This window comes from Myotis daubentonii, chromosome 4 (genome assembly GCF_963259705.1).
Source record: "Myotis daubentonii chromosome 4, mMyoDau2.1, whole genome shotgun sequence".
In the NCBI taxonomy this organism is placed as follows: domain Eukaryota; kingdom Metazoa; phylum Chordata; class Mammalia; order Chiroptera; family Vespertilionidae; genus Myotis; species Myotis daubentonii.
In genome coordinates this window covers 7,095,604-7,239,782 of record NC_081843.1, presented here as the reverse complement: position 1 = coordinate 7,239,782, position 144,179 = coordinate 7,095,604, and the positions used below count along the sequence as shown (strand labels likewise).

Here is a 144,179-nt window from a genome sequence, read left to right as displayed (position 1 = left end):
CCTGATAGGGGGGAGCTCCCCAACCCCCCCCCATGGGCCCTGCTCTGTGTGTGATGGGGTAGAGCCATAACCTCCCCATCAGCCCTGCCCTGAGTGTGAGAGTGGCGGTGCCCCAACCCCCTGATGGGCCCTGCTCTGTGTGTGACGGGGGCAGTGCCCCAACCCCCTGATTGGCCCTGCTCTGTGTGTGACAGGGGGTGGCGCCGCAACCTCCCCATCGACCCTGCCTTGAGTGTGACTGAGGGTGGCATCACAACCTCCCAATCTGCCCTGCTCTGTGCATGATGGGGCGGCGCCAACTCCCCAGTCGGCCCTGCTCTGAGCCCGACCAGGGGCTGCACCTAGGGATTGGGCCTGCCCTCTGCCACCCAGGAGCAGGCCTAAGCCAGCAGGTTGTTATCTCCCAAGGGGTCCCAGACTGCGAGAGGGCACAGGCCAGGCTGAGGGACCCCCCCCCCCCCACCCGAGTGCACAAATTTTTGTGCACCGGGCCTCTAGTTAAGTATAATGTTAAATGTTGGTGGAGTTTTGTAGATGCCATTTTTCAGGTTGAAAAACTTTCCTTTTATTTCTAGTTGGCTGAGTTTATTATTTTAATCGTATAGGGGTGTTGGATTTTATGAAACGTCTTTTCTGCATATATTGAGATGATCATGTAGTTTTGTTCTTTATTATAATGTAATATAGTGTATTACATTAATCAACTTTTTTTGTATGTTCAACCAACCTTGCATTTCTAGGATAAATCTCTCTTGGCCATGGTGTATAATCTTTTTTATATACTGCTAGGATTGGTTTCTTAGGGACTTTTGAGTCTATATTCGTGAGAGATATTTGTCTGTAGTTTTTTTTCTTGTGGTGTCTGTCTGATTTTGGTGCCAGCGAATGCGTAACTCACAGAATGAATTAGAGAGAGTTCCCTTACATTTTTCTGTGAAGAGTTTGTGAAGGATTATTGTCTTTATTCAGTAAGTCCAGCATCTGGGCTTGTTCAGGGCCACTTTCTTTTTTTTTTTTTTTTAATATATTTCTTTATTGATTTCAGAGAGGAAGGGAGAAGGAGAGAGAGACAGAAACACCAATGATGAGAGAGAATCACCGATCGGCTGCCTCCTGCACACCCCCCACTGGGGATCGAGCCCGCAACCCAGGCATGTGCCCTTGGCCGGAATCAAACCTGGGACCCATCGGTCCGCAGGCTGACACTCTATCCACTGAGCCAAGCTGGCCAGGGCAAGGGCCACTTTCTATGGACTACTTTTCTTTCTGTATATCAGCGGTTCTCAACCTGTGGGTCGCGACCCCTTTGGGGGTCGAACAACCCTTTCACAGGGGTCCCATAAGACCATACGAAAACACATATAAAATTACATATTGTTTTTGTGATTAATCACTATGCTTTAATTATGTTCAATTTGTAACAATGAAAATACATCCTGCATATCAGATATTTACATTACGATTCGTAACAGTAGCAAAATTACAGTTATGAAGTAGCAACGAAAATAATTTTATGGTTGGGGGTCACCACAACATGAGGAACTGTACTAAAGGGTTGTGGCATTAGGAAGGTTGAGAACCACTGCTGTATATAGATCATACTTTCTTATTTTTTTGCATGACTCATAATGTTTTGTTAAAAGTGGACATTTAACGTAACATCAGTGGCAACCCTAGAAATCTGATTGTTCCTCATTCCTGAGTTGATTGTTTTAGTAATTTTTTGTTGTTGCTACTGTTTATTTGTTTATAGACTTTCTTTTTTTTTTTTTTTTTTAATATACTTAATTGATTTTTTACAGAAAGGAAGGGAGTGGGATAGAGAGTTAGAAACATCGATGAGAGAGAAACATCGATCAGCTGCCTCCTGCGCACTCCCCACTGGGGATGTGCCCGCAACCAAGGTACATGCCCTTGACCGGAATTGAACCTGGGACCTTTCAGTCCGCAAGCCAAACCGGTTACGGCTGTTTATAGACTTTCTTGAATGAATCCTATAAAGTCTGTATTCTTTGTCATGTGTCCACTTAGTGGTCAGTTAATAACTAGGCAGAGATTTTCTTACATGTTTAAAACAAATAGTTTTCCCAGCCTTTGCCAGAAAGCTTTGTATGGATGTCAGGGTATGCTTTCAACACTCAACCTGGATATTTGTCCTAGTTTTCACTTTCTGTTTATGCAGAGCCTCAAGCTGAGCCAGAGGTGAGAGCTGAGGACCTTTTCAGGTCTTTCCTAAGCACGTGCACAGCCCTGGATATCACGTGGCTTCTATATTCCCAGGACTATGTCAGAGCTTCTCAAAATGCTCTAGGGACATCTCATTCTCCAGCTTTTCCTTTAAGTGCCTTGATTAGTCCATCGTGGGCCCCAACAGTTGTTGCTGCCTCAGACAGCTGTAATGTTAAACAATTGGCACTGATTGCTTTTGACAAATGTCTCTGGGGAAAAGGCTGCTCTCGCAAGTGGAGTCTCCCAGGGAACTTCAGGAAGAGGAAAATAGCGACAATTCTATGAGGAATGGGTTTTAAAGAGCTCCAATCCTATTCTGCTAGAGGCCCAGACACCTATTATCTCTCTGCATCTTAAACTCTGCATTTTTTTTTAACTTACTGCAAATGGGGGAAATTCTCCCTCTTCTTAGTTCAAAAATTTGACCCTTATTTTAGGATCCCAAGTAAAAGTATTATTCCTGATCACCTTCCCTGGGCCTACTAAGTAGAGGCTTGTCTATATATGTGATGTGTATGGGTGATGTGTTTGTGTGTTGCACGCGTGTTTGGCAATGTCCTTAGATCTACTTGAAAATAACATACCGGCCCAATCTCCTTAAGGCTTTAGTCCCTCTCATTTCTCATCATATACGCCTCGGGGGAGGTTCCGCAGCCCCCAGCTCAGGCATTGAGTGTGTGACCCAGGCTTGAGCCAGTCAGCACATCAAACCACCCTGGCCACAGTCACTGGCAGCGGATGGGCATGAGCCATAATCAGAAATGAGATATTTCCCAGGGACACTTCCATGGAAGCAGATGCTCTCCCCATGCTGGGCTGGAACTTAGGGGGATGAAAGGTCTGGAGCAGCATCCACCAGCTTGTTGACATGAAGTCGAGGCTGTTTGGGAATAGCACCCATCCAGAGGAGAGATGATAGATAGATAGATAGATAGATAGATAGATAGATAGATAGATAGAAAGAAATATAAAGAATAAATGGAGGGGGAGAGAATAAGTAGAGGGAGACCAGGCCCTAATAATATCACTTGAGCCCCTGTACTCAGCCATAACTGAAACCCTAGATTTTTTTCCTTAGGTGAGCTATAAATTCTTTTTTGATTAAACAAATTTGGGTTGGAACTAGTTTATACTGTAACTTCCACACAATGTGCAATTACAGAGTCCTGAACAAGCAAAGCTAGACAGAACAGCAGCACTTGAAAATTCTTTGAGAAGCGACTGTAATTGAACCAAAGATCACTCACAGGCCACCACATCATGTCCCCTCCGGCGAGGAAGTAGCCTTTCACGGTGTCTCTTTTGGTCTTCACTGTGGACTAAAACAAAGAAGGCGGGTGAGGGAAAAGAGGAACACACAGAGGCATCCCTAGGCTGCGGACGATAAAGTGAGAGTCCACTGGGCCAGATTTAAACACCAAATAGATTTTGTTTGGCCCGTGGTTATAAAGTAGATTTTAATTTGAATACTTTTAGAGGAGACACACTCTTTAGGTCAACACAGCCCCTACGAGTCCCTGCTTCACACATTGATAATAACCTACTTGACCCCTAGGCCTTTGAGTTTTACACTCATGGCTTATCTATAATAGCTCCTAATGTGTATCATTTATTCTGTGTTAGCACTTGTACAGTGTCTGACACTAGGCTAAGCATTTCAAAGCATTATCTCATTTTATTCTTATTAACTCCCAGGAGGTTGGGAGTTGGTAAGGAATGGAGGCTCAGAATTAAAGCCACTTATCTAGTGACATTTCTAGATAGCAGAAGGGACAGGAATTCAAGCCTAGCTCAGCTTGGTTTTGGAGCCCATGTTTTTAGCTGGCCCACAAAACCATCTTTAGAAGTAAGCTCCCTGGCATTGAAGGCATTTTAATACAGACATTTTGACCACTAAGTAGTTTGTGTGATATTGAATAAGTTGTTCAACTTCTCTGAGCTTCTGGGTGTGAATGTTGGTGAGAGGATTCTTACTGGATGGAAGATGGCATGATATGGTATCTTTTCATCCCTGCAAATAATATTCCTATAGAAAACAGACTCTACAGAATGATGTCAGCATCATGGCAAAGTGGGACCACCCCTTTGTGTCTATAATTAGCTGGACATCTGTAATTCAACAAAGGTTCCTCTGCTCAGCACACTAGCATGCGTGAGAGCGCCACACGTGGTGCACCTGAAGGAGGGTGTGTTGGAATGCGTAGGGAGGCAGGATGGGGAGGAGGACAGGGATGGTGCTGCTAATGCAGTTCCCCTGCTGCTGCAGCTGAGCCCACAGCCCCAGCTGATGAGGGGGAGAAGTCAGGGTGCAGCCCCACACCAGAGCCTGGGGGAGGGTAAGGAGGGCAGAAGCAGTGTCAGCACCTGAAAATCTGGCTCCCTCCCATGACTGTGGTGGAGCTGACACATCTATGGCTCTTGGTTCAGCTCAGTGGTGCCGACTGTCATAGGGAGCCATGTGACAGCACAGTGGGCTCATGGACCTGGCTCTCCCCAACCGGCCACACCCCCCAGCATGGTGGTGGTGCCCTGAGACCCAGGTGACCTGGACATAGCAGCGGTACCCCCATCCTGCTCACCCAGGCAGTGACTCTCATGACCACAGTGCCACCCCTCCATCAGGACCCAAGAGGCACAAGAAACACAGGTAAGAAAGATTTTCTGCTGGAAAACAAAAGAAAGGCCTCTAATTATCAACCTACTGAATTGTTAAAAATCAAAATGGTACCTAAATAGAAAAAGTGTTCACTATTTCAAATGTGCCACAAGCAGCATGAACAACCACGGAAACATAGTACCACAGAAATAAATGACAATCGCCCACAAACCAAAGTCATGGGAAGTTAGGATCTAAATGATAGAGAATTCGATATAGTCATGAAAAAAAGTCAACAAGATACTAAGACACTCAGAAAGGCAGCTCAGTGAGCTCAGGGATAAAGTTAAAAAATAGAAGAGTACTTTACTAAAGAGATTGAAAGTATTAAAAAGAACCAAACAGAGAACCTAAGATGGCAGTGGAGTAGGTGGAAGCTACACTCACCTCCTCCCAACACTGAGCTGGGATTACAACTAAATTACAGAAAAGTCTGAAGACTAGCTGAAGAGGAGTTTTATAACCAAGGATTTACAGAAAAAGCCACATCACCAGGGGTCGGAAGGGCAGAGACAAGAAAAGGGCTGGCCCCACAAACGGAGATGGTGGCTGAGGTTCGAAACTGCAGGGGGTTCTCCTTGAGCAAAGAGCCAGGAAGAGGCGCCCACAGAACATCTGGCTGTGAAAAGCCTCAGGGCTTCTGTCTGTCAGGGGGGGACGAGAGTCCACTGGAGACAGAAGCGCCCTCTTAAAGGGCCAGTGCACAAAATGCCATCTGCAGTCACTCACCCTGGGCTCCAGCAAAGGGAGAACAGGATGGACTAGAGCCATGGTCGGCAAACTGCGACTCACGAGCCACATGCGGCTCTTTGGCCCCTTGAGTGTGGCTCTTCCACAAAATGCCACGTGTGGGTGCGCAGTACAGTGCGATTGAAACTTCGTGGCCCATGCGCAGAAGTCGGTATTTTGTGGAAGAGCCACACTCAAGGGGCTAAAGAGCCGCATGTGGCTTGCAAGCCGCGGTTTGCCGACCACTGGACTAGAGTCACATGAGGAGAGTCTGGGGTTTGTGGCTCTGGGAGAGAGCTGAAGGGCCAGCCGGCAGAATCCCTGTGCCGAGTCCCTCTCCCATGCTGCAGAACACCGCCTTTCCTGGGTGGAGCATTCCTTCCCAAAGGACATCAGCCCGGGGGAGTGCACAAGCCCACCCTCTAGGCTCCCTGTCCTGCTCCCTGTGGAGCTGGGCCCTGCTGAGGGAGGAGTCAGCTGCTTTGGCCAGAACGTAGAGGTCTGGGCGGACTTAGCAGGTGTCAGTGACCACGCTGTGTGGCTTTGAGGTGGATCCCACACCCCCTCAACTTCCCCAAAAGCCTGACCAGCACTTGCCCCATCCTCCCAACTCCCAGCAGCCCCACCTTACTGGGCTCGGTCTCCTCCCAGCAGAATCTGTGGCAGACTGAGAGAAATTTTTTTTAAAAAATATATATTTTATTGATTTTTTACAGAGAGGAAGGGAGAGGGATAGAGAGCTAGAAACATCGATGAGAGAGAAACATCAATCAGCTGCCTCCTGCACATCTCCCACTGGGGATGTGCCCACAACCCAGGCACATGCCCCTGACCAGAATCGAACCTGGGACCCCTCAGTCCGCAGGCCAACGCTCTATCCACCGAGCCAAACCTGTTTCGGCGTGAGAGAAATATTGATGTGAGAGAAACACATCGATTGGTTGCCTCCTGCACAGGCCCTGAGCAGGGCCCGGACCGGGAGGAGCCTGCAATCACGGTACATGCCCTTGACCGGAATCGAACCCGGGACCCTTCGGTCCACAGGCCAAGGCTCTATCCACTGAGCCAAACCATCTAGGGCTGCCTCCTATTTTTAAAGGAGGAAAATGTACACAATATTTTCTTGGATTTTGCATAAAGGAACTATGAGAGAATACACTAATTTACCACAGAATTAATGACAGTGGCTACCTGTGGAGGGAAGTGAGTCATGGACTTTGCACTGTATCTCATTTTAAAGTTGTTTTTATTTTTGAATCATGTGACTAAAGAAAACCTTCCTTTAAAAAAAGAGCACGGGCTTCAAAGTGCAGGAGATACGGATTTTAACCCCTGCTCTCCTAACTTCCCCACAGAATGAGAAAGTGAAATTCTCTGAGCCTCAGTTTTTGTATCTATGAGATGGGCATGGTGATAGCCTCTTCTTCATAAGGACCCGTGCATGTTACATGAGATTACGTAAGCGAAAGTGCCTAACTCGGCACCTGACCCGGGGCCAACGGTCGGTGCATTTTTTAAAATTTAAAGTTTTGAATTTAGTTTCTTCCCCTCTGCCGCCCCCTGGCCTGGCTTACCCACAGTCCCACGGCCAGGACGAAGAGGAAGTACAGGGCCAGCACCGCGATGTCACCTGCCTCCAGGCTCCTCTGGGGAAAGGCCTCCAGGGGGTCCGGCTGTGTGGGCCTCGGGCTGCCATGGCCGCTCTCCATGGTACTGAACACACTTTGCATCCTGTGGAGGTCACATGCGCGTCAGATGCAGAGCCCAGCACCACTCTCCCCCGCTCACTGCCTGCCTGGGACAGCCAAGCAAGGCGACACCCTCTCACTGCCTGTCTGGGACAGCCAATAGGCCCAATAGGCGACGCATGGAGGGATGAGTGTGGAGACAAAGCTGAGGGTCGATTCATCCATCCAGCACCCATTCACTCAGCAAATGTTTACAGGGAAGTTTTATCAAATCCATAGTTAATTCTTACCAATTCAGCCACTCACTCCGCAGAATATAAAGAAGGATAAACAATTTAAATAGTACAGATGGTGTCATCACTTCTGCCACTTAACAAACACAACAGGAATGACAGAGAAAGATGCCTGAGCCAGTTTCTGATTCCCAAGTACCTGAAAGCCGGGCCAAGGCCTAGCCAATAATTTTGTCGGAGGCTTGGCCAGACACTACAAACTTGTTCCAATAAAATTGTATATATTTAACAAGTGCCTATATAACACCTACTGCATGCCAGGCCTTATTCTAAGTATTTACAAATCTGCAAAGTGGGCACTGTTCTACCGTTTTCCAGATGGCAAAATTGAGGCACAGAGAAGTTAGGTTGTTGGGGTCCAGCCCCAGCAGGTCCAGGGGTTCCCAAAGGTGTGGATGGAGTCGGTGAAGAAGGAATGACATGGAGGCAGCATTCAGATGATCAGCATAGCCAGGTTCTCTCTTTATTCTCCTGTTACATCTGTATTTATACCATTTGATCCTATAAGCATGCCTCTATAGTCACATCATGGTATGTTTTGGGTCCTCCCTTAACCTCCTACAGTTCCTTGTTTCATGTTCATAGTTTCTTATCTGACCTTTACCAAAAATCCTGTCTCTATCTAGTTCTGTTGATTTTAATCTTGTCTAGGTTAATCTCTGTGTTCCATTATAAGGGCTATTCCAAGGTCACTATTCTACTGCTCTACTGATAAGCTACAAGGAAGTGACTGAAGGAGATTATCCTACCCAGTAAAGGTTATGTCCTCCCAGCCCCGCTGCTTGCCTTCCCTGGGACTGCCCTGTGTCGGTGGGTCTCCAGGGGTATAGGCTGTGGTGCTTTCCCTGGTGGGCAGACCCCTGGGGATGTGGGCCCAACAAGTCCCAAATTTATTGCCAACAGTCTTAGTCCAAGTTCTTCATAAGTAGTACATGGTATTTCTGTAACACTAGGGGGTTTTACTGATTCATTCCCTTCCTTAGTCCCATTAATTCCTAACTCCAGGGAAATATCCCCACCTGGGGAAACAACCTTTCTCAGGGAGGTGGCCCTGGTTAGAACACATAGCGCTAAGAAGGGGAGCAAACATATTAAGAACAGTATGCCATATACGCCAGGTCTCTTGAAACATATGCTGTGCAGATGTTTCTTCCCTGCAGTGACTGTGTCAAGCAACAAGGATGGACCGGCTTCTGGCATTAGATAACTTGCCCAAGGTAATAGAGCTCAGTGGTAGAGCTGGGAGTTGCTCCAGAATCTGTTTTGAATCACTGTTCTAAGCCATTTCGAAGTGCACTGCACTTTCATGGGTGACTTAAGGCATCTCTGTGGTAGGCAGAATTATGTCTCCTCAAAGGTCTTTATATCCCAATCCCCAGAACCTGTGAATATGTTCAGGTACATGGCAAAGGCCCTAGCCAGTTTTTCTCAGTGGTTAGAGCACCAGCCTGAGGACTCAAGGGTCTCAGGTTCAATTCCGGTCAAGGACACGTACCTCGGTGGCAGGCTCGATCCCTGGGCCCTGGGCTGGGCTTGTGCAGGAGGCAACCAATCACTGTGTCTCTCTCACATCAATGTTTCTCTTTCTATGTCCCTCCCCTCCCTTCCACTCTCTCTAAAAAATCAATAGGAAAAATATCCTCTGGAGAAGATTAACAAAAAAAAGTCACATGAGAAAGGACGATGAAGTTTGCAGATGGAATTAAGGTTGCTAACCAGTGCTCCTTCTAATAGGAAGCATGTCCTAAAGCTCTGAGAGGGAGTGTGCAACCCCCGGGTCCGTCCACGTGGGGGAGGAAGTCAGAGAGGACAGTGAGGAGGATTTGGCCCAGTGCTGCTGGCTTTAAAGGTGGAAGAATAGAGCCGGAAGCCATGGACAGCAGGTGGCTGCTAGATGGTGAGAAAGCAAATTAATGGAGTCGCCCCTAGAACACACAGGAGTCTGGCCTGCTGTTGCCTTGACTTTTAGCCCTTTAAGACCTATTGGAAACGTATGACTTTCAGAACTATAAGGTAATAAACTGGTGCTGTTTTTATTTCTTTAAAAATAATTTATTCATTTCTGATCATAGGTACAGGGAGGGTGAGAGGGTGATGCCCGTGACCCGAGGCGGTCGGACGCAGCGGGCCCACCCTGCCCCCAGCGTTGGCTCCTTCCTCCCGACGGCACAGTCCAGCACCTGAGCATGCGGGAAGTTTAAACTTGAGATTTCCAGCTTACTTGTAAATACTGAAACTGAACCAGCTGTTCCAATGGCTGATTTCCCAACACTCTCGTGAATGAGTAGGTCACAGGCAAATGATGACTGCCTAGCTCTCGGAGCCGGTTCAACTCTTTAAAAGGCCTTTCTTCAGCCAGTGACTAAGGCGTCCTCTGTGTTCCCCGCCTTCAAAGTCCACATGCCTGTGGCGCCAGATGGTAGTTCCTGGGGGTCCCCACTTCCTAGGGCGATGGGGAAAGGCAGGCGGGCATCCCCACTTCCTAGGGCAATGGGGGAAGGCAGGTGGGCATCCCCACTTCCTAGGGCGATGGGGGAAGGCAGGCGGGCATCCCCACTTCCTAGGGCGATGGGGGAAGGCAGGTGGGCATCCCCACTTCCTAGGGCGATGGGGGAAGGCAGGTGGGCAGCCCCACTTCCTAGGCGATGGGGGAAGGCAGGCCGGGCGAGCATGAGGAATGAACAGTCAGTTTGACTGGGCTCAGACCAGGAGTCCAGGAGTTCTGAGGGCCTGAGCGTACCTGCTGGTTTTCTTTTGCGCGTGGTGTTCGCCCATGTCAGTGGCCTTGTGAGCTCTTCTTCCTCCCAGTGAGGGTCTTGGCCTTCTTCCCCCGGGGCAGCTGTGATGCCTGGCATTCCAGAGCCTCATGAGCCCGACACCCTGGGTAGACAGACCTGTGCAGGCACCAGGCGCACGACCTTGGGGAGGCAGGGACCACATCGGATTTCTCTTGTCCGGGTGCGGGTCCCACTGATGCCTGGAGGCGGTCCTGGGCGGCGTGACCGCTTGGTCCTGTGGGGCACATGCCTCCTCCCGTCGGGCCGGAAGCGATGGGGCTGAGGGAAGGGCTGGTGTTCATCTGCTTGTGGAGGAAGGCCAGGCACCTCAACTTGTTCCTGTAGAAATTGCCAGAAGTGTAGATGACTTCACAGACCACGACCACCACCTTCCAGTCCAGTACACCTGGTAGCCGTGGCCCGGGAGATGGGAGCACACGGACCTGCCCCTCCGGCATCGCAGGCAGCTGCCCGAGAGAAAGCTCTGCTGTTGGAAGCCGGAACTAATAACACCCTCAAGGGTGATTTTCACTACAAGCCACTGGCACTGACTTCCTCCTGGTGAAGATGTGATTCAGCTCAGCGTGTGAGCCTCCAGCGGCCCAGGCATGGAAAGGCTGTCCCTGCCTCCAGGAGGTGCAGCCCCACAGTGGGAACTGCTCACAGGGAACACCACACAGGGCCACGCCCGGTGCAGCGAGCACAGAGGCCCACGTGTGGAAGCGTCCCGCCTGGAGCGGCGTAGCCGGCTCCATCCCTGACCCTCCTGATAAGGCGCACACATCCCACAGTTTCTCCAACACTGAGCCTTCTCCTCTGCAGAGCGTGGCAATGAGCGTGGCCACTTCAGGTGCTGTGAGCTGTGAAGTGCGAGCACTGCGCTTGCACAGCTGAGCTCAGTACCTTGTGGCGCTGCTACTATTCTCTATACCAGCGGTTCTCAGCCTGGGCTGCACATTAGAATCACGGGGAAGCTTTTTAAAATCCTGATTTCTGGACCTCATCCTCCGGAAATTCTGTTTCTTTGTTACTAATGTTGTGGCCCCACCCCATAACAAAGAAACACAATTTCCGAAGGATGAGGCCCAGAAACCAGGATTTTAAAAAGATTCCCAGATCTTTGAAAAGATTCTAATGTGCAGTCAAAGCTGAGAACCACTGCTCTAGAAGGTGGAGGAAGGCAAGGACACCTACTTTTCCACGGAGGAACCCAGATGCAGCACCTGACCTGGGTTTTGATGAATGAGTAGGTGGTCCTGTGTGGATGGGGCGGAGGGGCGAGGGGGGCGTTCTGGGGAGCTTTCGGGGCTGAGACCACAGCACCTGCAGACAGGGAGGTGTGATGAGCAGGACCCGTTTACAGAACCACCAGACTCTTGCCTGAGTATTAAGATGGGAGGGGAGGGGGCAGTGAGGCTGGTCAGACATGAAGGCGATCGCACAGCCCTTTGGTGTCATTTACGGATAATATAAATCAGTGGTCTCATCCTTTCATACCCGTTTTTATAACAAGTATTTCGTATTAGCCCCTAAAAAGGGCTCTGAGAGCCACAAGATTAAGGTTAAGGGTTCGGACCTACAGGACTGTCCCCACCCCCCTGCACGTCCAGGTCGTCACCTGTGCTTCCGACTGACTGGCTGCAGGTCGGAGGTTCCAGGACACGCACTCTCCTTGGGTTCAAATAACCCAGTTTGAAAATGCAGGCTCTGAAGTCAGACAGGTCCAGATCTGAGGCTGAGCTCTGCGAGCCTCCTCCCAGCATCTAACCCACCGAGGCCACAGCCTCTAACCCAGGAGGGGTCAGAGGACTCAGAGACACTTGTCTGAGAAATCAAAGGTCAGCGTTTATGAGAGAATCATGCTGCTTCAACCGGAAACTGCTCTGCCGCGCCCGGAAGACGCAAAGGGCGGGCAGATGCTTTCGACTGCGCGAAAGGGGCTCTGAAGAGAAACAGGGGACGCAGAAGCCATTGTATTCCAGAAGCACAGAATAAGGGCGAGTCTACAGACACGACTTGAGGCTTGTGCGCACCAGATGTTACATTTGTAGAAGTGCTTTGCGATTTTAAACGTTATGGGGAAGTCCAAGCAGGTGCCACGAACACCGTGCTCCTAACGTGAGGCAGAGCCCTGTGAAAACTATCTGAGACAGCGTGGGAAATAACAGCGGGGACATTCCTACATCAAAAGTACCCCAACAGGCCCTGACCGGTTTGGCTCAGTGGATAGAGCGTCGGCCTGCGGACTGAGGGGTCCCAGGTTCGATTCCGGTCAAGGGCATGTACCTTGGTTGCGGGCATATACCTTGGTTGCGGGCATATCCCCAGTAGGGGGTGTGCAGGAGGCAGCTGAATTGATGTTTCTCTCTCATCGATGTTTCTAACTCTCTATCCCTCTCCCTTCCTCTCTGTAAAAAATCAATAAAATATATTTTTTAAAAAAGTACCCCAATATATTGTGCTGTGTCAACTGGGCGTAGGTCCTAAGCATGTTTCGCCCCCCCCCACCCCCCACACACACACGTCTGGTGGGACGTCAGAAAGGCCACCTGGGGCAGCTGTGCATTTCGGGGTGGCTACCGTCTCTGGCCTCCGGGCACTAGATGCCAGTAGTGTCCCAAATCATGTGACAACCAAAAGCTGTCCCGTAAATTCTCAAAACACCTCCGCGGGGGGAGCAGCCCTGGGCCCCCTGCACAGCTGCTCTGAGCCAGGGGCGGCCATCGAGGGACTGTGGACCAGCACGTGGCGTGGCCAGGGGGGAGGCCTGACTAGAAGCAAGCAGTGGGCAGGCAGGGCGTTGGTCACTGGGTGCCTCATGACAGGGAACGTGAGGGGAGAACGGGGAGCAGTTTCCTGCTTCTGATCAGAAGGCGAACAGAGCGCCGGCTGCGGTGCAGGACTGTCCTGTCCTTGTCGCTGCAGGGCTTCACCTCTATTGCCCGTGGGACCGGGTGGCTCTGTTCCGGGGCTGGCACTGCAGGATGCGCGCAGCAGCCCTGGCCTCTACCCACCGAGGCCACAGCACTGACAGCCCCGGGTGCCCCCTGGAGACCCAGCGCGAGACCCGGAGGCCTGCACACGGCGGGGTTCACTTAGAGAAGCCGCCTGGGGAGGGGAGGGGCTCAGCGATCTGTTAGTTCCCGCCCACCCCAAGGGGAGCTTTGAACTCTCGCTGAGGCTGGGAGGAGGCTCACAGAGCTCAGCCTCAGTCCGGATCTGTCTGACTTCAGAGCCTGCATTTTCAAACTGTCAACCTGCTGCTCCCAACGATGAGAACTGAGAACAAGGGGCTTAGGAAGCAGCTTAATTGGGGGCTGAGATAGATTGTTCTAGAAGCCAGCAGGTCTAAATGGGAGGGAGGGTGAGGAGGAGCAGCACTCCGGGTCCCCCGCCCCTCCCCCAGCCCCTCTGGAAGGCCTCTGCCTGCCAGGCACCGGGAGGGGTGGGGCAGATAAACAAGTTACTCATTGCTGGTGCCGCCCCAGGCTCTTCCTGAGTCCCAGGAGGTGGGGCCTGCCGGGGCCAGGAGGGGCCGGCTGCATCCTCACCTGGGGATAGGAGCACAGACAGAGAAACCAGAGCCCAGGTGCTGCTGTCCGGCCACAAGCTCCCAGGCAGAGCTTGCAAGGTGCCCGCTCTCCAGCAAGCCCATGGCACTGCCATCGAACGCCAGGCACGCAGCCCGCCAGGCACACGTGTGCTCTTATCTCCTCCTCGCCAGCACATGACACGCCCACCCTGCAGGTGGGAAACAGGCACCAAGAGGTGCCAGTGAGCTGGGCTCTGGGCCTGCGGTGCCACTTGCTTCTAGGCCACAGTAATGACAGGTGTGGGTCTCCAGCGGAAGCTCGTTGCATCATCCAACGCTGGTGGGTCTGTCTCGTTTGTCCCTCTCGGCCCTTCTCTCCTTCCCTCCTCTCCTTCTGTCCTTGGCTCCCTTTCCCTGTGTCTCTTCCATAAGCACTCATTAGGCACCAGCTGTGTGCCAGGCCACATGCTAAGCCCTGGGGACTCAGTGACAAACACTCATTAGGCACCAGCTGTGTGCCAGGCTCCATGCTAAGGCCTGGGGACTCAGTGACAAACACTCATTAGGCACCAGCTGTGTGCCAGGCTCCATGCTAAGCCCTGGGGACTCAGTGACAACACTCATTAGGCACCAGCTGTGTGCCAGGCTCCATGCTAAGCCCTGGGGACTCAGTGACAACACTCATTAGGCACCAGCTGTGTGCCAGGCCACATGCTAAGCCCTGGGGACTCAGTGACAAACACTCATTAGGCACCAGCTGTGTGCCAGGCCACATGCTAAGCCCTGGGGACTCAGTGACAAACACTCATTAGGCACCAGCTGTGTGCCAGGCCACATGCTAAGCCCTGGGGACTCAGTGACAAACACTCATTAGGCACCAGCTGTGTGCCAGGCCACATGCTAAGCCCTGGGGACTCAGTGACAAACACTCATTAGGCACCAGCTGTGTGCCAGGCCACATGCTAAGCCCTGGGGACTCAGTGACAAACACTCATTAGGCACCAGCTGTGTGCCAGGCGCTGTGCTGGGCATGGAGGACAACGCGGTGAGCAAGGCGGACCTGGCCCGTGCAGCACGTGTGCCCAGGCCACTGGATGAAATGACACCAGGGCCTGCTGCCCCTCGCCCCGCCCAGGCGGGCACACTGGGGTGGGCTCCTGCTTCACCTTTTGCGAGGGCGCTCCCTGGATGGGAGGGCAGAGGCGTGCAAAGCAGGCTCCATAACGAAGGCTTTGTTTGCAAGAACACCCTCCCTTGTGGCCCCCGATGGGCCAAAGAACAAAAGGGAACCGGCCAGCCGCTCACCCTCTGCTCTGGGCGGGTTACATCACCCACATGGCAGATGTGGGAATTTTCCACAGCCGGCTGCGTGGGCAGGGGGCGGGGCCTGGACCGCGTTCTCTCCTGTGTGGCGTCCGCTGGTGGGGTTATTATCCTTTATAACTTGTGCCTCTGAAACATTTCATAGCGAAAGTAAAAGAAACGAACAAGATTTGCAGCATAAAACCGCCCGTGTACTCAGTACATTCAGAGACACAGCCGTGCGCAGTGTTTGGCTCGGACGTGGCACAGCGGCCAAGGATCACAGACTCAGGCAGGGACGGGAGCTGGGACAGAGAGACGGGAGCCCAGGACGGCTCTCGAGCGGGGACAGTGGCCCTCCAACCACGAAGCCCAACTTCAGGCCGGCACTCTCCCGGAACGGCGGCCGTGGCCGCGTGACGAGGCGCGAGGGGCACTGCCTCTTCTCAGCTCCGAGAGAGATCACGGGCCAACAACCTTCCTGTGAATGGGCTAGTAATCCGACGCGTGTCACCGTGTCACAGGTTTGTCGAAAGCTCCTTATACAACATGACTAGGTCCAGAGGACTGGGCCTCTCCCTGCCCTTCTTATAAAACCGTTGAGGAAAAGAGCATGGGCTCTGGTCAGGAAGACCCTGGCCCCAGCTGTGAAGCACACAGCAGCCCTGAGGGTCAGGTCAGAGGCCCCCAGGGAACAGACACAGGAAACGCAGCCGGTCCTGGGCCAGGGCCACCCCACTAAAGCACCGATGCGGGCTCCTCCCCGGCCTCCCCGAGCTGCTAGCCCGGCCTGCTGTGGGCCCTGGCGGAACTCCAGCCGCAGCCACTCCCCTCCAGCATCCCCTGTGGTGCCCAGTGGGGTGGCTGCCTCTCCACAGCCCGGCTGGTGACCGGCTCGGGACTGGGATGCCCAGCAAGGCTGTGGTGGAGGCAGCCCAGCCGGGCGGGTCCACTGTGGGAGGTGGAGTGGACACTGGGCCTGGACCTGCAGAGGGAGGAGCTGAAGGACCACTCTGCCAGCCTGAGCAGCGGGTGCTCTGGGCTCATCGGCGACTGGTCCTTAGACAAAGGCCGGGAGGACGATCCCGGGGACTTTGGTTGGAGCAGAGGCCACACCGTCCCCGGCCCGTTGGGAAGGGCCACATGCTGGCATTTAGGGAAGATACCGCGGGCAGGGCAGGGTGTGGCAGCTGTCCCCAGCCAGCTAACAGGAGGTCACCCCATGTGAGCGCCCCTGCCATTCTGTGTGACCTTGGGCCAGCTTCCCGCTCCACCTCCTTGGCCCTCCAGAGATGATCTCGTCTCACGGTTCCCGGGGAGACCCACCGTCACAAGAGCACCTTGTGAGTCCCCACCTGTCCATCCAAAGGCCAGCGCGGCATCTAAGTGGGGTCCAGCCGGCACTGCAGACGGAACTGTCCAAGCTGGAGACCATGCCTGTCTCCCCGAACGGCCACTTCCCCCACCCGCTTCCTAGACCAGAATCCACTGACTCTTAATCCCTTCCTATTCCACTTCCAAAGTCCAGCCTGCGTCCACCCACTGCCCTCACCTTGGCTTCTCTCACTGTCATCCAAGCCGCTCGAGCAGGAACCTCCCGTCTTGCCTCCTGGTACCACACCTGCTCCGAGTCCACCCTCACACAGAACCTCCATCAGGTAGATCAGATCACTTTCCTGCTCGAAGCACCTCTGTGCCTGCTCTGCTGTGGCCCTGTCCATCTCACACCGGCCTTCTTTTCATTCCTTGAGCAGCATTTCATACCTCAGGGCCTTTGCTATTCTGTTCCCTCTGCCTGACATGCTGTTCCCTACACTCTTGGCTTGATGAACTCCTACTCACCCTTCAGATGTCACCCCAAACAGCCTTCTCTGGACCTCAACCTAAATTTGGCCCTTACGTTATTTGTCCTGATAGCGGGCATGACTCCTCATCACCGTTGAGTCAAGCATGGCATTTGACCTGCATGACTCTCATTACTGCCTGTCCCCACTGCACTGTGCCCCCAAAGCAGTGTTAGAAAGAGAAACAGGCCCCAATGGAGTCCCTGTTGCTCAGCCCCGGCTCCAAAGCCAAGCCACGCCGCCTGCCTGCCGGCCCAGCCTCTCCCGGGAGTGGAACTTAAACCCGCCGCCTGGAACTCCCTGGTCAGCACTAGTGGGGTCATTCGCCTTCCCCGACGGGACGCTGTCCAGGCCTGAAATAATCCACTTGTTAACTTCTTAGTCCCACCCTCTTTCCGCCTAAATAAACCTCCCCCTTTGGACAACCCCTCGAAGCGCCCTTCTAGTTGCCGGAGGGGCTGCTGCCCCATTCACGAACCCCTGGATGAAGCTGATTAGACCTGCAGGAGGACGCAGTTGAATTTGAACTTTGCTCGGTAATTGCAATGCTCAGTAAATGGTTGTGAGACGGCAGCGTGGTGTTTTCCGTGCCACATGCCCTGGTGCATCGGGAACCTCCCCACCCCCCTCCACGGGACACATCCCCAGGACCCCTTTGCGGGCCACCTCTCCCAGCCGCTGCCCCGAACCATCCAGCAGAAAGCCACTGGAAATCTGGTGTCGCGGTAGCTCACAGTCCCGGGGGGTGAGTCCCAGCGCTGCCACTGAGAGGCCCGGGCCAGTTTCTAAAAGGCTCTCAGCTCCCTCTGTGATTTGTGACTGTGCCCGTTAGACCAGGCCAGGACCCGCCACCCGTGCCCAGCAGGCGCCGGTGGAAACTCCTTTTGCTCAGTCACCAGCAGCTGCACTGCAGGAACCACGGGGCTTACTGTTACGCAGATCGTCCCCTGCCCCTTCCCTGGGTCCTCAGACCTGAGGCTCAGCGGTTGGCCAGTGACTCGGCCAGTGGGAAAGGGGACCCACACCTGGTGCCACTGGCTGTGCCCACCCTCCAGACACCCATCTGCCTGCTGCCGAGGAACGCGGGCCCTGCCGCTCTGGGTCCCGTCCCCAGGCTGCTCCCAGTTCGCAAAATGATCATTGGAGGGGTCTTACCTTCCTCTGGGTGCGGGCCCCCTGCTCTGGGGTCTGGCGGCGGTTTCGGAGGCAGGAGAAGGCAGGGCGCGGTGAAGAGGGGACCGGCTTCTCCCTGCAGCCAGAGCTGGGAGGGCAGTGGCGGCCTCCCTCCTGCCAGTGAGAATCTTCTTGCAGGTCAAACTCCAAATTCCAGTGCAGCTGAGATTAGGAAAAGTGAGAATGGTCTTTCCAGGGACAGGGAGAGCTGGGCCTGTTGTAATGTACCCCGCGAATCACTCAAGGACGCCTCAAGAAGTCGAGTTAAGGAGCCACATTCATTTCAAAGCTGGGACTACGAGGGGGCAATTTGCTCTCCAAATCTCGTTGTGCCCCCCGTGGCTGAAACACCAGATTTATATAGGCAAATATCACACAGGTATTGATTACATCTCGAGGTTTGGAATGAGGAACCTGGTTTGCAAAAAGCAGTTTGTTACAGAAGCTTAGATTGAGCTGATTAGTTATCTACAAAGATTAATTATTGTTTTGGGTCTTGGGACCACTGAGTCAACGGAAACACATTATCTGGAGCCACTGGGGCAATTTGGAGTAATTGTGCTGTCCTGGCCTCCAGGTGCAGAGGAATGTGTTTTATAAAACCAGTGTGACCGCCAAAACCAGTTTGGCTCAGTGGATAGAGCGTCGGCCTGCGGACTGAAGGGTCCCAGGTTCGATTCCGGTCAAGGGCATGTGCCTGGGTTGCGGGCACATCCCCAGTAGGAGATGTGCAGGAGGCAGCTGATCGATGCTTCTCTCTCATCGATGTTTCTGACTCTCTATCTCTCTCCCTTCCTCTCTGTAAAAAATCAATAAAATATAAAAAAACAAACAAAAACCCAAAACCAGTGTGACTACTATCAATGGGGTATTCAAATTACAATCAATGGGGTATTAAATCGAATGGGATGATTTATATAGTTCAGAAAATCAAAATAACTTTTCTATTATTTTAGGAAGCAAATACTGACAGAAGCCAAGCCAGCAGGGTTAAAATATTAAACATTCACCCAACCATGGCTGCTACCATGCTTCAGGCCCAGCCCAGCCCTGACCTGGAGCTGAGACCAGCCCCTGTGGGAAGGTGGCGGCCCGAGCCCTGCCCTCAGCCTCCTGGGTCCACATTGGAAGGGCGCTCCTGGGTCTGGTCAGGGAATTGAATGGATGCCCCTCCCCTGGGAACTGCCCTGTAGGCCACTCTCAACCCTCATTCCCTTTCCTTTCGACCACATCCCACTTGCCAGGACCACAATTGTCTCTGCCCTCTGGACCTTCCCAGGATCCAGACCCGCCCAGAGAGTCCCCCCACCTGGAAAAGCCCACCTAGAGTCCTTTACAGCCTCTGGCCCCCATCCCTGGGGGCTGGCGCCATTTGGGGCTCAGCCCACCTGTCTCCAGGTGCCCTAGTAAATTTATAATTCTTACCACTTTTGTCCTGGTGCGTTCCTCCTCAGCGACCCTAACAGGCACCACCCAGCTCCACTCACCCCTCTCCCACGGGCCCGCCTCCATTCTGGGGACAGGCGGGCTTGGGACAGCTGGGGGGGGGCGGGGGCGGGGACAGATGCTGGCGGGGGAGGCAGGGGACAGAGGAACGTCCCAGGAGAGCAGTCAGTGCCGCCCGGGGCCTCTGCGGCCGGGACAGTGACCGTCTTTGTTCAGCCCCGTCCTGTGCTCTCCAGACCGAGGCGGTGCAAAGACGGGCGTCTGGAGTCGGAGCAGCTGTCAGGAGTGGCCAGGCCACGGCCGGGGTCTGTGTGGCCCACGACACCAGGACAGGCAGGGACAGAGGAAGGATTTTGCGGAGCACTCAGGGCATTCAAGACTGAAAAATAGCCCTTGTAAAACACGAGACTTTCAACAGGCTCTGATCTCCCACTGTGGTAGGATAATCTGAAGATGTGGCCACTGCAGGCCCCCGTGGCACAGGCAGCCACGCCGGAGCAGTCATGGCCACAGCCCCGAGCCTGGGCCTGGGCCTGGGCTGCAGCCCGGGCAGAGGAGCTCAGGAGGCTGGTGGCACACACACGCGCAGGTTCTGTCCAGTGCTCACCCACCTTTGCAGTCACCCTCGTAGACAGACCCTGTCATTATCTCCAGTTCACTGATGAGAAAACTCGCCCACAGGCTGCAAGCCAGTAAGCAGCAGAGCCAGGATTTGAACCCAGAGATGTGTCCACCAGACGAGGGCGGCTGGTTGCACAAAGACCCGGCAATTAAAAAGACACCAGATGAGTGGGGGCCTGCAGGGGAGTGGCCTGCCCGGGTAGGGGAGGGAGAATGGGTCGCACAGATGGACAGAAGCGGGACAGACAGACAGCCTGACACTGCGATCTGCCTCCAGAGGCACAATCCCAGGAAGGCCGAAGGGTGCGTCAGCAGCCTGGCTCTGGTCCTGAGTCCTTGGGGCCTTAGGGGCGATGAACGTGTCCCAGGGCCCTGCTGCCCACACGGGAGGCCAGCAGGTGAGTGAGGCAGGCAGCGGGGCTGTGGCCGACTGGGGAGCACGTGTCCCGGCTGAAGGGGACAGCCATTACTCAGCTCCAAATGGGGGAGCACAGGGCCAACAGGGCCAGCGACTGTGATTGTTCTAGAAAAATGGAAAGGCCAGCAATCTGTGGAACGTCTCATGATTAATAACCTGTGAGGACCGGATACGGCCACTGGCACTGGCCGGTGACCTCCGCCGGCTTCTTGATCGCCGGGCCCTGGTCCCCTCTTGGTGCTGTAAATAGGAGAAAACGATGGGGACTTTTTGGAAGTTTCTCATAAAGTTAACACATCCCTAGCCGGTGGCCCAGCAGTCCCACTCTCAGGTGTTTCTCAAGAGAAATTGAAACGGAATTTTTGGACTGGAACCCGGACTCTTTGTCCGTGGGAATGGAAGAATGAATCCACGGACAGAAGGTGGTCTAGCAAAGGCGGAGATTTACTGAAGAACAAGGACAGGCTCCCACGTGAGGAGAGGGAACGAGTCCCACAGAACGGACGCCCAGGTGGGGAGGGGGACAGGGTCCCCCTGAGTTCCTTCTCCCCAGGGCTTATAAGGGCTGCGGATCCTGGTGCCTTGATGTCCCCTCTGATTGGTCACTATCCGTAGTCTGGTTACTATAGTAACCCCTGAGCGCAAACGTCCCAGGTGAGGTCCTGCCCGCCCTCCTTCCTCATTGTTCTTTTCTTTCTGGCTTTCTTCCTTGTTCTTTATTTTGTAAATATAGACCTTGTGGGCTACTCCCAGCTCCCCGTCCTATGTAAATCCGACCGTTGCTGCTCCCTGCACCTGGCTTCCTCGTGTTGTGAAGTTGTGCCTCCTCCGTGGACCCCATTCCAAACTTCCCCTACGCCTGCCTACGCCCCTAAAGTGCCTGCTTCAGAAGGAAGCGTGTTCCCTCCCGAAGGCGGTGCCAGGTGCCCGGCGGCTTTCTCTCCCCGCCCCCACCCGCGCAGGGCCCGCCGCTCGGCCTGGCGATTACCAGGGTTTTAAGGGAAACTTACGGACACTCGCACAGGCTGCCCCCGCCGCCTCGCTGGGGCCCAACGGCTCCGTGGGGGCAGGCGGAGGTCCTGGGGCGCTGGCTGGTCCCAGGCTCGGGAAGACTCGGGAGTGCCCGGCACGGGGCACAGGAGAGCCGCTGCTTTAGGGGGGGGGGCCCGGGTGAGGCCGAGGCTATGGGGGCCCCCCGCGGACCCGGCTGGTGCCTGCAGAGCCGACCACGTGGTTCCGGGTGCAGTCCCGCCTCCAGCGACCGGAGGGGAAGGGGCTGGAGGCTGAATCCGTTGCCCAGGGCCAGTGACCAGCGAAGCCCCCGAAAACCCAAGAACGACGGCTTCCGAGGGCGTGCGGAGGGTGGACACGAGGGGACGGGGACCCCCGGAGGCATGAGCCGGCCCTCCCCCCGCCCGCGCGTCCCTCCACGGGCGCCGAGTCACCCCCTTTCCCGATGAGCGGGGTCCCCGGGCCGGGAGCCGCGGTGCGCTCCGGCGGATTGGGAAGCGCTGCCCGCCCCCTGCAGGCGGGGCCGGTGGTGGCAGCGCCGGCTGAGGCTTTCCCCGGGCGGCGGGCCGCTGTGACGGTCACGGTGAGGCCTGGGCAGCTGCCCCTGGGCACCGGCCCCGCAGCGCCCACCTCGCAGGGACGCGGGGCCCGGGAGCCCGCGGGACGCCCCTGCCTGCGCGGCCTCGAGCGGGTCCCGCCGCCACGGCGCCTGCTGCGCGTCCGGCCGCCGCGGGGCTGCAGGCTCGTTCTCGGCTGCTCGAGGCTTCGGCGGGAAAACTGCGCTCCGCCGCCGCCTTTTCGCATTTGTTTGTTTCCGGCTCCCAGAGCAGCGGCGCTCACACACCGGACGGCCCCTCAGGCGGAGGGGGTTCAGGCAGAGGGGGGACCGAGGACCTGTCCTCACGCTGCCTATCCGCTCTCAGCCGTGGATCCCCCTCCCAGCTGTGGATCCCCCTCCCAGCTGTGGATCCCCCTCCCAGCTGTGGATCCCCCCTCCCAGCTGTGGATCCCCCTCCCAGCTGTGGGTCCCCCTCCCAGCTGTGGGTCCCCCTCCCAGCTGTGGATCCCCCCTCCCAGCTGTGGATCCCCCTCCCAGCTGTGGGTCCCCCTCCCAGCTGTGGGTCCCCCTCCCAGCTGTGGATCCCCCTCCCAGCTGTGGGTCCCCCTCCCAGCTGCGGGTTCCCCTCCCAGCTGCGGATCCCCATCCCAGCTGCGGATCCCCATCCCAGCTGTGGATCCCCCTCCCAGCTGTGGATCCCCCCTCCCAGCTGTGGATCCCCCTCCCAGCTGTGGGTCCCCCTCCCAGCTGCGGGTTCCCCTCCCAGCTGCGGATCCCCATCCCAGCTGCGGATCCCCATCCCAGCTGCGGATCCCCCTCCCAGCTGTGGATCCCCCTCCCAGCTGTGGGTCCCCCTCCCAGCTGTGGATCCCCCTCCCAGCTGTGGATCCCTCTCCCAGCTGCGGATCCCCATCCCAGCTGCGGATCCCCCTCCCAGCTGTGGATCCCCCCTCCCAGCTGCGGATCCCCCTCCCAGCTGTGGATCCCCCCTCCCAGCTGTGGGTCCCCCTCCCAGCTGTGGGTGCCCGTGCATGAATCCAGATGTTCTCATCTGAAAGAGGGGACGTGGGGACATGGTGCCGAGCTGTTTCATCAGGGAGACCCAGTGAGACATCATTCTTCCTAATCCTGAGGTGTTATTTTTATCATTTCTTTCTTTCATGAATGTCCAGTCAGATTTCCAGAGGCTGCGTGGCACGGAAGGGCCAGAGCTGAGGCAGAAGCTGAGAGCCGGACACCGAAGAGGTTTGCAAATACACAAGAGATGTCACTCTTCTCACTAAATCTTTTAGGCAAATAGGTTGTTTTCATAAAAACGTTTATTTAACTGCAGTGGGTTCTTTTAAAAGGAAGGAATATCATGGTTAGCTGTTTCTTCACTTCAGTGTCATGTGGTAAAGGCCTGTAGCGGAGACTTCCGTGGCCGGAGACCACGCAGCTGCTCGGGGACAGGCCCGGGTAGCAGGTGTGCGGGGCGGCCCTGGGACACCTCGGCAGTGGGTCTGCGGGAGGTGCCGACTGCCTGGTGGGCCCGGCTCAGTGCAGAGGGCTCAACCGGGAACAAGGACTCCCCGTCAACCCATCGCTACACCGGTGGGTCTCAGCCTTCCTGATGCCGCGACCCTTTCATACAGCTCCTCATGCTGTGGTGACCCCCAACCATAAAATTATTTTCGTGGCTACTTCATAACTGTAATTTTGCTACTGTTATGAATCGTAATGTAAATATCTGATATGCAGGATGTATTTTCATCATTACAGACTGAACATAATTAAAGCATAGTGATTCATCACAAAACAATATGTAATTATATATGTGTTTTCCGATGGTCTTAGGCAACCCCTGTGAAAGGGTCGTTCGACCCCCAAAGGGGTCGCGACCCACAGGTTGAGAACCGCTGCTCTAGCGGGAGCAGGTAGGGGAGCCAGCCTCAGGGCGCCACCACCAGTGCCGCCTGGGCTCAGGGAGGCCTGGACCGGCCCCAGCGCAGGGCCGGCGGCCTTCAGGGTCCAGTTCAATCCTGGCCGGACCAAGTTGGCAGCTTTGGCAAGTGACTTCACCTCCCTGTGCCTCAGTCTCCCCACCTGTCAAATAGTCAGGGCCGTAAAGATTGAATGGCAGGGTGCCCAGCGGGGGCTGTTCGGAGCCGAGGGATGTGGTCCAAGCAGCGGCTGCCTCTCCTGCATGGGGCCGGGGTGGGGGGCTGGAGGGTGGGGGGTGAGGGGTGGGGGGGCGGGGGGAGCTCCAGGCTGTGCCTCCTCCAGGCCCCACCCAAGGAGGCCCGCCCGAGTGCCAGTGCGAGGCACAGCTGCTCATTCCGTCATTGTGAGGAGCAGCTCCCCTCCCTTCGTGGCTTTCGGGCGGGTATTTCATGAGATCTGCACGAGTCAGGTTAACAGGAGAAAATAACCAATTTCCGTTACGCACACACGCATGGGGAGCCCACGTGCCCCAGAGGTTCAGCCACAGAAAGGGACCCAGGCGTGGGGAGGGGCCAGGCCCACATGTAGATTCTGTCAGAGGAAACGTGTCTCCACGGCCTTCAGCTCAGAATAGCCCACAGGCCCGGTGGCACGTGCTGGGCAGACTTGTTTCAGCCCCCGGTCCCGCCAGGAGCCGCCTGAGGGGAACCGTCTGGAAGCTGGGCTGCTGGGTTTCGAAGGTCTGGCTCGCAGCCTCTTCTGGTGCCGGCGCCAGGGACAGCCTGAGATGCTCCCGGCCTGTAGCCGAGGGTCTCCCGGGCCTCCCGCCACCTAAGAGATGCCTCACATCTGCGCTGTGCCTGTTGGGGTCCCCTCCCAGCCCCCCTCAGCGCGGCTGTGGGAGAGGGCAGTGTCCTCAGCGCTCCAGCCAAAATGGGGGGAGGGCCCGGGAACAGTGAGTTTGGAGGCTCAGCCAGAGAGTGGGGGAGACTGGGAGAATTCAGGATCCATCCAGTTTTCAGGCAGAAACAAAACTGAAAAGACAGCGAACCAGTGAACAGCCCCAGAATCCAGTGCCCGCAGAGGTATTCTACTGACATACGAATTTCCTCTGTGAAATCACCCTCATTTTATCAAAGATAGCCAAATTAAGACTAATTCATTTGCAAAATAAATCAAGTTTCAATAAGTTTGGCCTGATTATTGGTATAAGTCCAGCAAGAATAGTAATTAAAACACATAGACTCTTTTATTTTATTTTTAAAATATTTTTATTGATTTGAGAGAGGAAGGGAGAGGGATAGAAACATCAATGATGAGAGAGAATCATTGATCTGCTGCCTCCTACACTCCCGTCCCCCACCCCCCACTGGGGATTGAGCCCAAAACCCACAACTCAGGCATGTGCCCTTTCCAGGAATCGAACTGTGACCTCCTGGTTCATAGGTCGATGCTCAACCACTGAGCCACGCCAGCCGGGCAAACCAATTAATTTTAATTTACTAAATATCTCATATTTGTAACACAGATAGACACACACAGAGACACAGAGACCTTTTAGCCACGAGACAGGCACAATAATGCAACATTCACCAGCTTGTGAAAGAACCAGTTGGATCCAAGCTGAGGTTCTGGCAGATGGGACAAGTGAAAGCTATTTCTTATTAATATTTATGGAGAAGACAATCTCATGGAAGCTATGGCTAGATCTGGGACCAGGGTGCTTCTATGTCAGCTTGCACTTTTTAACCCTGCCTCCCCTCTCTGCTGTCTTAGGAACAGAGGGTGGTAAAGGCAGGCAGGCTTTGAATGGCGTCCAAATGGCCTTTGGCAGAAAAAGATGCCCTCCCCACTGGGCCATCCTGTTTTCTCTATTTCGCCCTTATGAATATTTTAAGAACAGGCCTTTCGTCCTGGTCATTTTATTCGGAAGCCCTTGCTTTCTAATTGCACTTTTAAACGATCTAATCCAGCACTTCTCAACCTGTGAGTGGTGAACAATGAAAATACATCCTGCACATCAGATATTTACATGACGATTCATAACAGTAGCAACATCACAGTTATGAAGTAGCAACGAAAATAATTTTATGGTTGGGGGTCACCACAACATGAGGAACTGTATGAAAGGGTCACGGCATTAGGAAGGTTGAGAACCACAATTATTGGCACATTCCTCACAATTGCCATGGAATCTTAGGTTGTGGTTTCCCTGAGAGCTGGCCACTATCTGGTTGGACCACAGCCGAAATGGAGTTTGTCCTGGCCGTCCGTATCTTGGAGCTTCCTACCTCACCAAGCTGTGTTCTTGGGACATAAAATGTTTACGTTGTCTTTAAGTAAGCTTTTGCCACTCTTTTTCTTTCATTTATCTTAAGTTCAGGACAATTGTATTTCGCATGACCTGGCTTTTTAATTTTTTACTAGAGGCCCAGTGCACAAATTCGTGCATGAGTAGGAGGTGGGCTGGCGGGGGGGAGGGGCCATGGGTGGTTGGCCAGCCGGCATGCCCCCCGATTGGGGTGTTGGGAGCCAATTGGGGGCAGGTGGCCGGGGATGGGGGGCAAATAGGGGCCTGGATCAGGCTGGTTGGCTGCCGGGTGCGTGTCATAGCCACCAGTTGTTCTGGTTGTTCCGCTGTTCTGGTCTCTGTGCTTTTATATATATAGATTTTTAAAAACTATCTGCAAATGTCTCTTCTCACTGGCTAGGATGTGATGGTGGGAGGGAGCTCTCTTGGCCCATGCAGATGAAAGAGACATTTCAAAGATGGAAGGAGCCTGGGACCAGCCCTGCAGCCTTACAGCGGGGGCTCGGGGATAGCCCGCAGCGGCGTCTCTGGCCAGCTGGAGAACCCCATTCTCAATAATTAGCCCACCAAGCAGCATCAGCCGACCCAGGCCCGCGAAGCCTGACTCTGCATTCTAACGAGATCCCCAGGAGGCTGATCCATGCACCCTGGAGTTTGAGAAGAACTGCTCTGACACAGTAGGGAAGGGTTTTGGTTGTTCTCAGTCTGCGATGGCAAGCAAGGTTGCAGTGACTATGGTCGATGCACTTACTCTCTGGGATAGAGCTCCGAGGTCAGATCCTGGACAGGGATTGCTGGTCCCTGGAAGAGGGACCTTTACCAAAGTTTTTTGTCACAATATTTGTATTGATTTTAGAGAGAGAGGAAGGGGAAGGGAGAGAGTAAAGCATCGATCAGTTGCCTCCTGCACACTCCCACCTGGGATCGAGCCCCCAACCCAGACATGTGCCCTGACCAGGAATCAAACTAGCAACCTTTTGGTGCACGGGACGACAGCCAGCTTGATTTGTTTGACTTGATTTGTTTGGCTATTTTCTATTTTGTTTTTTAAGATTTAATTACGACAGAACTTAGAACAGAATCAACAAGACAGAACTCATGAGACAGAATTCAGAAGACAGAACTTCAGACACAGAACTGAGAACACAGGGCTTGGAAGACAGGACCAAGAGAGACAGAGCCTAGGCACAGAACCTACACAGAACATTCTCTAGAGACAGAAGAACTTCACTGGAGAGAGCATGCCGGAGGATCCTGGACAGGGACTGGCCTCGGAGCTTTGAGGAAAAGCCTGGCAAGAGAGCATGGCAGGGGATCCTGGACTGAACCTGACTACAGAAATTGGCAAGAGAACCTGACTAGAACCTGGTGACCAAACCTGGCTGGAGAAGTCCCTGTGTCATTCCTTCTTCGCCGACTCCGTCCACGCCTTTGGGGACCCCTGGACCTGCTGGGGTTGGACCCCGGCAGTATTAGTAAGTTATATTATTATAGGCATACTATAAATTAGTTAGCATTTATACATTTTCTAGGATCTTTTATTGTTACTTATTTTTAAATGAGTGCTTCAGAATTTCAAGCTACATTCTTGCCAAAGAACTTTTGAAACAGAGTCCCTCGGGAGAACCAAGATGGCGGCATAGGTTAACGCTGGAGTTTGCTGCTTTGAACAACTACTTCAAAAGTGAAACCAAAAAACGGAAGGGACATCACCCAGAACCACAGGAACGCTGGCTGAGTGGAAGTCCTACAACTAGGAGGAAAGAGAAACGCACACGGACACTCAGAGGAGGCGCAGTGCTGAAGTCAAATTCTGAGGTGCGGAGTGCGCGGAGCGGGCTGGCGGCGGAGGGCGCGGTTGTTGTTTTCAATCGGGAGGGAGTCGCAGACTCTGAGCACCAGATCCGGGCGAGTCTTTAGGGACCCAGACTCAAACGGGAGAAGCGGGACTGTCTGGCTTCGGTCAGAGCGAGTGCAGCTTTCTCTCCGAGCTTTGCAGCGGGTGCTGGGACTCAGAGAGGCAGAGCCCCTTGGGACAGGACTGAGAGCCACCATAACTGCTCTCTCCGGCCCACCCTGTTGATCCTGTGCGACCCGCCCCGCCCAAGCCCTGCACAGAGGCATTTGCCGGATAGCCTCAGGCAAAGGCTAGATTAGCACCTCCCTAGAGGACAGAAGTTCTCTCACTGCTGACACAGCTGATTCTCATAGCCACTTGGCCTGGAGGTCAAACCCTCCCTGGAATTAGCTACAACAATCAAGATTTATCTATAAGACTGCGAACAAAGACCACTAGGGGGTGCACCAAGGAAGCATAACAAAATGCGGAGACAAAGAAACAGGACAAAATTGTCAATGGAAGAAATAGAGTTCAGAACCACACTTTTAAGGTCTCTCAAGAACTGTTTAGAAGCTGCCGATAAACTTAATGAGATCTACACGAAAACTAATAAGACCCTCGATCTTATATTGGGGAACCAACTAGAAATTAAGCACACACAGACTGAAATAACGAATATTATACAGACGCCCGACAGCAGACCAGAGGAGCGCAAGAATCAAGTCAATGATTTGAAATGCGAGGAAGCAAAAAACATCCAACCGGAAAAGCAAAATGAAAAAAGAATCCAAAAATGCGAGGATAGTGTAAGGAGCCTCTGGGACAGCTTCAAGCGCACCAACATTAGAATTATAGGGGTGCCAGAAGATGAGAGAGACCAAGATATTGAAAACCTATTTGAAGAAATAATGACAGAAAACTTCCCCCACTTGGTGAAAGAAATGGACTTACAGGTCCAAGAAGCGCGGAGAACCCCAAACAAAAGGAATCCAAAGAGGACCACACCAAGACACATCATAATTAAAATGCCAAGAGCAAAAGATAAAGAGAGAATCTTAAAAACAGCAAGAGAAAGAAACTCAGTTACCTACAAGGGAATACCCATACGACTGTCAGCTGATTTCTCAACAGAAACTTTGCAGGCCAGAAGGGAGTGGCAAGAAATATTCAAAGTGATGAATACCAAGAACCTACAACCAAGATTACTTTATCCAGCAAAGCTATCATTCAGAACGGAAGGTCAGATAAAGAGCTTCACAGATAAGGAAAAGCTAAAGGAGTTCATCACCACCAAACCAGGATTATATGAAATGCTGAAAGGTATCCTTTAAGAAGAGGAAGAGGAAGAAAAAGGTAAAGATACAAATTATGAACAACAAATATGCATCTATCAACAAGTGAATCTAAGAATCAAGTGAATAAATAATCTGATGAACAGAATGAACTGTTGATTATAATAGAATCAGGGACATAGAAAGGGAATGGACTGACTATTCTTGGGGGGGAAAGGGGTGTGGGAGATGTGGGAAGAGACTGGACAAAAATCGTGCACCTATGGATGAGGACAGTGGGTGGGGAGTGAGGGCGGAGGGTGGGGCGGGAACTGGGAGGACGGGAGTTATGGGGGGGAAAAAAAAGGAACAAATGTAATAATCTGAACAATAAAGATTTAATTAAAAACAAAACAAAAAAAAAGATTTAATTACAATGCTGTGGGAAAGCCTGCTACACTCCCTCCTAGATGACTTGATTTCTCAAAGCTTCTTCCAGAAAAAGGAAGTCACTGTGCGCCCCCTGGTGGCTGCTTTCTCCACTGACTAGCAGTGGTTCTAAAGGAATTTGCAGCCCCAAACCCATCCAGGGCTAGCTCAACGCACAGCAAATGAGGGTTCCACTCCCACCCAGAGTCTGGAGGCCACTTCCCATCACAATTGAACAGAACTGATGCAACCAAGGGCTGTTTCCAAGAATACTTTAACATTTTAGTGCAAGACTGAGCAAAGGGAGTTTTTTTGTTTGTTTGTTTTGAAAAAAGTCTATATGGAATGATTGATGCACAAAAAACCATGCATAGTAAAAACGCCGCTGGATGAGTTTTGACACGACCTCGGAAACCACTGGTGCAGGTGACACCCACCACTTCCCAAAGTTTCTGAGCTCCCCGTTCCTAGACAACCACTGGTTCCATTCATTTTCTTTCACTGCAGATTAACTCACATGTCCCAGAATCCTATATAATAAAAGGCTAATATGCAAATTGACTGAATGGCGGAACGACTGGTTGCTATGACGCACACTGACCACCAGGGGGCAGATGCTCAATGCAGGAGCTGCTCCCTGGTGTTCAGTGTGTTCCCCTAAACCATCAGTCGGACATCCCCCGAGGGCTCCCAAACTGTGGGAGGGAGCAGGCCAGGCTGAGGGACCACACCCTCCCCCCCCAGTACATGAATTTCGTGCACCGGGCCTCTAGTTTTATATAAATGGCATTATGTGATATGCACTCTTTTTAGTCTGGCTTTTTATCTTTTGCTCAGCATAATTATTTTGAGATTCATCCATACTGTTATGCTTATCAATAGCTCCATTGTATGGATATAGCACAATCTGTTTATTCATTAATCTGCTGACAGGTTGGGGTGACTGCAATAAAGTCCTTTCCCGTGAATAAATACTTAGGCGGGAAATGGCTTGTCACGTGATCGGCGCACGGTGCATAGTTAACTATTTAACTGGCTTCCGGCCTGGTGGTGCCATTTGCACTCCCGGCAGCAGGGACCAGGGCTCTGCTGGCTTGGGCTCCTGCCCTTTCTTGGGCCCCGGGTCTGAATCACAGGGGGGCTCGGACCGGGTGGCTCTCTTCGCCGGCCCTGGGGCTTTGGGTCAGCCGTGAACTTCTGACCGCCTGGTACTGATCGGATTTGTTGCTTGGCGTTGGGCACTCTGGTCCGAGCCTCCTGCTGTGGCCCCGTGACTGCCTGTGAGCGTCCCACATGGGGCCCGGCCGGTGCACATGCTCGCTGGCCGCAGTGGCCACTGGCCGCAGCGCTGCCTCTGAGGAGCGGGGGCCCCCTCTCCCCCAGCCGCCCCCCCCCCTCGCTCGGGCTGGTCTCTCATGCCTCTGTCGCGGTGATGGCCCAGTGAGGAAGCCACCCTCACTGTTCTCCCTGCGTCTCACACAACATCCAGGGGGGACGGGACCACTGCCACCGCCACTGCCACCCCCACCCCCGCGGGGAGGCAGACCGGGAAGGACCTCGGAGGGTTTGCAGACACTGACCGCAGCCCCCGGCCTCCGCGCTGCTTGGCTTTTAGAACCGTAGACGGGGATGCTGGACGCCGGGGGCGTCTCTGGCGGACAGCTGCAGGCCCTGAGGGGCTGGCGGCGGGGCGACCTGCAGGCCGAGGGCGCAGCCCGCTCTGCCGGAGGGTGTGCTCGGACCCTCGGCGTGAGGGAGGCTGTGAACGGGCCGCGGAGCTGAGGCTGCCTGTGCGCCGAGGCCGCTAGCAGCTTCCCGGCCTCCGCACGCGAGGTTCCAGGAGCAGCCCCCTTCCGCTCCTTGTCACAGCCAAGAGCAGCTCCAGGCCCGGCCCACGGTCCCCTGGGGCGGGACCAGGTGCCCTGGTGGGGAGACTATTTGGGGAGGTGGGGCTCGGCGGCAGAGGGGTGAGGAAGGGCAGCCGCCGGGTCCGCTGCGGGAAGGCCTCGGGCGGGGGCTCTAAGCTGAGCTGTAGGCATGCGGGTCACCAGGTGCTGGTGCCCGGCGGTGCCTCTGTGGTGGCAGGGGCTCGGGTGCTTCCCCGGGCCGCCAGGCGACCCTGGCGGGCGCACTGCCCCGCCTCTGCCCCCTCACTGGCTCCGGGCTTGCGGGGCAGACACCTGGGCCTGCGGTCTCCAGGCCGCGCTGCTCCTCCTCAGGGGGCACCTGGCTCCCCAGCTGCTCGGGTGGTCGTGGGGGGCAGTGGAGACAGGAGCCGAGGCCAGAGGGTGCTTCCGTGGGATGCTGAGCCGAGCCTCACAGCAGGACCCATTTCGGAGGCGACCCCCACCCCTGCATGCACCTCGAGTCTCTGGAGGAGCCATTCTAAAGTGTGGGTCCTGGCCCCAGGAGTGGGGGGACCTGACAGGCTTTTCAGTTCAAGAAGGGACACTGAGTCACAAGCAAAGACGGCTTTTCCCTGCAGCAGTCGGGTGTCTGGCACCTCCCCCTCCCCCACCGTGTCCCCTCCCCCCTGCGCTGGCACCTTCCCCTCCCCCACCGTGTCCCCTCCCCCCTGCGCTGGCACCTTCCCCTCCCCTCCCACTCTGACAGACACCTCCACCGGGAATGGAACGCATTTGGGTTCTGGTTCTGGTATATAGTTCCCTTTAGTTCATGGCAAACAGCACTGATTTTCTGTACACCCGCAACTTGGTCAATAAACTACGTTGACTTTAAAAACCATGAAATCAATGAGAAGCCAGGGGGTTCAGTGATGCTGCCACGGGGCCTGTGAGCGGCGTCAGGCCCTGGACTGTCTGGGTCCTGTCATCACCTGAAGCCGGCCCCCTCGGGGATGGACTGTGGACACAGCTGCCCAAAGCTGAGTCCTCGCTCCTGGCAGGTCAGGGGTCTCCTTACCAGCGGGCCGCCGGCCAGGACAGGGACGTGGATCCGAGCCGTGCGCGAGCAGAGGCCGCTGGAGTTCTCTGCTCCTCGGGACGTGAGCGTCCGCACAGCTGGCCCTGTGCTGCCCCCGCTTTCTGAAGAGAGTTTCACTGGCTACTTCAAACATTAGTTCTGGATGAAAACAGATGTGAGAGCAGAATGCAACAGGCTCAGCTGTAAATGCAAAGCTTGAAGTTCTGGCCCGGATCCCCCGGGAGGCTCACCCGCAGTCCGGAGCCTTGGGGGCCACACAATATGAGAAACACTGCTCTCCGGTAGTTCCCAGTCCGGCTGGCTGGGGCACCCAGTTGTGAGGCAGGAACCGTGGGCGCACCCGGTGTGTAAGCCTCGCACCGTGACTGTCCCTCCCCTCCCGCTTCCCCAGTGCCTGCTGGGAGGTCCCCGGGCCGGGGCCTGGTCTCAGGGGCTCTCAGGGCCATCGGGTTGCAGTCTGGCCCTCATCCAGCGAGCCCGCCGCTCACATCTGAAAATGAAGGCTCCACAGGGCAAGACCTAAACCTTGGCGAAGAGGGTAACAGGCACGTGCCAATGGTGGAGCATAATCCGGACCTACAGCCAGTTGCTCGATAAAACCGCAGTTTGTACTCCTGTCTGGGTCGAAATCTGTCCTGCTGTCAAGGACTTCACCTCCACCTTCCCTGGCTCACCCACATCTTTGGTCCACTAGTGTCAACAGGCAATAGTTTATTTCCTCCCCTATTAGCAGCTGCCATGCGTCTGACCAGTGACCACACATCTGAGCAGGAGCTTCCTTGTCACCTGGCACAGGACCTGGAGGTCCTGCTGGGACAGGAAGACACTTGTGGCAACGGAGCAGCAAGGGGCGGAGCACCTGGAGGGCGGGAACACAGCGGGAACGTCTGGGAGGGTGAGGCAGGGCCAGAGCCCCGCACGTGGCCCAGCACAGCAGCAGGAGCACCTCGGGCGGCGGGAGCACGGGAGCCACCTTCGGAAATGGCTGGCCGCGCTCTGGCGCAGATGTGGACGGTAGCTGGGCTCCCGCGGGCGGTCAGTGACCCGCACCAGGACCCCGGGAATGTCGGGCTCCCAGCGGGATGAAGGGGCAGGTGGGAGATGAAAGTGGGCTTGGGTGAAGCGCCATGTCTTAGGGAGCAGCGCTGTATTATTGAAGGACCAAGCAAAAAGCAACCACTAGCTAATTTTTTTAATCAAACACTTTATTTCCACATAACAAGCGCAAAAAACTCCCAAACACTTGAACAATACAATGAACGCAGTTATGAAGTCAATTATATACTACTCAAAGCCCCAAAGGTCAATTAGCATGACGTCCCAAACATTTCCAGACGTGGTTTTTCAAAGCTACCTTTGGTTTTTGGAAAAACCAGTGTGGAAGTCAATAACACATCGAATGCACGGAACACGGCTTACGCCTGGCAAGTGGCCACAGTGAAGCCTGGCGCTGCGAGCACAGGCCGCCGGAGCCCGCTGGAGCAGGAGGGGGCCAGTCCGGCGGCTCCTGCTCGGTTACAGAGGTCTGAGCTTAACACCAGACACTGCCGGGCAGGGAGCCTCTTGCTCCGCGTGTCTGCTGGGCCTGCGGTGGCACGGATGGCAGGGAGGATGAGTCGCAGGAGCGCTGAGCAGCAGGTCCCACAGGCGCGGAGGCGGGCGGGAGTCAGCCACTGCCTCCCATTGTTCTCACATTATTTCAGGGTGAGACTGTGGATAAGTTCAGGTAAAATGTTCCAATATTTGCTTCTATTTTTAATCGGTTGCTCTATGAGAGCCCTCATACATAGCAACTTGAAAACTTTCATTATAAAAAGAGCGTACAAATAAATTCACAAAAAAGAGACAATTGATGTTGAGCAGCCAAAAAGTCATGGTTTATTATATCTGAAGAAATTTCATAATTAAACACAACCAAACTGTACATTTTACAATCACATTCTATTTGTAAACAGTTAAAAGCCACTGACTTCTTTTGCATCATAGGACACAAACAGTTAGAATCAAGGCAATGAAATGATGGCAAATTCTGTGTGTTAAAATTTTTACCCTTGTTTAGTCTCTCCTTTGACTAAGCAAGCATTATAATACCATTTATGGGCAAAAAAGGGGGGAGGAGAGAAAGAAACTGTAAAAATGGTGTAACTCGTTAGTTTGCAACAACATTTAAAATTTCCTTTCTACAATGAACGACGCTGTAAGCCCAAAACCGTGCTTACAGGATGCATAGTTACTGATTTCGGCTTTAAGGTACAACATTAGACATAACACAGTCACGACAGCAGAAACAGAGCCACTTGATGGAATTACAAAAATGATTCCCTACTGATCATTAGCAAACCATCATCACACTAATAAAAAGACAGCATCTGAAGCAGAACGTCAAACTCCAGCTTGAAGCGTTTTTTTGTTTTTTCTTTTTTTTTTTGGCAGAGAAAATTCTTTAACAGAGCAATACATAGTATCAGTGCTAAAACTTGGGGGTTTCCTTTTTTCCTATAAGAAACTACAAGGTTTTGTTTTTGTTTGACTGGGGACCCGGTTTTCCTGAGAACCATGCTCTTTGATTTAGGACAGGAATAGAAAACAAGAACATGGCCAAATGCTGCTCCTTTTCCCAGAGATAGAAAGCATCTTTTAAATCCTCCTCTTTTTTTTTTTTTTTGTCTTTTAAATTTTTTTTTAATGATGGAAGAGTAAACATTTTTTTTTTCTCAAAAAACAAACAAAAAAATCTGTAAACAAGAAGGTCAACGTGAGAGCCTTCAAAAGAAAATGGAAAGCCCATTCAAAGTGCAGGGCCCCCCGGTGCAGGCGGGCTGCAAGTCACAGCTGTGGCCACAGTTTTTCAAACTGCAGAGCGAAATTCTTTAGTTTTAGAACATGAAGAAACGGGTGCAACACTTTCATTATCGTCCTAAGTCAGCATCATAACGTGATCTCCAACTCCACGACACACAGTAAGGTAGCGGACGCCAAGGCATAGTGGAGAGCGCACACCTTAAGGACATCCTTGAGTAAACATCACACGGAACAGCTGCCCCCCCATACTGCCGATCGGACGGAGAGAACATCATTCAGTGCAAAGGTAAAAGCTCATACGTTATCAGCCCAAACAATGGTTTTGGAAAAAAAAAAATAAGGGTGGGGGTGTGGGAATAGGGGGGGAAAAAAAAAGAACCCAAAGGCTAAACATGATGAATTCGCACAGGTGAGCTCACCACGCGGTCAGCACGCATGGCGCCAGTGGGAGTGTAACGAGAGACACCTTCACATTATAGTATTGGCCTGCATGATTCAAGTATTCAACTGATATGTTTCGGGGAAAACAAAGTGGAAAATGTGCAGAGAAGAGCTGTTCCCACAGGCGCCCCGGCTGCAGGCGGCGAGCTCAACTTAGTGCCCCTTTCCTTTGCATCTTGAGGTTGCGGTCACGGTCACGAGTCTACCTCTACCTGTCACATGGATTCTCCACCCCCACCGAGGTGGTCAACAGAAAGAAAAGCATTGATGGGGGATGGGCTGCTCATTCCTCGGGGGTCACTGCTGCTTGGAGGGCCCCACAGGCTTGTGGAATAGTGGGGGGTCCCCCAGAGGGAAGTGCCATGGAGGTCTCCACAGTTAGTCCCCGCCAGCCCAGCACCATTCCAGTGACTGAGATCAGTCCGGCTGGAGAACGGGTGGGAACAGTCGAGGGAGCCCAGCCGGTTCTGGCTGGACCCGAGGGACTGCCAGCCAGGGGAAGGGGTCAGAGACTGACTTTGTGCAAAGAAACGACTGATCTCCTCTTCACTGGCAAACTCAGCGAGAATAGTAGTGTTCCCCAGCACACACCTGGGGGGGAGACGGACACGTGAGGACCCAGCCACCGGAGGCTCCCAGGGATTCAAGGGGGGTGGCACCCGCGTGTCTAGGACACACCAGGCACCCAGCACACCCTCCCGCCTCCCTGCATGAGCACGTGCCTGCAAAACCATCCCACAGGGCCGCAGTGCCGGGGATGTTCTGGGGCCACCAGACCAGGTGCTGAGGGAGGTGTGCTCTCGCCCCAAGCTCTCCAGGCGGGAGGGTCCTGGGTGGTGCACAGAGCAGCCAACTTACATGTGCAGAGACTTCTGTGCCTTCACTACCTCTTCCTTCGAGCTGTAGCGGACCAAAGCGTTTCCGTGCGGGAGGTTCAGGTGGAATGTTATCAGGGGACCATGCTGCATGCACAGGGTGCGCAGAGTCGAGCCGTCGATCTAGGAGACGGTGCGGTGCGAGTGCCCGTTAGCTGCGCCGCGGCGCGAGGACACCAGGGAAGCTGTCCTGGGACGGGACTCTCGTCCTCCCTCTCACCTGAGATGTGTCACTCCTGGTGCTTCTTTCCCCGGGGACTCACTGCTGTGGGGGTACGGCGCCCCCTCCCACCTCCACTGGGCCCAGAGCCATACCTCTGTGGCCTCTGGACCCCGGGACATTTCCCAGGTCCCCAATTCCTTAGCATTGCCCTGCTGTGGCCTCCAGTCTTCTCTCCCCTGCCCTGAGGCAGGACCATCAAGGCCCTGCTCCCTGTGGGAGGAGGGGGGATCTAACATCAGCCTCCCAGGGGGGTGGCCCAGAAACTAAGAACATGGCCGCACTGAACAGGGCAGGCCCGGGCTCTCCAAGTGCACCACGCTCCTCTGCTGGCCTGGTCAACTGCCCAGCCCTCGTCCTAGCCCACGTCACTGCCCGTCTTGGGCTAAGACCAGGGAATCGGCACATTTCCCAAGGCAGAAGGGCTGCACCAGCCCGCAGCCCGCAGCCCGCAGCCCGCCTGGGACCTGAAGCCGCCTCCTCTGCCAGCCCTGCCTCCCCCTCAGGCCCGGCAGCCTCTCCTCCACATAAGAAGCCTGGAGACCTCCTCTCGCAGGCCCCCGCGCGTCCGCACACTAGTGCCCGTGCCCTTACCTGAGGTGTGAGGTTTTTTAGAACAAGCCAATTTGTTATTCTCCCTGAGCTGCTCTCACCCCAGCTGGACCCTGAAAAGGAAGAAAGAGGACAAGTCAGTTTCCTGAGACTGTGGCGGGAGCGATAACCTAGGACAAGCACATCCCAGTCCCATCACTATCTGTGGGGGTCACGGGCTCCTGGCTAGTGAGGCACAGAGAAGGCCTCCCTTTGGGATATGTTCATATGAAGCTAAATCTATCTCAAAAGACTGCCACTTGGGGAAGGCCTCTCCACTGTCCTCTGATGAACTGGCACGAGTGTCCCCCAGGGTGGAGCTCTGAGCAGACAGCCCCGTGTTTGTCGGGGTCACCACGGGAGCATGCCACCTGCTTTCTGCTCTCTCCCAGCAGCAGACCTTGAAGATGTGATCAAGTCAGCCCAGTTTACAACTGCTCCCAGGTGCCTCACAGACAGCTCGGGAGGCAGCTCCACCCACTTCTCCCTGCACATGGCTCTTGAAACCTTCTAAGTCCAATAGGGAGCCCTAGTGCGCCCCAGGTCTGAGCCTTATGCTGCTCCCTCTGCTTTGCTTGGCTTCCTGATCGCACTCATCTCCACCAAGCCTCCTTAGAGCAGGCTCTCAGGCATCCCCTCACACTACACACCAGCCGCTTACAGTAGCTGGCCCCCAGGTGGCTGTTGCCAGAAAGAAAACGTACACACAACCCCCATTACATTAATTTGCATTTAGTAGCTTAAAACAGACTCAAGTATTCTTTTCATGTAATCAAAACTTCTCCCAAAGGAAACGCTCTAAGTTTTATTTCAGCCAATCACCTGTCTAAAGATCAGAAATTATTGAGATATTACCATTTTCAGCCTGGAGATGACAAAGTTTGGTACAGGCCAGGGGCAGGGCATAATGAGGTAAGAACCAGGAGACAGCTCGGAGTTCACCCCAGGGCCATGCAGTGCTGGTCATGTGCAGGAGAGGAGAGCCCTCTGCCCTTTCCTGAGACAGTCTGCTTTATGCCTGCTGGCTCTGTCTGACTAGCAGCACCCGTTCCTCTCAAATGTCTCTGGTTAGCCCGGCTGGCATGACTCAGTGGTTGAGCACTGACCTATGAACCAGGAGGTCACAGTTCCATTCCCGGCGGGGGCACCTGCCTGGGTTGTGGGCTCCATCCCTAGTGGGAGTTGTGCAGGAGGCAGCCGATCAATGTTTCTATCCCTTTCCCTTCCCCTCTCTCTCTCTCAAAAAAAAATAAAATAAAAAAAAGATTAAAAAAACAAAAACCCTGCAATACATTTTATGAGCCCTTACATCAAGGCCAGGCTTTCCCGGCCCTACTGTGGCGGCTTCTGCTCTGTGTGCCACATGTGGTGTGCTTTGAAGGCTGGTCAGGAGTGAGAAGTTCGCACACATTTTAAGAGGAGCAAGTGAGGAACTTCTCAAAGAAAGGAGCCCCATTCCACTCACTCACCACTGTCTGCCAAGTGTTCTTAGGTGAACCGGGTGACATGGAGACCAAGAAGAGCATGCAGTAGGAGCCACACGCTGTTCTAGTTCTAGCCCCCTTGACAGAGGGCACTGCCCCCGTCACACCAGCCTGCGTGCTGGCCAGTGCTCGGCACCTCATCTTACCTGGGGTATACCTGGCGTCAGAATTTCCCCATCCTCCACCTACACGCAGAGGAGAATTATCCCACGTAGACAAGGGAGGCTTCTGACCAGTGAGCCCCGGAGGCGGGCGGGATGGAGCAGTGATGTTTTTAGGTGGCAAAGGGACCTTCCACAGCTCATGGGCCAGAGAGGTGTTTGTGACTGACCCCGGAGACCACGTCAATTTGGAATCGCTATTTCTGGCTACTCAAAGGGAACAAAAAGTGGGAGGGGGGAGATATTGCTTTTAGAAAAGATCAAATTTAAATAGTAACATCCACTCTCCCGCTGAAACCAAATCAAACAAAGTGAGACTCTATTAAAAACCCCTAAATCTAACCAAACTGCCCAAGGAAACAAGCCAAGAAAGTGCTCCTTCACCTCCAAACCCCAGACCCCACAGGCAGCCGATCAATGATTCTCTCTCATTATTGATGTTTCTATCTCTCCCTCTTCCATCCTCTCTGAAATCAATAAAAATATATGAGAGAGAGAGAGAGAGAGAGAGAGAGAGAGAGAGAGAGAGAGAGAGAGAGAGGGAAGCTAGTTTCCTGGCTGAGGCTTCACGGAAGTGGGTGTGCGGTCAACAGACAGCACTGCTCCACCAGAGTGGAGAGCTTGCAGAGAGCGTGACCTCAGCAGAGAGGGGGAGGGCCCACGCCCCGCCCCGCCCCGCCCACCTGAAGTGCTTTGTGCTGTACTGCTGAGGGGAACGTTGTAGTTGGAGGCACGAATGGATGACCAGGCACTAGTTGAAGGCAGCGTGGTGTTCAAGGATGAGGATGACCCTATGTGGGGGAAGCGCCCAGTTAGTAATTCCCAGAGTAAGCGACATGGTGCCTCAGAATAAGCAACAGCGCCTAGCACAACCGCCACTTCTCAGCCGCCTCGAGAAAGGACAGGCATGCTCAGGCTCACAGGCGCTACCCAAGGCTCCACCTTCTTTCTCGCCCTCCACACAGCATGCTGACAGCTCTCTCACTGGACAGCTTGGCCTGGTCAGGCCTTTCTCCTCCTCCACCGTGCCCCAGATTCAGTCTCTGAAACCTAGCCCATGACCATTTTCTCTAGTTTAGCTCCAGACTGACCATTATCTGATCGCTCTAACAGCTTCTGCTGGGTCTCCCACTCCAAGGCAACTGCTCACCCACCTTGAATAAAGGTTGACTCTTCCACTCAAAACTTTCAGTGGTTTCTCTTGATATCAAAACTAACTCTCCCTCCTCCCCCCGACTTTCAGAATCTCCCACAGATCAGAAGCCACCATCTCTGCGAGCACGTCTCCCATGAGCCACCAGGACACGAGGATGCCGTGTGGCTGTCCCTACTCCTTCCCCTGGGAAGGTAGTGGCTCTCCCTACTTCTGCAGAGCTGTCTGCCTAACTGTGCTGGAAGGACGACTCCTCACCACTGTGATATGGCAAGCACCTGCTCGCTGATGACACGTCTAATGTAAAATGCAGACTGGCATCTTTATTAAAAATTGTTTAAAGGGGCAGATAGCCCTGACTGGTTTGGCTCAGTGGATAGAGTGTCAGTCTGCGGACTCAAGGGTCCCGGGTTCGATTCCAGTCAAGGGCATGTATCTTGGTTGCAGGCACATCCCCAGTGGGAGGGTATGCAGGAGGCAGCTGATCGATGTTTCTCTCTCATCGATGTTTCTAACTCTCTATCTCTTGCCCTTCCTCTCTGTAAAAAATCAATAAAATATATATATATAAGAATATATATATATTAAAAAAAAAAAGGGGGCAGATGAAGGATAAATGTTACAAGAACAGAAAATACTCTCATTTCCTTCTCCTTCCTTCCGGTGCACCCACGAAATACAGTAACTATAATTACGTGTATGTAGTAGGATGATTTTATTTGATAACCCATTAAAAAGTGCATTTGGACTATAGGGATCCTTAAAATTGGTATTATTTCCACTCCTTGAGAGACAGTCAAATTGCTTTTCCAGATGACAGTCTTTAATATCCACTGTATAAATAAATAACAAAAACACACCTTTTACAAAAAACACCCATTTCTTAATAACCAGAACAGTGTAAAGGAGGCAACAGCCTGCAGCTGCTCATACAATGACTGGAAGGCGACCAGTTGTTGGTCCTGTTAACTTCACATGTGTGTTTACCGTATCAAGTGAGAATGAATCCTCCTCACTTAAAGTGCTGAGGAGTCGCCTACGGGACAAGAGACCCTTCTGCTCCCACTGCCCGGTTTCCTGGGCGTCTGGGGCTGAGATGTGCTGGTGACGTGGCTGCTGAGGCCTCACACCTACTCTGAGCCACCCTTACACCATGCTGTCCAGAAACAGAAGTGTACCCGCCTACATACCACTGTTCCTGTCCCTGAGGTGGTCAACCTCCCGCACAGTGTTAATTGAAAGATTGTTTATGACACTGCCAGGAGTGACGTAAGGGTCAGTTTCTGGGTCAATGTTTGGATAACCTTTCCATGGTTCACCAGGGCGGAATTCTGGAAATGAAAACTTTAAATTAGTTCAGGCTTAATCACCATTTTAAAATCTATTACTAAATAATGTAAAATGTTTACTCCTAAAACCTATGTAATTCGCAAGTATTTTGATTCGGTAACAAAATGAGATGAACACAGGCTGTTATTTATGAATAACTTGCAGGTTTTTACAACAGGACCCAATGCTCTGGGTTTGTATACCTCAAACAGTAACATCCTACAGTGCTCTATCACCAGGCACAAGGCCACAGCAACCGAGCAGGCGGTGCAGGCCACGGGAGCGATTCTGCCCACCCTGCGCACAGCTGCGATGCTGCCCAGGTTCCCTGGCACAGGTGAGACGGAGCATGAGTGCCAGGGGCGGACAGTCCCACGCTCACTGCTGGAGCACAGGGCACTACTGGCCACAGGGCAGACTCGATGCCCGACGTCACTGTCCCTCGGCACTCATTTGCATCCTGAGCACTCAGTCCGACAGCCAGAGCTGGGCTAAACCAGTACCCAGTCATGACGGAAGCTGCTGGCATCTTACCTGGTGGCCAGTTAACACTGCTAGAGCCATTGGGCGATTTGGCACGTGGCCAGCCATCTCCCACTGAGCCTGGAGGGCTGGCTGGCGAAGTACTGCTGTTCATGAAGTCATAAGGAACAAACGGAGACTCTTCCAGCCTGAAACCACTTGAAATAGCACCTAAAAGGAGAAATATGACCATGAGATGGGAGCAAATACATGACCAAGGTCTGTCCTGTGCTCTGCGGTGTGTGAAGATGCACGGCTGCGAGCTGACACCATCCCGGTTCATGTCATTCCAAGAAGGGCGTGAGTGACAGACCAGGGTAAGAGGACACAATTATTGCCAAGTCATGAAGACACTTGTACTGCGGCCTAAACTAAGAACAAGCACAGTGCACCCTTTGTGGGATTACTGCTGGGGGTGAATGAGAGGTACTGGGGGAAGAAAGAGCTGCAGTCAAGAACGTCCTGATATCATCAACAAATGACAAGTGCTGGAGAGGATGTGGAGAAAAAGGAACCCTCGTGCACTGCTGGTGGGAAAGCAGACTGGTGCAGCCACTGTGGAAAACTGTATGGAGTTTCTTCAACAAATTAAAAATGGAACTCCCATTTGACTCAGTTATCCTACTTCTAGGAATATACACCAAGAAACCAGAAACACCAATCAGAAAAGATATATGCACCCCTATGTTCATAGCAGCACAGTTCACCATAGCTAGGATTTGGAAACAGCCTAATGCCCATCAGCAGATGAGTGGATTACAAAACCGTGGTACATCTACACAATGGAATACTATGCTGCTGTAAAAAAGAAGGAACTCCTACCATTTGCAACAGCATGGATGGACCTGGAAAGCATTATGCTAAGTGAAATAAGCCAGTCAGAGAAAGATAAATATCACATGATCTCACTCATTTGTGGAATATAATGAACAAAAATAGAGCCAGAGTCATAGAAGCATCGAACAGACCATCCAACCTAAGAGGGAAGGCAGGGGAAGAGGGGGGAAGAGATCAACCAAAGGACTTGTATGCATGCATATAAGCATAACCCATGGACACAGACAGTAGGGGGGTGAGGGCATGTCCTGGGGGTTGGGAGCAGCTGGGGAGAGGTCAATGGGGGAAAAAGAAGACTTATGTAATACTTTAAACAATAAAGAATTTAAATAAAAAAAAAATATATTTATTTCTATCAACACCCCCTACTACCCAAAAAACCATCCTGAGTGGCAAAGAGCAGGAACCCAAGGATGTATAGGTAAGGAGACAGCGAAGATCTTTTCCACCAGGACACTTACACTTCTCCCCTAGACTCCACCCCTGGGGACTACATAGCACAGGTAAAGGTATCTGTTACCACGAGTGTGAAATCCCATCAAAGCACAGCTAACATTTAGGAATGACCCTCTGTGTTGAGATCTATCCTCCACGCCCATCCCTGAGCTCATTTTAGAATGAGTGATGCTTTACACAGTGGCAAACAGCCTTTTCTCATTAGGACAGGCCAGTTGCGGGACACAGAAAGCTGAGTGAGATGGAGTCCTTGCCCTTAATGACAGTGGATTCTCACAAAGAGGTGACCAAGTGAACAGTGATGGAAGGACAGAGCATAAGGCGAGGAAGGGCTGAGCCCTCATGCAAAAGGTTGGGGTGGGATTCTAGGTGCAGGTGCAGCCTATAAGGACCTGAGGAGAGGAACGGAGCAGTAGTCTGAGAACTGAAAGACCATTTTGTGAGCAACATGGATGATGGGGTCCTGATCTCGAAGGGAGGGGTGCTGAGCCTGCTATTCTAAACGTCTGGAATCGAAGGTGGCCCAGGCCTCACCGCTGTAGACGGCGGTCCTGGAAGGCACCAGGGGCAGCATGCTCACGCAGGACTCTGTCGGACACAGCAGGGAGGACCTCGCCTTGAAGCGTTTTAAGAGAAGTGAGACCGGGGCTATGTTTTGGGACCCCGGAAGGCAGGTGTGCTGGGAAGTGGGCTGATGTCGGAGACAGTGGAAGGGGCACTCGTCACAGGTGGACTGGATGTGGCGGTGGGAGCAAGGAAGAACTCAAGAATATCTCCCGGACCCAAACAGTGGTCGGCTGCTGAAGGAAGGGGGAATGAAGCACTTCGGAATGCTGCAACACGAGTGAGCCTGGCAAGCACTGTGCTAAGCCAAAATGCTACTCACAAAGACCAGACAGTACCTGGTACCACTCACAGCAAGTGGGCAGTAGAGACGAGTGTACGCGCACAGAAGGATGAGCTTTTGCTAATGGCTAGGAGAGATGGACAAGTGGAGGCGGAAGAGTGACACCTGAGGCTCTTCTGTGGTCAAGAAAACGTTCAGAAATGGATTGTGGTGATGCATGCAGTACTGAGAATACACTGAAAGCCACTGAATCGTACACTTTAGAAAACGTTGTAGATATGTAAATTATCTCAATGGACATGGACTACAAAGCGAACGTCTCTAAGTTTCCAGCTTCAATCACTTGATGGGAGGAGGCACAAGTTATTGCAATGGGAGGGCAAGGTGAGAAAGGAGGGCCAGGACCTGGCCCTTGTTTCTGTGGGTGGGAGGAGCTCTGGTTCATGGACTTGAGCTGCTCTCGCTGGAGCTTCTGGTGAAACACAGGTTCCCCTGGAGGCAGGTCACAGCCTCCAAATTCCTGTGCCAGTCACTGAGGGCAGCAGAGCAGGACCTCGCCAGGCCCTCATGCCACTCGCCAGGGCATGACCTGCCCCTGACCTGATGTGGTCATTCCACCAATTCTCTTCCCTTCTTTTCTGGCTTCCTCTTCTAGCTACTTCTATTTTTTTTTTTGGGGGGGGGGGGGGGAGGCGGGGGGGAGTGTTAATCCTCACTCGAGGATATTTTTTCCATTGCTTTTCAGTCAGAGTGGAAGGGAGGGAGGGGAGAGGAGGGATGGGGGGAAGAGATACATTGATTGGTCACCTCCTGCACAAGCCCCCATAGGGGTGGGGAGTGAACCCTCAACCCTTTGGTGCGTGGGCCGGCACTCTAACCACTGAACACACCGGTCAGGGCTCATGTGCCACACACACTCTTTACTGCTCTCTCTCATTCAGTTGGTGAACCTGCAGACTCTGCCCCTGATGAGTCTCTCTAAAGCCAGACCCATCGCTGTCATTTCCTGTTCAATCCTCCAGCGGGTTCTGACTTTTTCACTTGCTTACATACTCAACTGTGTATGCACATATGTACCTATACATCTCAGGAACAGTCCTGGGAAAGCAGAAGGTAGTCTATTAACTAGTGGCTAGATGAATGGATATTAAATAAGATGAAAATATTTAAAAACTGTAATTAACTGGTGAAAAGAATACTGAATCTATGTGATTTACACATAACAAAATATATAAAGAAAATGTGTCAATATATAAGAAAATGCTAGAAATCAAATTATGGTGGAAGTGTTTAATACCCTACATTACATTTAATTGTGTAAATGTTAACAAGTAGAACATTAGGACAATAAAATAAATTGCAAAAAACTAAAAGACCATCAAAAAGGAAATAATTAAAAAATGTATAATCTGATTTCTATTTTGTATAACAACATTATAAAGGTTAATTTTTGCTTTTTTTATTTCAACTAAGATTTATTAATAAAGCACTTTTAAAAACAAGGAAAGGTTCTAAGAGAATTTGGCTTTTAAAAATATGTATTTAAAATAAAGGCCTAGCCAAACCGGTTTGGCTCAGTGGATAGAGCGTCGGCCTGCGGACTGAAAGGTTCCAGGTTCGATTCCAGTCAAGGGCATGTACCTTGGTTGCGGGCACATCCCCAGTAGGAGGTGTGCAAGAGGCAGCTGGTCGATGTTTCTCTCTCATTGATGTTTCTAACTCTCTATCCCTCTCCCTTCCTCTCTGTAAAAAATCAATAAAATATATTAAAAAAATAAAATAAAATAAAATAAAATAAAATAAAATAAAGGCCTAAAAGTTAATATCCCACAGTTGTTGTTTTTTAAGGTAAGAATGTATTTTTACCATGTTTGCTGGAGTTTTGATCCAAAGATGTGTTCACAGAAATGCTGTCCACTGTAGTCCACTTCCTTAGTCTTGACTGTGGCTCTTTAATACTGTTCATATCCATATTTACATTCAAGTTTGAGTTCAAGCCTTAAAAATAACAATTAAAAAATTTATAAAATATAGCATGTTCCTCTTCGTGTACAACTTGCACTTCCTAGAAAAACTAAGTAATGTTTTCAATCTTGCCTGAATTTCTTAATAGAGATAATTCTGCAAATGTGGCACAGCCAAATAATTACAAAGGCCGGGCAGGTGGAACCGACACTTTGTCCCCGGCCAATGTCATGCAGACACAGTGTGGGGAGAAAGAGCCACAGTGAGGTGACCAGAGAGCGCAACGCAGAACTCCTACGTAGTTATTCTGATACTCAGTAATACGTTTTCAAACCATAAAACTGTTACTACTATAAAAGTGCATTATCTGTGGGAAACTATTTCTCCACATAATTTTGATTATTTTTAAACTAGAGGCCTGGTGCACAACATTCATACACTCAGGGGGAGGGGCGGTCCCTCAGCCTGGCCTGTGCCCACAGGGGATGTCCTAAGCGGCAGTCGGACATCCTTAGCTCTGGTGCGGAGGCGGGAGAGGCTCCTGCCACTGTCGCTGCGCTTGCCAGCTGTGAGCCTGGCTTCTGGCTGAGCAGTGCTCCCCTGTGGGAATGCGCTGACCACCAGGAGGCAGCTCCTGCATTGAGCGTTTGCCCCTTGGCAGTCAGTGCATGTCATAGTGACTGGTCATTCCACCCTTCAGTTGATTTGCATGTTACCCTTTTATTATATAGGATTCCTTGGCAGAATAAGAAAAAAATTTAAAGAGGCCAAATATTAAAGTTTATAAGACTATCTCTAATAAGATATCTCTCTTTAGCTACTTTCCAAGAGTACCATGCATAAAATATTATATGTGATCACTTTCAGTTGCTATCTTTTGCTTGCAAACTGAATAATTTTCAACTCGCTGACCAAAGAAGACTGTCAGGGCACATGCCCGGGTTGCAGGGTCAATCCCCGGTGTGGGGTGTGCAGGAGGGGTCAATCAGTGATTCTCATCACTGACATTTTTTTTTTTTAAAATATATTTTATTGATTTTTTCACAGAGAGGAAGGGAGAGGGACAGAGAGTCAGAAACATCGATGAGAGAGAAACATCGATCAGCTGCCTCCTGCACACTCCCCACTGGGGATATGCCCGCAACCAAGGCACATGCCCCCGACCGGAATCGAACCCGGGACCCCTGAGTCCGCAGGCCGACGCTCTATCCACTGAGCCAAACCGGTCAGGGCATCACTGACATTTTTATCTCGCTCCCTTCCTCTCTGAAATCAATAAAAATATATTTAACTATATAAAAGGCTAATATGCAAAGTGTCCCCAAGGGGGAGTTTGACCGGGAGTTGGATCGCTCATGACGTGCGTGGACCACCAGGGGGTGGCACAGAGCGAAGGCAGGCCCTGGCTGGCAGCTGGAAGGCCCCGATTGGCCCTGATCGCCGGCCAGGCCTAGGGACCCTACCTGTGCATGTATTTCGTGCACCGGGCCTCTAGAATTTAAATAAAAAAACAAACAAACAAAAGAACTGTCGTGCTCTAACAATTGCACCTCAGGGCCAGACCCACATACTCTAAGGTGCAATTTACTCCAACTCTGACAATGACATCTCAGGATTAGTCTCATGGAACAAGGATGGAAATGTCTATCTTCAGTACTGTGGTCAGAAAATGGACCCATTCCTCCAATGTTCTTAAAATGTGATCTGGGGACAGTCAACATCAGAATCCTCTGAGATACTTATTAAAAATGAAGTCAGATCTTTAACACATATCCAGCTGGTTATCCTAAAGTTTTAAAAACAAAGTTTTAAATACTTTGGTTTCATGACAGTTCACAGGATATTAGATCAGCTAGACTTAAGAACTTTAACACGAATTCTCTAATATCATATCTATTTTTGAAAAGAGAAATTATAGTTGTTATTCTCTGGACCCATCAATTAGACCCAAGTGTGGCACATTCTTTAATGGTTCAGAGAGTAAACATCTTAGGCTCTGGGGCCACAAGGTCTGTTTCTATAAGACTGTTTTTACAGCACAAAAGCTACAGAAAATATGTTAATGAAAGAACAGGGCTATGTTCCAATAAATCTTTATTTACAAAATCAGGCAGCTGGCCAAATCTGGGCAACAGGCTCCAGTTTTTCATGACTGATTTAGAGAACCATCCTGGTGTTTGCATAGGCTAAGCAGACTTTTTAATCAGGAAAAAGTATCTCTTGCTGTGAAGCCAGCCTAGACAGGAAATCCATATACAGTGGAACCTTGTTTCTGGAACTTACTTTGTTCTGGAAGGCTGTTGGAAAACCGAATTATTTTTTCCCATTAGAAATAATGTAAATTGAATTAATCCATTCCAGATCCCCAAATAAGCCCCGTTTTAACCTTTCTTATGTACTGTACATGTCTATTGTACTGTTTAATCTATAAACACTTTAAAAACAAAAAGGACATGAAACGTAAATGAATATTTAACAAAAAAATGTACAGTAAAAAAACGAACATTTAACAAAAGCAACAAAACAAAAATATTCACAGCACAATATCCTGAGCTGTTAACAGCGGTAACCTGACTCATATTCGTGCATTCTCTCCTTTGTCACCGGAGAGGTGTGTGATGGTCATACAGGCATCCGCATGAAAGGGCTGCCAGGCTGAGAAGCGAACTGCTCGAGATGGGAGATGTTTGAGAAACAAGATTCCACTGCACAGTGGCCTCCTCACTGGCCCAACGTCTATGACCAGCGTGCAACCACACGGTGCATCTCTTCCCTGTGCCGAGACCCACACCTCTCAGTGCCCGTGGCATTCTTCACTACTCCCATATACACTGTTGTTTCTGGGATCGCCTGGTCACCACGTGCAGTGGTCACTGACAAGGAAACCACAGCTGGGAATGTAGAGACAGTGAACAGTTCCCAGGACTCAAAGTGCTACTACGTAGGCCCCAGCTGAGAGCCCACGGCAATACCGGGGAGAGCCGATCCTGCGCCAGCCCAGCGAGAGCGAAGGAGCAGGCGGAGCAGGCCCCACCCTTGCCCACAGCCCAGAAGGTGCAAGGAAACAAACTATCTTCACCACAGCTGGACCAGCAGGGTGAGCAACGTTACAGGGTGAGCTGCGTTACAAGAAACCATTGTCAGGGAAGAGACATAAAAGTGAGAAAGAACAGGATGGGATCAAACAAGGGTCAAAACAGAATCGAAGGGATAAGGAGAAAAGGGACCTAAGGCAGGAGAACAGGTACAAGCCTGACATTTCCAGAGGGAGTACAAGTCTGGAGACATAGTGAGAAAGGGAAGGGAAAGCTACAGGAAATGTGACAAAGGCAACCCCCATTTCCTACAGATATCCCAGTAATCATGTATAAATATCTAGACAATAGTCAAATTTCTAGCTTCTAAAAACTACAATGCTACTGTTTCTCAGCTGTTTTGCCAAAGCAGCACTGCTCAGCATCTATCTCTCTGGCCCTTCCCACTTCCCTTCATATCCTACAATTAAATACCTGAGGGTCTTAAGAGAAATATTATCTTTATTCTAACCCATTCCAATATGAATGTAGTGTTTTTGAAACAGTGCGGTTTTCTTGAAGAGAGAGCATGAAGCATGAAGGCTACACCCACAAAAGGGAACAGCTAACGGACCAGTGTTGTCTTCAAAAGGGAACAGCCCTGCCAGGTCGGGGATTTCCACGCACCAGCTAACCGTGGCCAAGGAGAAACCCACCTATAGGGAAGTTGCTGAAAGCATTTACTGGAGATGGCCCTTTTTGCAGCTCAGGTGTAGTGTGAGGCAGGACATTTTCAAGGAAAGATTTCATGGCTGGCTGATGGAGTGACTGCTGCTGAGATGGCGGCGTCTGCTGCTTCACCAACAGGTTTGGGTCAAGTTGGCGAGACTGTTGCATCATCTGCTGCTGCACACTAAGGGGTCGACCCTTAAAACGACAAAAACAATTGGGAAAAACTGTGAAGTCTTTCCAGATACCCACATATTCCCCTTCATTTTTTCATCCACTTCCCTCTCCTCAGAAGGTGCACAGTCACCCTGTACCAGCTGGTATAACTCTGGGCAAACAGAGGACTCAGTGAACAACCGACTGCATTACGTTTTCAGGAAGGCCTTGTGAGTCTCGTTACAATGGAAGTGATGTGAGGGGCGGGTCAGCACAGCGAGGGGAAGACTCGGACCTACCTGCTGGTCTTGCTGCTGCCGGTTCCCAGAAGGCACGCTTCTCTGACTCTGCGTCCTTTGCTGCTGTGCTAAAAATCGCTGCGGGGAAGAGTGCAGACCGTCAGTGCCATACCATCACAGATCAAGCTTCAGTGACCGTGGCAGGTGGACCCGCAGAGGCACGGCTTCACCTGATCAGCGCCAACAAGTCCTGCCTAATCGAACACAATCTCTTCCTGGACTCTCGCCTCCAGCAGATCTGTTCAATCTAAACTTCTACTTCATCAGAAAAATTCTTCCTCATCACTCTACCCCCAGCGCCACCCCCGACTCAGCTGGGCTTGCTCTCATAGCATCATGCCCACTGGGCTCACCATCTCCTTGACGGACACACTGGAAGCTCCATGAGAATCATGGCTACTGGTATGCCCCCTGCACCACCTCCTGCAGTCTAGCCCACAGGGGACACACTGAATGCACACCGCAGGACAGGTCAGCACTCCACGCACCTGTAACTGGGAGATCTGAGAAAGCTGGTTGAGTTGGGAGAGCTGGTTCAGCATGGCTACCTGTTGAGGGCCAAAGAGCGGATTCAGGCCACCGTTGTTTGGTGCATACTTCAGCAATGAAACTGGAACCTGAGGGTCACAATGGTAAGTTAATAATGGGGTAAAATAATGCAAACTAGCTACAGGTACAATGTATTTTAAATTATCAACACAGCAATTAAATGTATGGACTATTGTTTTGGGGAGGATGTTATGTACCTTCTGTTTTCTCTGCGTTACTAATTTACTATTCGCATATACTTTCATGAATTAAGTAAAAGATGAGGGATGAATTTTAAATCAGTAAATGTACTTTGCTATTGTCCCCCTTCAGAAGTTTTATGAAATATAATGATAAATTTTAAATTACTTTTGACTAATTTTCTTCACCCTCCCTACATTCTTTGAATTAGCTGCATTTCAAAGTTGTCAATAAAAAGTATTATCACTGCCCAGCCAACATGGCTCTGTGGTTGAGTGTCGACCCATGAACAGGTCAAGGTTTCATTTCCAGTCAGGGCACATGCCCAGGTTGCAGCTCAATCCCCAGTGTGGGGCACGCAGGAGGCAGCTGACCGATGTTTCTCTCTCATTAATGTTTCTCTCTCAAATCAGTAAAATATACATATTTAAAAAATGTATGATGATCAACCATTCACCTAATCCTATATAATAAAGGCATAATATGCAAATCGACCGAACAGCTTAACAGCGAAACGACCATCCGGGACTACGCTATGACACCCACTGGTGCCAGGCCAGCCAAGGCAGGTGTGATGCAATTGGTTGGGGGCCGGGCCATTGCCCCATGATCGCCCAGTAGAGGGAGGCCCAGGCCACTGGTCGGCAGAGCGATCAATCGGGGGGCTCCATGACTGCCCCAAAGAGAGAGGACAGGGCTGCGGTGGGTGGGTGGGGCCCAGGCATGAGGGAAGCCCAGGTCCTGGAGGGAAGCCGGTGTCGGCAGCCGGGGGAAGGAAGGCCTACTCTTGCATGAATTTCGTGCATCGGGCCTCTAGCTCAATTATAAAATTATTCAAGGTTCTTTTCCAGTAAGTAGAAGGGAATACCATTGAAATTTATTAACCTGAGGGGAGAGTAATGGAGGAGGCACTTGAGCACGGAGATTAGGCTGAGATGAACTGAGAGGTTGTGCTGGAGGCTGCTGCAGGCCCCGGGGTTGTGCTGCTGTGTTTCCAACACCAAACATACTGGGATTGCCATTCTACAAAAACAAACAGCCAGTGCTCTTCAGGACCAACAGCTCATTACCACATCGTACTTCTGATTTAAGTACAGTAACTACACATGAGAGAGAGCTTATTGCTTCTACAAATCATCCAACAGAGACCTAATACACACATGACTTACCTGTCTAACAGAACTCAAGTTTTGCATACCCAGCCCTGCTATGGAGCCGAGGGCCTGGTTAGGCAGTGCACTGTTTGAAGGGGGGAGCTTCATGCTCTGACTGGACATAAACTGCAAGTTTTGGGATTCATCGGCTACAATGCCATCCTGATTGGACAGACAGAAAGATGCGCAACACCAGCCAAGCAAACAAGTGGAAGGGAGAAATCATTGCAGGAACAGAAGTCACATGACATTCCAGCATCAACAGGAAACAGGCAGAAAACAGAAGAGATCAGATTAGTGTTAATTCTAGAGCACATAAAAAGAACCAAACACATTTTATGGGGTTAAGAAGAAAATACAAATGCAATCCCTGTGATAAATTGAGACATAGAAAAGACAATGAACTACAAATCCAGTAAGAGGATTTGGCACTGGATCTTAACACTTTATATTACATGAAATGTTGTAAACAGTGAATGAGAAAATCATGCTATTCAGTGTCTTGGTGTATTAGCCTCAGGGGTAAAACAAGAAACAGCTCACCTTATCAAAATAAGGGCTGCGCTCCATGGAAGACTCTTTGGGCATCTGAGGCCGAGAACCAGGGCCTTTCCCGACCGTTCGATTGTAATCACCAATATTTAGGCTATGTTTATCTATCTCCATTCGTTTGTCTTGTAACATTCCTAACAAATGCAGGAAATAACATTATCCAGTAGGAAGACAATTAATCTATTTGGTTTCAGATAAATCTGCAGTGGAAAGCAAAATCCTCCCTTCCCAAACTGACCTGTCTTCTGCCTGGACACGGACGTGGGAAACAAATGCACTTGCCTTTAGTAAACCCTGTGTTCCTCACAAGCCAACAGTAAAAAACACTGTTATTTTACTGAACCAGTGACCTCGAAAGCAGAAGGCTAAGACATCTTTGGTCATCGTTAGTCTGGTTAATTTTGTAATAAACAGTTTCCAGTGACAATAAGAGAACAGTAGCATGGCACACTGCCAGGCGTCTTCTATGTGCTTTGTGCCTTCCAATCTAGTGCCCACAGCTCCTACTCACTCCTGCCAGCAGATGGGGAGGCTGGAGGCCAGACAGGTCTTGCTTTACCCATTCATTAATCTCCTCATTTTGATTTCTTTGCAACAAATAGGATCTCCTCTCATGGAAACTCCCATCCTGCAAAACCACCTTTGCTTGAAATAGCCAGCCCCCAGCTACCATCATACTTCAACAAATCTTTAAACGTGGACCCTGCTGTCTGCCTCCACGTCCTCGCCAAATGCCCACCCTGGTTTCGCCCCTCTCTCCACAGTTGGGCCCACTTCCTTTGCTTCTTCAATGCGGGGATATGCCAAGGCTGACTCAGTCAAAGCGGAGAAACTGAGTGTACTCTCTCTACAAATGCGCTTCCCTTACTGTTTTGCTGCCAAGGTGTCGACAGTCACTCCCATTCATGTGCTCCCCAAATACAAACATCCACTTTGACTTCACGCCTGCATGTAGTCCCACATCTTTAACTGCCTGCTCTTAAGCATAACCTCTCACAGGTGACACCAAGCACATTCCCCCAGACCTTCCTTCACCGGACCAGTCATACAGATTTGAAAATCCCTTTCTCCATCTCCCTGGCTCTCATTCTCCATATTTTCTGTCCTCCAATCTCACCCATCAATTTCTTTACAGCTGCTGTCCTTTGAGGCATGTTACTGCCACCACCACAAAATTTCCTACCTTCATTCCAGGCAAGTGGAAAAGAAAAGCTTTTAACAAAACAAAAATATTCCTAGAGTAGACACATTTTAGAAATGCGGTTGGTTTCCACATCATTTCCTTTGCCAGAGACACTGAAGCTCTCAGCAGAGGTGCAGGGAGACACTGTCGGAGGAAAGGCTGCTTCCTGGTCCCAGGGCTCCCCTTCCCCCGGCCCTCCGCCCCCCTTGCAGCACAGCCAGTGGGCTGGCCCGGATCTGGCTCTGGCTCTGGCCATGCCTGCTCACCACTGGCTAGCAGCACCTGCCAGCAGCCCCAAGCAGTTTTACAGCAGAGCGCCTCCAAGGAGACAATTCCTCTAGAAGGTGGGCTTCCAATAGTCCCACAGGGGCGACACCTCAGTGACTTCTCTGCCATGCACTGAGCTAAGGCCATGTCCAAGAGTCCTTTATATATAAATATATAAATAAATACATATATATTTTGATTGATTTCAGAGAGGAAGGGAGAGAGAGAGAAAAACATCAATGATGAAAGAGAATCATTGATCGGGGGCTTCCTGGATGCCCCCTACTGGGGATCGAATCTGCAACCCGGGCATGTGAGCTTGACTGAACTCAAACCTGGAACCTTTCAGTCCGCAGGCCGACACTCTATCCACCGAGCCAAACCAGCTAGGGCATGTCCAAGAGTCTTGATCCCAGCCCTGGGGTGAGGCGGGTGGGGCAGGCTATCTTAGGCCCAAGGTTAGTGATTTCTCCTTATATCTGCTCTCTATATATTCTGTAGAATACTCACATTCTTTCTCTTTACCTCTTATTGGCCAAACCACCATTATTACAATACTAATTTATATTTATATTAAACTTTCCCTGTTCAAGTTACTATGTAATTTCCCTCTCCTGCCTAGACTCAGACTTAATGCAACCACTGCTGAACTGCCCAGGCAAGAACACTGGGGATCACCTTTTACCAAACCCATACCCTCACCCTCCACAGCAAACTGGTTCAACTTTTGTTGATTCTAAATCCCACATCTCCACTGAATTAGATTTTTCACACCTACTGTCTTGGTTTGGAGCTTAGAAACTCTCCACTCTTTTTTTTTTTCCCCGATGCAAAAGCAAAGAGTCTTTATTCCAGCTAGCTCGAGCTCCCCGTCCACCACACTCACCGACACAACAGCAAGCCAAGTGGCAGAGAGAGAGAGAACTCTGTGTGGAGGAAACTCTCCACTCTTTATTGCAACAAATATCTAATGGTTTTGCTGTGTTTAGTATCTTTCTGTCTGTCCTCTGCTGCCAATGTTTTCTGGCCTAAGATATCTTCAATCTACAGCCAAGATTATTTTTCTAAAACATGAATCCAAATCATGTCATTCTCCTGCTTGAAATTTTGTAATTCCATACTTCAGACTGATGTTATCACTCCCTTAGTTTCACAGTGATTTGCACCTGAAAGGCACATCTATACACCTTGCCCGGGTGGCTCAGTTGGATGGAGCATCATCCTGTACACCAAAAAGGTTGCGTGTTTGATCCCGTTAGTGGGGTGGATACCAGAAGCAACTGATCGATGTTTCTCTCTCATAGAAATTTCTCTCTCCACCCACATATCTCTCTCTCTCTCTCTCTTTCTCTCTCTCTCTCTCTCTCTCTCATCAATGGATATATCCTCGGATGAGGATTAAAAAACATAAATTATGTACACACACAGTATACATACATATATATATATATATATATGCATATTGACTCTGCCCCCGGAGCCCAGCTTCCATTCGTGGCTGAGGCCAGTGCATTTTCAGCAGGACCATGCCATAGACATGTCTGTCCATCGGAATGAACATAAACTCAAACTCATTCCATTTCCCTCACCTCCAGGAAGGTCCATCTTATTGCTCTGCACATTTTCTTCTGGTGAGTCTCTCTGAAGTTAAGAAAAAGCAGCATGTTAGCAGACCTTAATTTATCAATGAAAATAAATAAAAAATGAAGAATTTTACTTGGCATTTCATTATTTGTGAAATTCAAGTGCATCATAAAACTTCATTTTTTCACTGCCTAATAAAAAAAGCCTTTTTAAATAAGTGACTACAGTTCATTAGCTCAAACTATAAAAATAAAGGCTCTGTGGCCAATTTTACTCTAACCTCAAGTTTATTCATGGGAACTCAAAGATAAAGAATTTGTTAAGAAAACAGAACACACTTACCGAAAAACTGATATTTGAAAACTGTTTAACAAATGGATTTATCCATGCTTCTTCTTGTTTGTTTCCACCCTTCATCATTCCCTTTGTAAAATAAAAGAGTAGAAAGATGCCATGGCCATTTCTATTTATCTGGGTATAGCGATGGATTAATAAACTAAGACAATTCTCAACTCTCATTTTTAGCCAATTTCTCCTCCAATCAACTCTGAACAGAGTTGTTAAAAATTTAAATCAACTTGTTGGATTTTCAACTTCCTTTGCTCCAGTCCTCTGGTATAGCTGTAATGTACAGAGAACTCCCTGAAGGCAAGCAGTCAGAAGGAAAAGACAGAAGCAAAGGGCCTCCATGACCCACAAAATGGGCCTCAGAATAAAAGAGAACTGCTCAGTTTCTAGTTTTCAAATAGACTGTGTTCTGAAGGGTCAATTATAGTTTGGCTTTAGAGTTCTCAGACCAAACCAAAGTGAACACAGTCATCAGGTGCTCAGGTTAGCCCAAAGAAACCAGCTTACCCCATAATCTAATTATGCTACGTGCCCTATACTTGAAAAAATACGTTTCCATATGTAAAGCATTTCAAAATTTTAATTTGTGTTGCCAAGAATACACCATCCCCAGCAGCAGTTAAACCTGGGGTTCCTCCTAGTTGGTGTTGGCTTTCGGAGGCTGGTTGGGATATGGGTCACACAGAATCTACTTTGGAAAGTGAGTTGAGAGAATGAATGGTCCATGGTTAGCAGGGTGGTAGACAGGGAGACTGGAAGCCACAGGGGCCAATGTCTCCCACTTATGTAAAGCTCACAGGACCATTCCCAGTCTGCTACCTTAATTTCCCTTCCCCAATGCTACTACCTGTTCCTTCTGACTGTGGAACAGAACACGGCTTAATTTCCCCCTAAAGGCAGGTCTCTGAAGCAAGCACCTAACCCTTTGTGAGGTTCTGAAGTGTCTTTGATTCCTTTTCCTCTTTTACTCCCACCCTAAGACTGACTGGTTGCCAAGGACTTCTGTCCTATTCCAATGTCTCTCAAATCAGTCCCTTCCACTATGTATCCATTCTTGCTTCCCAATTCAGACCCTAATGCTGGTCTTTCCTCTTCCAATTTATCTTTCATCCTATCATTGGTTAAAGTTCTTTAAAGAAATTAATTTAAAAAGTCAAACCAATGCTACCTCCTATTCAATTTCATTGACTCCATACTTATACAGACTAAAGTTCAAATTCTTGGGCATGGTACTGAAAACCCTTTACAATCTGCCCTTAGTCTAACTACATAGCCAGATCTCCTAAAAAAATCTACATTTTGCTCATGTCAAGCAACTATTTTCCTTAAAACACTCCCCCCCGCCGCCCCCGCAGGCATGTTCCAATGTCAAGCTGACACTGCTTAGAGAGCTCCTAATGACTGCATTAGACGCTGAGCTCCTTGAAGGTGCAGCTAGATTAGTATTTTGAACCCCCAGCACCAAGCACAGTACCTGGCACACAGCAGAGGCTAAATAACTGTTTGCAGTTGTTTTCTAAAAGATTTTTACTAGTAGAAACAAAGGAGAAAGAGTAAAAAGGCTACACACCCTTTCCCTTCTCCTTTTTTTGCCACTCAGACCCTGTAAGGAAAGACAAAGTCACAAAACAGCATGGTCCAGTGGGAAGAACACGGGGTTTGGAGCTGGAAGATCTAAACTTAAGTCCTTGCTCTGTCACTGATTAGCTATGCAACTTTGGGCAAGTCACCACTTTTTCTAGTCTGAAATTCATCAATATTCTATCTCAGAAGGTTAAAAGGATCAAATGATTCATGTGAAATATGGGAAAGCACTTCATAAGCTCTATGGTGAGGCAATGGGCAAATTCAGCCAAATAAAAAAGTTTTTTAATGAAAATGGCAGGTCCTAGACTTAGAATCCCAGGATTAAAAGAGAGGGACCCTGGCAGTCAGGTAGTTGTACTACAAAATACTTGACTCCTAGGGTCTCTCAAAAAGGAAGTTTCAAGCAGGGTGGGGAGGATGTATCAGAATCACCTGGGGGAGTGGGCACTTGTTTTGAAAACGGTCTCCAGGAGAATCAGACACCAGCATCCAACACCACCTCTTAAGAACCAGAGCTCTACACCTGTGCTTCTCAAGCCTGGCTCTGCAGCATAAACACTGGGAAGCTTGTCTAGGACACATAACGTGGCTCAATTTCCAAAGTACAGTAGGCCTGGGATACAGGAAACTGTACTTTTGAGAAATCCCACATGATTCTGATGTACAGCCAGGTCTGGGAATAAGATCTGCCCACATATAAAAGCAAAAGTGAGCTCGGCTCATTCCTAGGGATTTTTGTCACAGAACCTTTTGGGATGGGAAAGGGGCAAAGGTAATGAGTGGATAAGGAGGAGGAGGAGGACTCTGGGTACAGGGGAAGTCGGGACACTCCAGGTGAGGAGGTGGAATGGGAGATGAACTGGCAGTGCGATGGCAAGAGTCAACATGGAGATTTGCCCTTCTCTTCCTCCTCACCACTGCAGGCAACACCTTACGGTGAAGGGTTGTCCCAGGCAGCACTGGTAGGAGGGGAGGAGGAGAGAAATCCCAAGCTGTAGCAGTGGGGAGAAAGGAAGTTCCTGTGGTCTTATTTTCCTAGGTGGCTGCCCATACAGGACGCTATGCCTAAGTTGGGGACTGCCTGAACTATACTGATTGCCATAAATGGGCAGAACATTAACTTTCTGTGGGTAAACTACCTTTGGAATTTAAAGTTGCAAGGGCACTGCCCTTGAAATGGTTACCTTCGATGACATTTTCTTTGTATATGGTGGCCAATTTAAAGACGAGTTAAGCTCTTGAGATGAATTACTATTCCACATTCCAATCTCCACGTCCTCTTCCTCTTCCCAGCCAGTGGGGCGATTTCCAGGCAATGGCATATCATCACCACACCAGCCATCTTGCATAGATTTTGGTCCTGGTTGTGGATTTGTGATACAAAGAAAAACGTACTTTAATAAAACAACTTTTTCTGGAGGATGAGCATACAGTAAGAGGGCAGGGTGTGGGAATAAAAAAGCCCCCTTTTATTTCCCTTCCCAAATTTGCATAGCAATACTGAGTTAAAAGTTTCATTAAGCAAGAATTTATTCTTATTGAAAGTCCTAAAAAAAATTTTCCATGCTTTTACAAATCCGAGGGCTCCTCAACATGGGACCATAGCGGCATTCTTGTTTGCATGCACTTCACCTGCATGGCAACACACAGGACAAAGAAGATAGATGAAACTCAGAAGAGTTCATTTTCATATATATTTTCAGGGCGAGTGGCCAAAAATATTGCAGGTCACATGCAGAAAGCATCCTGTCTATACCCTCGGCCTTTGGAATTTCTACGGTGCGTCCTATACACAATCTATGGGACAATGACAATGCTCATCTGAATACCGGGTCCTTCCTGAAATTTGCTCATCTTCTGTACAATGTCCAGGGAATCATCTGGAACCTGTGCCAGACAGTTGGTCTATGTGTCCCTGTGACTATTATATTCCGTCTCTCATGCTGGATAGCCTGACAGCTGCTTGACTATTTCCAGATAATCTAATTTGGTAAAACATAATTTAGACTTGGTGAAGTACATGCAAATCATTAATAGTTGCAGTTCTAAGGAAACTGAGAAAAGATAGGAAAATTCAAAAAGATAAAGAGCAAACTATGTTACAAATTCAAAGAGCCAAATAGTGAGTGGCATCCAGTATGAGGATACATGGCTACCTTAACAATGACAGACATGATCCAATCAACTATATTCAATGAGATCACCACTGCTATAAAAGAGCTGCCAGGGGTTATCGGTAACTTACCAGATTTGCTTAACGCTTGTGGACCAACAGAGCTGGAGCCCCACGTGGAAGTGTTGGATGCCACAGCAATGGGTTCCCCCCAGCTGGGACCACTGTCTATGGGTTTACCCCATGCTGAAGTACCATTATCCACAGTTGTGGCTGGAGTAGAAGGCTCCCCCCAGGGCTCACCCCAGCCTTTAGAAAGTGTGGGAAAAGAAGTCATCAGCACATGGTAGGGAGGTACAGTGGAATCAGAGGCAATAAGGAATACTTAGGGAACAAAAGATGAAGAACTTTACATTTATGTATTATATAGTGATCCTGTGATGAGCAAAAAATGGCATCTATAGTATGTAAAGACAAGTCATTTCCCATCACTGTACTTTAACTGCAGTAAGTGCCCTTTGGGTATAGAGTAGATTCTTTTGAGTAACCTTATTCATGGTAAGTCATCTCCTTTAAAGAAGATAAATTTAATTCCTGAAAAGTCAAGTCTGTCTGAACTACACCTAGTGAATTAAAGCAGGTGATCATGCTGGGTGATAGTGAGTGTACAGAATGTTTACCATACATGCAACCTTTCATCATCATCATTTGGGAAAAAGGCACCCTACGTTTCTATGTGCTGGACAATGCTTCTTAAAAATTTTGAAATATTATTAAATTGTCCAAAGCAAAGAAAGGCAAAGCCATAAACATGTTTAAAAAAACAACAACAGAACAGCCTTCCCCATTGGATACCCAGCTGTTTCTTCTAAGAATTAAACTAGTTAAATTAATTCAATAAATTATATTCAGGATAAAAATTGGGCATTGAAAGGTTTGTTCATGAAAACACTCCTATTGCCACATCCAATTAATAACTAAGACAATACATTCCAATGACACCTAATGAAAATGTCACTGTCAAGATAATTTGCAGACAGAAATCAGTTCCTTATGAGGGAAAGTGGGAATATACTCGAAAGGCACTGCCAAATGTTCCAGGCACACACACTCATACACAATGCATCTAATGGACTTGGATTTCATGCCTGTTCAGATCAATCCCTGCTAAGGCCAAACGTAGTACCTAGTATTTAGAGCATGGTCATTAACACTTGCTGTATTTCTGAGGATGTTTTATTCCAATAATAGAAGAAAAAGTGCAGCTTGACTCAGAATAACTGAGATAAGTGTACAGCATCCCCACCCGACACCACCTTTCCAATTCTGCCTTCGGCAGCATTCCTAACAGAACAAAGTGTGCAGGACTCCACCCAATCTGCTGAAGGCAGAGCTGCTCCCTGATGGTGAACACCTTACCTATACTTTTCTTCCCTATAAGCTTCTGGGTTAGAGTAAAGCAGGCCTCTGTGTGCACAGCAAATACTGTCAAACACATCTTATCAAAGTAAGCTGAAACAAGGCCCACAGTCCTGTGAAGTGTTTGTAAGACCATCCGACTCCACATAGTAACAACTCACCGGAGCCGCCTGCCTCTGGGGTTGAGATGGCACTTGCAGACGGCAGCAGCTGGTGCACCTGTGCTTGCTGGTCTGAGCGGCTGCTGCCATTCGGGACATTTTTGTTCCACATGTTCACATTCTTATAGTTGTATTTGTTGGGATCTCCCCACGCTGAGGTTCCGTCATCAATGTCCATTTTGCGCCGTATGGACTCCGGGGATGGTTCCTCCCAGCCTGTGGGTTCTTCTTCTTTTGCTGGGGCTGGAATAGGTCCGCCCAGCCAGCCTGTACCAGAGGGTTTGCCTGGAGCCGGAGGGACTCCCCAAGACCCAACAATGTCTGGTTGCTTGTTCCAGTCTGGAGAGCTGACTGGCTTTGCCGAATCTCCCCAACCCAGCGACTGACTAGACTTTGGAGGATCTCCCCACCCCTGGGAAGAGTTAGATTTAGAAGATTCATCCCATCCTGATGAATTATTTGGATTTATATTATTTCCCCAAGTAAAAGAACTAGTTTTACCAAGCTCATTCCAACCAGAAACAGACCTGTCACTGTCACTACCTCCTGAGCTAGATTTCTTATTAGCCTCACCCCAATGGTTACTCCTTGATGTGTCTCCCCAGTTATCAGTGGCAGAAACAGACCACCCTTGGTTTGACTTTTGTCCATCACCCCAGCCCTGTTTGTTCTTTTGTGAATCATTCCACATGGGCTTCTCGTCTTTGCAATGCCCCCACTGATTGCTCTTGACCATTCCTGTAGCAGCAGAATCATCTTCCCACCCCCCCTGGCAGTTTGAGCCTTTGGAATCTCCCCACCTCAGAGCAGGCTTGGGATCTCCCCACCCCGATACAGATGAGGTATCATTACTGTTAGGGCTAGTCTTGTCTATACATGCCCCTGAGTTAAAAGTCTGTGTTGCAGAGCTTCCCCAAGCCTCTGTCCCATTGTCAGTTTTTCTTTCCCCTCTAGGTGATGTCTCAGTATCCCAGGCAGTATTCTGCTTAATTGGAGTCTGTCCCCAACCAGAGTTGGATAGGACACGTGGATCTAAGTCAGTTCTGTTAACAATGCTTTGGAGTAATGTGTGCTGATCAATTCTTCTTCTGTCTCTACTCTGAGTCTCCCCAGTTACTTTTTCTTCGAGGCGTCCAGTGCTCTCTGTACTACCTTCACTGTCCACTGTACCTCCTGTTTTGGCCCACATGCTGTTTTGCTCATTTGTCTGAGATGTGGCAGAACCCTGATCCTCTTCCTCAGTAGAATTCCATCCGTTTGTAAACTTCTTACCGTTGCCGTTTGCACTGTCACTGGAATGCTGATTGCCAGGCAGTTTGCTCCACTCCACGCTGGGTACATTAGTGCCAGTGTTTTGTGCAGGAGTTCCCCATCCTCTTCGACTTCCTCCCAAGTTTGCACCATTTCCACTTCCCCAGGATGCACTCTGGGAATTTGTGGCCCCAGACTCCCACAGGCCTCCTCCTTTATTTGAGCTGACTGGAAAGTTCGTGCCCACAGGCCCATTCACGCCAGGCTGCATCAGAGTTGTGTTCACAGTGTCACCGTCAGCTTGGCCGTCGGGGCTTGCACATTTGTCTCCAGAGTAGTTAGAACCATAGGCACCCCAGGTAGTACCATAAGAGCCTGCACTTTTTGACTCTCCATTGCTAAGGTGAGGAAGGGAAGTGCCATTCATAACCGATGGAACCTGTATCTGAGGATGGTTCATTGTGCTCACACGCCAGGCCCCCGAGTTACTGGGCAGCTCATTATTCTGTACTGAACCGGAGTTTGGTAAACTAGAGGTCATAAAGTTAGTAGTGTTATTTGGTCCAGTCATTTCAGTGGTGATATTCTGAGGTTGACCACTGAATGAAATCTTCTGTGTACCACTTACTTCGGATTCACAAGTTTCCTGAAGGCTTCCCCAGGTACCATGGGTAGAAGAACCACCCACTTTAGAGTTAATACTCTGATTGTTAGGCATCTGGCCTATGGTACTGCACTGAATATTGATGCCAGGACTACTACTCCCTACAGGCCCTTTTAGGGCAAGTCCGTTGTTTTCTAATACTGGCCAGGCACCATGGTTGCTAGCTGAAGTCAAAGTGCTTGGATTTACCCCTCCATTTGATGAAGAGCTTACAGTGCCCCAAGCATTCACTCTATTGTTGCTACTTTCTGACTTGCTTTCAGGAGCATCCACAGAGACCTGACATGTGCTTATTACGGCTCCATGGGAGAAGCCCCAGGGCCCAGTACTACTTCCACGACCCAAACTATTGCTGCTGCCACCGACCACAAACTTGTTTTGGGAACCAAGTCCAGTGCTGTTTCGAAGGACATCTTTCTCACCACCTGTGCTCCCTGAAGCCATGGTAGTGACGTTTCTTTCTGACTCGGTACTGGAGGCAGAGTCAGCATCCATGCATTCCGAAGCCAACTCTGGGTCACTGAGGACCAAGGGCCATGCTGCTTTCTCGGGGGAGTGGTTTACAGCAGCATCCTTAGCGTCTGTGCTGGAGTTGCTCGAAGACGACACAGGTCCCCGCTGTGAACTTTCATAATGAGATCCGGAAGCGTTGTGGTTAGTATCTAAAATAAAAGTACAAAAGTTTATGAAGTTTTTGAAAAATTGATTAGCCATGTATGTGGCTATGATACATGTATGGGGCTACTCAACATCAACAAGATATTACTATTTGGCAGTACAGCCTGAGCCGGTTTGGCTCAGAGGATAGAGTGTCGGCCTGTAGACCAAAGGATCCTGGGTTCGATTCCGATCAAGGGCACGTACCTTGGTTGTCCTCCCTGGCCTGGCTGTGTGCAGGAGGCAACCAATCGATGTGTTTCTCTCACATCAACGTTTCTCTCTCTTTCCCTCTCTCTTCCACTCTCTCTCTAAAAAAAAAAAATCAAGGGAAAAATATCCTTGGGTGAGGATTAAAAAAAAATAAGTAAATTGATTAATTTTAAAAAAGACGAACTAATTTCTTAAAAACAAAACAAAACTTGGCAGTACGGTTACAAGGGCAATGGTTACATCACATCCACCAATCAGTTCCACTCAGGCAGGGAGGTCTGCACTTTGCTCACCAATGTTGTCCTAAGAGCCTAGAGCAGTATCTGGAACATAAGAGCTACTCAATAAATATTTGCTGAATGAATTAATTCCTAACTTATCAGCAAGTAGAAGAAGTTCAAATGAGGAAGGATGAGGTGGTAGTAATGCATTAGTGTGTATGAAGCAATCCAGGCTTAGAGACCCGACATGGGAAAAGAGTCTGAGATGCAGATGGGTAAGGGCAAATGAACAGGCCAGACTTAAGGAAATGTATTAGAAATGCAGGGATGGACAAAAGTACATTTACAGTTGCAATACAAATACAATAATTAATAACTAATATAAGAATAAACTGTGTCACATATTCACAACTGTAAAACCTACTTTGGCCCACTCCTGTATATTAGGAAATCTTTCCCTAGCCTTTCTTTCTTGGAACAACTGTTTATTTATTTATTTTTTAAATATATTTTTATTGACTTCAGAGAGGAAAGGAGAGGGAGAGAGGGAATCATCGATCGGCTGCCTCGTGCACGCCCCACACTGGGGATCAAGCTCACAATCTGGGCATGTGCCCTGACCAGGAATCGAAACGAATCCTGACCTCCTGGTTCATAGGTCAATGCTCAACCACTGAGCCACGGCAGCCGGGCTGCAGTGCTTTTAACACACATGTTCAAGTCATGCCCTATATCTAATGAACCCACCACTGGGTTGTAGACCTAGAAAATAAATGTAACTCACTATTAGGATATTACTAATAGAAAAATCAGTTCCTATTAGTAACATCATTTTCTCTCAAAGCACAACTGTTAAGCAGCAAAAAGTGATGGAACGAGAGAGAGTAGCAGAAAAAAGGACTACTACAGAGACACCAAAAATGTATACATAATTCAACATAGATTTATTTTAAAGTTCTATAAGTGACTGATTTTTACTCCGTTTAAGAATCATTTTAAATATATATATATATATATATATATATATATATATATATATATATATATATAATGTAAAATATATATTTCAGAGAGGGAGATAGAAAAAAATGATGAGAGAGAATCATTAATCGGCTGCCTCCTTCATGCCCCCCCACCAGGAATCGAGCCCGCAACCCAGGCATGTGCCCTGACTGGGGATTGAACCGTGAACCAGGTTGATGCTCAACCACTGATCCACAATGGCTGGGCAAGAACCATTTTTTTAAGCTGACATCTTTCAGTACCCACAGGAAATTAAGGGTATCAAAAAGCCAGTCCGTCATACTAGATAAAAAGAAATCAGCATGCCAGCACCTGAACTACCAGCAACACTACTCAGCACTACGGCCCGTGTGCTTCATGGGCACTTTGTCACTGAGTCCTCGAAGCAACACTAGAGCACAGGGAACCGCCCCCCCTCGAAGTACCTTCTCCCCAAAGAAAATAATAATCCCACTTATTTACTCATTTTCCTCATCTCGGTAAGATTTATCCTTGATTCCTTCCTGTGCACAGCAAATTCAAACGTCACCAAGTCCCAAATTCATCCACTTTTCTCCAAATCTAAAGCAATGAAGCCACCATCATCGTCTCTTTATCGGCTATAGCAAAAGTACTTCTGTTGCCATTATTTGCTCTTTGGTTGGTGTGTGTGTGTGTGTGTGTGTGTGTGTGTGTGTGTGTGTGTGTGCGTGTATATGTGTTGCCACATCCATTCAGCAGGAATAAGAATATAAGATTGGGAATATCAGACAAAACCATCCTAGCTGAAAATAGAGGGAGGGACCTGGAATTTATCAATGAAACATCAGATGCATTCCCATAACCAGAAAAAGATGGAATATTTGTCATCAGCACCACTAAACAGCCTTGTGCTGGAAATACTAACCAATGAAATATGACCCCAAAATGAGGTAAAGATAGTAGAAAAGAAACAAAAAAGATTGACATTTTAAAAATAATAGTTTTCCATATTCCAGGAATAATCAACAAGAAAATATAATGGGAAAAAAAGAGCTTCATTGTAGCAGTCACAAAAAAAACTATAAAGCAACCTGGAATAAAGCTACAAAAACCCTTCAAGTAACATGTGATTGAATTTATTGCATGCCATATTGAAGGCAACTTGATGGGTACGGAAATTTTCTCAACAGGAACCTGTAACAATGTTTGAAGTTTAATCCAATTATAAGAAATCGCTAGTAAGAATCTGTAAATTGATTGGGAGTGATTAAAAATCCATATAAAACAAATGAGAATTTTTAAAAATCTCAAAAATAAGAGTGGCCAAGTGGGAGGGGGCAGGCGACTTGCATCCCCTGAGTTGAATAGCACTGCCCTGCCAGAGCATCTAAGCACTCCAACTGAGCAGAGAGTGACCCAGAGGCATGCCACAGGTTAGCTTCTTAAATCCGTAGGAGAAAAGGTAGGTACAATACTTAAAAAAGGTTTTTTAAAATGAGGCAATTTTCCAAATAAATCTAAGTGTTAAAAGAGGAAAACATGAAGTTTTAAAAGAGGAAAACAGCGAATGAGAACTTCTATACATAAAATCAAAGAAATTTTAAAAATGGCAGGCTTGACTACTTGCCAAAAAAGTAAAGCTTTTAAAATGTCAACATACATTAAAAGCGAAAAAAAGAAAAATAAAAGCCAGCAAAATACACATTTTGCAAACTAACTCTATCATAGACCTTGAACTGCTAGTGAAAATTTCTCTCAGAATCTGGTCCCGACTTCGTTTGGAGATGGTGGGTGGTCTAAATTCTCCTTCTGCTATGTATTCAAGTAAAATAAGGAGAGATGCCGACAGTAATTATTCAATAAAATTTCATTTTTTAACTTGGAACTTAACTTGATACTTCCAAAAACACTAAATCGAAAGACTCTCAAAATTGCATTTACCAAGGGTGAATCACAGGACCTTTTTACTTATGGAAAATGTTGCAGCTTAACTAGAAAACGCAGAGGGGTGTGTGTGTGTGTGTGTAGAGATACTAGTCTAACAAGCTGTAATAGAATAAGACTCCTCAGCAATCACAACTAAAACGTTTCCCAGTCAGACTATTTCAGAATTGGAAGACAATCTAGTTCCTTAAAGACAAGGAAGCTAAAACCCATCATTATAAATGATCTGGAGAACACATGTATAGAAACATGATTAAGTAGAAGACGACCATAAAACTCTTACAGGAAAGAGTAAGGAAGAGTAAGAAACAGTGAAAAGCAGGTGGAACAAAGGGCACAGTGGAGTTTGCTGAGTGCATGCAAAATACAAAATCTTATACATTGCACTGCTGAGGCAACTATGATTTGGATGACTGTACTTCACTGAGAAACAGCTGAAGTCCAAAATGCCAGCAGCATCCTGCTCTCGCACACAATTACCTCGATAGTGGAGCAGCGCGAGCACTACCCCTGAGAAAGAATGCAAGAGTGCACCACACAGCACCTGCCCAGGACCCCCAGCGAGCACGTGTGGGGCAGGACAAAGACTGCGGGTAAGTCAAGTGATTTATTCAGGCTGAAGTTAGAGCCAGGAAAATTCATATATTTTTCTTATTAAATTTTTAGCATATTTAGGTAAATATGTGCTTTCTGCCTTGAAGACTTTCAATCTCTCCAGAAAGGAAAGACCTTAAGAAATAAATAATACTTTAAGTTTTACAGTATTTCCAGAAAGTATGAAATGGTATCATTGGAAATACGAGAATCTTAGATGTATAATTTCGAACATCACTTACATGAGAAAGTATAAAATGTTTCAGGCATTCTAGCTTCTAGTCGAGGGTTTGGCAAACTTCTGTAAAAGTCCAATCAGTAAATATGTTAAGTTTTGCCAGCCAAGTGTTTCCTGTGGCAACTACTCGGCCAATGAATACTCTGTCACTGTAGCTTGAAAGCAGTAAGACAACAGGCAAAGAACTGGGAGTGGAGACCAACAGGCTACAGGCCAACCTCTGTTCTAGATTAAAGATAATGGTGACACCACAACTAAATGCAACATGTGGACCATGACTGGGTTCTGGTTTGAGAACTGGGGTAGGGGAAGTGGGGGAGAGCTAAAGGGCATTCTAGGGCTGGGGCTCTAGACCGGAGGGCGAGTGCCTCAGCCAGGCCAATGGTGGCAGCAGTGCAGACGAGAGAGAAAAGCTCAGAGACATTTGGAGTTAAAATCAGCAGGGCATGGTAAACCCATGACCTTAAGAAGGAAGAGGGGAGTCAAGCATGGTTTTAAGATTTCTACATGGGTGATTGGATGAATGGGGATGCAAACTTTTGAGCAATGGCATGAGGAGGAGAAACTGGCATGTGCTAAGATAATGAGTTCAGTTTTGGACAAGTTGAGCATGAGGGGCCTCAAATCAGCTGAAGACATCCAGACTGGAACACGTGAACCTAAAAATGTGAGTGATCTGAAACAAAGCTACTGGAAGGAATAAAACCTGAAAACTGGTCAATGAAAAATGAAAGGGCTGCCCTGACCGGTTTGGTTCAGTGGATAGAGCGTCGGCCTGCGGACTGAAGGGTCCCAGGTTTGGTCCTGGTCAAGGGCATGTACCTTGGTTGCCAGCACATCCCCAGTAGGGAGTGTGCAGGAGGCAGCTGATCAATGTCCCTCTCATTGATGTTTCTAACTCTCTATCCCTCTCCCTTCCTCTCTGTAAAAAAATCAATAAAATATATTCAAAAAAATGAAAGGGCTTTAAGGAGAAAGTGATCAACAATAAAACATGTAGATATCTATAAAAGTCTGTTTTTTATCACATTTAAAAGTAAAATCAAGCCTGTACTTGATATTAACAGATCAGTGAGTGACCTTGGAAAGAGCTATGCTATTAGTCAAGTGAGTAGAGTCAGATTACAAAGGACTGAAGTAAATTGTAAGTACAGGCTACTTCTTCAAGAACTCTGAGACCAAGTGGAGGAAAGAAATTCTAGAATGGTCTCAAGAGAATGGGAGTTTAAAAGGAACTTATTTTAAAGAGCGACAGAGACTTGAGTGGGTTCATAGACCAAGGGGAAGGTACAAGTTGGGCGAGAAATGGAAGTTACAGAACAGCAAGGATATGTACCACATTCACTGAAAAGACAGTGAGCCTGGCCAGTGTGCTCAATGGTTGAGTGCTGGTCTATGAACCAGGAGGTCATGGTTCGATTCGCAGACATGGCACATGCCTGGGTTGCATGCTCGATCTCCAGTAGGGCAGGAGTGTAGGAGGCAGCCAATTGATGATTTGCTCTCATCATTAATGTTTCTAACTCCCTCTCCCTTCCTCTCTCTGAAGTCAATAAAAACATAAAAAAGAAAAGACAGTGAAGAGCACAGGTGGAGGAACAATATTTTATTCTTTAGACATCACTGGAAATTTTAATGTTAACATTTTTTCATTAATATTTCCCCCAAGTCTTGGTGTTTCACCATTATAGCTCAATGTCCCTGAGCTCCTTTAAAAAAAAATTCTAAAGCAAGAAAGGGTACAAGGAGTCCTATACAAACACCTGCATGCCGCTCGCCTTAAGAAATATACTACTCGCTTTAGTATGAAACCCGTGTAACCCTTCTGATTACTAGTATATCTCCTTCCTTTCCCACTGCATAACCAAGTGTAACTTCTCAAAATGCTATTTTAATTCATCACTAAGCAATACATTGTTGTTTTGTGTTTTGTTTTTTTAAAATATATTTTATTGATTTTTCACAGAGAGGAAGGGAGAGAGACAGAGAGTCAGAAACATCGATGAGAGAGAAACATCGATCAGCTGCCTCCTGCACATCTCCTACTGGGGATGTGCCTGCAACCCAGGTACATGCCCTTGACCAGAATCGAACCCAGGACCCTTCAGTCCACAGGCCGACGCTCTATCCACTGAGCCAAACCGGTTTCGGCTGTTTTGTGTGTTTTATATTTTATATAAGTGATACCATACTGTGAACAAACAGAACGACATCCTTGGGACAACCAGTAGAAATGTGAGTGTCCCCTTTTTGCTTAAGGGTGATCATAGTACCACGGCTGTATAGGAGACTGTCCTTATTCTTAGGAAATTACCTGTGGAAGTACTTAAGATGAAGAGAAATGAATGTTTGAGCACACATGTATGTCTATATGATGGGGGGAGGGTGTGCATAGGTAAGTAGTAACAACTGATAGATTTGGGTGGATGGCATACAGAGGCTCACTGTTCTATTCGTTCAATGTCTCTGTATTTATCCTGTAAGCTCGATGATAAAATGTGGGTTGGGAACCCTTTGGCCCACAGGAACAAAGCTGCAGCCAGCCCTGTTAAGCACTGGTCCTCCACAAATTCCAGTGTCATTTGGGCAGGAGCAGGGCCTGATGCCTCATGGCTCTAAGGAATCAACTGCAAAAGGTCTCAGAGCATCAGCTGAAACCGTCACTAAGTGTTCAAGTGCAGCTTGCAGAGTTGTTTGGTTTGACTAGCACAGAGTTCTAAAAAACGTGACATGAGAATGGAAAGATATTTCAGGCAGGGTACAAAATTCAGTACATTTACCCCTGGTCCCATCACTCCCTTTCACCTTTTACATCACTTACCTGCCAGCTCGTGAAGGCATTTTAGTTTGCGACCTCTGATTTATAAAGTACCCAATCTCATATAGGCACTGTTCCCACTCCCAGACTGCACTGGATAAATGAGAACTGCATTATATGAGGAAAAGGGAGACACATCCAGCATTGCACAAACCTCTGACTACATTTCTATGTATGTAATGAATGTAGTTATTTAAATGTCAATTCTACTCCATTAACTATCTCTATTCAGGAAACAAAAAGCCAAATGTAAATACAAATAGACAAAAATGAAAACAGATTGCCCCCCACAATTCTGAACTGCATATAGTTCGCAACACAGAATGTCTGTTTCTGGGCCACTGCTTGTGCTGCGATGCTGTCCACAACACTGCTCCTCACAACCACCAGGCTAAATTAAGGGTTGGTCACTATATTGTTATATTAACCTTTCAGGAGCTGGGACACAGTTAACTGTTTAAGAAGTCTTCCCTGATTCACAGATACCCAGTGGTCTATTCTGTGGCTAAAGTTTCTACAACCATTCCTAGTAGCACCACAAAGAAATTTTAATGTACATGTGTGACATCTGCTGGTAGGTGGGAATTCACAAATGTTTACAGAGACAAAAGCACAAATCTGGTTCTCCTGCAGAATGCTTTTCCTCAACATCTGCACTCTAGTTGTTGGGACTGGCTCAGACTGCAGTCAGGCGGCTGCACCCTCACTTCCATCCACCTCCACATGAATGCCGTTCGCGCTTGTCAAGTCCTTTTGGGACAGGCGGGACACTTTTCCTTCTCAGACTCTTTAGAAGACACCTTCCTATGCCTACATCCTAGGCCTTCTTGTCATCTGAATGTACATCGGTAACGCTTTTGGATTTTTTGAACCATATCCCTTTTTGAGAAACAAGACTCTTATACTCCAGTTGTTTACATTTCAAAAACAGCTTTGTTCTTTCATTTCCCAAACTGAAAAATAATATATTCAACATATATCATTTTCTCAACTTACCACCCACTTCCCTGTTTAATTACCATACCACCATTGCTTAGCTTGCAGTAGGTACTCAAGTATTTATTGTATAATAACCTCTCTTAAGGTTTTAACTGCATTTCATATTATACTGATGACTCAATACATCTGATTCCAATCTGACTTCACAGATGAACTTGAAACCAACTTATCAATTGTTTAGCATCAGGACTGTGTCTAAAGCAGACTCTCCTTCTGAAAAGTGGAGGTCCTCTGTACAACTTTTGGGGGAGAGAATTCATCCAGTGCCAAATGTTGGGCACTAAGCTATTTGTTTTAACATGTCACTTAATTCAATCCTCAGAGCAATCTTACAGGTTGGATAGTACTGCCTACACTGACAGAGTAGGAAAGAGGCTCAAGTGAGCTGAGTGATCTAGCCAAGCTCACATGGTAATAACTGTCTGGAGGGGAGGGAGTATTAACTCAGGATGATAATTCAAGTTTTATCCTTTCCAATAACAACGTGCTGTTCTAATTACCTACGCTAGAAAAATTGCACTTTTGTCCTCTTCCTCCTTACCCATCACAGCCAGTATGTTGCCAAAGCACAGCATGGTTGTTATGAGCACAGCTTTGGAGTCAGACAGACATTGCTGAGTCCAGGCCCTGCTACTTATAATAGCTGTGAAATACCGTAATACGTAGAGCAGCTCCTGCTCCATAGACAGAGCATAGAAAGGGACAGTGACATCTGCCTGGGACAGTAGAGAGGGCTGCTCGGGTGAGACTCACATACATGGAGCATGTAGGTGGAGCTAGGATACGAAAACCAGGTCCATTTGGCTCCAGAGACTTGATTCATTGCCAGTATGCTAGTGTTGCCATGTGTGGGAACCTTGATTCTCAATTCTCTATCTGGCCTGTGATAAAAGCTTCAAAATATTTTGAAAAGGGAATGGACAAAGCAACCAACCCTCAGGACCTATCAGAACACGCCGTAACACACGGGGCTTGGAGGAAATTGTAACCACGTACTAGATGTACTTTCTGCCTCATAATCATTACTGAGCTGAGAAAAGCCACTCTGAGGCAACAAACGAATGCATGTGCTGTTTCAATATGACTCTCATGAGTGGTAGCCTTTTAATGGCACCTGGGTTACTGAGTGATCTAGGCAAGTTATTTCATGGCTTGGTGCCTCAGTTTCCTCTAATGAAAAGTGGAGAGAAGAACAGCTTACACCTTACAGGGTTGCTGAGGATTAAATGCAATAATATGTCTAACTGCTTAGAATATAACTTGAGGGGAGTGATCAATTTTAGTTATAGTCGCATGATCAATTTTAACTCTAAGCTGCTTATTAAAATAGGTAGAACCTGGAGGGAGAATGATTAAAAGGATTTTTAAAGTAGGATGGGCAGTGACCTTACAGGCAACATTTCAAGACTCCCTATTCATAACTCCCTGTACAGATCGTTATTTTGCTACCCAGATACTAATGAATACAAATACATTACCCCAAAGCCATGAATTCATAAACCTGCTACACCGCTAGTGATGACAGCTGAAGTCTCGTAAGAAGCACCTTCTCTCACCTGACTGGGTTTTGCTGCTCTGCACCTCTCCGTTATTTTGTGGCTGTTGGTTTGTTAAAGCACTGCTTTCTGACTGGCTGCTTAACACTTTAACAGCAGATCCCAGGTTTGCTGCTATGACAGGAAAATGCTGACCCCTCTTTAGAAGCTGCTTATGTTCCTGGTGGCGGAATCGTGGTGGTACTTCACGAGGATACCGAGGCAAGGCCTGTGGTGGCTGCGGCTGCTGTGGCTGTGGCTGCTGCGGCTGCTGCTGTGGCGGCTGCTGACTGTTGGCTGTGGCTCGTTTGGCATTATTATTAGTGCTGGTTGCTGTGGAAGTGCCGTTATTAGAGTTGGCAGGCTGAGGCTGGCTTACACTGGGCTTTATCTGTTCTGGCACTGATCCCGACAAAAGAAAAGGGGTGGAAAAGATTAGCCAGTAAAGTGTACCTCCATAGTTAGCCATCTAAGTAAAAAGGCACTAAGAAAAACAATCCTAAAGGAATGAAACTTTAAATGTGCGGGGACATCCTCATTCACAGGCTCCTTTTCCTGGGAGAGATCACTACCAGCAGTCATTCTGCCTTCTGCTAATTCCCTATCCAGCGAGGTCATGGAGACCACTGCCACTCCTGGGTCCATGACAGCTTGTGCTTGCGACCCCTAGTCCATCTTATTCTCTGACTGGAGAACAAGCACTGATTGTACAACTATGGAACTCACAGTAAAGTTCTGGTCACCCTAAAGGAATCCTCGATTCCCTGGTAACTGTTCTTACCCTGCTTCATGTTTAATGTATTTGGCCTCTATTTTTCATCTTTGGAAGACAACACAACACAAGAACAAGAGTAGAAAACAATCTGTCGCCCTGGCCAGTGTGTCTAAGTGGGTAGAGCATCAGCCTGATCACTGAAGGGTCGTGGGTTCAATCCCCAGTCAAGGGCATATACCTGGGTTGCAGGTTTGGTTCCCTGGCTAGGACACGTGCAGGAGGCAACCAATTGATGTGTCATTCTCACATAGATGTTCCTCTCTCCCTCCCTCCCGTCCCCTCTCTCTCTTAAATCAACGGGGAAAAATATCCTTAGGTGAGGCTTGAAAAAGGAAGGAAGGAAGGAAGGAAGGAAGGAAGGAAGGAAGGAAGGAAGGAAGGAAGGAAGGAAGGAAGGAAGGAAGGAAGGAAGGAAATAATCTGTCTGTTTCTTTACAAAAAGGCAAAGTTAATGTTTTTGTGTTAAAATGTAAAGTCTGCATCATACTGAGAACAGGAAAGTAAAGAGAAAGATAACAGGATGAAATCTATGAGACTAATCGAAATTGGAGAAATAAATCTCAGTAGTAGCCATCTGTCTACTGTATGAACAATCAGAAACTACAGACAGTGAATTTTTGAACTCCTAGAAGAGATTAAATAAGTAAACAAACGGACAGAAATGCCTTAAACCAGTAAGGTATGCCCAATCTCTAGAACTACATGGAGACAGCACGGCACAGGAACTTCTGGACGAGATGGACCAGGTTTCCGGCCCAGGCGGCCTTCCCTAAGCTCTGTGCCTTTGGGCGAGTGCAGGAAGCTAACTGAGCTCATGGCTCGGGGATAAAACTGTGCAGAGCTGTCCTTAGGTTACATACGTGGATTGTTCACAGGGCACCAAACACAAGGCTATCTATAAACAGTGGCACAATACCACCTTCAACATCTGTAGCAGCTTAATGTTTCTGTGAGATTCTGATGCATCTTTACAAATGCCACTGTCACATAAATAAAGTGAAATGTCTCCACCTGAGTTGTGAGGACACAGAAAATTGTTCAAGGGTTAAAACCTCCAGGCCTGAAATTAAAACAGCCAAGACTCACTAGCTGGGTTATACCTGTCTTTCTCCTTGTGTACACAGTACAGTCTTGTTCTAGTATCCAGCATAATGTAAACACTCAGTAAACAGAAGCTATCACTGTGGCCCAAATAAAACAAGTGTTTATTCAAATGCCAACAGTGCGTATGATGCTGTGATAAAGTGTTGGTCACCTGTGTTGTTTCCAACAGTCACCAAATTTCCACTTACACACCCTCAGTTCTACAGCCTCCTCTCATTTAACAATCTAGCCCCACTAGTGTTTCCTTTCTCTGAAAAACTGATGGATTTAGATTATATCACTAATAGTTTTATAAAAATATGTTTGTATTGATTTTTAGAGAGAGAGGAAGGGAGAGGGATAGAAAAATAGAAACATCAATGAGAGAAGAACATCACTGATCCGCTGCCTTCTGCAAGTCCCCTACCAGGGATCAAGCCCACAAGCTGGGCAGGTATCCTGACCGAGAATTAAACAGGTGATCTCTTGGTTCCTGGGTAGATGCTCAACCACTGAGCAACACTGGCTGGGCAACGCTTTTTTAAAAAATATATATTTTATTGATTTTTTACAGAGAGGAAGGGAGAGGCATAGAGAGTCAGAAACATGGATGAGAAACATCCACGAGTCGCCTCCTGCACAACCCCTACTGGGGATGTGCCCGCAACCAAGGTACATGCCCTTGACCAGAATGTAACCCGGGACCCTTCAGTTCGCAGGCCGACGCTCTATCCACTGAGCCAAACCGGTCAGGGCAACACTTTTTTTTTTTAATTCCTCATCTGAGCATATTTTTCCCACTGATTTTCAAACAGAGTGGAAGGGTGGAAGGAAGGATGTGGGGGAGAAAAGAGAGAGTGAGAAACATCAATGTGAGAGAGACACATCAACTGGTTGCCTCCCACATGTGCCCAAGTGGAGTTGGGTATCAAAACCATAAGCGAGGTACGTGTCCTTGACTGGGAATTGAACACACAACAATTTGGTCTGTGGGCTGACACTCTAACCACTGAACCAAACCAGCCAGAGCAATACTAATAATTTTTAAAAAATATATTTTATTGATTTTTTACAGAGAGGAAGGGAGTGGGATATAGGGTTAGAAACATCGATCAGCTGCCTCCTGCACACCCACCACTGGGGATGTGCCCGCAACCAAGGCACATGCCCTTGACTGGAATCGAACCTGGGACCTTTCAGTCCGCAGGCCGACGCTCTATCCACTGAGTCAAACTAATAATTTTTAACATATGATTTTCGCCTCTTATTTTAAAAATATACTTATTGACATCAGAGAGGAAGGAAGAGGGAGATAGAGATAGAAGCATCAATGATAAGAGAGAATCACTGATCAGCTGCTTCCTGCATGCCCCACACTGGGGATCAAGCCTGCAACCATGACATGTGCCCCAATAGGGAATCGAACCATGACCTCCTGGTTCATAGGTCACTGAGCCACACCAGCCAGGCTCCTTTCCATTTTTTTTTAGGCAACTGGAAAGCCTCTTATTAATAATCATTTGGGCCAAGTACATTCTGGGTCTGATTGCTTTATGTATGAAATTTTTGTCTCCCAAACAATTTAATGCTCCCAGAATGTAGCAATAATGTATATTCCTTTGTCATGAAAAATATAAGCCATTGGATATTCTAAAGTACCTCTGAAACAACAAAAAAGTATATGTATTTATAAAATTATAAGAAAAAGAAAACTTTAACTCAGCTTTTACATACTTAGTCCTGGGACTCAGAGTGGTATTTGGCACATGAATATACCTGCAAGTGGTACAGCTACCCTCTACTAAAAAACAGGCTTGCCTGCTACTTTATTAAGAGGAAATGATGGTGACAGCAATTTAATACCCAAATAAGATGATATTTGTGTGAGAGAACAATAGGGAAATGTTCTTTAATGCAGTCAAGGAATCAGAAGATAACCTACATAAAACACTGAATGGTCCACACGAAGACATGTATGAGAACCCTGACACTACCTCAAAAGTGACTGTACATGCCACCCAGCAACTCCACTCCTACGTCAAATAATTGCTGTTCTTATCAGTCAAGTGCCACAAGGATACTAAGGCTGAGATAGGTACTCAGTTCTGGGGCTAGAAATAAGTAAAAACATTAAGACAAAAAAATAATGCAGAAAAAAATAAAAACATTTAAGACAATGCAATTATTAATTACAAAATAAAACTAAATAACCTGAAGTTAAATCTTAAGCGTAAACATGAGATGTAGTAGTAAAGAGCAAAGGAGAAACTAACAGTGTATGTAGGTGGAGTGGACGGCAAAGTTGTTGGGTAATAACTATAAATAAATACTATAAAATTTATGTAAAATACTGGCTATTTTGCATGTGTAGTTAAAACTTAGGATAATTATATCAGTAAACATGCAAACCATTGGAAGAAGAAAAAAACGAAAAAAGAAAACTTGATCCATTAAACAGATACAGAAAGTGCAACAAAAAGAACTGTCCCAATATTGTCGTTAATAAATGTGCATGTGTTAAATTCACTTGTTAATTAAAGCTCTGAAATAGGAGTTAAGAAAATAAAAATCAAACTTAAGGAATATACTTTGCAAAAATTGCTCCTGAGCCCTAGCCGGTTTCACTTAGTGGACAGAGCGTCAGCCTGCGGACTGAAGGGTCCCAGGTTCGATTCAAGTCAAGGACACATGGCTGGGTTGCGGGCTTGATCCCCAGTAGGGGGTGTGCAGGAAGGCAGCCAATCAATGATTCTCTCTTATCATTGATGTTTCTATCTCTTTCTCCCTCTTCTTTCTTCTCTGAAATCAATAAAAATATGTTTTTAAAAAATTGCTCCTGAAACAAAACAATGCAGGGAAATTGGGAGTTGAGGGGTGGGGATGGGGATGTAGAAACAGATACTACCAAGAAATGCTAACAAAATTTAAAGAAAGCAGCAGTAATATCAGATTTTTTAAATTCAAGGAGAAAAGCATTATAAAGGATAAGAGATATTTTGTAGTTATTAAAGAACCAATTGAAAAGATATAAATAGCTAAGTACTTTTATATATCAAACCTTAGTCTCAAAATATATAAAACCAAATGGAGACAGAGAAAAACTGAATAAAAGCAAAACAATATACTTTGAAAACAGATAACACCTTTTTGACAAGTACCCAAGAAACAGTAATAAAAAGTACACACACTTTCTAAAGAAAACATCAACGAACTGCAAAAAGTAGAAGAAAGATATTTCTGAATTACAATGCAATCACAGTAGAAACAATAAAACTCGCAAATAAAATTGCCTTAAATAAATTTTGAGTTAAGTAATAAGTACCAAAACCGCAGGGTTATTGAGAAAATAACAGCAAAAACAACATACATAATAAATTTTAAGATATGACTAAACCAGTGCTCAAAGAAAAAATTCATAGCCTTAATTATTTTCAGCAAACAAGAATGAATATAATGCATCCAACTCAAATTAAAAGCAAATCAAAGGAAGCAGAAAGGAATTAGTAAAGATAAAAGAGAAATCGATGACTTTAAAAGTGAACCAATAAATCCAAGGCATGGTTCTATGGAAGAATAAACTAATAGTTAACCCGATTTTTAAAAATTTAAAATAGAAAGAAGGAGGAAAATGCACAGATTAATTAGCATAGGAGAAATTTATAAAATCACCAATCAGTATCAGATGGTTTCAATGATCAATATAACCATCCATTCCTTTTTCTCACTAGCATACTTTTAAGAAACAGCATAAGATGGAACATAAACATAACAGAGTTACCAATAAGTCAGACAAAACTGTAGTACTCACAAACAATGGTGGGGGGGTGGTGGGGGGGAGCGACACAGATAGAAACAGTACTTGGAATAAATAAATAAAAAAGACAATTTCAAATTTAGAGATTCTAGAAAGTACCAGTACAAGTACCTAAGAAACAGTCATAAGAAGTTCACACACATACACACACACACACACACACACACACACACACACACACACACACACCCTTTCTCTCTAAAGAAAACATCAACAAATGGCAAAAAGGAGAAGACAGATATTTCTTAATTTATTCAGTCTATGCCAATAAAACAGAAAGTACTGGTTCAAAAGACTGGCTGGATTCAAATTATGGCTCTGCAACTTACTAGCTGCATGACCATGATATGACTAAACCACTTATTTTGAGACTAAGGTTTGATATATAAAAGTACTTAGCTATTTACATGGGCAACGTACTTAAACCACTCTATCTCTGCTTCCTCATCTGTTAAAACGGGAGTATTAATACCTACAAAATGTATGGCTGTTGTGAGGCTTTAAAAAGATAATAGGTATAAACCATAATAGGTAAGAATGGTACTAGCACATGGTTAGAACTCACTAAAAGTTAGTGATTACTATTACCATCTAGGTAATAGTAATTAAGAAAAGAAGGGGGAATAAGGGTGATTCTCCCCACCCCCGGACCCCTTCCCCAGGTTGCTGGTCTGGAATCTGGGCAAACAGTGGTACCATTACCAAGATATGAAACAGAACACAAAATTTAAGTTTGGGCTCTGGCTTGTTTGGCTCAGTGGATAGAGCATCACCCTGTGGACTGGGGGTCCGAGGTTCAATTTAGGGTCAAGGGCACATGCCCGGGTTGAGGGCTCGGTTCCCGCTGGGAGACATGCAGGAGGCAGCTGGTCGGTGATTCTCTCTCATCACTGATGTTTCTATCCCTCTCTCTCCCTATCCCCTCCTCTCTGAAATCAATAATAAAAAATAAAATAAAAATTAAGTCTGGGTAGTTGTGAAAGAGAATGAGTTCAGTTTTTAAAAAAATATATTTTATTGATTTTTTACAGAGAGGAAGGGAGAGGGATAGAAAGTTAGAAACATGGATGAGAGAGAAACATCAATTCAGCTGCCTCCTGCACACTGCCTACTGGGGATGTGCCCACAACCAAGGTACATGCCCTTGACTGGAATCGAACCTGGGACCCTTCAGTCTGCAGGCCGACGCTCTATCCACTGAGCCAAACCAGCCAGGGCTGAGTTCAGTTTTTAAATGTTAAGTTTGCTGATACTGTGGGATAGCAATTCTCAAACTTTTTGGTCTCAAGAACCCTTTACACTTTTAAAAGGTATTGTGGGCGTACACCAAAGATCTTTTATGTGGGTTACATCTATAGATATTTACCCTATCAGAAATTTTAAAATATTTAATAATGCATTTAAAAACAAACCCTTTACATATTAAAATACATTTTTTAAGTAGCTATTTTCCCCAAACAAAAAGTTAGTGAGAAACTTGCACTGTTATACATTTTTTTAATACCTAGCTTAACTGAAGGCAGGTGGATTCCCACATTTCTTTCCAATTTATTGTGATATCCATATTATGTAGCCTCTAGAAAACTCTACTACATACTAGTGAGGGAATAAGAGTGGACAGAACAGTTTTCCTATTATGAAAATAATTTTGACACTGTGGATCTCATGCAAGTTTCAAGCAGCCTCTCAGAGGTCTCAGATAAACTTAGAAAACCATGCTATAGGATAACCATGTGTAGAATGCAACTGAATAGACAGTTCTAGAGTTTAGTGAAAATCTGAACTGAAAGTACGGGTTTAGGATTCGGCATACAGGTGGGAGACCTGTCACAAGCATTGTAGAATGAGAAGATATGACAAGACCTAAAGAATAGGCTTGGCCCTGGCCAGTGTGATAAGTGGTTAGAGCATTGGGCCATGCACCAAAGAGTCTTAGGTTCAATCCTCGGCTCCACATCATGCGGAGTGAAGTAAGTCAGAGAAAGACAAGTATCACATGATCTCACTCATATGTGGAATCTAATTAACAAAATAAACTGATGAACGGACTGGATCCAGAGACATGGAAGCATAGAACAGGGTGTGGAATCTTGGAGGGAAGGCGGGGGAGGGAAGGGGAGTAGGAGGTCATCAACCAAAGACCTTGTATGCATATATGCATCACCCATGGACGCAGACAGTGGGGTGGTGAAGGCCTGGGGGAGGGGGGACGGGAGAGGTGGGCTGGAAGGGGTCAAGGGGGGAAAAGAGGGGAAAAATGTCATACTTTCAACAATAAATATTTATTTTTTTAAAAAAATCTCAGATCCAGTTGGGAGTGCATTTGGGAGGCAACCAATCACTTTATCTCTCAGGTTTGCATAGCAAACAGAAGAAAAGAAGCAAAGGCAAGAATAAGTCCTAAGTGCCAGGAGGATGGGAGAGAAGTTATTTATTTCAGTAAACAGCCTCACCATCAATTGTTACTTGAGCAGGGATATCTTCCTCCAATTCTCACTATCCCACTAGATCTAGTCCGCAGATACCTCCTTGAGATAATTCAAATGCATGCTTCTGTCTCCAACAGCACTGCTGTGATTTAGGCTAGAATCAGTTTACTCTTATAAAAACCTAACTGGTCCCTCTGGATCAAGTCTTGATTACACCCTCCAACCCACCCACCCATACACACTTTTACCTCTTCCCACATCTCTCAGCCCTAAGTTTTCTATATAATTAAAGTGCTTTCAGAATTAATCTAAAGTTCTTAGAATGGCCACTTTTCCAGATTCATATCCTGCTACATCCACAAGCTACATTTCCTTCTCTTCCACACTGAACACCTGCAATTCTGTAAAAGGTATCATGCTTCTTTCATAATATCCCTTTTGCCTAAAATGCCTTGGTACCTTTCTTGCAAATCTTATTATCCTGCTTTCCTAGGAAACAACTAATCACCCCCTCGTAGATTCAGCTAATCTTAGAAGCATTTTATGACTCTGTGGCTCTCAAAATTCTTAAGTATCCCTTAAACTGCATGTGCTCCTAAGTGCTGGTTTCTTATTTCGCCTCCCCTTTATCACAGGCATTTCCAACTCCACGCACAGCAAATGCTGAAGAGCTACCGGTTGATTGAAAAAAGGTAACAACTGCCAGCATATATGAGGTGACTGAATCCAAAGAACAATACAGAACAATGTTGAGGACGAACCATTGTAGAACACCGATATTCAAGAGGTGGAAAAATTTCGAACCAGTAAATGAGAGGGAGGAAGAATGATCAGGAGCAGCAGAAAGGGTAAGGCAATGATGGTAGCTGGTTAGTGTGCTGCTGAATAACAAATCTCTGCTATAAATTAAGCCAGAGTCAGCAGAAAGTAAGTTCAGTCAACATGGTCCTTAATGTGGAGAGATATCCTATGTAACAACAAACAAATATTTTGAAGGAATTTCATTCAGCTAGTATAAAATATACAGACCCACTGAAAACTTTTATTATATTTTTTCTTGCCATATTGTGACTTAACTTGTCTTTTGCAAAATTTAAAGGAAGCAAGCAAACTTTGAATTGTCCCAGAAAAAAATTTTCTTAATTAACAATGAAAGCATTACTCATTTAAACCAGTATTTTCCTAGTGTTTCAAATCAAAGCTCCATACTTTGTGAAACAGTGAAATGAACCAATACTATTAGATTTTAATATTTGCTACATTTATGCATTTTCTGATAACATTTCTTATGTAAAAACATCCTATCATTCTGTAAATCTAAAAGTTCTAAAAAAGTTTATTAATTGAAAAAAAATACCTAGCAATTGCCTTATGTTCAAGTAAAAGATAAACTATTTACTATCCAAAGTTCTAAATATACCAGATTCTAAATTTGTAGAAGCAAATTTTATTTACTCTTATTCAATAATGAAAATTATTTTAAATTAATACTTTTCTAAGTCATTAAAGTTTTTTATGTTTTATTATTTTATTGACTATGTATCTGTATGTTTACATACTCTTTTTAAAAAATATATTTTATTGATTTTTTACAGAGAGGAAGAGAGAGGGATAGAGAGTTAGAAACATTGATCAGCTGCCTCCTGCACACTCCCCACCGGGGACGCACCCACAACCAAGGCACATGCCCCTGACCGGAATCGAACCCGGGACCCTTGAGTCCGCAGGCTGACGCTCTATCTGCTGAGCCAAACCGGTCAGGGCTTTACGTACTCTTAAGGTATGGAAATCCACATACATTATATGATCTAATTCATTGAATCAAACCTTTTTTTATTGTTTAAAGTATTACGTCTCCTTTTTCCCCAGATTAACTCCCCCCACCCCCCTGCCACTCCCACACCGGAGGGCAAGCCCTCACTGCCCCAGTGTCTGTGTCCATTGGTCATGCTAATATGCATGCATATAAGTCCTTTGGTTGACCTCTACTCCCCCCGCCGCCTTCTCCCCCCAGGTTGGACAGTCTGCTCAATGCCACCTTGTCTCTGGATCCATTTTTGTTCATCAGTTTAAGTTGATCATTATATCCTACATATGAGTGAGATCATGTGATATTTATCTTTCGCTGACTGGCTTATTTTGCTTAACATAATGCTCTCCAGTTCCATCCATGCTGTTGCAAATGGTAAGAATTCCTTCTTTTTTACAGCAGCATAGAATTCTATTGTGTAGATGTAGCACAGTTTTCTAATCCACTGATCTGCTGATGGGCACTTAGGCGGTTTCCAAACCTTAGCTATTGTAAATTAGCTGCTATGAACACAGGGGTGCATATATCCTTTCTGATTTCTTGGGCTATAGTCCTAGAAGTGGGATTACTGGGTCAAATGGGAGTTCCCTTTTTAACTTTTTGAGGAAACTCCATACTGTTCAATAATTAAAATTATTTAAAACTAATACTTTTCTAAGTCATTAAAGTTTTTAATAATGTATTTTAGTACATTTATTTTAGGAAATAGTAAATAAATGACCCTCTCTTTGGCTCTTTGTAAGTTTAATAGAAACAAGAGTTTAAATATGAACCAGCTATCAATCATCTTGGATTACTCACAAAGTCCCCAAAACATCAATCACCAGGCCTTTGTACCTCAAGCCCTTCCTTTATTCTTATCCTTCTAAAGTCTACAATTTAGCTTTGCATAATAGTTTTCATACTGGCTATATTGTAAATCTTCTGAAATTATTTGAATATATAGATTTGCATTTGAATCCTTAAAAGGGCTGAAACAGTTAAAATTTTACCAGCTAAAAGTATTATTTAATAAGCATCTGTACAATAGAATGCTTTTTAAAATTTCTTTTGGCAAATTTTATATTCACCTAGAAATTGTTTTTATCTCACTATGTATCATTACATACGAAAAACAAAACTATCAAGTTAAGCTCTTAGAAGACAAGATAATATGTACTAATTAAAACTACTCAGAAAATACTCTCACATAAGAGTAACAATGTAAGACTTGCTTAAGCAACTTTCATATTTATTAAGAAAAAATCTCCTGCCTTCTCAATCAATGAGATTAGGCATAATCTATAAGATAAAGCAAAATTTCTACACTGTCAGCAAGGAATACCTGGTTCTAAAGAACATATCTTCTCTAAGAGTTGGAGGATACTGCACAATATGGTATTTCCAAGATCTTTGGTTAAGCTGTCCATCAAATCTTATCCAAACATGAGATTCAGAAAAGTGGGATAGTGAAAAATGGATTTCTCAGATAGAGGAACATGCTTAAAAAAAAAAAAAAAGACATTTCTGAAAGTCTCTTTCATAATTTACAATTCTAGAAATTATCCCCCAAACTTGTTTCAGAACTGCTATGGGTCACTTGTTAACAAAACAGATTTTATAGCCTCACAGACTTAACAAATCAGAATCTGTTTGTTTTTTAATGCACCATGTGGTTCTTTGTCATGTCTAAGTAAATTTAGAAAACTCTTCTATAGAAGAATCATAGCATCATGTCAAGCACTTCTGACCTCCATTTGTGACTCAAAAGAAAGACCTAACAATCAACTAGAAGTTTGTAACAAGAATAAGTCCCAAACACAATAAAGTTTAAGAAGGGTCACAAAAGTTACACAATAAAGTATGTCACAAATCACTGAAGATACAAATCATTTAACAAATATAGGATGGTTAACTGATTTTTTTAAATAGAAAAAGTTCCAAATATTTCAAAATAAAGTTTAGATAAGTTGAATATATAAAAATCAAGCTTTTAGAAAACATAGGCAAAAAATTTACCGAATATGGGAAAAAAGGTAGGGTTTTGTTTGTTTTTTCAGCATAGGAGTAAAAAAGAGAAACAAGAAAAATTAAGTTTGACCAAATAAAATTATGAGTACATTTTATTTTTTCAAGAGGTATGTGTGTTTATTCCAAAGTAAAAGGCAAACTGAAAAATAAGTTAAAGGAATGCATTCTCTCCCTCCCACTGCCCACCTGTTTTCCCCAAATGAAGGAAAGGAGGGGCTATTTTGGTTAAGGCTGTTAAGCCTGACAGGGAAGCCTTCAACAGAGTCACTAGAGTTCAGGACTGGAGTTTCAGCTAAGGCTGTAACGCCTGCAGGCCATATAAAGCCCACAATATCATTTGGTCTGGCCTGCCAAGGCATTAGGGGTGAGTTAATTAAATGTTTGACCTAATATAGCAGCCTAATTTTAATGTTGATAATTTTGTCTATAGCCCACAAATGATATAAATACCCAAATGGCCTTTGGCAGAAAAAAGGTTCCCAACCCCTGCATAACTTATTAATTTTGCTTTACTTCTTCTGTACAGATATTTGCATCTTCTGTGTTTGTATTCCTTAGAGTGTCTGGTATTGGGCAAAAGACAGATATTTCTACCTGGTACCCCAACCTCAGAACAACTTTCAACATATATTATAATCCATAATGTTGAAAATATTTGCATCAAATACATCAGATGGGGTGCTAATAAGCTTCTTATACAAAGAGTTCACAAAAATTGATAACAAAAACTCTAGGCCCAAGAGGTAAATGGGTAAAAAACAAGAATGGGTAATTTAAAAAAGGGAAAAAAGTACACATAATTAAACATATAATATCCCATTTTACCAATAAACAAGTAAATATAAATGAAGGCAATAATATACCAATATTGGCCTACCAAGCACACAAGGACACTGTGTCCTGTTCTCGTGCTGCAAGACATATTGCCTGCACTGTGACAGAGACACGGCACTGTGACTCACCCATGTGAATGGGTTCTACTTTAATGAGAGGAAAAAGCAAGTCATAGTGTGGGTGAGGATGAACTTGGAAATGATGGGGGAAACTACTTATGTCGTTTTAAGGGGCTGAAAGGTTGCTAGGATACTACCGAATATAGTGGTGGAAATGAAAATGTACCAAGTGTCAGCTGATGCCAGGCAATATAACTGGTATCTCTTTACCCTCATCATGATTCTATAAACTTGAAATATTATTTCCATTTTACATATTAGGCAGCTAAGGCTCAGAAAAGACTGCCCATGATCAAACATCTAGAACTGAAATGCAACACCAAATCTGACCATCAGTCCAACGTTCCTTCTAATATAAATTAAGTTTCATCTTACTTGTAAAAGCAAAATTAAACTCTCCAAGAAGAAGGGAATGACCAAGTATTGGCAGTCACTTTGGTACAAAATCACTTTGCATCTTTAATAATATATGTATTAAATACTCAGCATCTATTACCCTCTGGGTCCTGAGATCTATGTTATATCATTTCATCCCCACAATATTAAGCTGCCTGGATTATTTCCTTTTAACAGAGTCAAACTGAGGATTAGAGGTTAAGGAACTTGCCCAAGTCATAGAAATAAGAACTACAAAGGCAATATTCAAATTCAAGTCTATCTGACTCAGAAATCTGAACTTTTACCACTATGCCGAGTTTGTGCTAAAACTCCAGGATTATCTTCAGTAGATCATTCAATGCTTTCTACTGCTGGCCAAATGTTGCCTGTAAGTACAGTAGTAGCCCCCACAGGTACATATATATATAACAAAAGCGTATTATATATATAGGGTTCAGTACTCTCCGTGGTTTCAGGCACTCACTAGGGGTCTTGATACACGTCCCTTGTGGATAAGGGGGAAATGACTGTCCTGTTTTATATGGCACATTTTTGCTAAGGATACAGCACTGAGAGCTCTCACTCAGGACGCATCCTGACGCACAGCTACTACTCTTATTAGAACCGAATGCAAGTGCAAATTATGGCACATACAGTCTTTTTTCCTAGTCTTGTGCTTTCTCTTTCCTGGTTATTACTGATACAGCTATTCTTGCTAATCCATCCGATTTGTTTTCTTTGAAACTGAAGACTTATTGTGCCAAGGTAGAATCTCAGGGCTCACGACACAATTCCAGGATGCTCCCACAGCCTCCAACTATGGGCTCATTAATACTGAATCAGGTTTTAAACAATAATTTTAAAACTGTTTCTTGTACTCTAACAGTCCCACAGATACCATTTTCTATGTGTACATTATGTGAACAAGGTCAGGAAATGCGCTCCAAGTCACAACCTATCTGTGCCTCCTATCTCCTAAAAATCTATGTAGTAAAGTAATCCTTTGTCAAGTCACCCAAGTTCCTAAAGTTCCTTATTGTAGGAGGCTTTGTGGTTAAGAAAGTAAGCCTTTGTGGATAAAGCGAAGTGGTAAGCTGAGATCCCAGGTACATATATTTACCTTTATTAAACTAAAACAAAGGTGAGAATGGAAAGGCAGTGGGGACGAGGACTTGGGTTTGTTGTTCATGTACAATAGTGCATGGAACAGGGTTGTCACACAATAAATATTTCATAAATGTTGAAGAAAACAATGGTACTTTCTGGATCCTAAGTTTGGGTAATGAATTAGTACACAATTATTTTTCATTTTTGTTTCCCAAGACCTCACAAGACTATGAAACATGGCTGGTACCGGCAGTGACAATTGGTAGGGCGCCGTCCCATGCACAGAAAAATCGCTGGTTCAATTTCCGGCCAGGACACATGCCCAGGTTTTGGCTTGATCCCCAGTAGGGTGCATGTAGGAGGCAGCCAATCAATGTTTTGCTCTGAATTGATGTTTCTCTCCCTGTTTCGGCCCCCTCCCTTCTTCTCTCTAAAAATCAATTTGAAGAAATCTTTTTTTAAAAAAAGGAAAAAGTAAAGAAGTACATTTTTTAATAATGAGGGGGGGCGGCAAATTAAACACTTTTCTTCCTGGGACTCCAACTGAATCATCTAGTAGTATGTATTCCAATAGTTATACTGCATCTTATAATTTTATCAAATTTTATCAGCAATAAACACCTAGAAAGGAACTATTGCCCAAGCCCATCAGAAGTTGCTTTCTTTTCCTTTTGACGAGTGCAGGAAACAGAGGTGCTGTGATTTTTTGTGGGGGGGGGAGGGGTCAAAAGTCTCTTTACAGTGCCAGCGGTTCTCAACCTGTGGGTCGCGACCCCTTTGGCAGTCGAACGACCCTTTCACAGGGGTCGCCTAAGACCATCCTGCATATCAGATATTTACATTATGATTCATAACAGTAGCAACATTATACAGTTATGAAGTAGCAACGAAAATAACTTTATGGTTGGGTCACAACATGAGGAGCTGTATTTAAAAGGCCAGAAGGCTGAGAAGCACTGCTTTACACCTTCCTCAGAATTGGAGCAAAGCATTTCACACTTAACTAGCAGTCAGGTGTTTTGCTCGTTTACATTTTTTACTGCACAGAGGCCTGAAGCATGGAGAAAACAGTTAGAATTAGTTTTTAGCTTGGTCCTCAAAACTCCTTTTTCATCAACACTCAAAGGTGCAAGAAACAATTTAAGAGTTTTTTCTAATGATTCCTAAAAAGCCAACCATCTCACACATGGCAAAGTTGTCAAATCCTCCCTGGTTCATGCAATTATGCTGGTGATACAATTCTTTATTTATCTCTGCTAAATCAGAAGGAAAATACTACAAAACCTAAAATCTTTCTGGAATATTTTCAAAAGATGCCTTGTTTTAGTTCACTCGTTGAAAAACACCAGAGGCCTGGTGCACAAAAATTCGTGCACTGGGGTGGGGGTGGGAGGGGAGGTCTCAGCCTGGCCTGTGCCCTCTCGCAGTCTGGGAGCCCTCGGGGGGATGTCCAACTGATGGCTTCAGCCCACGGGGAACGGGCCTAAGCTGCAGTCTGGCCTCCCGCTACGGGAGGCAACTGGTGGGTCAACTGGGGAACAGCGCCAGCTGGCAAGTGGCTAGCCCTGCCCCCTGATCATACTCTGCCGATGCCGGTCGCTCCCCTCCCCCCACCATGGCCGTCCCCTCCCTCTGCCTGCTGGCACCTTCCTTGGCTGGCCTGGTGCCACCTGATTGCTGGCCCTGCCTGCCGCCGACCAGTGGTTCTGCTGTTCGGTAAATTTGCATATTTGGCTTTTATTATAGAGGATGGGCAATGGTGTCACCTTCCTATTTTGCCTTCCATTAAACTACAGGGTTGTTTTCAAAGTAAAAGAAACAGTAAAGCCCAGTAGAGTTAGTTACTTAACTTTTCCTTGGCCTTGACTTTACCTATAAATGGTGATACTATAATTTCCAATGCACAAATCTCAGAATTCCTAGCCTGCTGCTATGGCCCCTCCCCTGGGTCCCAAATATTTCCCAAAATTCAAAAAAAGAGATGACTCCTTTATTTTTTTACTAGAGGCCTGTTGCATGAAGAGATTCGTGCAATAGGCCTTCCCTTCTCCTGGCTGCCGGCACAGGTTTTCCTCCGGCACCTGGGACCCAGGCCTTTGCTCTGGCTGGAGCCGCCTTCGGTCTTCCCTCCGCTGCTTGGAGCCTATGTGTGCAAATTAACCGCCATCTTTGTTGGTGGTTAATTTGCATATCGTGCTGATTAGCCAATGGGAGGCGTAGCAAAGGTACAGTCAATTACCATGTTTGTCTATTATTAGATAGGATTCTTATTGATTCTTATTGATTTCAGAGAGGAAGGGAGAGGAAGAGATAGAAACATCAATGATGAGAGAGAATCATTGTTTGCCTGCCTCCTGCGCGCCCCCAATGAGGATTGAGTCCACAACCTGGACATGTGCACTTGACCGGAATCAAACCCAGGACCCTTCAGTCCACAGGTCGACACTCTATCCCAGGGGTGGGCAAACTTTTTGACTCGAGGGCCACAATGGGTTCTTAAACTGGACCGGAGGGCCGGAACAAAAGCATGGATGGAGTGTTTGTGTGAACTAATATAAATTCAAAGTAAATATCATTACATAAAAGGGTACGGTCTTTTTTTTCAATAGTTTTATTCATTTCAAACGGGCCGGATCCAGCCCGTGGGCCGTAGTTTGCCCACGGCTGCTCTATCCACTGAGCCAAACCAGCTAAGGCAAAAAGGATTACTCTTAAGACATTAAGCTGTAGGACCCTGTTCCAGTACATATTCTGAATCACTGGTACCCATTTGCTTATTTTTTAATGTTTTAAAATTGATTTTAGAGAGAAGAAGGGGGTCAGGAGAGGAAGAGAGGGGAGGGTAAAGGAGGGGAGGAGAGGAGGGAAGCAAAAGAGAAACATGGATCGGTTGTCTTCCGAATGTGCCCTGACCGGGATTCAAACCCGCTACCTTTTGGTGTACAGGATGATGCTCCAACCAACCAACCAACCAACTGATCTACACCGGCCAGGGCCCATTTGTTATTAGTAATTAAATGTTTAGAATATCTTCCTTAACTAAATGGAGTATATAAAGCACAGTGAAACGCACACAGTTAAGTACACAGTTAGATGTCAGGATGTCTCCAAAATGATTTAACATGTATTTTGATCACTTCCTAGATCAACGGATTTAAGCAATAAGATTGTGTTTGATTCAAAAAAATTGTAAGGGTAGAATTGAGTAAGAACAATGGTTTCCAACTGTGGCAGGAACAAAAATGTGTTTTAAATGTTGATTCAATTTTCATAAGTTTTTAATCCAGAATGAGAACAGCAGTAATAAACTATGCTTCCCCATGTGACCACCAGAAAACAAAACAAATCTGTTTTTCCCTATTCCTGCTTCTATCCCAGGCTCCCCTCTCCTCCTTTAGGAGCTCTGAGTTCGTCAGTCTCTGAAATACAGCTTGCTTATGAAGTCACTTAAAGAAAGCACTGGAATGATAGATTCATAGATAGATAGACAAATAAACATTAGCTGTCAAAAATTATCAGTGCACTTTTTTTTTTTACATAAATCTGCATGTATGTATGTATGTTTAAAGAGAAGAAGGCAGGGCGGGAGAGAGGATCCAACCCGCAACCTGGGCATGTGCCCTGACTGGGAACGGAACCTGCCACCTTTTGGTGCCTGGGACAACGCTATAACCACTGAGCCGCACCGGCAAAGGCAGCAGTGTGTGTTCTTTTGTAAGGAATGTACAATCAGCATGCTTCCAAAATAAGAACTAAAAACCTGTTGTTGTTTTTTAAATGACCTTTATTCTTCATCAGGTTTCTAAGGACAGTCTGAATTCCCAGCCTGCTGCTGTGGTTCCTCCTCTGGGTCCCAAACATTTCCCAAAATTCAATAAAAAGGATTACTTCTTTCTTTTAATTTTTTTTTTTTAATTGATTTCAGAGAGAAAGAGAGAGGGAGAGAGAGAAACATCAATGATGAGAGAGAATCACTGACTGGCTGTCTCTTGCACGTCCCTGCTGGGGATTGATCCCGAAACCCAGGCATGTGCCCTACATGATAAAGGCCACAGGGCATGTTAAATTTATCCATCTATTCCTGTATCTCACTGTAAATTTTTCAACACTGTTGTTTCAAGGAAATAATCATAATATACCATTTTTAAAAATTGTTATTTATTGATTTGAGAGAGAGAGAGAGAGAGAGAGAGAGAGGAGGGGGAGAAACACAGATTTGTTGTTCCACTTATTTATGAATTCATTGTTTGATTCTTGTATGTGCCCTGACTGGGGATCGAACCTGGTCATGTCAGGATGATGCTCTAAAAACTGAGCTACATGGCCAGGGCCATAATAATTATATTTTTAAAATATTTCAAATAGTCAAAGATTCAACTATCCATGATCTTTACAGTTTTCTAAAGTTCAAGTCACAAGGCAAAAGTAAAACCTTCAAGAATTTCATTGCCACTCATTACACTAGTCCATGTTTTTATTAGGTGAATCATGTATCCATTGCACCAAGAAATAACCATGTAGTTATCTACACATAAAAAAGCTGGTCAAGAATTTAATTTATGAAACTTTACAAAAATCCAACTTTCATACAAGCAGCTGAACCACTGAGCGGCAGCAACATTGGTGGGTGTTACTTAACAGGAAATGGCAGCAGCCTTAGGAAGAACCAGCTCATTACCGCAGAGTCCCACAGGGGTGCTGCACTAACTAGTTATGCTCAGTTTGACTCTCAACAATCAAGAAGGCTCTAGACATGCAGACCAATAAAATTAAAATTCTGCTTCTCGGCCACATTTCAAGGACTCGATAGCCACATGTGACTAACCTTGGGCTCTATATAGACTTTCTAATACAGAAAGGCAAAAAAATGATGCTGACAGTACAAACTGCAATAAAAACTGCAATTTTGGATGGGGGAGGGGTGTCTCCTAATTTTTTAATGCTAGCAATAAAAAATTTAAAGGATAATAATACAAACACCCTGTGGAGACCAAAGGAGACTGGGAGGACATGACAACTAAATGTGTCATGTATCTTGCATTGGATCCTAGAACAGAAAGACATTAATGGAAGAAATGGTGAAACCACTGTCGGTTTCTTAGTTTTGACAAATGAACCACAGAAATGGAAGATGTCAATAATTGAAAAACTGGGTGAGGTATATATGGGAAACTCTCTGTAGTATCTTTTCAACTTTTCTGTAAATCATAAATTATCCCAAAATACAGAGTTTAGTAAACACCACCACCAACTGTGGGCCAAACCTGTCCCACAAGTTTCCAGCTGGTAATCTCTAATTCCCATGAACTCAAACCATAAGCACCACATAGGCATTACACATAGCACAAAGGTCAGCAACACACCTGCATGAATCGGAGCAGACATGACCAATTATGAAGGTAGCTGCTATCAAAGTAAGAATGAGTGAGTAAAAGAGCAGGCAAAACAACATAATGCATTCTGAAGCCTGACATTCTCAGGAGATTCAAATCTGTTCATATTTGATGTATGGATCTAAAAGGATGACTTATATTTGGAAAGGATAAAAACAATAGGTACTGAAAGGTTATGTTGGAGATACAAATATCCATGGGATATCCAGTCAAAAATCCAAGAGAGAACATAATCAAGTGCCCCAAAGTTAAGACACATCATCACGTCCTAAGAAATCAGAAAAGGAGGGACGAATGGCAGTCGGTGCGATCGACTGAAAGATAAGCTCCAAGCCGGTTAGAAAGGCTAAAAGGCATCCTTGGCTGAGAAGACTGCTCTGAAATGTGTAAGGGAGTGATGGAAACAGGTTGGTTAGACCATGGGAAGTCAGATTAAAGAGGGCCTTGAGAGCCAACCAGAGGAGTCTGGTCTTCAAGCAAAGAGCAAGGGACAACTAAAGAGTGGTGTGAGGAAGTGGAGTTTTAAGAAAATTTGCTCACATTCCTACTAAAGTAATGTGACAACCGTTCCTCCCAACATCATTCTACATCCCTGCAATGTTCTCAGACATCCAGGTTCAAAGCCATGTAGCACCTTCAATCCTTCTTCTGATCTCACCAGTTGTTGTTTATGCCTCACAGCCCCTACTGACAAAACGGCAGCTGAGATCTTTGTTACCCTTTCGATGCCTTCCCTACCCTCTCTGGTACTGCTTTTATTGGTGACACTGAACTCTACTGACAAAGAGATGTTCCTAAAGCACAGCTTATAACCAGGACCTCTAAATGCAGAAACCTTTGCTGGCTCTCCCTCCAACCAGCATAAGCACTCGTCTGCCTACCTCCAGGCCTATATTCTGCCACTTCCCAACACCTCTATAATCACTCCTTAAATATTTCCTTGTCTTGCCCACCTGCCTCCTCTGCTCCAAGTGCCTTTCTGTTTCTCAGCTCCATCTTTCAGCCAACACTCTCCACACACAATGACTGAGAGCTTTAAAGACGGAACAAAAAACACCAACCACGTCACTCCCCTTAAACTCTTCAGTAGCTCCAGCTGCCCACAAAAGTCCCATCTTGGTACACTCAGGATATGAAGCTCTCTTTTACCTGACCCCTACCTATCTCCTCAGAGAAACCCTTCCCACCTGTCCACTTATCACTGGGAATTTAATGTTCTAGAAATTCCACCACTATGCATAACATCACATTGTTGCCTATCTCTTGCCTTCACCATGCTGATCCCTCTGCCTTTTCATTCTTATTTTTTGGACTGGCTCTTTCATCTTTTAAGAGTCATAACCTCAAGGTCTTCCTCAAGGAGGCCTTCCTTAATCCACTGTGTTAAGCTAATTATTACCCCTCTAGACTCCAGGACAATTCAGACATTTTTACTTTAACCAAATCACATCATATTATACATCATGTTTGGGTATGCCCTTTTATTGCCACTTTCTCCAATAAAATATAAGCTACAACTATTTTTTGTTCACTCTTATACAATTGTACCTAATAAATGTTACCTTCACCAACACTGACCACAAATTAAAATAGGCAATACTGACTGTGTATCAACCAAATGCACATACTTTCGCTACAGCTCAGAGTAAAAATTCAGAATCTTTAGGCCTAGTAAGTTCAGCATCTGAGAGCCCTACACATTTCATTAGCAGGTAAGTCAACTCCTGGGAGGGTGAAGAATTCCTGATTTAGGATCTGAGAGGAAGTCAGTTCCTGTTACCTTACCTCCCTGAAGTCTTTTGCCTGCTATATACTGGGAGCTGTTCAACCTGGTACAAATGACCATAAGGTTAGCAATGTCCTATCTTCAGTGATAATATAGAGTGGATGTCAGGTCTGCCTACACGATGGAGTAGGACACAATGTATACAGACAACAACAAGAAATAAAGCAAGGGACGAGGTGAGTCCTAGAGGTAGCCCCAGATCAGACTTCTGATGGAAGACAGAAGGAAAGGTCCCTGTGCTCACATACTTAAACCAAGGAAGTTTGTTAGGAAGTGGTGTTCATCTTCAGAGACAGCTGTAAAATAGGTCCTGAGGCAGTTTATTCTAAAAGTGTAATATCCATCACAGTAAAGCACGAACCCCAAAGGAAAACTCCAATGTGGTGCCTCTGAAGAAGTCTGCCCCCACCCCTCTGATTCTTTCACTCGTGTCTCTCTCCCACCCTAGAGGTGAATAAAAATAAAATAAAAAAGAATAAAAATAGCTTTAAACGTACCTTTGATTTTTTGTTCAGTGGCCTAAAATAAAAACAAACAAATAAAAAACAATGTAAATATGAAACTGAAAGAAATGGACTGTTATGATAAAATGCTAATAGATTACTATTATATAAGACATATACACTTTTATAAGGAATTTGTCATTTAGGTAAAATACATTGGAAAAGATAGGCAAAGACAGCATGCTTTTCCCATATATGTGCCCGATGGTCTCTGATACAATGTTTATTAATAAAATTAAAACAAAACTGTTTCTGTAGATGCAATGCAGAGAAGACACTGTATGACAATGTACAATAAAAAATGGGACTGCATTTATCACTTAATTTTTAAATGATTTTTATATAATCATCACCTTTCCATTAATGCATCTAATGAGGTCTGCACGTTTAAATGGCTTAAAAAATTGTTGTTTCAAATGATAAAAAATGAATTAAGTTTTCTGAAAGAAAAGCTGAAGATAACACTTTAGCCAATTTAGTAATAATTAAGCTGCTATTACAGTTAAACATAGTTAACTTTTGAGTATTTTTGATTGGGAAAAATTTTCAAATACATGTCACTTCTGACATATCTGACAATTCATTAAAATATCCATGTTCAGAAGGTAAACTCACAGGGACATGAGCCCTGCTTTCCATGCCTACCCTACTTCCACTGTCTGTGACACAACAGGGAGAGGGGCTCTGGCACTATATGGCTTCCTTACGGTGGCTCAAAAGAGAGAACTGATTATAGTCAGAGGCCACAGCAAAAATCAACTTTTTTTATTAAGACCAATTGTATGGGAGTCCTAAAAATAAAAGACACAAGGATAGGCAGGGAAGTCAAGGAAAGGCTGAACTGTAACTGATATCCAGAAATTATTTCTAAGTGAAACATTTCTTAACTGCCTGCCATGGGGCTTGATTTAATAATTCACATTTGCTTTGTCATATAAAATTATTGTTAACAAAAAGACCAATTTTTAACCATATCATTATAAAGTTATATGGTAAAGAACTATATGGCAATTACCTTAATATTGAAGACACACCAAACATTATCTTTCTCCCCGGAGCCAGAATCAGTCCAGGTTTTGACATGCTTTACCAAGTTTTAGAGCATTAGTGATATGTTAAATAATGGAGGCCCATCTTTTACTTTATATGGATCAAGTATTTTTAAAAAATTGATGGAAAGACAATGGCAAAAGATGAGTCAATTAGCATGAACACTTAATTTATTTTTGGAGAAACTGTTAAAAATCTAGCAGTAGTAAAACAGTCTTATTAGAGAGAACTTGGTATATAAATACTTTGAAGTATAGAAGTGTCACATCAAACAATAACATACAGTTTTCTAAAGCCAAAAATTTAGCATAAAAATTATTTTACAAGTTGAAAATCTTTTTTTTAAACTCTCCCATCTCTTCCATAATTTACTTTCAAAGGAAACTAAGTTACAGAACATAGAACCATGACCACATCACTGAACTCCAAGATACAAAGTGCTGCTCTGCTAGACCTTACAACGTAAAGGACACCTAGTCTGCAACTCCTTGGAAAAGCTCCATGTCGCTTCAGAACAGTGATCAATCTCATTCAGTTGCCTGTCATCTATAGAGAATGGCAACAAAGAGACACCTGCCGGTGTCTGCCCATCAGAACATGGATTCATATAGTGAAGAAATCTAAGTCACGGAATCCAAGCGCTCCTAACGGATGAGGAGAAGATGGAACTGATAGGGTTCCATTTTTGTAAAATAGATTTCTGTGAACTGATCCAGGACCTAGCATATCACTCAAACTATTTGAGTGTTTGTCTGCACTGTTTAAAATGGTAGCCACTATTTGGACATGGCTGCTGACCACTGATAAATAGCTAGTCCAAATTCATCTGTATAAAATACATAGCAGATTGCTATTATTTAGTATTAAAAAAGGAAACTATTTCAATATTTTATACTGATTAGATGTTAAAATAGTAATATTTTAGTTATATCTTGGGTTACATAGAATATATTAAAACTAATTTCAAAAAAGGAGACAAATGTACTACTCGTGGTAATATTTTAAGCAATAAAAAAACAAGTTAAAAAACAAACAAAACTAATTTCAACTCTTTCTTTTTTACTTGTAAATGACCTTGTCATTTAAACTTTCTCAGTCTCAGCTTCCTAATTCCTCAAATGTAAGGGGGGGAAATCTGTACCGTTTGCCTTTCAGGGCTATTATGAGGCTTAAATAAAAAATAAAAACATCTTTAGTTGGAAAGTACACAACACTATTCAAACGTGAGGTGTTGCTATACAGATCTTCTTGCGTAACAGAATTAAAGAATTCTGAAAAGTCTAGCAGCAGAATGATTCCTTCTGAATACATTTTTCTTCCTTAAGCAAGAAAACAAACCAATAAACAAACAAACCTGAACTGTGATTCCACAGTAATGATCACAACTGCCTCACTTCATTAATGAAGGCATTAGCCAGGGGGCAGACCAGCATGCTAGGTGTTTTCCTTCTGTTGGGCTTTGCACCACTTGTCCCAACTCATCCTTAAGCACACTCAGTGGTTAAGAGGTCAGAGCCTGAATTAGACAGCCTGGCTTTGAGTCCTGGCTCTACCACTTACACACTGTGACCTTGGTCAAAATTAGTTAACTTCTCTAAAGCTTGGTTTCCTCATCTATAAGACAAGAACAAAAACTCCTATCTAGTGTGGTAGGAGGGTAAAATGATTTAACTCATATACAGTGCTTAGCACAGTGTCTGGCAGACAGAGAACATTCAAAAGATAAAAGCAGCCACTGCTACCAGCCCCCAGAGCTCAGTCCTTTCTCTCATATTTGCAAATAACCTGCTCCCAGTCTTGCTTTTTTTCTCTGTCTAGTCATCTACAATGTCTTAACAATGCCAGGTATTAGAATAAGGAAATAATAGTTCAATTCACCTGTTTTAAATGAGATAGTTAGTCATAAGGGAACTTTTCTATGATTTCTTAGCAAGTAGCACCCTGTCTAGAACCCAGAGCTGCTGAACTAAAATAAGTCTAAAAAGAAAAGTCAGGTGCCGCTTAACAATGGGGATCCATTCTGAGAACTGCGTTGTGAGGTGATGTGGTTGTGTGATCACAGAGGCACTTACAAACCTAGATGGTATAGCCTACTGCACACCTAGGCTGTATGGTATAACCTACTGCTTTGCAGGAGACGAAAAATAACTTTACCCTCTGGGCTCTTAAATGAGACATCTATAATAAATTACAAATTAATAGGAGGAAACAAAAATAGTTTAATAACACATATACCGCCTGGATACATTGGAGAATATCCAGGAAAACTAGGTCTCACCAAAATAGCTGGACCCACCACCTTAAATAACATCTTCAGTAAACATGGAAGATGCTGGGGTTGGCGGTAGTCAGTGAGGAAGGTTTCAGGAAAAGCACAGTAAACCAGGGTTAAGGTGGTTATGCAGTTTTGTCATTATCTTCCCCATTAATAAGAGTTTCTAGAGATAAGGTCATCCCCTCTTCCTGGTACAGGCAGGGAGACACCCTGGCAAATGGAGATTTCCCTTACAATGTAAATGTCTGTTACACAGGGTAACTTTATTTGGTTTTCAGAACTTATCCCACATCTGCTGTTTCTTAAAATAAACCAGCCTAAAATAATCCTTATGCCAAAGAGACATATTTTGGGGTGACAAGTTCTATTCCCCCACAGCTTCTAGGCTACGAACCTATACCACATGCTACAATGGTATTTGTGTACTGCACCATGCTATAACCACGTCACTAGGAGATAGGAATTTTCAGCTCCGGTCTAATCTTATGGGACCACTGTTGTATATGCAGGCAGTCATTGACCCAAACATCGTTATGCGGCATCTGACTGTAGGAAGTTAAAATAAGGGGCGGAACCGTAAGGGGACACCCTTAGATGAGTGCAATGCTCCACCTAGCTTACTGAAAAGCACAACAACCCTGCTACTTAGACTGCTGAATATGACACCCAGTCTCAGAACAAAATGGTCTTTGGGAGACATGAAAAGTAAACACTAAAATTTCCAAAAGAGAATGAAGTCTCAATTAAATTCAAATAGAGCACATTTGAATCCACAAAGCCTATAAAAGTCCCTTCAGCTCTTAACACAGTAACAAAACTGTCTCAATTAAAATAAGATCCCAATTTGTATTGTTGCTTTCCTCCAGCCCTCAACAATTAAATGCTTTCTAGGAACTAGAATTACAAACTTAAAGTAAAGGTTATACTAAATTATCCCCTCTATAATTAACCCATTTCTCAACCTCCTTTTTCCTCCTTACTGCATATTCAAGATTTCCTCTAGAAATTTCTCCTAAGAACAGAACCTGTGTATATGTATGGTAACAACTTACTGCTACAGTTGTTTCCCCCTTTTTAAGTACAGAAACTATATTTTCAATGCTATGCCAACTTATTTTCTAAATCTTAGAATCAGAAGATAAGTAAATAGCCATTCTTCTTAGATGTAAAATAGGCTTTTGAAAAATAAAATGTTTTTAAACAAAGTTATCTCTATTCATAGAGATGTACTGGGGCTGAAACATAAAAAAAATCATGTAATTTTTGTGTAATTTTTATTTAAGGAGGAATTTAAATAAATTTCTATTTAAATAATAGACAAAATAAGAAAACCTATCATAATAAAAACATTGTAGTGAGCCTTGTTGGTGTCTGGTTATTTATATAAGGAGTTGTGATATCTGGTTTTTTATTTAAAATAAAAATATAACCTGTGGTCTGAAGTTAATTTTCTTTAAAAGACTATAAAGGCTACTAGAAACTATGTTTTCTGTATCTATGGCATAAAGATCTTCTAAATGCCTTATAAAAATGACTATTATTTCCAGCTTTAAAGTTACCTTTAGATTGTGAAAATAAGGCAAACGTGTAAAAAGGTTCTGCATCAAAGCATAAAGCCATGGTACTGAGTTCTGGAAAAGCACCAGCTGAGGAAGTAGATTTCAACTGCATACCTATTTTCGTCACCCTGATAAAACCATGGTAGCCACTTAACTAATTTTAATGCCGGAGTTTTATATATATATGTATGTATGTATATGTGTCTGTGTGTGTATATATATATATATATATCACACGAATATAGTATCTGAAATCTTTTTCAGAAATGAAATACAAATTTTTTTTTTAACTGTACACAGATTGCATGAAACAGGCAGATTGCTTTTCCTTTAGAGAATTCCAACATTTATATAATGGGCCTGCCTACTTGGCTTATGTAGATGTCTGTCACCTACCTGGATACACCTGCTTACTCTTACAACAGACAAGCTCGAGGAAACTTGTCCAGAAACTCCTATGACTCACAATCTTTCATATGGGCTTTAAGTGTACCCCCTTGAGGATTTTTTGTTTTGCTTTGTTTTTTCTATTTATTTGGTAACAGCCTATAGAAATACCAGCTGTCCTCACTTCACCAACAGGTTGTATTTAAATTCAGTTGTAAGCTGGTTATTTGGAATTTGAAGAACAGCCTCACTCTAGTGGCAGTCTAGCCTACTACACTGAACAGTAGAGGTCTTAGGCTTTCCTTTACATTGTGTTCAGTGACTAGGTATCACTGTGTCTTTGGGACATACAGAACACCCTACCGATGCTAAAGGTCTGGCCAAAGGAGGAAACACTCGCTATATTAAGCCTCTGATGGCGGCTCTAGGACATGGGTGAGATGAGAGACTAGAACCATACAGTGGGGCAGGGATGAAAGCTGTTACTGCAGACCTGGTGAGAAGCCAGGGCACAAAAGTCATTATTTACGTGTTAAAGACACAGGTGATTTAGAGACCGGGTATGAAAAACGGCACATTAACAACTAGAGCCATAATGTGTATGTCACAACTTAAAAATTATACTCATATTACATATTTTACAAACACAACCTTCAAAGAAATTTCAGTGAACCTTCCTTTTCTTAGAATTTCCTCACTGAAGTGAGTGAATAGAGAAATAAACATGCCTTCTTATAAAATACCTTAGGCCTCTTTTTAAAGCATTTCACATACATCCTGACTTACCAGCTAAATCTTAAGATTCCTTAGAAGCAGGGATCTCAGGTGCTTGCTAAACTAGTGATTCTACATCAATAAATAAATCTTCCTCAATAAATCTATTAAGTTTCTTATAAGTTCTTTTCACTAAGTAAATGGGCTTCACAGCATCTAAGAGAGTCTGATAAATCTTCCCCAGTCTTACTACTTACAGAGGACACAACTTGTTCATAACAAATCCTGAGCCAAGACTGACCAGATTGCAAAGACCATCCGATATCACAGGTCTCTGGCAGAGGCCTATGGCATCATCAAATTCAAGGCCAAAACTATAATACTAATGTAGGTCTTCATAAAAGCAAAGTGGTACAACCTGAACTTTCAAAAAGCAGGGATACCTGAACTAGAAACCTATTCCAAACCCTAACTATGACAATAGTCACTCCTGAGAGCAACCAAAAGGCCAATGATAGGAGTCACCTATCATCCCAATCTTAATCCTCCTCCATGGTCCTCTGTACTCCGCCCTTCCCCGGTTAAAGTAAATCCTCACTTAAAGTCCTGGACAGGTTCTGGGAACTTCAGGGAAAGGAGTAAAGTGAAACCAATTCACCATAGGCTAATTGATATAAACAAGAGTTAAATTCCAACATCTTATCAACGTTGCTGGATGACCAGTTCTGTGTGTCTTCTAACATGGTTAACTGCTCCCAAAATGTACTTATAGTCACTCAATCTGGAACCTAAGAGTCAATCTAGGTTCCTCGCCCTTCATATCCTTTCAAAAATCTCTGTGGATTTTTTTAAATAGTCCCTTCACCAGCATCTCAGCTTCTAGTTTCGACCCTTTCCAATTCAATTCCACAATTTGCCAAGGGAAACTCAATGGTCCAAACCCCTTAAAGAGCTGATAGCTACCACCAACCCTCCCACCCCTAAATGTCACCTGACATTTCTACCCTTAGCTCCCTCCCCATTAAAACCCACAGTTTACTAGGAGACTATGGACGCTTTCCTCTGAGGTTAGTCTGCTTGGAATCCTTTTGTATTCAGCTCCTTCTTTACTTGGCTAATTTCTATTCCAAAAAAATTTCTCCTGCCCCGTTTCAGGCCCAGTTAAGCCCTTCTCTCCATGCTTCAACCGTTCCCTATCTACCATATTTTTGTATCCTATGATTTTCCCTATTAAATAATGTAACGATATGCCAGGCTGGTGTGGCTCAGTTGTTGAGTGTTGACCTATGAACCAGGAGGTCACAGTTCGATTCACAGCCAGGGCACATGTCCAGGTTAAGAGCTTGATCCTCTATGGGGGGCGTGCAAGAGCCAGTCGATCGATCCATGATTCTCTCTCATTATTAATGTTTCTCTCTCTCTCTCCTGCTCTCCCTTCCTCTCTGAAATCAATAAAATATTTTTTTTAAATGTGGCGATATGTTGCCATTAGTATATACCCCGTTCCCAGCACAGTACCTGGCACAAGAGTTATGTATATATCAACAAGTCATAATTTTTCATTAGAAGACAAAAATGGGATAGTAATTTCACTGAGTCTTTCAGAACATGTTAAGGCCTTGCAACCTTGATACAGTAAACAAGAGCCAGCTTAGTTAACTGTCATAAGCCCGTAGTATTAATTTGTAAAAAATTTTGTAATTATGAATATAATCTTTTATTTTTTGTAATTTGTATTGCTTTAATTAGTTTATGATGATGTATTGGCTAGAGAGTTTTTGCAACAAATTATCTTAGATTTATTTAAAATATCCCAATATAAACTGCAAATTTTAAAGATCAGTCCAGGTACTAAATAAAAAGTAAAAAAGAAATTGAACTTTATTTCCTATTATGTGCATTAATGTTTCCCTCATTACTATATTCATGTATTATTTTCAATTGTGTATCATTATGTGTATGTATTACATTATCTCATTTAATTTAATTCTCATTTTACAAAATGTAAAAGAACTTTTGAGGCCCAGAGAGGCTAAATAAAGTTTAAGGCCATACTGTCCTGCATGCTATATGGGAGAGCTAGCTTTCAAACCCCCTCTATGCAGCTACCAATTCCATGCTCTTCTCACTTACAAAATGATGGACTATGAAAACCTAGCAACAGCTAACAGGAAGATAAAGACCTATACAAAGCACTTACCTTTGAAAAAACTATTGGCAAGATTAAATGACTGTGTGTTAAATTGTATGCATTTGGCAAGTTACTATACATGCATAGTCAAAGACATTAAAGCTTAAAATGAAACTCCACTGAAGTTAAAACATTAAATCAAATGCTTTAAAAATTCGATAAGAATAATTTTATTTTTAAATTTATGTTTAAACTGCTTAATATAAAGTTTATACATATACTACCTTCTTTTGAGCAGCTTCCTTCTTTTTCTTGTCGTCTTTTTTCTTTTTCTTTTCTTCCATCAACTGTTCTTCTTCTTGCACTAAATCCCTGAACCATACAGTTGCAATTAACTTTCCCAAAATGTATTAAGAAATAAAAATAATGTTGCATACAGATTCATTTTCACTCTATTAGAAGTACAGACATGGCAAATTATTCTTTTATCATTCACTAAAATAAGCACAAATTGCAACCTAAATCTAACCATAGGGCCACCAGATGGTCCTTTTCTTTAGTAAACCACATGTAATAGAGGTTTTATCTTAATACTAGAGGCCCGGCACACAAAATTCATGCACGGGTAGGGTACCTAGGGCTGGCCAGTGATCAGAGCCGATCCAGGCCTTCTGGCTGCCGGCCGGAGCCTCCCTTCCCTGGCTGCTGGCCCGGGCCTTCCTTCACTCTGCACCGCCCCTTGGTGGTCAGTGCATGTCATAGTGAGCGATCAAACTCCCGATCTCCCGGTCAAACTCCCAAGGGGGCACTTTGCATATTAGGCTTTAGATAGATAGATAGATAGATAGATAGATGATAGATCATATCAAGGAAGACAACCTAAAATTAGCAAATGTTACATGGGAAACAATTAGAGTTACGTTGTTTTTGACCCCAATTATAAATTACTACTAGCTAATGGCAATGTCTGGAACTGCACCACAATCCTCTCCTGCCTAGGTATTTGGGGTATCTATGGCTGTCCTTGCTCTAAAAAGCTTTATAACCATTTTAAAAATACAAGTTAGTCATACATAGATGATGTATTTCAACATTACAATAACTTCACATTCTATAAGCATTCCAAACTATTCTATAAATACTCGTGAAACAATACATTCATTAAATAAGCTTGTTTTAATTCTTAAAATCACAAATACTCAAACTTGTCAAAAGAACTGCTGGCTCAGGACTTCAAAATGATAGACTAGGCAAATGTGCTTGCCTCTTCTTTTCCATTTATCTTACTGAAATGATAGGAGAAAAAAAGGTAATAAACCTATTCAGAGTTGAGAAATAAACAAAAGCAAAAGTAGCCCCAACCCAAGAATAAACACAAAAGTCCTAAATGAATGTATGTGCCATCCTCTGGTACACTCTAGAGAGGCTCCAAGGTCAGAGCTGGAAGAGCAGAAATAGGAATGGAGCGGAAGTGCCCTAGGATTCAAAAGGCTGGGATTCAACTCCTCCCAAGCACTTTCCATTCCCATGACTATTTGGCTAAAGGTGTAGCTGCAATTGAAACCAGCCTAAAACCAAAAAAAAAAAAACCACACACAAAAAACCCCCCACACTTTCTATAGACTCTAAACCTTACATTTTGAACATACTAAATGAAGACTTTACTGAGTAAAGATCTGGCAAAGAAAAGGTGCTTACAAATTAAAAAAAGAAAATAAGAAACTAAGCCTTCTTATTGGAAACTACGGCCACTCCCCTCCCTCACACCCTAAAGGGAAGCCTGCCAACCATACCTAGAGCGCAGCATCAGCCCTCCTGCTTGCGGGAGGAGCCTACTGGGTAATATACGTTAACCAAGGTTAAGGGGAACACACTCCAGTAACCTACACTAATGCCATACAGTCTACACAGGGGTGGGGAGTCTTTTTTCTGCCAAGGGCAATTTGGATATTTACAACATCTTTCATGAACCATGCAAAATTATCAATGTAAAACTGAGCCTGCTATATTTGGTCAAACATTTAATTAACTCACCCCTAATGCCTTGGCAGGGCTAGACCAAATGATTTCTGGGCCTTATGGTGTACTTCCTGTGGGCTGGACGTTCCCCACCCTTGGTCTAGAACCTAAACCTTCCCTCATAATATCAACAGACAACTAAAAATCGTCAGATACTTGAAAAAAAATCAACACACAAGGAGAATGTACCTAAACTCTGCCTTGAGAAAGCTTTCCAGAAGGGACATTATGAATAGAAGGCAGACAAGGTAAGATTCAAGGAATGAGACTAGAAAATAAAACGAAAGAGACTGGCAAGTACATAAGAAACTGGAAGGGTTACTGTGGATGACCTGAAGTGAGATTACATGAAACTCAGGATGGCTCTGCTGATGGATTACCAGCCGTGGGCAAACTACAGCCCGCGGGCCGGATCCGGCCTGTTTGAAATGAATAAAAATAAAAAAAAAAAAGACCGAACCCTTTTATGTAATGATGTTTACTTTGAATTTATATTAGTTCACACAAACACTCCATCCATGCTTTTGTTCCGGCCCTCCGGTCCAGTTTAAGAACCCATTGTGGCCCTCGAGTCAAAAAGTTTGCCCACCCCTGGATTAGACAGTGGAGATGCAGGTAGACAGTGAACAACTAAATGAATGACACCACGTATGACTGATGATCATTTAGCACAGTGAAGAATTACTGCTACTATCAGAAGTTGGAGGAAGAGGATGACTACTTCTTGTATTTCGTTGTCCTTTGTTCAGAGTAGAACTGTCATGTGGCTAACAGAGTAGCAAAATATATTGGTGCCAACTGTAACCATGACTCACTCGCTCCCAAATTCTGTGTGAGGGAGGTAATGAGAGTGTGCTCACTCGCACTGCTATCCTGGAAAGTCAAGGATCAAGCCAGCCATAGCATATGAGAGAAAGAGTACGGTTAGAAAACAAAGTAATTAAATTATATCATTGTCCTGTTACTCATCAAAAGTTGATTACTAGCTCTAAATACTTAACTGTCTTCAGTCACAATTTTTGTACTAAAACTGGGAGTAAATTGCTGTACATATCTACTTCATAACATTTTTATAAAGATTAAATGAGAAATGGTTACTTAACATAGTGCCTTTAGGAAGCATTCAAATGCCCAGTCATGAACTCTTCTCACCAATTCTCAGTGGCACCCAAAAAAACCCCTGCATTTATTCTACTTTTCTCAAGATTACTCTGAGCATTTATTATGTAGAAAAGGTCAGGAATCTTCAGCATCTGTTCTTTGTGTTCTGGGAGTCATAGGCACATCCTTCTCTAATCTTCTATGTCACTAATTTTACTCCATAGGATGCTATCTATTTGGAATATTTTCTCCCTTCTCAAACTTCATTTTCAAAGCTTTTTGATGAGGCTAAGCAAGTGTTTTCCTGGCCAAAAATGGTCTCTTTAGTATTTAAAAGAAGTACCATGTGACATCTCAAAGAAATACTACAATATCAGTTGCTACTATACTAGTAAGCATAGAGATAAAAATTCTGTTCTTCAAGGCCAACTAACCACTTTTCCTACATTTTCTTCAGAAAGCCAACTGGAAAAAACATATATAAATAAATACTAGAGACCTGGTGCATGGAATTCATGCACTCGGTGGGGGGGGGGGGGGGCGGGGGTCCCTCAGCCCAGCTTGCACCTTCTCGCAGTCCGGGAGTCTGCAGAGGATGTCTAACTGATGGCAGTTGGACATCCTTAGTGCTGCCATGGAGGCGGAAGAGGCTCCCGCCACTGCTGCTGCACTTGCCAGCCTTGAGCCCGGCTCACAGCTTCTGGCTGAGCAGCACTCCCGCTGTGGGAGTGCACTGACCACCAGGGGGCAGCTCCTCCATTGAGCGTCTGCCCCCCAGTGGTCAGTGTGTATCATAGCGACCGGTTGTTCTGCTGTTTGGTCGATTTTCATATTAGTCTTTTATTATATAGAATTCCACCTATGCCCAAACACTTCCGCTTTCAGGACTTAAATCAGGGGTGGGCAAACTTTTTGACTCGAGGGCCACAATGGGTTCTTAAACTGGACCGGAGGGCCGGAACAAAAGCATGGATGGAGTGTTTGTGTGAACTAATATAAATTCAAAGTAAACATCATTACATAAAAGGGTACGGTCTTTTTCTTTTTAATTTTTATTCATTTCAAACAGGCTGGATCCGGCCTGCGGGCCGCAGTTTGCCCACGGCTGACTTAAATGCTAGTAGAGACTCATTTAAGACATATGGCTCTACCATTTAAGGTATCTATTAACACACTGTTTGCGGGTAGTTTTTATCGCGCGCTAACAGGTGGCGTGGGCCATTTTTGCTAATTTTTTGCACAAATGGCAACGTTCAGTAAAATTATGATAACTTTAGTTTACGTATTTATACGTTGCCTGCATTCTACCGCTAGTCTATAAAGAAAGTATTAATACGTGTCCTGTGCTCTACTACCAGTCAACGTAAAACGTATAAGTAAAACGCATACAATGTGTTAAAAGGAGTAAGGTTGATGGACCTGATAGGTCTAAGTGATCCATTATATTTGCTTCACAAAGATAAGATTCCAGCCAGCAATCATTCATCCCCTGCAGATTAGAAGCAGGATACCTCAAATCTGCAAATTTTGGACCTAGGAATGAGAATAAACCTCTTAGTGATTAAAGTGTTGGTGATTATGCTGGGTACTTTATGTATATTTTCTCATTTGTTACTTTAAAAAATGGTAAGTAAATATATTTCCCTTTTATACACGAAAAAAAATTGAACCTCAAAAAGGTTAAGTGACTTGTCCAAAGTCATATATCCAGTACAGGGAGGAGCCAGGATTCAAATCTGGTTCTCAAACTCATGGTCTACCCTGGGCCCCATGCTGCTAAAAAACCAGCCTTGGAGCGCAGCTTGGACACGTCCGTGCACAGCCAAGCCCTGTGGAGGCAGCCACAAACTGTGGATCACTTGAAGCTTCACACAGGTTCCCAAGAGCCAAAAAAGGACAGCTTCTGACAGTGGCTAGCACCAAAGTACCTCCCAGGAAGCCCATAACTGGCATGCAAAAGAGCCTCAGTAAACATAAGAGCAGGATCCAAAGGGAGATCGCAGCAGGCACTAAACTCTGCTGAACTCCACTTTGCTTTTTATCTTTTTCATTACTTTATGGTTTCTTTTTTATTGCGTTATTATTTTTTCTCTTTTTTCATCTCTTATTTTTATCTTTCGTCTTCTTACTCTACTTTTTTGTCTTCCTTCTCTTTTTTCCTTTTCTTAATTCTTCATTCTCTTTTTTCCTTTTCATAATTTTTCCTTCCTCTTCTTTACTCGTTTCCTTTTCCTATTCATTATTCTTATTTTTCACTCCTTTCATATTCTTTTTTTCTTCCCCCCTTTTCCTTCAATTTTCTTTTCTATTCTTTTTTTATTTGTGTCCTCCTTTCTCTTTCCTAACTCTCTTTTCTTTTGTGGTTGTTTTTACTGTTGTTGTTGGAGTCTCTTGTATGTTTTTGTTTTGTCTCTTGTTTTGTTCTGTCAGCATCTGTACATTAGCTCGCACAACATGGTCAGGGTTGAACCTCACAGTCAGGCAGTCTGAGGGAGTTCCCACCCATGAACAGGACAACACAATCAAGACCCAGTTACAACAGGAGCCCAAATAACCCACACATGGAACATTACACAAGGAGCATCCAGCTTAGGAGATCGAAGAGAGTGTGCCTCTGGGTCCCACCGGACACTTATTACATAAGGCTGCCCCACAAAGACTGGGAATCACAGCATTTCTATCTGATACAAAAAAACAAACAAAAAGACAGCTAAAATGGGGAGACAAAGAAACAGCCCTCAGATGAAAGGACAGGAGGACTCTCCAGAAAAAGCTAACTGAAACGGAGGCAAGCAACTTATCAGTCATAGAGGTCAGAGTAATGATTATAAGGATGTTCAAGGAACTTAGTGAGAACTACAAGGAACTTTATCAGCATGAAAAGAGACAAAGACACCATGAGTAAGAAACAGTCAGAAATGAATACCATATCTGACATCAAGAATATGCTAGATGGAATTAAAGTAGGCTGTATGAAGCAGAGGATCAAATCACCAATTTGGAAGACAAGTAGGAAAAAAAAAACCCCACACCCAATTAGAGCAGCAAAACGAATTTAAAAGCAGGAGGACAGTTTAAGGAGACTTTGGGACACCATGAAACATAATATCTGCATGATAGGTGTACCAGAGAAGAAGAAAGTGAGCAAGGAACAGAGAACCTGTTGGAAGAAATAATGATAGGTAACTTGCTTAAGCTGGTTAAGGAAGTCACAAGTAAAGTAAGCACAAAGAGTTGCAATCAAGAATGAACCCAACTGAACCTGTTTGGCTCAGTGGATGGAGCCCCGGCCTGCGGACTGAAGGGTCCCAGGTTTGATTCCGGTCAAGGGCATGTACCTTGGTTGTGGGCACGTCCCCACTGGGGGGTGTGCAGGAGGCAGCTGACTGATCTCTCTCATTGATGTTTCTAGCTCTCTATCCCTCTCCCTTCTTCTCTGTGGAAAGTCAATAAAATATATTTAAAAAAATTAATAAATAAAAAGAATGAACCCAAAGAGACCCACTCCAAGACTCATCATAATTAAAATGACAAAGATTAAAGACAAAGAGATCATCTTAAAGCAAGAGGGAGAAAATCACCTATAAGGGAGAACGCCAGCTGATTTCTCAACAGAAACACTTCAGGCCAGAAGGTAGCATGAAGTATTCAAAGTAATGAAAACCAAGCACCTGAACCCAAGACTACTCTATCCAACAAGGCTATCATTTAAAATTGAAGGTGAAATAAAGAGCTTCCTGGACAAAAAAGGCTAAAGGAGTACATTACCACTAAACCAGCATTGCAAGAACTGATAAAGAGTCTGCTTTAAGAAGATGAAGAAAAAGACAGAGAAATAGAAGTATAAAGAAAAAAAATGGCAATAACTACCTATCAATAATAACGTTAAATGTAAATGGACTAAATGCTCCAATCAAAAGACATAGGGTAGCTGAATGGATAAGAAAACATGACCCATATATTTGCTGTCTAAAATAGACATATCTCATAACAAAAGACCCACACAGACTGAAAGTGGAGATGAAAAAAATATTCCATGTAAATGAAAATGAATAAAAAGCTGGGGTAGCAATACTCAAATCTGACAAAATAGACTTCAAAACAAAGGCCATAAAAGAGACAAAGAAGGTCACTACATAATACTAAAGGGATCAACCCCAAAAGGGGACATAACCCTGAAACATATGTGTACCCAATATAAGAGCATCTAAATATATAAAAAATGTTAGTGGACTTTAAGGGAGAGACCGGCAGCAACACAGTCATGGTAGGGGCCTTTAAAACCCCGTTATCATCACTGGATAGATCTTCCAGACAAAAAATCAATGAGGAAACAGGGATTTTAAATGACACAGTGGATAAGATGGATTTAATTTAAAGAACATTTTACCCCAAAGCAGCAATTACACATTCTTCTCAAGTGCACATGGAACATTATCAAAGATAGACCACATATAAGGGTACAAACTAAGTCTCTATAAATTCAAGAAGATTGAAATCATATCAGCATTTTCTCAGATCACAATGGCATGAAACTTGAAATCAACCACAATAAAAAAACTGAAAAACACACATGGAGTCTAAATAACTTATTGTTACTGAATAGTGAATGAGTTACCAAGGAAATCAAGGAAGAAATTAAAAATTACTTAGAAATAAATGAATAAAAACAAACAACCCAAAATCAATGGGACACAAAGAAAGCAGTTCTGCAAAAGAAGTTCTTAGTGTTACAGGTCCACCTCAAAAAGCAAGAAAAATCTCAAACAATCTACCCTACACCTAAAAGAACTAGGAAGAAAACAAGAAAAGCAGAAGGAAGGAAATAATAAGGATCAGAGACAAATTAAGTGACAGAGTCTCTAAAAAAAAAAAAAAAGACAAAAAATTAATTAAACCAAGAGTTGGTTCTTTGAAAAGATAAATAAAATCAGAAATGAAGGATGAGAATAACTGACATCACAGAAATATAAAGGATTTTAAGAAAATACTATAAACAACTATATTCCAATGAATTGGGCAACCTGGGCAAAATGGACAAATTCCTAGACATAAAATCTTCCAAAACACAATCAGGAGGAATCAGAAAATCTGAATAGGCTAATAACAACTAATGAAACTGAAGCAATAATAAAAAATTCACAGAAAATAAAAGTTCTGCACTGGATGGATTCACAGGCAAGTTTTACCAAACATTCAAAGACAAACTAACACCTATCCTCAAATTATTTCAAAACATTCAAGAGGAGGGAAGGCTTTCAAATGCTTTTTGCGAGGCCAGCATTATCCTAATTCCAAATGCAGATAAAGACACTACAAAGAAAGAAAATTACAGGCCAATATCCCTGATGAACATAGATCAGGGGTGGGCAAACTTTTTGACTCGAGGGCCACAATGGGTTCTTAAACTGAACCGGAGGGCCGGAACAAAAGCATGGATGGAGTGTTTGTGTGAACTAATATAAATTCAAAGTAAACATCATTACATAAAAGGGTACGGTCTTTTTTTTTTTTTTTAGTTTTATTCATTTCAAATGGGCCGGATCCGGCCCGCGGGCTGTAGTTTGCCCATGGCTGACATAGATGCTAAAATTCTCAACAAAAATATCAGCAAGTCAGATATAGCAATACATTAAAAAAAGCATACACCATGACCAAGTGGGACTCATTCCAGGAACACAAGGCTGGTACAATGTTTGCAAATCAATGAGTGTGATGCATCACATAAACAAAATGAAAGATAAAAATTACATGATCATATTAATAGATGCAGAAAAAGCAATTTGATAAAATCCAGCACCGGCTTATAACAAAAACTCTCAGCAAGGTGGGAATAGAGAGATCATACCTCAATATAATAAAGGCCATATATGAAAAACTCACAGCCACTCAATGGGCAAAAACTAAAAGCATTTCACTTAAGATCACAAGACAGTGATGTCCACTTTCACCACTCTTATTCAACACTAGAGGCCTGGTGCACAAAAATTTGTGCACTGGGGGGGGGGTGTCCTCTCAGCGGGGCCTTTGCCCTCTCGCAGTCTGGGACCCCTTGGGGGATGTCCACCTGCTGGCTTAGGCCTGCTCCCCCCAGTGATCGGGCCTAAGGTGGTAGTCAGACATCCCTCTGGCAGCCCGGGAGCCCTTGGGGATGTCCACTTGCCAGCAGGGAGCAGGCCTAAGCTGCAGTCGGACATCCTTAGTGCTGCTGAGGAGGCGGGAGAGGCTCCCACCACGACTGTTGTGCTGGCAGTCACCAGCCTGGCTTGTGGCTGAGGAGAGCTCCCCATGTGGGAGCGCACTGACCACCAGGGGGCAGCTCCTACATTAAGCGTCTGCCCCTGGTGGTCAGTGTGTGTCATAGTGACCAGTCATTCCCAGTCATTCTGCTGTTAGGGTCAATTTGCATATTACCCTTTTATTATATAGGATAGAGGCCTGGTACACAGGTGGGGGCCAGCTGTTTTGCCCTGAAGGGTGTCCCGGATCAGGGTGGGGATGCTGCTGGGGTGCCTGGCCAGCCAGGGTGAGGGGCTGAGGGCTGTTTGCAGGCTGGCCACACCCCCTTCAGGTTGGAGGTCCCTGCTGGGGTGCCTGGCCAGCCTGGGTGAGGGGCTGAGGGCTGTTTTTAGGCTGCCCACAGCCCCTTCAGGGTGGGGGGGGTCCCGCTGGAGTGCCTGGCCAGCCTGGGTGAGGAGCTGAAGCTCCCAGCCTCTCCTTTTTTCCCCCTGGGATTTATTTATCTTCTATAATTGAAACTTTGTAAGAGGCCACAACCCCCTGAAAGCAGGTATCTGGAATTTATTTATCTTCTATAATTGAAACTTTGTAGCCTTGAGTGGAGCCCAGTGCCAGCCAGGGCAGGCAGGAAGATTGACTTTCTCCATCGCCGGGGCAACCCAAGCCTCCTGCTTGCTCCAGCTCCATGGCCGTCACCATCTTTGTGACAGTGATGGAGTGATGGTTAATTTGCATATTGCTCTTTTATTAGATAGGATAATACTGGAAGTCCTAGTCACAGCAATCAGAAAAAAGAAGAAATAAAAGGCATCCCAATTGGAAAGGAGGAAGTAAAAATGTTATTATTCGCAGATGACATGATATTGTACATAGAAAACCCTAAAGACTCCATCAAAAAACTAACACATTTAATAAATGAATTCAGCAAAGTAGCAGGATACAAAATTAGTATCTAGAAATGGATGGCATTTTTATACACCAATAACAAACTTGCAGAAAAAGAAACTAAGAAAACATTTACTATTGTATTAAAATGTAATAATAATAAGGTACCAAGGAATAAACTTAACCAAGGAGGTAAAAGGCCTATACTTGGAAGAATATAAGACACTGAAAAAGAAACACAGGAAGATATAAATAAGTCGAAGAATATACCATGTTAATAGATTGGTAAAATTAGCATCATTAAAATGTCGATACTACTCAAAGCAATCTACAGATTCAACACATTTCCTGTTAAAATAACAATGGCATGCTTCTCTGATCTAGAACAAATATCCCAAAAATTTATATGGAACAAAAAAAGACCCCAAATAGTCTCAGCAATTTTGAGAAAGAAAAAAGTTAGAGGGATCACAATACCGGATATCAAAATATACTAACAAGGCCACAGTAATAAAAACAGCCTAGTACTGGCACAAGAACAGGCATATAGATCTATGGAACATAACAGAAAGCCCAGAAATCAACCCACACCTTTATGGTCAATTAATATTTGACAAAGGAGGCAAGAGCATATAATGGAGTAAAAACAATCTATGCAATAAACGGTGCTAGGAAAATTGGACAGGTACATGCAAAAAAAAAAAAAAAAAAAAAAAAAAGAAAAGAAAAGAAAAGAAAGAAACTAGACCACCAACTTACACCATACACAAGAATAAACTCAAAATGAATAAAAGACTTAAATGTAAGTCACAAAACCATAGAAACCCTAAAAGAAAACATAGGCAATAAAATCTCAGACATCTCTCAGGAGTAATACTTTTGCCAATATGTCTCCAAGGGCAAGGGACTAAGGAGAAAATAAACAAATGGGACTACATCAGTGGTCGGCAAACTCATTAGTCAACAGAGCCAAATATCAACAGTACAATGACTGAAATTTCTTTTGAGAGCCAAATTGTTTAAACTTAAACTATATAAGTAGGTACACTGTTATTAACTTAATTAGGGTACTCCTAAGGCTTAGGAAGAGCCACACTCAAGGGGCCAAAGAGCCGCATGTGGCTCGCGAGCCGCAGTTTGCCGACCATGGGACTACATCAAAATAAAAAGCTTCTGCACAGCAAAAGAAACCAACAAACTGAAAAGGAAACCCACTGTATAGGAGAACATATTCCTCATTGATTCATCTGATAAATAATCTCTAAAATATAAGAGAAACTAATACAAATCAACACAAGAAAGACAAACGATCCAATTAAAAAATGGGCAAAGGACCTGAATAGACACTTTTCCAAAGAGGACACACAACAGGTCAATAGACATATGAAAACATGCTCAACGTCACTAATCATCAGAGAGATGCAAATTAAAACTACAATGAGGTATCACCTCACACCTGTCAGAATGGCTACTATCACTAAGTCAACAAGTGCTGGCGGGGATGTGGAGAAAAGGGAACACTAGTGCACTGCTGGTGGGAATGCAGACTGGTGCAGCCACTGTGGAAAATGGTATGGAGTTAAAAATGGAACTGTCTTTTGAACCAGTGATCCCACTCTTGTGTATATATCCTAAGGATCCTCAAACACCAATCTGAAAGAACATATGCACCTCTATGTTCATAGCAGCATTATTTACAATATCCATGATCTGGAAACAGCCCAAGTCCCCATCAGATGAATGGATGAAAAAGCTGTGGTAGCCCTGGCCAGTACTGCCCAGTGTCTGAAGCATGAGTCCACACATTGAAGGGTCGAGGGTTTGATTCCTGGTCAAGGGCACGTACTTGGGTTGTGGGTTCACTCTCCATCCCTGGTCAGAGTGCATGCAGGAGGCTACCCGTTTCCTTTCCTCCCTCCATCCCTCGAAATGGAAAAATATCCTCAAGGGAAGATCAACAACAACAACAAAAGCTATGATACACTTACACAATGGAATACTACATGGTTGTAAAAGAGAAGAAACTGCTCTTCTTACCTTTTGACAGCATGGAGGGACCTGGAGAGTACTGTGCTAAGCTAAATAAGCCAGTCAGAGAAAGAAAAATCCCATATGATCCCATTAATATGTGGAATCTAAAGAACAAAAGAAACTGACGAACAAAATAGAACCAGCATGGATACATGGAACAGACTGACAAATGTCAGAGGGAAGGGGGGTTGCGGACTAGATAAAGGAAGGTGAATGGTTTAGCTGAAGTATTTGCATACCCCATGGACAAAGATGACAATGTGGTGAGTATAGGGGGGATAGTTTGGCAAAGGGGGGGTGGGATCAGGGGCATCTGCAATAGTGTCAACAATAAAAAATTAAATATAAAAAAATGCCATGGTCTTCCTTTCCCCTCCCAATCAAAGTATTCACTCTTTTCAGGAGCCACAGAGAATAAGTCCATTTCCTTTAGATGCATTAAATGATCTTCCCCAGACTGCACCTCCACAATCCTTTTCTTATTTCCTTCCACCTTTACAAGAACACACAATGGAATGTACTGAGGAAACACAAAGTATTCAAGTTCCAAGAGGCATGGCGGGGTGTGATCAGGGGCAAGAACAGCAAAGAAATCAAAGACTGAACAGCCACTGGTTTTGACAAGAGGGAGCAGGCACTGGTAGTCTTTAACACAGCAATTCCAACACTTTTATTTTGTGAATGTTTGTGGGGGAGTGGTGTGGGAAAAACAACTAGACCACAAATAGTGAATAGGCTAAGCTGTGAGGTCGCACATTTGAGGAATTCAATAGTTCATTTTTAAACGAAATAGAAGGTATCTAGAAAGCTAACAGAAATGAGCAAAAACGTCCTTCTAAAAAAAACTCATCAGGACAAATGCAAGGCACATGACAAAGTACACAGTACGCTACCATTCATGTAAAAAGAAAGGATATGTATTCATAGTGATTGTGGCAGAGGGAGCAGAGGCAAAGAGGTGGATTAGGTACCAAGGAAGGGAGATCTCACTGTATTAATCATAGTGGTCATGTGGTTTTTGACTTTTGATTGCTGATAAAATTAACTAGAGACCTAGTCCCTCAGCCTGGCCTGCAGGATCGAGCCGAAACCAGCTCTCCAACATCCCCAGAGGGGTCCCGGATTGTGAGAGGGTGCAGGACAGGCTGAGGAACCCCACCGGTGTACGATCGGGGTCGGGGAGGGATGCGGGAGGTTGGCCAGCCGGGGAAGGACTGTGGGAGAGCTCCAGGGTGGGTCTGGCCCATCTTGCTCAGTCCAGATTGGCTGGACCCCAGCAGCTAAACTACCGGTAGGAGCATCTTCCCTCTGGTGGTCAGTGCATCTCATAGCGACTGATCAACCAGTTGACTGTCTGCCCCCTTGGAGGTCAGTGCACACCATAGCGAACGACTGAGTGTCCTTAGCATATCATTAGCATATTATACTTCGATTGGTTGAACGGACAACTGGACACTTAGCATATTAGGCTTTTATTATATAGGATTGTAACAATAGATTTTCTGATATTGAACCGAACTTGCGCTTGTTAGTATAAACCTAATTCAATTTTTAAGTTAACTTGCTAGGCTTTCTTTCTAATCAAGGCAAATTAAAGCTATAATGCTATACCACTTTTATTTACTAATTTTAATAGGCAAAATGTACAAGAATAGCCTGGCCGGTGTTACTCAGTTTTGGCTCAATGTAGGGGGGAACCGATGGATCGATGTTTTCTGTGTCTCTATCCTTCTCCCTTCCCCTCTCTAAAAATCAATTTTAAAAAATCTTTCTAATGAGAGAATGAAAAAGCAGATGTGGTTAAGTGTTAACAGTTGAGGAATAGAGGTGAAGGATAGTCAGGAATTCTTTGCTCTATTCTTACAAAATTTCTCTAAGTCTGAAACTATTTTAAAATAAAAAGCTCAGGTTGAGGACAGTTGGTGAGATTAGAAATTACTCCCATAATAACAGAAGCATTCTATAGTGTACAAAATGCTCTGAAATATTACCCATTTTGAACCCACAACTCTGAAACATAGTACTGATATTATTCCCATTTGACACTTAAAGAAACTAAGAATCAGAAAGGCTAAGTAAGTTGTATGGTACAAGGCAGTGTTAAGGCTGACCCAAAATCCGGTTTGCTAAATTACCCTCCTAGATTCTATTCCTCTTTGAGGTTTATCTTAATTACTAGTTACTTTCCAACTGATACAAACCTCACCCTTGACCTCTAATTAAACAATGCTCATTTTCTAATTATTTCAGATGTTAATCTCACTCTTCCAAATAAGACTAATTGCAGCTCTGGGAACAAAAACCAGTTCTACTTGTATTGTGCTCCCCAGCACTGAGCACTCCAATAAATGCCAATTCCTGCTTCTTTGCTTTTACTAACTCTCTAGCCCCATCACCACCACTGAACATACACTCTTCCACCCACATTCTACTTCTTTAAGGACCAGTGTAAGTCCAATGTACTATTTAAAAACAAGCATTTCCCTTTAGCATAGCATGCAGTCAGAGCTCTGGCTCCAAGGACAGAGAGAAGTGGGCTTAACTCGCAACTCCACAGCCTGCTGTGTTAGTAAGTTGTTTATTTTCTCTACAGTCATCATCTCCTCATTTATGAGCGGTCTCAAACTGTATCTCCCTCAAAGGGTTGGTTTTTTTTTAATTTGTTTTTTTTTAAAATATATTTTATTGATTTTTTACAGAGAGGAAGGGAGAGAGATAGAGAGTTAGAAACATCGATGAGAGAGAAACATCGATCAGCTGCTCCCTGCACACTCCCCACTGGGGATGTGCCCACAACCAAGGTACATGCCCTTGACCGGAATCGAACCTGGGACCCTTGAGTCCACAGGCCAACGCTCTATCTGCTGAGCCAAACCAGTCAGGGCCAAAGGATTGTTGTAAAGATTAAATTAGGTAATGCAGACCAAGTGCTTAACAGATGCAAGTAATAAGCGTACACTAAATGTTTTTTTAAAAAAATATATTTTTTATTGATTTCAGAAAGGAAGGAAGAGGGAGAGAGAGATAGAAACATCCATGATGAGAGAGAATCATGGATAGGCTGCCTCCTGCAAGTCCCCCACTAGGGATCGAGCCCACAACCTGGGCATGTGCCCTTGACCACAATTGAACCTGGGACCTTTCAGTTCGCAGACCGATGCTCTATCCATTGAGCCAAACCAGCTAGGGCAGCGTACACTAAATGTTAACTACAAGACACCAAATACAAAACAGTACACCAGGCTAAGGTTGCAACCAAAGAAGGAAGAGCATACAGTAGAAAATAGAACTGTCACTTCTTAAAACTGCTCTCATCAAGAAGACGACAAGGTCAGAAGTGTTCAAGAGGACATGGGGAAAAAAGGGAACCCTTGTGCACTGTTGGTGGGAATGTAAATTGGCTCACCTACTATGGAAAACAGTATGAACAGTCCTCAAACATTTTTAGAGACAACTACCAATGACCCAGCAAACCTACTACTGGATATATATCCAAAGGAAATAAAAACAGAATATCAAAAAGATATCTGCAGTGCTGGCCTGTATTGCCCAATAGTTAGAGCTCCACTCTCCCACACCCCACTCCTACTCCCTTGCACCAAAGGGTCTCGGGTTCCCAGTGAAGGGCACACACCTAGGTTTGCAGATTCCATCCCCAGCCAACCAGGGGGCATGCAGGAGGCACCAATTAATGTGGCTCTCTCACAAGGATGCTTCTCTCTCTCTCCCTCTCCCTCTTCCTCCCTTCCTCCCTCTCTAAAAATCAGTGGGGAGAAAATATCCTTGGGTGAGAATTAAAAAAAACAACAAAAAAGATATCTGCACTCCCATGTTTATTGCAGCATTATTCATGATTGCCAACATATGGAAATAACCTGTGTGTCAATGGATGAAGAAGATGTGATACACACACATACACACACAATGTAATACTATTTTATCATGAGAACAAAGGAAATTCTGCCATTTGCGGTAAAATGGATGGACCTTGAGAGCATTATGCTAAGTAAGCCAGACAGAGAAAAACAAATACTGTATGATATCACTTATATGTGAAATATATAAAAAATGAACTTACAGAAACAGGTGGTTACCAGGAGGTGAGGGAATTGACTTACAACTTAGAAGTAGAAGAGGAATAAGTTCTGGAGAGCTAATACACAGAATAGTGATTACAGACAATACTATAGTATATATTTCAAAGTTGCAAAAAGACTAGGTTTTTAATGTTCTCACCACGCAAAAACTATGTGACATGCTAGAGGTGTTAGCTAATGATTTGGTGGCAATTATATTGGACTACTTAAATATATCACATCACCATGTTGTACACCTTAAACTTATACTAAGTTAGACATCAAGTATTTCTCAACTAAAAATACAAAAAGAAAAACATGCCAGGGCTAGAGGGATACTTTCTTAACAAAGGGCATGTACCCAAAGCTCACAGCTCACATCATACTTATTTTTAAGACCAAGTGCTTCTCCTCTAAATTAGAAATAAGACAAAGATGTCTGCTTTAGCCACTTCCATTCAACACTGTACTATATGTAGCTTCTAGTCAGAAAATTAGGCAAGGAAAATAAACAAAAGGCACCAAGATCGGAAAGGAAATTAGAAAACTATCTCTATTCATAAATGACAGGACCATCCTATATAATAAAAGGCTAATATGCAAACTGACCAAACAGCGGAACGACCAGCTGCTATGACGTGCACTGACCACCAGGGGGGGCAGATGCTCAATGCAGGACCTGCCCCCTGGTGGTCAGTGCACTCCCACAGGGGGAGCGCAGCTCAGCCAGAAGCCCTGAGCCGCACTCCCACAGGGGGAGCGCAGCTCAGCCAGAAGCCCTGAGCCAGGCTCACGGCTGGTGAGCTCAGCTGCGGTAGTGGGAGCCCTAAGGACGTCCAACTGCCCCATGGGGAGTGGGCCTAAGCTGTCATTTGGACATCCCCTGTGGGCTCCTGTGAGAGGGTGGGCTGGGCTGAGGGACCCTCCCCCCCCCCCACTTGCAGGAATTTCATGCACCGGGACTCTAGTATATACAGAAAGTTCTAAGGAACACACACACTCTATTGGAACAATAAAGGAGTTCAGCACAGATGCGGAATACAGGATCAACACACACAAATCAACTGTCTGATGTGCTACAATGTAGATGAGCCTTGAGGATATTGTGCTAAGTGAAATAAGCCAGTCAATCAGCACCTGGATCTGCCAGGGACCTTGATGCTACAGTCGATAAAAAAAAAAAAAAAAAAAAAAAAAAAAAAAAGCCAGTCACAAAAGGACAAACATTGTGATTCCACTTATATGCAGTATGTGGAACAAATTTATAGAGACAGAAAGTAGAATAGTGGTTGCCAAGGGTTGAGAGGAGGGGAGAATTTTGCAAGATGAAAGACTGTGGAGATGTATGGTGGTGATAGCTGCACAACATTGTGAATGTGCTTGATACCACTGAAATGTGCACTCAAAAAATGGTTAAGATGGTAAACCAGATGTACCAACTTTTGTGCTTCAAGGGACATCAAGAAAAAGTGAAAAGACAACCCCCATAATGGGAAAAAAATAGTTATAAATCACTTTTCTAATAAAGGATTTATATTTAGAATAGGTAAATTCTTACAATTCAATAAAAATATAACCAAACTTAAAAATGGGCACAGATGAAGTACTGACAACACACTACAATATGGATGAACTTTGAAAGCATGGTAAGTGAAACAAGCAAGACACAGAAAGCCGCATATTGTATGATTCCATTTACATGAAATGCCCAGTAGGTAAATCCATAGACACAGAGTATAGATCTGTGGTTGCCAGGCGTTGGGGTTAGGGGTGAATGGGCAGTGAATGCTAATGGGCACAGGGTTTTTTGTTCCAGGGTCGGAGGAGGGATGATTAAAATGTTCTGAAATTAGGGAGTTGTGGTAATTGCATAATTCTGAATATACTAAAAATCACTGAATTGTATAATTTAAAAGGGTTAATTTTTATCTCAATGAAGCTGTTATAAAAAAAGAGAGAGAAACTGAAGGGAACATTCAGAGAAAAAGGAGTTGAGGATAGAACAAGAGGTACAGGGCATAAAGCTAAACAGATAGCTGAGCACAGACTAGAGTTTGGACTTAAATTCCAGAGTCACTAGGAGAGCAAGCAAAGCTTTCTAAGAAATAGTAAGCGCCAGGCTTAGAACTGTGGCTTGAGGGTGACTAACCTGCAGCAGAGTGGAGAAGGCACACTTTATGTCCCTTTCTATCTGACATGTTAAGAGTCTCACTTATATGCCTTACATTACACCCAGGGAATCACACATAGAATATTAAGTAAACCTAATTCTCTAACACCTTTTGTATGGCCAATTATCAAAGAGTGAAGTAACGCTTAAAAATGCATTTAATATCACCACCACATTTAAGCACCACCAGCACTATTTGTGTTTTAGGGGGAATTTCAAAAGAATAAAAGAAGGGCCCAAAGTCAACAAAACACAGATGTCAAAATTATAAATGTATTCAGTATCACTGAAGCAAGCTGCTTAATAAATGTTAGCTGACTTAAAACCACTAGTAAGAACAGCAAACAAGTGACTTGATTTAACCTTGTTTATTATACAAAATCCAATCAATCACTGTTTGCAGAAAATATCTCAAAGGTTCAAAGTACAAATTCCGAAACCAGGTTTCAATTTGTTTTGAGCATTCCATTAGAGCTGGGAAATCAGCTGAGTCATCGTCATATAACATACTATAGTCCTGCTGAAAATTCAAAATGCTGTTCCCTAGTTACAAGAGTAGAAATGCTAGGGTTCTGCTTCACAGCCAACTCACAGAGTATGTAAATCACTTAAAAATAAGACTACCTTAGTAAGAAACTTAAACTATATTAGTTTTGTGTTTGTTTTGAAAATAAAAACTATGCCTTAGTAGAATGTTAACTTTCTCTCTTTTGAATCTTAAAATCTCCATGACCCTTTGCCATCTGGTCTCTCTGGAATTCAGGACGAGAAGCCCTGTTCTGGTGGCACAATGCCACCCTACTTCAATAGGGCATTCTTTTCAAGAATGCATAGCACAAGTCCAGGCCCTATGTTTCATTCTTTTACCAGGGTTATAAGTTTGTCACCAGTGAAAGCTGAAAACAGGCAACTCTGATGTCTAAAAGGGAGCTCCCTTCTGGATAACGCTTCAACAAGGCCTCAATCATTACAACTGATCAATTTAAAGATCTGTAATTATTGTAATTTCAGCAATTTAAATTACTAGTTTACTAGTAAATGAATTGTCTAGCACATTGTAAAATAAAAGAAACTGAGTTAGTATAAGGTAAACATAGTGCATACTAGGTAAACTGTTAATTTACTTTAAAATGGTGTGTATGGGAGGGTGGCAGGTGATACACTGAGAACCAACACGTCACCTATGTGATAGTCCTGCAAAAAAGGTCTAACTGAATCTAATCACAGAAACAACCAGATAAATCCCAACTGAAGCCTGCAAACAGGACTAGTCTGGATATTCCAAAATGTCAGTCATGAAAGGGGAAGAAAAGGACAAGGAACTGCTCCTGATGTAAGGAATTACAGACAAGGCAACTAAATGCAGCCCCGGATTAAGGCATTGAGGCTTAAATTCATATTTAACATATTTAAAAACACGTTGTTGGAACAGCGGGGAACATCTGAATATGGACCCAATAGACAGTAACAAAGTTAACTTCCTTGTGCGTGGTGATAATTTTTTGTTGTTACCTAGAATGCCCTTGTTTCTGGGACATAAAAGTTGTTTAGTGGTGACATGGCATGAAAAACTAATTTGGCAAATAATTATACTTGGTAAATCTAGATAGAGGCACAGTACAGGTGTTCATTGTACCATTCTTGGTTCTTTGCTTAGGGTTAAATTTTTTAAATTGCAAATGCGAGGACATTTTTTCGATTTTGAGTGAGAGATGCATCATAAATCAGTATGAGCAGAATGCATACAGCAAATACCTACTTTAGTCTTTGCAATCATGAGCGAGACTTTTGAGGCTGTCATAAACACAACTGTAAAAGACTTTAACTCATACTTGCAGACTGACGTCAGATGCCAAAATTCACAAGAGATTACAGAACAGCACTCGGATTTTTTCATGACATTTATATTTAAATTTCCAGAAGGTTGTTACACATTTAAAGATAAGCTTAGCTGGTGATTCATTTATTCTATCAACTGATTTACCATATAGCTGCTAGGGTAAGCTAGAAAGAAACCTATCAATATAAATTTGCTGGCCTACAAACCATTTCACAAGAAAGCAGCAGAAAAACTTAACCAAATCAAATGACTGTTTTTCCAGAGAGAGGTTGATGAATTGCAGGAGCAGGATCCACGCTCCCTAAGGGACACCAAATGCCCTGGTTTATGCCTGTTGTTCCTCATCTTTTCTTATTCAGCATTTGTCCCAGGCAGGCAAAAGCACCTCCAATACAAATGTCTCAGTTTAGATGCTACATCATGCAGTACTACAGTGTCACCAACTTCTCTTATATGATGGTATTTAATGTTGGTTTAGAAAAACAAACAGCATAACCTGAAGCAGGTCACTTGTGCTTTAGACAATATGACCTACATTATGGTAAATTCCTTACTAGAATGGGCGCAAAATATAGAGAAAAATTGTTCTAATGTTTTTAGAAAGGAGAAACCAAAGCTATCCTTTTCTCTACTGTGTAATGTAGAATACAACACTGCACAGGTGTAGGGACAGTGGGAGTCAAAAGGCCTGTCACTTGTTAAGGGAATAGAACCTTGACTAAGTTATTGGCTCTGTCTCAACCACAGCTTTCTCTTGTGTAAAATGAAGGGATCAGAATGCTGACTGGTCTCTACTTAATGTCATGGTCCAGCTCTAAATACTCAGTAATTCCATGATTTTGGCCTCCAAAATGTTTTTTTTTTTAATTAAATCAGTTGAGTTAGACTTTTTTATAACTAGAAAATGATACTTATCTTCCTTCCCCAAACTCCTATTTCTGTTCTGACCTCTATTCTGTTCGGAGGCTGAGTGACTCTCCCATTCACCCAGGATGCAGGACCACTTAGACCCCTCTGACAACTCATCCCTGGTTCCACTTCCTCAGTGACTTTTTCTGTCTCACCTTTTCTATCACCACTTCAATTCAGGTCTGCATCACCTTTTGCCTAGATCACTAGTTATCATTGTATCATCTTGCTACTTTGCCGAGAAACATATAATAGTTCCTCAATCTGATATTCAAGAACCTCTCCATCTGCCCCACATTTTTATGCCAACTGAACTACTCACTGCCATTTCAAAATTCCCTGTACTTTCTGGATTGTATGCCTTTACCCCCGCTATTCTTACACTGCCCTTTTCTCTGCTTTTCAAAATCGATTCCATTATTTAAAGCTCAGTTCCAATGGCACTGACATTACACCTAACTGTTACAGTTCCCTCTTTTCAGTGTCCATGATACTAACATAAAGAGACAATTTTACTGGCCAACAGAGGAGAAAGATAGCTTACCTAGGGTGGTAAACTAAAATTATCTCTTGCGCCAATTTTATTGACTTGTTTCCCTGGCACAGGGTCCTGAGAACTTGTAACTTAGCAGAGGAAAAGGAGAATTTCTGGCAATACGAATTTGACATTTCAGATGCTAGAAGCCAGGGGTCCACACAATGGGATTTACACTCCCATGGTATTAAAAGATGTTTAAATTAATGGAAATTAATTTAACATTTAAAGATTTAACATTAACATGGTTATCTTCAGAAAAAATGCAAAGCTCTAGAACAGTGGTTTCCAACTGGGACAATTGACCCCCTCCCCCAAGGGGGGTCCTGGCAGTACATGAAGACATTTCTGAGAGTCACAATTGCATGGAGAGTGTTACTGGCAGATACTAAACAGTCTACAATGCATAGAGCAGACATTACAAAATATAAATGATCTGATCCAAAACATCAACAGTGCCCAGGTGGAGAAACTTTGATCTAGAAGAATTGCATGTATTTGTGGTTTCTGCCTCCCCAAGATATTCAAATATTTCAAGATGAAAAAGCATGTCTCTAATCAGAGACAATACAGTCTGAAGCCAGACAGCTCCTCCAATTTCCAGTAGCAGGATCCCCTGAAAGTTACTTAACCTTTTTGTGCCTCTAAGTCTTCATCTATAAAACAGGGATAATAAGAGCACCTACCTCACAGAATGTGCCAAGAATCAGATGAGTCCATTTAAAGTCCTTGGGAAAGTGTACCAGGCAGATGTAAGCATTCAATAAATTTAGCTACTTTCATTCCTCTCCCCCCTAGGGCCTAGTCTTGCATTTGGAACGTAGAAGATGCTCAAGAAATGTTTACTAAGTGACTAATGCCTGGTCTTCCTGAGGAGGGCACAAATAGGTAAAGATAGATAAATGCTCTTTATCTGGGAAAAAGGAAGCAAGAGCTAAAGGTGAAAGGAAGCATTTGCCCACCTACTCACATCTCTCCCTCCACAGAACACTTTCACCCTCTAGGAAATGTGCCCCTCTCATGGTCCTGAGGACCCACTATCCTGTAACCTCCTTCCTATTTTCCTTTTCGTCCCTTCTGACCAACTGACGATGCTCATTCATAATGAGATGGTGTCCTGTTCGGACCCCTACCATCATCTACCCTGTATTACTTACTTATGGACTTATTGTAGTCCTCCTGGTAGACTGTACAAGCTTTCCATGGCTAGGGACAACACTCGACTCCTTTTTATATAACCCAAGGGCCTACAGACCTCCGCAACTGTCAGACCCAAGCCTGTCCTTTTATACATGAGGCACAGAGAGGCTAAGTGAACTGCCAAGAGTCAAGGTCATATTTTAGTGGTAGAGTTAGGATTCAAACTCGATACTTAGCTGATACAGAGAATCCAAGTTCTAGCTAACTGACTGTAATCACATATGAAAACTGTATCTGCGGTAGAGACCACTTTTTAATTAAGTCCCAGAAAACCTCTACAGGAATTATACTGATGGTTACCTGACAAAGCAAAAATGGAGGGAGAAATAGACCCCAACTCCCAGCTCCTTCCTGCTGCTGAAATTCCACCTTAAAAACTCCACCTGTTTTGTATCTTTAACATTTCCTTAATAGCTTTTGACAACAAAACTTATTTAAATGTCCAAGAACAGTTAAGTCAGTGATGTCAGGCTTAATTTCCTTTAAATGGATCCATAATTATTTTAAGTAACAGAAAATCTCCTATTTGGTAGTCAGTGACACCCACCCTTCACCAACTGAACAGAATCTTGAATGATCACTCTAACAGATTCTTATCTCAAAAACTCCCAAGACCAGCAATCTGAAATGATTCTATATGGCAAAAAACAGCCAGGCAATTGGCATCGTGTGTTAACGTCAACATAAACCTAAACCTTACAATCATCAAGCACAGGCTACACGAAGATCTGAGGCAGGAGAGATGTTATTTTATTCTGTTCAAGTGAAACAACGCTGTTCACTTACTAGGCTAATCTAGAAGTTTCCCTGAGTGTCCCAAATGATGCAAAGGAAAGCAGCGAAGAGGAAAGGAAAAGTCGGTAAGACAGACAGTGAAAAGGAGCTACGCATGGGGCACTGACTGCTTTGACGCTTAAGCAATTACAGCTCAGTAAAAGTAAACAATTCCATAAACTCGATGCCATAAAGGCATCATTTAAAAACAAACAAACAAAAAACACACACTCCCTCCGTGGTGATGATTTCAGTTACCAGTGCAAAAGCACTCAAGCCCGGTAAGAATGATAACCACGTCTCAGGAACATATTTTAAATTAATTTACCAGCCTATGAAAGAGCGGGGGCACGACCCGTAGCTTCCAAAGAAAACAAAACGCAGTTTCTGCTCGGTGAAGTTCAAGGGCAAACCGTTCCCGGTGCAACAGAACCCTCCTGACTACAGTGTGTGTGTGTGGGGGGGGGGGGGCGAACACATAGTATCTTTCTATAAAGACAACAATTTGAGTTACAAAGTAATAACGGGGAAGCCAAAACAGTTTGACAGCACGCCCTCGGGGCGGCCTCCGCCGTGAGTCACACAATGCCTGCACCGCTCGCCACGGTCATTAACGCACACGTCCCCCACCCCAGGCTCCGAGGGGAGGACGCCTTCGCCAAGTTTACGGGGCTCGCTCCTCGCCGGCCCCCCATCAAGGCCCACACGCGCCATGACGCGGCGCCCGCAGCCCGCAGCCCCGCGGCGGCCCCCTCCCGGTGTGCGCCCTGCGAGCGGGGAAAATGACACAGGGAACCCGCGGCCCCAAAGGCGCAGAGCGGGGCTCGCGGCGGCCGGCGCGCGCCTCACCTGCTAAGACTCCTCTCCACGTCTTTGGTCGCGTTAGCTTCCAATTCTCTGCAAAGAAAGAAAGAGGGAGAGGGGGACGCGCCTGAAGCGGGGCCGCTGCGGCAGAGGCGGCGGCGCGCCGGTGGGGGAGGGGCGGGCCCGGCGGCCGCGGGGCTGCAGCCCTCGGCGCCCAGGGGCGGCCGGCGACCCCCGCGGCCCCGCGGCCGTCCGCGCCCGCCGCCGAGCAGCCCGCGCCCCCGCCCAGGCCCGCGGCTCGGGCGCCCGGCCCCCCGCCACCTCCGGTCGCGGGCCCTGCGGCAGCGCCCGCGGCTGCCCCGGCGGAGGAGGCCGAGCGCCGCTCACCTCATGTGTAAAGTGCACGCGCGAGTGGGGCGGGCGAGCGAGGCCGCGAGCCTCAAGCCCTGCGCAGCGCCGCGGGGACAGGCCCGAGCAGCCGCGCCAGCGCCATTTTCTACACCGACCCGCCGCCGCCGCCGCAGCTACCACCGCCGCCGCAGGCCCCAGGCCGGAAGTGAATGCCCTGCTCCGCAACCCCTTCCGGGGCGCCCCGCCAGCCGCCTCAAGATGGACGGCCTAGCAACTGGGCCGGCGCGCCGGCCAAGCCCGTGGCAACCGCCGGGGCGCGGGCGCTGCCCCCCGCGCGTCCTTCCCGCCGCCGGCCGGGCGCCCCGCACAGCGCGGGGCCGGGGTCCCGAGCCCGACGGTGTCGCCGCGCCGCTGCGATGTGACGGAGGCCTCCCCTCTGCTGCGACACTCGTTCCCTCTCCTGCGCCGGCCCCTCCCCCACAGAATCACGCCAAAAAAAAAAAAAAAAATTCCGAAACCGCACATTCTGCCCCTGCGGCAGCCGGAGGAGCTGGCGCAGCGGCGGGGAGGTTTGACCTTGAGCGGCTGTTTAGCTCTGCGCCCGCCTCCGGCCGGGAGCGCACCCCTGGGCGCGGCGGGTGTCCGGGCGGCGTCCCACCCCTGGAGGCCGCGGCCCGGCGCGTGCGGGAGTCCCTGCCCGGGGAGCACGCCTCGGGTCTGCACGCAGTCCGTGCACAGAGGCAGCCCGGCCCCGGGGATGGCGGCGAGTCACTGTCAACGCCACCGTGTCCGGCGTGACGGGGGCAGTCAAACCTCCCCTGGTGCGAGGACATGGATGTCCAACCGCAGGGCACACCGACGAAAGGCTGAAATTCTGCAGCCCTGACCGCAACTTAGGTGTAACTTTAATCCATGCGCGCGGGGTGGCCGTGTGGGGTGGTTGGCAGCTGTCATTTTTAACTGGACAGGCTGAGGGGACAGCGGTCAGCGCCCCGACCGGGAGCGAAGGGATGCCCGTGTACACATTCCTGCGCGCCCCGGCGGACGCTGCCCACCCGCGGGAAACAGGAGGAACCGCCGGGGGGTGGTGACAATCGAGGGAGTGGAAAGGCCGCTCACACAGCAAGAAACACACAGACGCCCCGGGGGCTACCGATGCGGACTCGGCGAGATACAGACGTGAGAGTAAAGTGAGAAATAAACCTACCTCCACGGAGATAGGTACGCGGTACATACAAACCAGCAGACGAGCGGCGGTAGGTGGACCAGGTGCACACTTGCGGGTAGTTAGGTACATGTATTCGTGCGCTTCCTTCCGCGCGATGCCTTTCTTCCGCTGAGCTTCAACCCGTTCTTTATGCTGAGAAGGAATGGGGTTCTTTCTCATCCCGTTTTCCTCTTTCTAAACTAGGTTCTTCCTCTGGCTTTAAAGAAGGCCCAAATTTCTCCCAGTAAAACGAAACAAAACCACCCCGACTGCCCAGTTCCTATCCTCTCTGGGGGAGATGTGTAATAAACAACGGAATGAATGAATGAATGAACGAATGAATGAATGCACAAAGTCCTGAAACACGCCACCAAAATGTTAATTTTTTTTTTTAATGTATCTGGTTTTGTGTGTGTGTGTGTGTGTGTGTGTGTGTGTGTGTGTGTTTTCTTTTTATACAATGAGAATGTGCAAAAGAACATTTTTTTAAAATCAGGTTTAAAAATTGTAAAATGTAGGGGGCACCAAATAAATGCTAGTGACTTTCCTTTTCCTGCCATCGTCCCTACCCTCAATTCATCCACATATATGTTTACTTTAGTTTTCCTTTATGGTTACTTCTACTTAAAATGTTAAAAATTGCCCAGCAGTGTGGCTCAGTGGTTGGGCGACCTATGAACCAAGAGGTCCCAGTTCCATTCCCTATCATATGGGGCACATGCCCAGGGCACGCAATCCCCAGTAGGGGGCTTGAGGCAGGCAGCCAACCAGTGATTCTCATCATTGCTGTTTCTATCTCTCCCTCTCCCTTCCTCTCTGAAATCAATAAAAATGATTAAAAATATATATATATATTACAGTGTTTCTTTAGGAATTAAAAAATATGAATCACAGTATGCTTTCATGCCAGGCTTATGACTAATTTTCCACAACAGCATAAGGCAATGAAAACAGTAATACTGTCAACATTTGCACAGCTGTCAAATTTAGCTGACTTTTTTAAAAAATTGGGCTTTTCTTAGCTTTGAATAACTCGATGTTTCTTTCGTTTAAATATGTTTTTATTGATTTTAGAGAGAAAGAGGAAGGGAGATGGAGAGAACATCGGTTAGAGAAACATGGGTTGGGTGCCTCCTGCACGCCCCCTACTGGGGATAGAGCCTGAAACCCCGGCATGTGCCCTGACCAGGAATAGGACCAGCCACCTTTCAGTGCAGGGGAGGACACCCTACCTCTGAGCCACACCCGCCAAGGCTCAGGCTGGAGGTTTGACCTTGTGGACGAAAATAGATTTCATACTTTAGATCCACTGGAGTCACCATTTTCACTTTACTTGCATAACCAATTAGGAACAAAACCAGAAACAGAGCCCTCGATGGAGTAATGGGTGTGAGTGAAAAGGGGCCGCATGCTAACCTGACTAGCTCAGGGGAGCCTGGGTGGCGGCCTTGCAAACTCAAAGACCTAAAGTAACCACCAAGGAGGGTCTGAAATCAAAACTTTTTAAACAAAAACGCAGTTTATGGTGGGTAATCATGTCCTAGGCTGGCATCTTCCCTGACAAAGGTCACTCTTTACCTTAACTAAGCCTGGCTGTTGTCTTTTTGCGTCTCAGATAACACATTGTTGGAATGTCAAAGTAATTTCCCTTCTTCCGGACCCCTCAAAGCACAGTCCCCACAAATCTCTTCATTATTATTATTAGAGTTAATTGTTGGCTGTTAACTATCCTGCACCCACCTACGTCAAAGAAGTATGCATCTATCATTTTCCTTTGTATCCAATCCCAGATGTTTCCCCACTTTGCCTCTTCCCACCTCCCTAATCTATCACCAGTGCATTTCATGTAATCCACTTCTGTCTCCTCTTTTGATTGTAAAATGTATAAAACAAGGTGCAAACCTACCATTCTCAGGAGCCTCATCTCAATCCGTTGAGACTCAGCTTCCCGGCCTTTGTCGACAGTCTGGCTCAAATAAACTCACAAAAATTTGTCACAGGCTTAAATGTTTCTTACATTAACGTGGGTTTCATTAACACAGCTAATTTAAGTAAGCAAATACCATGTTCTACAACAAGCATATTTCCTAGATTAAATAAATGTTAGAATTTTTGCAGGCCTCATGGTTGAAGTCTACAGTTACAGAATTTATTTTCTGTGGTGTAAAATGCTTTTTCAATAATAACTTTGTATGGAATAGTTCAGGAAGGAGCTATAACTATCCCAGGAAGGTCCTTGCTAGTTCTTAGTAAGCATAATAAAAAACAGAGACTGTACAAATGTGAATTTAGAGAAGGCCTTTTATTCGCCATTTGTCTTTCTTTCTTGGGTGCTTTGTTCTTAGTTTCTGAAGTCACCAGGAAACAAATATTCTCCACCCTTCTCTTCCTTGTTCTACTGAGTAGAATAAATGACTAGCCTGGTACTTGGGAAATTATGTATTTGAAAGAAGATGCTTTTTTTTTTTCTCTCCCAAGGTTTTACTACAAATACCATCATGAGATATGTATGTATTTTTTAGGTAAAGCACACTCAAATATTTTTAAATTTAGGAGAATCTCCACAATAATGTATAAATGGAAATTGCATGAACATGAACGAAACTTCCTGGAGTGTGTACTTGTTTTAACGAAAACTTCTCTGGTACTTAGGATGTGCCAGCCAGACACTGTTCCCAGTTAAGTGCTTTACAAAGATGGACTAGTCATTATTGCCGTCCTCACACAGTCCAATGGGCGGGAATGCTACCCCATTTTAGAGATGAGGGTGATCAACTGGCCCAAAGTCGCATAAGCAGTACAGTAGAACCGGGCAACTTGGCGCCCAAGTCCAGGTCACTAACCGCTGCATTGTAGATCTCATTTTCTCAATCAGACTGGACCCTTTAGCCCCTTTGAGAAATATTTTATAACACCACCCTTACGATCTCCAAATGGTAAACCTAGGTAATATATACTACCTAACACATAATTTCAAAATACATATAATAATGACTTATCTCTGATATAAAAAGAGGGATAAGATAAAAGTTAAGTATAAAAAATAAAATGCTGCCCTAGCTGGTTTGGCTCAGTGGATAGAGCGTCGGCCTGTGTACTGGAGGGTCCCGGGTTCGATTCCAGTCAAGGGCACATGCTCTGGTTATGGGCTCAATCCCCAGTAGGGGGCGTGCAGGAGGCAGCCAATCAATGATTCTCTCTCATCATTGATGTTTCTATCTCTCTCTCCCTCTTCCTTCCTCTCTGAAATCAATAAAAAATATATTAAATAAATAAATAAAATGCCTTTCGCTAAGCACGTGCGTGGGCTGGTCTGCACTGGAAGCCTGGGTAAGGCAGGCAGATGCTGGCCCTTGGGTGAAATCCCCACCACAGATGCAGATCGACACACAGGGATGCATTGGTTATTCACAGACCAAGATTAGGTGATGTCGGAGGCGTAATTTTTCTGGAATATAGAACAAGGCCCAGTCAATTTCTTAACCACTAGGAAACAATTCTTCCTCCATTTATGTGCTAATTGCATTACTGGACATTTCAGGGTCTATTACAACTACAAAAGTAAGGCATTCGGCCCTCAGACAATTATAAGCACACCTTTCACCTACGTGAACGGTCAGTGACAGGGGCAATTCTCCGTTCTGTGGGACTATCCTTGTCCTGCACCCACAGCTCCTTGCATTGAATCTTAATAGCACCGCTGCCCCTGCCCCAACCCCGACGCACACAGTCTGCGACAGCCAAAGACTCTTCAGTGGGCTCCCCAAACTCTCTGAGGAGTGGTGCTAAGGATTACTTTATTGTGAGCCATTGCCATGGAGTGAGACGCGTGCAGGAGTGAATCCTGAGAAGGTCTGCTACTCCAGTGCAAACTTGAGCAAGATGGGAAGGAAAACAGGGCAAGGGGAGTGTAGTGGGGCCAAATGATGCCTCCCAGACTGACACTGCAAAACGTAGCCTCCTTATTCCATCCCTGCTTCCTCCTCACCCCACACACAAACTTCCCTAAAGGGACCGTTTCCCCATCACACTCCTGTCAGCGATAACACTGCCAGTCACTAAGCTGCCCCAGCCAGAAAACTCAGAGTCAGTTTCCACTCTGCCCTCCACCTCAGCCAATCCATCAATAAGTTTTTTTGTCTCCAAACGTCTCTCTTATTCTTCCGTTTCTGTTTTACCACTGCACACTCTGAAAATGCCCCAGTCTCTCATTTCTTCCTCTTTTGTTGTTGTTGTGGTATGGTTTACATACAATAAAATGCACACATTTGAAGTAAAAAAGTCAATGAGTTTTAACAAATAAATACACCCATGTGACCAACTACCACAATCAACATATAGAACACCTCCATCACCCCAGAAAATGCCCTTGTGTCCCTTTCCGTCGCTCACTTGCTCTCCCCAATGCACACACCTGACACCAGGAAACCGCTTTTCTGACTGATATTACTATAAATTACACCAGTCTGTTCTAGGGCCTTACGCTATAAACTAGAGGCCTGGTGCACGAATTTGTGCACAGGTGGTGTCCCTCAGCCTGGCTGGCGATTGGGGCCAATCAGGGTGATCGGGGCCGGCTGGCCAGGGGGAGGGACCATGGGAGGTTGGCCAGCTGTGGAAGGTTGGCTGTGGGAGGTTGGCTGTGGGTGCACACTGACCACCAGGGGATAGCTCCTGTGTTGAGCGTCTGCCCCCTGGTGGTCAGTGTTTCATCATAGCAACTCGTCGACCAGAGGTCCAGTCATTCGGTTGTGACGGTCGCTTAGGTTTTTATATATATAGATGGAGTCACAGTAGATTGTTGCTGGCTTCTCTTGCTGAACAGTCTGAGAGTCGTTCATGTTGCTGCATGTATCGAAGTTCATTCTTTTTTAATTCTGAAAAGTACTCCATTCAATGAATGCACCACAATTTGATTTCCATCCTCCTCCTGATGGACATTTGGGCTATTTCCAGTTTGGCGTTATTATGAATAAAGCTGCTATGAACATTCTTCTACAAGTCTTATTTTGGGGACAGCAGACATATGTCTTCATTTCTCTTGGATAAATAGCTAGGAATATAATTATTGATTCACAGGATGAGTGTATTTTTTTTTTTAAGTCTATAAGAAACTATAAGATGTTTCTAAAATGGTAACACCAGGCTACATGTCCAATCCCAGGAAACGGTCTGGTTGCTCCACGTCCTCGCCAGCATTGCCCATGTTCACTCCTAGCCACTTAGAGTCATTCCCAAATAGCATTCTGAAAGATTTTTCTTAAAAGGAAAACCTTACTCTCCAGCTTGAAACAACTCAAAGGCTTTGCAGGGCTCTTGATTCAAAGCCTAGTATCTTTAACATGGTCTGCGTGTCTCTCCGATGTTATCACCAGGCACTCCCCCCAGCTCCAGACAATCCCAAGTTTTTCTTCCATTTCCTAAAAGGTGCAGCTCCTTCCCCCAGCCTGCTTCTAACCATCGTTCATCTCTGAACCCCCAGGTAACTGCCTCAGGAAGACCGCCATCTGCCTGGACTCTATTAGGTCTCCAATTACTAGTATATATTCTAAAGGCATCCTCGATCTCTTCATAGCACAAGCACATTTGCATAAAGTATTTCTGCAATTATTTGTTTAACCTTTGATTCTCCAGAGTCTTTGTGCTAGTAAGTTCCAGGAGAGCAAGGACCATGCCTACCTTGTCATCATTACGTCTTTAGCATCTAGCACAATGCCTAGTACATTTGGGCCCTTAATAATATTTATTAAATGAAAGAATAATTTTTCTATGCTTTGCTCATGGCCACCAAAGTGGTCTAACAACTAAATCACTCAGGTCCTTCTGATGCTTAAAATCCTTGGATGGCTCCCGATATTCTATAGAATAGTATTGGAAATGTTACTACCTAACCTGCCCCATTTCCCAGAATTCCTACCTTGTGCTCCAGTTATACTGAACTATTGATACTGTCTTGTGTTTTCAACGCCTCTGTGACTTGAACATGTTATCTCCTCTGAGTAGAACACCTTCCTTAATATGTCTACCTAACAAACTCAGACTTCAGAGCCCATTTCAAATGTATCCTCCTTTGTCAAGCCTTCCCCGAGGTTCTCTGAAGCTCATAGTGATATCAATGGGAGTCAAGTACAATACTAAGACCTTATTGAATCTTTCCCCTCCTATTCAGGTAGAAACTCAGCCATCTAGAAAGAACCTATTGAGTAGTTAGGGTTGGGTTTTTCATGTTCTCATGAAATAACTCGTTTTTATCCAATCACCTGGCAACTTGTCTGTTGTGTTCAGTGTTGTATTTGCCTGCACCCAGAGCAGTGCCCAGGACATATTAAGCATTGAATTACTGTTTGTTGAATGATAAAGAACGAATGTAGTCTTTTCTCCAAGCAGTTGTAAGGTGTGTCAAGGAGCACCATTGTTCTCCCAGGTGCCTGCTTGTTACCATCTTGACTTCTAGCAAGACCTGTCTGGATGCTCCTAGACATCTGTTCGACTTCTTCAAGCTACTGGGTTTTGCTTTATTTTAGATGCAAACAATATTCATTCCGTAATGCTCTTGTTTTCCACCAGACTCACCAGCCACTTTCCTTGTTTGTTTTTTGTTTGTTTGTTTGTTTTTTTTTTTTGGACAAAGTGGGTATTTTAACCTCTTATACATCCCTCAACATTCACTGCTAAAATAATCGGTTGTTGTTTCCCTATTTTTCTTCTGAATGCTATAAGCAATGATGGCACTCTGATTTTTCTTAAGGGCTAACCTTCTTCACTCTCAGTCCATTATGTTAGTGGAGAAATGCTACAGTAAGCATTTTTATATTTAAAAAAAACCTCTTACTCCCATTGACCAAATTTGGGATACTTTGAACATTAAAATAAACAATTATACTAAGGCATTATAACCCACTCAACAAAGTAGGAAACTAGCTTTCTGTATAGGCACACCTGTATATCATTTATTCATTCAATAAACATTAAATGAGGAACAAGGACTTCTACTTCCAACCAAGATGGGGCAACAAATGCTCTATTTACCCTCCCTCCAAAACAACTAAAAGGACAAAATTAATGAAACAAAAAAGACATTGAACATCTAATAATAAAAGACTGTGATCTCAGAGAGATGGGAAACAATGGGGGCGAACCCCATGATTTCCCTAGATTACTGTTTGAGGAGAGTTTCAGGCAATGATGGTGCAGTGGTACGGGAAGGGGAAACCCAAGCGGAGTGGACTCCCTAAGTAGAGGCAGTGCAGCTGAGAGTCTGGAGAGGTCAAGGAGGCTAGAGTTCACAAGTCACAGCACCACAGAGAAGAGAACCACAGGGATGGAGAGCTCAGAGATCTGTAGAGGCTCATGCTTGGCTCTTTAGCTGAAAACCGAGTGGTACATGCATATCATAAAACTACATATCAGGACTGGGGAAGACCCACATGAAAGGGATGAAAGGAACAGTATCCGGGGCTCACAGAGAGCTTAGAATACTAGTTCCTGTTCCCATCAACCAGAGTAGAACACCTTGGACAATAGGTGAAATACTCAGAAGGATTTTGCATCATGATTGCATCAAAGTTAGCTCTAGACACACATCCTCAAAAGTTCAAACTACTTGAACAAAACCCAAGAACACTTATCAACACCCAACAAAGTAAAATTCACAATGTCTGGCTTCCAATAGAAAATTACCAGACAGCCCGGCTCATGGCTCAGTGGTTGAGCATTGACCCATGAACCAGGAGGTCACAGTTCAATTCTTGGTCAGGGCACATGTCCAGATTGCAGGCTCAATCCCCAGTGTGGGGAGTGCAGGAGAGAGCTGACCAAAGATTCTCTCTCACCATTGATGTTTCTATCTTTCTCTTCCTCTCCCTTCCTCTCTGAAATATATATTTTAAAAAATTACCAGACATGCAAAAAGTAGCAAAATATCATTGAAATGAGGAGAAAATCTAATCAACTGAAATAAACTAACCCAGAAATGGTATGGATGCTAAAATTAGTAGGAAAAAACATTAAAACAGTTATTACAACCATACTCTATGTACTCTAAAGTTAAGTCACACCATGGAAGATATTTTTAAAAGAAGACATTTTATTTTTGGAAATGAAAACTACAATATCTGAGAAAAAATATACTGACTGAGATTAACAGCAGACTAGACATTGCAGAAGAAAAGACTAGTAACACACAGCAACAGAAACTACCTAAAATGAAATAGATAAGAAAAAAACAGACTAAAAGTTAAATAAAGAGAGCATCAGTGAGCTATGAAACAACTTAAAAGCCCAATATATGTATTATTTGAGTCCCTATAGAAGAGAACTGGGGAATAGAAGAACTATTTGTAGAAATAATAGTAATTTCCCCCCCAAAATTTGATGAAAACTATAAGCCACAGATCCAAGAATATCAACAGACACACACACACACACACACACACACACACACACACACACACATCATGGGGAATTATCAAGTAATATCATAATTAAATCATTTAAAGACAATGACTAAGAGAAACATCTTAAAGGCATCCAGAGAAGAAAACAGGTTATAAACCACAGAATAAAGAGTCAGATGACAGCAGACTTTTTGTCAGAAAGTGCAAGCATTTAAAGAAAAAAAAGATCAACCTAGAATGCTATTACTTGCAAAAATACTTTCAAAATTAAAGATGAAATAAAGACTTTTCAGAATTAGATAATCCAAAAGGATTGTCACCAGCAGACCTGTACTCCAAAAAAAAAAAAAAAAGAAAAAAAAAAAGAAAAACAAAAACGTAAAATGAAGTTATTCATACAAGAGGAAAATGAGATGAGATGAAAATATAGTTATGTAAAAGGAGGAACACTGCAAATAGTACCTAAATAGGTACATCATAGGTAAATATAAAAAAAACCATTTTTCTTATTAATTAAATGTCATTAAAACATTATTGTTTAAAATTAAAATGAGAAACATGTGTATTGTGGGATTTACAACATAGGTAGAAATAAAATATAAGACAGAAATAACATAAAATCTGGGAAGGGAAAAATGGATGTATTGCTGTAATGTCTATCTACCAAGATGTATACTATTGCTTAAAGGTAGGCTGTGAGTTAAAGTGGATGATATGTTAACTATAATTTAAGGTAAACCCTGCTGCAACCACTAAAATCACACAATAAAGTGTTATATCTCATAAGCCAACAAAGGAGTAAAATGGTGTAAAGTGAGGGCCCAACTTTGTTCTTTTGCATGTGGATATTCAGTTTTCTCACGCCATTTGTTGCAAGTCTGTCCTCTAACTATTGAATGGTCCTGACACTGACAAAGAAGTAAAATGGAATCATAGTAATTACTCAACTAAAAGTAGGCATGGGGGAAGGAAAATGGAAACAAAGAACAAATAGTCAAATGTAAATTTAAAATCTACTAAGTCACATCAAATATTAGTCTAAGCTTTCTAATTCAAAGTCAGAGACAGTCAGATTGGATTAAAAGGAGAGAGAGAGAGAGAAGGATCTATTTGTATGCTGCCTGTAAGAAACTCCCTTTAAACACTAACATACAAATAGATTAAAAGCAAAAATAAACTACCTAAGCTAACACTAATAAAAAGAAACCTAAAGTGGTTATATTACTAACAGACAACATAGATGTTTGAACACTGAATATTACCAGAGGGCTGGGGGGGGGGGGGAGGGAGGAGGAAGAGTCAATTCATCAACAAGGTACAATAATCCTAAGTATATACAGCTACTAGAAGAGCTTTAGAATACAGCAAAAATGATATAACTGCAAGGAGAAATCTGCAACTGTAGCCAAAGATTTCAACATCCTTCTCTCAATACCAGTTATTTGCTAGAACAAATAGACAGTCGGCCAGTAAGAACATAGAGAATCTGAACAACACTGTCAAACAACTTGAGTTGACATATTAGAATACTCCATATACGGTGAAGGCCTGAGGTGGGGTGGGAACTAGGTGGAGGGGGGTATCTGTAATACTCTCAACAATAAAGATTTTAAAAAAAATAACAGCCCGGCTGGTGTGGCTCAGTGGTTGAGCATTGACCTATGAACCAGGAGGTCACAGTTTGGTTCCCAGAAAGGGCACATGCCTGGGTTGTGGGTTTTGGGCTCAATCCCCAGTGTGCGATGTGCAGGAGGCAGCCAATCAATGATTCTCATCATAGATGTTTCTATTTTTCTCTCCCTTCCTCTCTGAGATCAATGGAAATATGTTTTATTTTATTTTTATAAAATATATTTTATTGATTTTAGGGAGGAAGCTAGAGGGAGAGATAGAAACATCAATAATGAGAGAGAATCATTGATTGGCTGCCTCCTGCACGCCCCCTATTGGGGATTAAGCCCGCAACCCAGGCATGTGCCCTTGGCGGGAATCAAACCTGGGACCCTTCAGTCTGCAGGCTGATGCTCTATCCATTGAGCCAACCCAGCTAGGGCTGGAAATATATTTTTTAAAAAAGAACACTCCATACAATAACCGCAGAATACACATTCTTTTCAATCACATGCAGAATATTTAGCAAGGTAAACAACATTCTGAGTTATAAAATAAATCTCAATAAGTTAAAAAAGAATTCCATCATATACAATATGTTCTCATACCTCAATGGAATAACATTAGAAATTAACATCAGAAAGAGATCTGTGAAATCCCTAATGACTGGGAAACAAAATAGCACACTGCTAAATAACCCAAAGGTCAAAGGAGAAGTCATAGGGAAATTAGCATGTATGCATAAATGAAAATGAAAACTCGGCATACCCAAACGTGTAGAATGTAGCTAATACAGTGCTTAAAGGGACATTAATAGCACTCCAAATATCCATATTAGAAAAGGTCTCAAATCAACAATCTGAATTTCTACCTTAAGATACTAGGAAAAGCAAATGAAACCCAAAATAAAGAGAAGAAAGGAAATAATAATGATCAGAGTGAAAAATTAGTGAAACAGGAAAATAATGAAGAAAAATTTGAGAAGAGCAATAAAATTAGCCAGGAAAAAAAGCTAGAAAACACAAAGCAGTAATATCAGAAATGAATGAGGTGATACCACTACAAATTCTGTAGCTACTAAAGTGACAACAAGGAAATATCATGAACCAGTTTACACCAAAAAAATTTCATCAATTTAAGTAAAGTGGACAAATTCTTTGAAAGACACAAATTGCAAAAACTCACTCAAGAAGAAATAGATTACCTAAATAGTCTTATATCTACTTAAAATTTAAACTTTGTAGTTAAAACTTTTTCACGAAGAAAACTCCAGGTCCAACTGGCTTTATTTATTCAACCAAAAATTAAAGAAAGAAATAATACAAAGTTTACCAAACTCTTCCAGAAAATTAAATAAAAAGGAGGCATATTTCCCAATTACTTCTATAAGATCAACATGACTTTAGTACCAAAGACTAAGACATTGTAAAAAAAGAGAGAAAAAAAGGAAAACCATAGACGAACATCTTTAATGAACACAAATTTAAAGCAAACCCCCCCCCACATCTACCAATCATATATAAATATGACAATATTTTACAACCAAGTGGTATTATCCCAGAAATGCGATCAATGTAATTTATCATATTATAAAACTAAAAAGGAAATACCATATAATCATCTCAATAGATGCAGAGAAAGCTTTTGACAAAATACAATATTCATTCCTGATTTAAAAAACAAAGCAAAATAAAGCTTTATAGAAAACTAGTAATAGAAGGAAACTTCCTCAGCATGATGAAGGCTTCCACAAAAATTCTACAACATCATACCAATGATAAAATGCTGGATATTTTCCCTCTAATATCAGGAACAAGACAAATATGCCTACTCAGACCTCTTCTATCCAATACTGTTCTGGAGGTTCTAGCCAACGCAAAAGCATGGAAAGAAAGAAGTACAGCTGCCTTTATTCACATACAGCATTTCATCTACACAGAAAATTCTATAGCATCTACAAAACAGCACTACTGGATTTGATAAGTGCGTTTTACAAGCTTGTAGGATGCAGAAGCAATATACAAAAATCAATTGCATTTCTATGCAATAACAATGATAATTGGATTTTGGAATTTCAAATTATAACCATTTTCAATGGCATAAAAATGGGAAATACTTAGAGATAAATTCGACAAAAAGGTGCAAAACCAATATATACACTGAGAACTACAAAATACTGCTGAGAAAAATGAAGGAGTACCTAAATAAACTGAGTGATATATAATGTTTATGGATTGACAAACTCAGGGTTGTTAAGATGTCAGTTCTTCCCGAACTGTTGTATAGACTTAGTATAATAATCATCAAAAACCAGCAGGCTCTTTTTGTTTGGTAAAAACTGACCAGTTGAATCTAAATCTCATACAGAACTGCAAAGGACCTAGAGGCCAAAACAAACTTGAAAAAGACCCAAATTGGAAGATGTAGACAATCTGACTTCAAGACATTAAGCGGCAGCAGTCCAGAGAGTGTGGCACTGGCATGAAGATTGACACACAGATCAATGCAGCAGAACAGAGTCCAGACGTAAACCTACATGCATATGGTCAGTTTATTTTCCAAAAAGGGTGCAAGGGCAAGTTAGTGGAGCAAAGATAGTCTTTTCAATAAAATTTGCTGGCCATTCATATGTAAAAAAAAAAAGTACTTCAAATCATACCTCACATCATGTAAAAAAAATTAACTCCAAGTGAAATCATAAACGTAAATATAAAGCCCTGAACTATAAAACTTCTAGAAGAAAATATAGAAGAAATCTTTGTGGCCTTGGATTAAGCAATGATTTTATAGTCACCGAAAACACAATTCATAAAACATCCAATTTAAGAGCTTCCATCCAAAGACCCTGTCCAGAGAATGAAAGGACAAGCCACAGACTGCGAGCAAATATCTGCAAGACACATATTCAATAAACAATTTGCATCCAGAATATATGAAGGAGCCACAAAACTCAATAATAAGAAAACAACCCATTTTTTTTAAATGGGCCAAAGATTTGAACAGACACATCAGTAAATAAGATATGTACAGACCCAACATGTCTAGTAATTAGGGAAACGCAAACTAGAATCACAGTAAGGTACCACTACACACCTCTAAGAATGTCGTTGGTGAAGATGTGAAGGAACTGCAGCTCTCAGACTCTGCTGGCAGGAATGTAAAAATTGATTTAATTACTTTGGAAAGCCATTTTGATACTTTCTTTAGAAGGTAAGCACCCACCTGCCATAGGATCCAGCCATTACATTCCTAGATACTTAGCCAAGAGATATGAAAGTATTTGTCCATGCAAAGACTGTGCATGAATGCTCATAGATGCTGCATTTGAATACCTCCAAACCAGCAAATTGCCCATCGACAGAAGAATGGATAAACAAATTGGCATATATCCATATCATAGACTATTCTTCAGCACTTCAAAGGAATAAACTATACAGAACACGGATGAATTTCAAAATAATGATGCGGATAGGAAGAACTCAGGCCAAAAATTGCACACAAAGTGTATGATTCAATTCATATAAAATTCTAGTCCATGCCACTTATTCTATAGTAATAGAGAGTAGATCCGTGCCTGCTTGGGGTTGGGGAAGATTCAGGGAAGGTGAGAGGAAAAGGTTACAAAGTCAGGAGGAAACTTTGGGAATGACGGATGTTTATTATCTTGAATGTGGTGACGGTTCCGCAGTTGTATACGTACTTACGTCAAAACTTATCAAATCATCCACTTTAAATATGTGAGTTGGTAAGACTGTTTCCCCAAAAAATGTTTGATGAGGAGC

The 144,179-nt window shown here is 45.0% G+C and overlaps 2 protein-coding genes across 18 annotated transcripts in view; both read right to left on the bottom strand.

The window, feature by feature from the left end:
* SLC5A11 (solute carrier family 5 member 11) overlaps nt 1-18,353 on the bottom strand; it is a 52,802-nt gene extending 34,449 nt beyond the window's left edge. Inside the window, exons 1-3 of the mRNA XM_059692125.1 lie at nt 18,206-18,353; nt 7,189-7,345; nt 3,477-3,548 (exon numbers count right to left, since the gene is read on the bottom strand). Of these exons, the coding sequence (XP_059548108.1) occupies nt 3,477-3,548; nt 7,189-7,344 (228 nt within the window). The 5' untranslated portion in view covers nt 7,345; nt 18,206-18,353. The remainder of the gene's footprint in view (nt 1-3,476; nt 3,549-7,188; nt 7,346-18,205) is intronic.
* A 16,491-nt stretch (nt 18,354-34,844) lies between these two features.
* TNRC6A (trinucleotide repeat containing adaptor 6A) lies at nt 34,845-129,628 on the bottom strand. 17 transcript variants are annotated; one of them, XM_059692106.1, is made up of 25 exons: nt 129,220-129,628; nt 128,878-128,925; nt 104,533-104,620; nt 96,127-96,148; nt 74,113-74,493; nt 61,974-64,550; nt 60,526-60,702; nt 59,465-59,640; nt 58,264-58,296; nt 56,688-56,768; nt 56,351-56,402; nt 53,303-53,445; nt 52,775-52,921; nt 52,491-52,628; nt 51,365-51,493; nt 50,877-50,954; nt 50,409-50,619; nt 46,580-46,711; nt 42,586-42,744; nt 41,913-42,053; nt 40,253-40,360; nt 39,555-39,776; nt 37,928-37,998; nt 37,097-37,236; nt 34,845-36,829 (listed from the first exon to the last, which is right to left on the bottom strand). In XM_059692106.1, exons 1-25 carry the CDS (start codon nt 129,222-129,224, stop codon nt 36,454-36,456), a joined length of 5,835 nt encoding a protein of 1,944 aa, XP_059548089.1. In that variant the 5' UTR covers nt 129,225-129,628; the 3' UTR covers nt 34,845-36,453. The 17 variants fall into 17 exon arrangements, with proteins under 17 accessions (XP_059548089.1, XP_059548092.1, XP_059548096.1 ...); XM_059692109.1 differs by having other exon boundaries at nt 104,533-104,612; XM_059692113.1 differs by having other exon boundaries at nt 74,248-74,493; nt 129,220-129,623.
* Nucleotides 129,629-144,179: the final 14,551 nt, after the last annotated feature.

Bases quoted from the DNA above. Each gene is read 5' to 3' on its own strand.
- TNRC6A (XM_059692106.1), bottom strand. The intron at 52,922-53,302 runs GTGAGCTGTTTC...CTGTCCAATCAG, and splicing joins GCAGCCCTTATTTTGATAAG to GATGGCATTGTAGCCGATGA. The intron at 42,054-42,585 runs GTAAGATGCCAG...TTTCATTTCCAG, and splicing joins CAGTGTTAACTGGCCACCAG to AATTCCGCCCTGGTGAACCA.